The sequence below is a fragment of the Ambystoma mexicanum genome, chromosome 1p (assembly GCF_040938575.1).
Source record: "Ambystoma mexicanum isolate Mex_15411 chromosome 1p, UKY_AmexF1_1, whole genome shotgun sequence".
Lineage (NCBI taxonomy): Eukaryota > Metazoa > Chordata > Amphibia > Caudata > Ambystomatidae > Ambystoma > Ambystoma mexicanum.
In genome coordinates, this window is record NC_090921.1 from 648,382,383 (window position 1) to 648,526,561 (window position 144,179).

Here is a 144,179-nt window from a genome sequence, read left to right on the forward strand (position 1 = left end):
ATACCAAATGAAACAGCTCCTACAACCCAGGCACATATCAGAAGAGCCCACACAGCACTCCATCAGGAATGCCTATCCCACTGATGACAGCAATCATTGAGAGCTGGCCACATGTGCCTGAGTGCCTAAACAACACCTTCCCTTCACTGCTTTATCCACACCAACCTGAAACTCCAGAGAGCTAGCACTGACCACAGCAAGACCCCAGAGATTAAGTGAATGTTGGCATCATTGCCACCCACCTCACATCCACGAAGGCCTCACTCAGACACACTGAAAACCAATGCCCACACCTCACCCTCCATTTCCCAGGTGAACAGATGAAGCAATTGAAAACATTCCTCTTTTCCCCCAATAATGCCCTCAACCAACAATCTTGGGTCTTCACATTTTTAGAGCTGTACCGAATTACCCATAGGTACTTAGATAATTTGCTCCACCTGTTACGAGGGGGCGGGATTACTGTTAGAATGCGCAATCCCTTACACGGGCACCACCAACTCACGGGAGCACTATTGTGTACGTTCTACAATTCGGGGTGAGCTTTTAATTGTTACACACTTTATATTACCCATTAAGTCCTATTATTTATTCTCCTAGCGATGTACCTCATTAGATCATGGTCCTCAATATTTATATTAGTTATTCATAGTACAGTCATTTTTGACTTTTACCTGACCTAATAGCATTACCCGTAACATAAAACCTAGGCACTCAATCTAAATATAGTCAATGTATGCCCCGGACCCTGTTCTGGATATTAGTACCCCTGTGCAGACCAAGGACTATTCCGCTAGAATAGTGAGAGCACACTCCAAGATGGCGTCGTTGGGAGCCGATCGATCTGTAGACAGGACCGAACCATGCTCATATGCTGCGCGCACACATGCGTCACCATAGCTACTTGGTTTCCCAGACACCAGCCGATGCTTGAATTCACAAGCCTGGTGGTCAGACGAGCTGCATAGGCTCAACGCAGACGTCTGCGCACACCTGCCATTCCTGAAAGAGGTAAGCGCGGTACGTTGGCGATATCGCTGGGAACACAATATGGTGTAACTAATCTCACAGTGATGTAGAGAACATATCGATCCTGAGTCCTTTCTCTTGTTACAGTTTCGTGTATGTCAGAAACTCTGCATTTTCCGATTACGGCTGTAGTCTTCTACCTACTCTCATTAAACGCCACACAACACACGGAGTGGTAAGACAACATTATTTATGTGTCAATATTTGATGACCCTTTGATAATGGTGGTACTTTACAGAGCCCCATGTGTTTTCTGCTCTTTCCCATTAGACTTCCCGTTCTGTAAATACACTTGGGCTTTGCAACCAACTTGGTCTCCATGCTATGAGATTCCAGCAGCATCTGGAGAGCAGACTCCTGGAATACACTAAGATATTGAACACAGATGCCATTGCATTTCACCATTTAAGGACACTGTTATCCACCGTACATCCACAATTGGATTTTCGGCTTACTTACATTCTAGGTGAATTGGCATAATAGTAACCCCTCTGACTATTATTCATGGCACGTTTTCTTTAAGCACTTTAGAAAAGCTTAGGCTTATTAATTTACTTTGCAGCTGCGGCAATTTAAGACTGACAGCCAGTCTCCCTTTATATATGAATTGAGGAGCCCCCACAAGAACCTACCCAGGTAATTTTTTAACCCTGCAAGCAGGTTCAAAATTTGAGTTAACAAACCAAAAGTGATAGAAGAGTGATTTCACTTTCCTCAATTGGAACCTCTGAGTAGGATTTCGCCCATGAAAATCCTTCTCCTGACGAATGTTCCTCATTTATTTGTACAAGAACAGAAACATGTTGAGACTACTGTACTCTGGATGCTAGCAGAGACATTCACAACACTTTCCTTTTCATAATGGTTATTGAGTTGAAGAGTATACAAAATGAATAAGAAGCATTGCATAACTACAGTTTGATTTGTTGCCTAACAATCCATTAATTGAGGTTGACGTTTTCCTATGGTACCAATGTTTTAGACACATTTTCGATGTTAGGGTGCTTTGATGCTAACCCTCATTTAACTGGTTAATACGTGTTTTAACCAGTGTTTGAGATTTATTAAAATATTTGTATTTGGGAATTGTTTATGAACTCACCAATTAGTTTTGATAATCACCATTTCCTGTGACATTCTACTCTATCTCATTGATTCTAAAATATCTACCCACCCCGGGCCTTGATAGAGTGCACACTCCCAACCCTGGTTGGCCTAGTGTGTACCGGGATTCCTCTTAGATCCCTGTTTGTTATAAGACCTCCTTAGCAATAACTTTTATTGTGTCTAGGTGGTTAAAAACATAGATGGAGGGTCGGAGTGTGATCCGCTTTCCTTATTGTGTTCAACCTCTTAAGGAATCACACTGGCGGTTATGATATGATATGATTTGATGTGGCATTCATAACGTGCCTGTACACAAGTGCTTCTAGGTGTGACAAGACAAGGAGGGTGAAAGAAAGGGAGGACAAAATAACGATCTTACTAGGCCATGTGTCATTCAGATTGCGCACGTGCGGAGAAGTGGGAAGGGTAGAAGTGCCAGTGGGGTGGGGAAGGGAGAAGTGTAGTTAACTCACAAGTGCAGCCAGCAGGTGGATCATAAGTGCAAAGAGAATGGACTCTAGGGTTGCAGATACAGACCCTTAAGTGCTGGGGAGCCCAGAGGCAGTGCAAGGGCAACTGGACATGCAGGAGCCTGTGCCCGAGTTCAGAGGGTGACCAGGTGACCAGTGCGCAGAGAGGTCGGGTGCATCAGCAGGCGAGAGGAAGAGAGAAAGTGGAAGCGAAAAGGAGGTCTTAAGTTGCTTCCAGAACTGTAGGTAGTACTGATCAAGTTTGAGAGAGAAAGGGAGGCTGTTCCAGAAGGAGGCCTCAGCCAAGGAGATAGATCTGCCCCCAACTCTCTTCTTGGAGAAGCAATCTGACCCTCAGAGAGTTGGAGGTAGATGAGCGGAGAGCTTGAAAAGGAAGATGTTTTGGAAGAGAAAGTTGATGGTAGAACGGAGCTGGCCCAGGCCCCAGAAAGCCTTGTGGATAATGCAGAGGGTCTTGAAGTTGATCCTTGTAGCTACGGGGACCCTGTGAAGAGATTTCAGAGTTGGAGAGATACAGTCCCTGGGCTTGAGGCCAAGGACAAGTCTTGCAGTCCTGTTTTGGATAAATTGTAAAGGTCCATGAGTAGAGGCAGGAATATTTAGAAAGAGGCTGTTGCAATAGTGCAGCCTAGAGAGGACCAGAGCTCTGGAGACAGTGAGATTCTGAGGGAAAGTAAGAAAAGAAAGAATACCTTTGAGGAGTTGCAACTGATAGTTTGACTTCTGAGAGATGTCAGAGATGTGAGGAAAGAAGTAGAGAGTGGAGTCGAAGATGACAACAAGGTTCGTAGCCTCACATGAAAGACCAGGAAGCAGAGGTGTTGCTAGGGGGGGGTAAGAGGGCTTTAGCCCCTGGTCTTTTGGTTGTCACCCCGGATAGAATCTCAGGAGTTACAGCCAAAAGGCTAGCTAGCCCCCAGTCCCAACCGTTCCGACATTAGCGTAGCCCGGGTCTTTTCCAGACCTAGCAACATCTCTGCCAGGAAGAGGGTCCAGAGTGGGTGGCCAGAGAGAGGGAAGGAGGGAGCAGGTGTCCCAATGAGGAGGATACCAGTCTTACTGGCGTTAAGGCAGAGATCATTGGAGTCACACGCTGAATTGCGGCCAGACAGTCTGGTATGAGAGAAGAAGCAGAGGTGACTGAGGGGAGCCTGAAAGAGAGCTGGGTGTCATCCGCATAACATTGAAAATTGGAGCAGAAAGTATCAATGCAGTGGGCAAGAGGTGCAGGTAGTGGTTGAAGAGCCAGGGAGAGAGGCTAGACCCCTGGGGAACACCACAAGTAGAGAGAGAGAGATAGAAGAGAGGAAAGACCCCAGTTGGACCTGAGAGGGTCCGCCGGTGAGAAAGGAGGTCGACCAGGTCAGGGCCTGATCAGTAATACCAAGGTTGTCGAGAAGACGATTGAGCAGGATGGCATGGTGGACTGTGTCAAAAGCAGAGGATAGATTGAGGAGTATAAGGACAGTAGGGAGATTAGAGTCAAGATTGGAGAGCAAGTCTTCACAGGTTTTCAGGAGAGCAGTTTCCGTGCTTCTGGTAGCTCTGAAGCCAGACTGGTGGTCATGGAGGCAACCAACAGATTCAGTATGTAGATTAAGCTCGGAGATAGCCAGCTTTTCAAAGAGTTTGCCCAGGAAAGGAGTGATGGAGTTTGGGTGATAGTTAGCCGGAGACAAAGGATTGGCCGAGGCCTTCTTTAGAAGGGGGTGCACAAGAGAGTGCTTAAGGGGGCAGGGGAAAGTTCCAGTGGCAAAGGAGTCATTGTAGAAATCAGCCAAGGCTGGAGCAAGGGTGTCAATGTGGTCCTTGATTGTTCTCGATGAGCAGGGGTTGAGACTGCTTTGACAAGACTTTCATAGATCGGACTTGTCTAGAAAAATTGTCAGGGGTGAAAGGAGGAGGAGAGACGGCCTCAAACAGGTCAGGAGTGGTAGAGGAGGAGGAACAGGAGGTAGAGGAAGAGAGAGTGTTCAGGATGTCCTGAGTTTTAGTAGTGCAATGAGAGGCCAAGGCCGTGCAGAAGGCCTGGGAGGGAACAGGAGAGGTGGAGACTGCAGCAGGATTGGCCAGCTCCTTGCAGATTTTGAAAGGTTTGCAGAGATGCAGGCTTGAATTTAGGTTCTCCTCTTAGAGAGGACAGGGAATCTGTACTGCCTTTGGAGCAGGTGGCAGGCCAGTTTGTCAGGGGGTGCATCTGATGCCTTCCACTTCCTCTCCGCTGCCCTAAACTTGCATTTAAGGGTGGGGAGGTTGGAATCGTAATAAGAGTTGCACTTGGATTTGGGCTTCAAGCATCTCCTCATGACAGGGGCAAGGACATCCAGAGTGTCAGAGATAAAGAGATGAAGGTTAGAGAGAGCTGTGTCAGGGTGTGAATCAGCCAAAGATGCAGGAGGAGGAGAGAAAGTAGCGATGAAAGCCTCAGCTGACACACGCTTCAAGAGTCAAGAAAGTAGGGGGCAGTGCTGGAGTCGGCTTGACCTGCGGTGAAGAGAGAGAGAGGTAGGACGAAAGGAGAAAGTGATCACTCCAAGAGAGAGGAGTGGAGAGAGGGTTAGAGAAGGGAAGGTCTGAGGAAATCAGAACATCCAGGGTGTGCCCTGCAGTGTGAGTCGGGGTAAGCCCAAGAATAGAGAGAGAGAGAGTTGCAGAGGTTGCGAAAGAGTCCTGAAAAAGGACTGGTAGCATCCAGGTGGATGTTCAAGTGTTAAAGGAGGAGAAGTTGAGCGGTAGAGGCAAGGAACGAGGAGGAGAGATCAGCCCACTCAGGGAGGGAGATGGCGTCCTGGCCAGACAGCCTGTAGATAGTGGCCACAGTGTGAAAGGGGCCAGGAGAAATAGAGACCTTGTAGGCATTCAAAGGAGGAGGAGTGCTGCATTGGAATGATAGAAGCAGGGATCCACTCTGGGAAAATCAAGGCTACACCCCCAACTGGACTGTTGGTTCTGGGTTCAGAGAGGATCTTGTAGCCATTGGGAAGGCGAGTGTCGAAACTTGTGACAGAGCTAGTCTTGATTTTTATTTATTTATTTATTTTATTTTATATATTTATATAGCGCCGACTGCCCACGGGCATCGGGGCGCTTAAAAAAAGACATGTACATGCTCAAGATAGAGCCAGAAGAGGTGACGGGACGGCAGACAGATTTATACCGGTTAGCTAATTCAGAGTCGAGGGATTACTTGGGATTACTTGAAGAGCTCTGTTTTGAGTTTTTTGCGAAAGACCAGAAGGTTGGACTCCAATCTAAGGGGCTTAGGTAATTTGTTCCAGTTGGAGGCTGCTCGGTTCGGGAAAGCTCTGCCCAAGCCGAGTTCTTTCTTGAATTTCAGGGGCGTTATCAATCCATTTGCCTCTGATCTTAATGCCCTATGAGGATGGTAAAACGTGGGTATGGACTTCATGTAGGCAGGTGCTTTGCCATATAAGCACTTGTGAGTAAGGCACATAGACTTGAATTGAATACGTTCTTCTATTCTCATCCAGTGAAGGTCTCGTCTAGCTTCACTCATATGTTCACTTCTTGATTTCATTTTGACCATTGTGATCGCGTTGTTCTGGACAAGTTGGAATTTTTGGATGTTATGCTTACTAGCTCCTACCAGGAGAACATTACCATAGTCTAGACGTTACATGACGGTCGCTCTTGCAATTGTGGCGCTGTTTTTTTCACTCAATAGTGGTCTGATGGCTTTAAGTAGCCGGATGTAGTAGTTGCAATTTTTACTAACATAGGTCGCCTGGGCATCAGAATTGAGAGATGCTTCCAGCGTCATGCCTAAAGTTTTAACCTTGTCTGTCACAGGGATAAGGGTCTCTTTGATTTTGAAAGCCTGATATTCCGCGGAGAGTTTGACACGTGCCTGAGTAGAACCGAATACCATTAATTTGGTTTTGTTTGCGTTCAGGCACATCCAGTTATTGTCCATCCAGTCTTCGATGTTACCATAGAGTGTATTTAGAGTCTTCCTATCTTTAGCGTAATCCCCAGTCAGTTCCAGGACCAGCTGAGTATCATCAGCATAGCTGGTGAAGAATATCTGGAGTTGTTGTAGTAGCTCACATAGAAGCCGGATATACAGATTGAAAAGTAAAGGGGATAGACTAGCTCCCTGTGGAACCCCGCAAAAGATGTTAAATTCGGAGCAGAATTTGTCACCCCAGTGTACTCTGGATATTCGGTTTTCTAAAAAGGATGTTAACCAGCTTATAGATTCCTTGGAACAATTTGCGACCTTCTCCAGTGCTTGTTGCAAGAGCTGGTGGTCAAGCAGGTCGAAGGCGGCACTCAGATCTAACAATATTAGTAAACCAGCCTTTCCCTGATCCATAATTTCCAGCATTTCGGACTGTAAATCTAGCATGGCGGTTTCAGTGCTGTGCGCAGCTCTAAAGCCAGATTGTTGAGGGTGTAAGATCTCATGGCTTTCTACATATTCTTGGAGTTGGGCTGTTGCTATTTTATCTAGTACCTTAAGTGTAAAATTACAATTAGTGATGGGTCTTAGGTTGTTAGGGTCGCGAGGATCAAGGGTAGGTTTTTTAATCAAGGGTGTGACGGTAACCTTTTTTATATTGTTGGGTACTACTTGGTCCCGAAATGAGGTGTTGACAATTCTAGTATAGAGTGGTGCAAAAATTTCGGGATGTCGTAGGATGATCTTGGGAGGAAGTAAGTTTTCAGTGCAGGAGGATGGTTTCATGGTTGCTAACGTTTTTAACATAGTTTCTAAAGAGATGGATTCAAATTGAGGCAGAATACATCCAAATCAAGCTCTTCTAGGAGACAGCAGATGTCAGAGGAGTGTTTGACAGCTGAACAAGAGTTGAGAGTAGCGATGTGGAGCAGGTTGCCACATTTGAAGGACTTCTGTGGAGGGGTACAGGCCAGAGGTACACCCTGCAAAAGTGTTGGAGGTGTCCGAGGATGGGCAGAGGAGGAAGGAAGAGAAGGCAGGGTAGTCAGAGAGGGAGATGAGAGTGCCAGGGGGGTGGCAGATGACGGAGGCAACAGGGTGGCCAGAAAAGCAGCAGGTGGTCCCGAAGAGGTGTCAGAGGAAGGAGGCAGGAGAGGAGCCAGAGAAGTGTAAAATGGGATAGCAGGAGAGGAAAGGAAGTTGATAAGGCGTGGGAAGCGTCTATCAAAGAGGACATGTGCTAATAGTGCCAAGAAAACCTTATTGGGAACGGGGAGTTACCACCTTACCGCTTGTGATTTTCATGCATTCTTTCCATTCTTTCAAGCTGTCCCCTAATGTTTCAGTATGTCAACACCAAGCTCTGTAGACTTCATTCAGTGAAGGCATGTTTTGTTAATGGATAAATAACATTTTAGCAAGGGTGAATTAATTATTTTGGTTTGAAAAGTCAAAATCTTCAACATTTGAGGCACTTTTGTAGAAGTGTTAATGTAAGGTTTATAGTAGGGTTTGAAAGGGTCAGTCTATATTGTGCACTGTGAACATTCTGCACTTTGTAAAGGTTGACTGGTGACCAGATTTGACATAAAAGAGCCCAATAGGTTTTTAGTACATTCAGTACCTGGAAGGAACAGCTCTCTACAAGTCTCGGCACATTCTGTGTGTGTGTGCATGTATGTGTGTGCATGTGCGACTGTAGAGCAGTAGGCAAGGAAGTAAATGACGCTGAAAATCCTCTGGTTCTTCACCTCCAACTTTGTAGTATTGTTGGTCTTCGCCTGGTTTCTACTAAAAGGACTTTGGAATGGAATCAAACTGATGTCTGATGGGCCTCATTATATGTTTGGTGGTATCCTGCTGTTAAATCCGGGGGGGATACCACCAAATGGAATTACAGTTACCAGCACTTGGTCTGGCAGAATTACCACCAGATACTCAGTGACAGTAAGGGAAGTTACTATCGTACTCCATGGGGGAGTTGCCTGTATTACTGATACCGGTTATACTGTCCATTTTTAATGGTGGAGTGTTGGAATTACCTCCAGCTCCGCACTCAAGGTAATTCCGGCCACCCCACCTGCAAACTTAGAGTTGGCTGGTGAGGTAACATGCCTGTAAATTGAATTACCGGCACGTTAATACCGCACTGGCAAACTCTAAATTAGGCCCAATGGTGGCCGACCCTACTAAGAATGACCCACCACTCAAGTTAAGGGTGTGTGTTGTGTCTATGTTTTAATATATGTTCATTTGGGCTGATTATACAGGAACTACCTTTTGCACAGTTTAACACAATGCATTCTGGCCATTGCTCAAGTCAATTCATTTGTTTATTTTCCTTTCCTTTTTTACCACTTTCTTTTAGTCCAACTACATCTTCTTGTCTTTTTCTTCAAAATCATAATGTAGTATCTTTTATGATATCTACTTTTCTCTTTTCCCTTCTTACCTGTCTCACTCCACTTGATGTGTTTGCCTATTTGCTAATTCTACAGTGTGAGCTTCTACTCTTTTCTCCACCCTTAATGCTTCTCATCCATATATATCTTGTGTTCCCTCATGCAAACCTCTCCACCCTTTGCTGACTCCAGCTTCACTCTTCTCCTTCTTTCCTACGCCATGCAGACTGACGTTAGAAGAAGACCGAAGGTTTAACTGACCATTTACTTCATGCACCATACTTCATGCAGCTAATTAATAATTTCTTGCTAAGACAACATGCCATGAGAGTCTATATTTCACACGTTCTCCTCACCCATGCATTTAATCACAGCTGCTTCTTTGGATCATGCCTCCTCCCTCGCCTGGCCCTTCTCTTTCTTCTTCTCTTCCCCTGCCGCCTTTGCTACATTCATTAATACTAAAGTCTCCTTCATTCTTCTTTGTCATCTAGTCTAGTCTTCATGTTTCTGCTTTTCTTCCTATTTCTTCTTATTTCCCTCTTGTTCCTACTTGTTTTCTAATTTATCTGCCCTATCTGATTCTGACACATCTCACTTTTTGGCCTGTGTCCATCCTCCTACTTTTCCAGCTGATCCTTTACCTTCACCTCTGATCCCTAAAGGTTATCTCTTCATTATTTCCTGTCTGATGCTTCTTTGTAACATTTACTGATCAGGTGGCAACCTTTCCTTCTGATTTTAGGCATGCCAGCGTTATTCCTATTGCCAAGAAGCCCTCTCTTGACCCTTCATCATATTTCTCTAATCCCCTTTTTTTCACTGAAGTCTTGAACATGTTTTTGTCCTCACTTCAATGAAACTGCATTGCTTTATGTTTCTAACTCTTTACTTTCACCTCAATACTATAAGTACTCTGCAATTCTAGTTTTACTTGATCTTTCTACTGTTTTTATTGCTGTTTATCACATGATTGTGCTATCCACTCTATCCATTTTAGGACTCTCTGGCTCAGTGGTAGGATTGTTCCGCTCGTATCATTCACAGCTACTCTGTTTTTTGGTTGGACCAACTTTCTCCTGTTTTTCCTCTACAGTACAGAGCTCCTTAGGGCTCCGTTCTTGGTCCCCCTATTTTTGCTCTATAATATTCTTTTTTCTGCTATTATTTCTTTATTTCATATTTGATGCCATTACTATGCTGATAATTCACAAACGTTCTTTTCAATATTCTTCTTCTGCTTTCTTCATTCTAATCTCTCTCTCCTTCCTCTGGCTTTGCAGTTCAGGATGACTGCTCACTCACTCCATCTTAATTCTTCTATTCTTTCCTGCAGCATCCATGACACAATTGAAACCCCCTTCTTTCTCATTTCCTCTTGCTCAGCTTTCCTTTTCTGCTTCTGCTCATAAGGAGGGCATTCGTTTTCACCCGTTGCTTTCTCTTTGTTCCCATATGTCCAATACCGCTCTGCCCTGTCGTTTTCAATTATATAATGTCTCTCTCCTAGGGATTCTGTATCCAATCCTCTTGCCTCCCTGGAGTGTCTCTCCTTTGATAAGTGTTTCATATTCCATTTCCTTGATATTGTCTTTAAATGTACCCACGGTCTAGCTCCGATTATTTTTCCTGTCCTATTTTGCTCTATTATCCTGCTCATTCTCTCCATATTCAATCACACTTCCTACTGTCATGATGCCTGCTCCCGGGGAGCCGGTTCAAGCCCTGCGTCCCCGAAAGTGGACATCCAGTCCCCAAGGAAGGACCCAGCAACCCCATATAGGGGCCCTTTGGACAGTGTCCTGGCACCTATGGCGCCAGGCTCATAAAAGACATCAGTCCTGGCGCCATAGGCGCCAGGATCATTATGGGAGTGCTTGAGTGCACTTACCTGATGCAGACCATGCTGCAGGATCCCAGCCTCCTTGAGGCCTGAAAGGAACTACTTTACCTGTGGGACTAATTTACCATCCGGGCGTGGTCGGGGAAGGATACATACCTGATTGGAGGAAGGAGACATACCTGGAACTTCTTCCAAGGCTATTTAAACCCCACCCGAACAGCCACACGTGCTTCGCGTTGTTCTGCATCTAGCAGCTGGACGCTCACCGTGTCTGCTCCTGCATCCTGACTTCTGCCACGCCTGCCAGCATCCTGGATCACCTGCAAAGGAAGAGAAGAAGAGAACAGAAGAAGGAAAAGTCCTTACCTGCTAAATCCGCATCCCCGGAGACATCTCGCCGACAATCCTGAAAAGGAAGACTTTAATTTAAAAGCTCATCGCGTTGATCGCTGCAGCGCCACATTCCACTCACCTTTACATGGCGCCTCCATGTTCAGCAGCGATCATCCGGATTCGCAGTCACGCCCCAGTGCCTAGGGAGAAAAAGACCAGAACAAAAGGTTAGAGAGAGAAGGGAATGAGGAAAGCTAAATTTCCATGTTAAGACTTACCTGTTGATTCATTCCCTCTTCATTTCGGGTCCGCGCCGTATCCTGGCATTTACGGACCCGGGCCCCTAAGGGGAAAAAGAGACATCAGCGTTAATGAGCGAATGAAAAGACATTACCAAAAAATGCTCATTAAAGACTTACCTGATTTCTACAAGGATTTCACCTCTCATCTCGGGTCGGTGCCTGTTCCCCGGCATGCCGTACCCCGGCCCATATGGGGAAAAAGACACTAGCATTAGTACATTAATGCATGGACACAAGGGGAACCTCTTATCAAAAAACTTACCTGGAAGCCAAGCAAGTTTGGTTCTCACCAATCCGAAAATCCAGTGAAGTAACTGGATACCAACGCGCCCCTGCATCAGAAGCAGGATGGAGAGCTTATCCTTCCAGACCCTAAGGTGAGACGCTACGAGAAATCACAGAAGGGTTTCAAGGAGGGTGAGAGGGGAAAGTGGGAGGCCGATTGCATTACCCCGCAGACAGTTAATCCCCTATTTTCGCCTACAGGAGGATACCTCTGTGAGCCAGGCAAGCCAGATTTGGGGGCCCGGTCCAGTCCGTCTTCCGAACCCTGCGCATCACCTTAGAAGAGGTCACAGCAGCGCAAACCAGGCTAGCGCCTCCGTGGGAGTCAGGTGAGCGTAACACCTACTGACTGTTCTCAAATCTCCCTGTGGTTTTCTCTTCAGGCCATGACATTGGAATCATCTGGCTCTTTCTATTAGACACTTCCTATCTCTTGCAATGTTTTGTTCACAATATGAAAACCATCTGCTTTCCTCGCCCTCTGTTATTAAGTTCTGTTATTGAATTATATTGCCAATTACAGATTTTTGTAACCATTTAATTTTGTAAAGCACTTGGCAATTGATATAAGCACAATAAAATACAAATACAAAATACATATATAATCAGGTATATCAGTATATTATTAGTCACAACATCAAAAGTAAGGGCATAACTCAGAAAAAACATGTATCCCAAATCGTGACCAGAGCTGCTGTGGTCCCTTGCCTTTTGTTTGTTTTAAGGTGGGCCCCCAAAATTGTCTGTGCCCACCGCCCCAAAATCCCTTAAGACATCCTTGAGTCCAAGGGGCTAGGACTCTAAGACGTAGTCTGAGATAGCCATTGACTGCCTTCTATGGACAGGCTCGGAATCTGAGATCCTGCTTAAGGAGAAATCACTGGCCCTATCTTTAGGTTCTAGTGTTACCTTCCTCAACCTCAGCAAACATGTGATCTTCCGATTTCCTTGACTCGCCTAGTGGTAGCTGTGCTCGAACGATTAGGAGGTGAGCTGGGTAGACTAGAATACATAGCACTGGAATTCACAGTAACATGTTATTACTTTGGATAAGGGAAGGTCGCCACTGAAATGTTTCATAATATACTTTATAAAGGTGGGTAAGATTGTTCATTTACAGGTGCATAGTGCAAGCTCAGAAAGTCTAAAGGACTAGAGTGGAATGCTCTTCAACCTATAAGGTAGAATCAACTACAGTTTCCATGGTCCACTGGTTGGATGATGGCGCTCTGGTTTTTCAGTAATCTTGGCAGAGCTGATGTCAATGATTCTTCAAACTAACAGGACAGCTGTAAAACTGCTGTAGGTGCAGGTGCTTTAGAAAAAGGAATGACGTCTGAAGTAATATGAAGGTGAATCGTGGTCTCTGTGGACATCTCAATTGTCAGTTTGTTCTTTCTCTTAGAAGCAGGTTCACTTCGTCAATGGCAAGCTGGGGAGTGTAGCATTGTTCAAACTTTGTCCCGATTGGTTCTGCTGAGGCAGGAAAAGTGCGCATCAAGAATGGGTCTCAGTCTAAAGAGGTAGAAGTGCAGTTGCATTCATAGCATGATATGTTGCACTGGCAGGGATTAACATAATCATGGGAAGTCCCTGAAAGCCCCATGACCCCCCTCTTACATGCAGGAAAGAGTATAATAAACAAGTGCCATTTCAAGAGTAACATTCGGTAGCCACAGAACACACTTTAAAAATACCATACACAGTTGATGTATAGAGGCGGGAGTATAGATGCAGGGCACTTACCAGAAGCCATTTATTTATTTATTGAGCTTTGTTAGTTGCCTATAAACAGATTTGTGTTTTGAGGCGTGACAAGGCTATGTAGGGAGGGAACAAGGGAGTAAATCTGAATGGCTCCTCTGAATCGAGTGCTGGCGGAGTATGTTTGAATGCTGCAAGTGGAGTGAATAAACCCCGCAGTGTGTATAGATTGACTCTGTACTTTATTGCTTGATCGTATGGATGTTTCCATTTCAACTTGTCCATTGCTGAATTGTGAATTGCAGTCTTGATCCCTACATTTGTGGAGGTGTGGCGATACTCTAGCGGACTGTGACGCTTTGTTGAAGTATTGATTTTTCATTTGAAGGGAAACCAGCAAATTTGTCATCCTGTGACGTGCTTTGAAGTTTCACCATTTAAAGGCTTGGAGGTTGTTTTCCTTTTACCCTCTTGGGTGCCTGAATCTACCCTTTCACCACGGTGTGGAAGAGATTAGTGGATGCTTTTAAATTTATCCCCTGAAGAATGTTCGCCTGAACTGGGCATTTAAGAACAGAAACATGTTGGGATGCTTGTTGTTTTAGTGACACATTGAGATTTTTTTTTTTTGTGTGTTATGTGATATCTTCTGTGTCGTATAAATAAGTTATCTGATGTTTTATAATTGTTTTAGATGTGTTTTTTAATGTTTAGTACACTGTGTTAGGTGAGGGTAGTGTTTTTTGTTTAAATTCAGTTTGAATTATTTGAATAATAAACTTGTTATACATTTGTGTAAATCAGTTATAGCAGACGGTCCATTTTTTCAGGATTAGTGATGCTGGAAAACCTTATAGAGTTCCTGTGTGAGGGGGTTGGAGGCAAGTAAACAACACGTATCATCTTGCTCTTTATTGTATTACAGATGACAATTAATTCTACAGTAAATGGATTCAACGCAATAAAGGAGGAACTGCGAGCAGTGAGGATGGTAGCACTACAGAACAGATATTTATTAGATCTCCTTACAGCAATGGAAGGAGGAGTTTGCGCAAAGATAGGACAATCATGATGCACATTTATTCCTGCTAACGATGCTGACAATGGTACACTCATTGAAGCAGTATCACAATTGGCCCAGATGCACTCCAAAATGATGGAAGAAAGTAAAGGAGTGAAGAAGGATGACAGCTGGTTTTCAATGTTATGGTCATGGATGCCATCATGGCTGTCGGACGGACTGAAGATTATAGTTGGATGCATAATACTGGCTGGAGCTGCACTGATCATAATAAGGTTCTGGAAAGCCCGGAGAGCACGCACTACAGACAAAATGATCGAAGTGGTTGGTATGCACCCCTTGATGCTGACTGATGATGGCCAGCACACAGACACAATAATAAAAGAGAGAGAAAAACTGTGCAAACAGATCATCACCAACCACCTGGACCCGCCATCCGTGAAGCTCGAAAACCCAAGAAACCCGAGGAGCTACATCGGGAAATGGGTATACTGCACACTTGGAGGAAGATGTGTGTATATGTATTGGTCATTCGAAGACCATGTCAACCACTATGGACACCTGGGAGGAGTAACTAAAATATGGAGAGCAAGAGGAGATAAGGAAAAGGATATGTTTGTGGTCGACAAGTCGACCAGAGGGGAGACTGACGTGGGAGAATGGGACAAAAGACTCCCCCAATCCCCTCGCGCCCCTGGCCTAGAGGATCACGACCCAGACACCCGCCACGAGATGAATTTGCCTATCTACCAGACGACCAAATACCCTGGTACAGGAACATACGGATGTGCCCACCAGCCTGCCCTGCTCAAGCCGACACCTGCGGCATAGATGAACTCGACTAAACCATTCAACAGTAAATAAACACATCGTTACAGATGCCATGACGACCTAGCCAACGGTCAGAACACCCGTGCAACCATGCACCCTGGACACCCCCACACCAACCCACACAAAGAACATATTCAGTGCTATGACGTAGGTGAGGGACACACCCACTGACGCGCATCTTTATTATTTTTCACATAGGTTTTTCAAAATACAGAAACGCAAGACGCACAAAGCACTCATCTAAAATGCTTGCTGACGCTCCTCCTAACCCATGCATTGTGATGAAAAATGCAACGAAGACATGATACTGGATATGAAGCAATATGATACTGTAACTTAAAGTGCCGTGCATTAAACATCCCCACCTATGCACCAGGCCCAAGTAGGCCGCAAGCAAGAGCCTCCATGAACATTGAACGAACAAGAGTACAATTGCTGACCCTGCAGAATGAGCCCAGCAAGAACTGACAGCCAAGGGGGCAATGTTGCAACTCGCATGCCACAAGCCGAAGCCAAGGTCACACCTGCAAACTAAGCCAGACACACAGTGGAAAATACAACATTAAATGTGCAGAATTCTGCCTCAACCACGGTCTCTCCTCACGTGACCAAGCCGAATCTGACAGGGTGCCAGACCCAGGAGGGAGAAGTCGCCTAGGTCCCACGTTTGAGACACAGGCTGCAACAATGAAATGACCCAATGGACACCTACAGCGGTGGTAATAGTCTGCTGTCAGGCATATGAGAAAATCCACGCCTTGTCTGCATAAACACATAGTTACATATTGTTGCAAATGACAGGTACACCGCGAGCTGGGAACAACAATGGTCCCAGGCTGGGGGGCTCGCGAGTGGACCAATCAGAACATGGGGCACTCATCACTGACGCCATTAACATTAGCCAATCATTAGGGGTCTTCGTGTATCTAATAGAAGGGACAACCCAAGTATACCACCTGACTGACCCTTAACCACTAACAGCGTTCTCTATACGTATGCTATACTAACCCTACCACTCAAGGAACCAATCCAGAGTGGCAATAGGTATTTTGCTAACTTCCCCAGGTGACGCAAGTAGCACGTCATACTGAGGCAAAAAGGGACCTGCGAGCCCCACGAATTTCGAGAGTCAGGACGGACGCGTACGATCCTAGACCCATACCTGCCGTTGTTTAATAAACAGCAGAACCACCTTGCTTCTTGTGTGTGTCTCATACTCATTTTTGGGATACGCGGGAGGATTTGGGGCCTCCCAGCCCGGAGGTCCGCGGACGGCCCAGCCGACCCCGGGAGAATTCCCCCGACAGTAAGGTGACTGAAAGGGAATACCATTCGCTATTTTATAGCTGCGAGGTAACTTGCCAAGCTATGTGTTGTGATCACGATGATGGGGGCACAACCAGATATTCTGGATACCTTAATTCATTTGGCTTGATGGAGGGGGGCCCCCAAAGGTGTCCGTGCCCCGGGCCCCCAAATTGGTTAAGATGGCCCTGGGTGGCAGTCATCTAATGTTAGAGCAGACCTCCCACGGTGAACCTCGCGTTTGGGCGGGAGTGGAGCTGCCCATCAGAAGAGAAGGGAGGGGGAAGCAGAGCCCTTTGTCTGATAAGGACTCCCCCGGTGATAGGCAATGGCAGCCAAAGTGCCAGCGAGGCCGGATTTCCCCTGCATACCACTAGTGTCATCTCAACGACCATCTTAAAAGGAGGCGCCAAGCTTCTGGCAATCACGCCACAGTGAATGCTCCTACCCGGCCCGGACCAAGCAAGCGCTTCTTCCTTAAAAGGTACGTTTGCTCCTGCTGTTCTTGTAGAAAGTAATGGATTATTGTGCAAGGGGTTAAGTCCTAAAAATGAAAGAAGGGGACTCATCAACATAGTCAATGGGATGTGACGTCGCCATAAATTAGCATATCAAGGTGAAATATACACATTTGATTACATTGGCTTTGCATAACCACCCAAATTGCAAAGGACGCATGACATTTGCCTTTCATAAAATAAACACACACACAAAATCAAGAGAGGATATTTGCTTCGAATGATGATTTTGAAAACGTTAAAAGATGTGCATGTTTTAAACTCCAAGAACCAATACACATGTTTTCCCTGGAACTTGCAGTACCAATATGTGACATTTCACCTTTAGTTGTTTGCTATTGTTAATCCGTTTGTATAGTGCAGTGGTGAAGTGTCTGGCCTGCAAACCTTACAACTGCTGTTCGATCCCGAAATCGGCTTTAATTAATACATTCAAAGAGGACATTCAATGTTTCTCATTTTAGCTGGGGTGGGGGACTGAGTCCACCCTCTGAAAAAAGTGGGTGGACTCCGCCCACCTGCGTGTACCCTCGACTTGAGTCCTAATTGTGCATCTCTCCTGTTCTCATTCTCCTCCTATTCCCACACTGTGCTCTCCCGACTCACCTCTTCCCCTTGACTGTATTCCCTCTTTCTCACATCTCAGTCCCTCCCTGTCTCTCTTCCTTCTTTACTTCTGGTGCGCATCATTACCCACCCCCCGACCGAACCTTCACCGTAGTGCTCCTCACCCCTCTCTTGCTTTGAAAGCTTAGTCTCCCTTTACTCTTCTTTTCTGCGGTCATCATTTGTCTTTCTGCTTCTTTCTTTCTTTCTTTCTTTCTTTCTTTCTTTCTTTCTTTCTTTCTTTCTTTCTTTCTTTCTTTCTTGCTCTCTTTCGATCTTTATTGCTTTCTTTAGTTCTTTCTTTCTTCCTTTTGTATTGCATTTCGTTACTTCTTTCTTCCTTTCTCTATTTATTTCCTCTCACGTCACCCCACTTTCCCTCTCCCTGCTCTCCTTTTCAAACTTTTCGCCCTCTTATAGCTATACATCACCTCCAATTACCAATTATAGCGTCTGCCCTTATTTTCCTCCCTTCGTAGTTTCTACTTCATGGCCACACTTCTTTTGCATGCCTCATCTGTCTCTTCTTCCGGTTTCCCCGCATGTCTCTGATCCCTTCTACCCCCTGTCTCTTTCTCTATGTGTCTGTGCCTACATTGCCGTTTTCTGCTCGTGTGCTCCCTGCTTTCTAGGCATCCCTGGGTTCCCTCTTGCGACTATGCCCACCCCCCTCTCACACCCTTTCTCGGCTTCCCTTCCACCCTATTTGTCTTTCTCTTTTTCTTGTGTCTTTCTCTTTTTCTTTCTTTTTTCTATCTTTTCCACTCTCCCTATTCCCGACTACCTTGCCATATCTTTGTCTCACTCATTCGCCTCCTCTTTCACGTTCACCTTGTATTTATATCTGCCTCTATCTCTACTTCCCTCTCTTCACCCAATCTCCCTTTATCTTTTTCCATTGTTCTATCTCTCCTTCCATCTTTCTTCTACTCTGTTTTCCATTTCTATCCCTCTCTTTCTGTTTCTGCTTCCTCGTCTAGCTCCCTTACATGCCCTGCCCTCGAACTCTTCCATTCACTTTCTATTCCTTTTCACTATATTCAATAAAACTACTGTCAGATTTTTTTCTTCTCATTGTTTCACTTTCTGTGCAGTTTGCTTTATTTTGTCCAATCTTCCATTTTCTTTTCACATCCCTTTCTTTCTTCTCTGCTCTTCTGTCTGTCTTCTAACCTCCAGCTCTCTTTGTCAGACTGGAAAGCAGCAAAGGCACTTTTTGGTTCTGGATGAAATACGGCAAATGGGTTCCATTGAGGTTGGTTGTAAGAACAGGCAGATTAATCCATGCATTCAAGCAGGTTTTGGAGGAGGCGAGTCCAGGTTTTAACACAGTAAATATAATTTTGCAAACAGTCTGAATTACACGGTGGGGGCTCCCAACATGTGCACTTATGTGTACTTAAGTGCCCTCAGTGAAATGTTCCTGATTTGCACTAAAATGTGGTGAAATGCGTGTTAAACCTGGCAAAATGCGATTTACATAAAGTTTTGCAATCTGTAGTGCAAAGAAGTGTAAACGCCTCCCAGTGATACATGGGGGACATTTTCAACGTATCCCTATGCAATCAGCCAGCTTTTAGCAGGTGTGTAAAGCTGACAGATTCCATAAGAATCTAATGATTTTCTGCCACCATGAAATCCCAAAGAGCACAAAAGAGGTGTTATTTGTATTTAGTTTATTTATAGTGCACACCCTGCCGAGGTGCATCTGGGCGCATGTTTAGAAGGCAGTTACAGGTTACAGTAATAGGTACATTACATTTTATACAGATCTACAGCGAGGATAAAACATTTGCAAAGGAAAGCAGAACAGACCAGCGTATACAGTATATACAGTGTGCAGCCAGATTACTGCTAACAGTTGCCTAGATTACAGTGGGGTGACCAGGGTATCCTGTTCATAAAGCCAAAGTTTGGTTTTATTATTGAAGGATTGGAAGGCAGGAACATTTCTGAGAGCATTAGGTAGAGAGTTCCACAGCTTGGCCGATAGGACTGGGAAGCTCGAGCCTTTGGCTGTCTGCATCTTGAAACTGGGAATAGTTAGAGTGTGAGCCTGAGCCGAGCGCAAGGGTCTGGTTGCAGCGTGTTGTGTAAAGTGCGTGGACAAGTAGGCAGGTGCTGCGTTATTCTGGGCTTTGTGGGTTAGGGTGAGTGCTTTGAGGGAGATGCGGTGAGTAATGGGTAGCCAATGCAGGTTGCGTCTGGTGGATGAGATGTGGGAGCGCCTGGAGACATTGAGAGCCGCCCTTATAGCATTGTTCTGAGTGACCTGAAGTTTATCAAGATTTCTTTGACTCGCCCCTAGATATAGGACGTTGCAATAGTCGATTTTGGACATGATGATGGTTCTAGAAAGGATTAAACAGTTGCCCGTAGTCAAGAAGGGACGGCATGCTGTGATCAGTTTACAAGTACAGGCAAACGCTGAAGTAACTGAATTAGTTTGTCTGTTGAGAGAAAGAGTGGAGTCTAGGTAAATACCAAGTGTTTTGGTGACATTAGTGACTTTGATAATGTTATCATTGATAATGAAAGATTTGTATTTGGAGTCTAGTTTAGCAAGTTTGGACTGAGAGCCTAGGATGAGTAACTCACTTTTTTCATCATTAAGGCAGAGCCCATGATGAGCCATTCAGGCCTGGATGACGGTATAGACTGCATTTAGTGCTTTGACAAAAGTTACATAATCGCCAGTGATAGGGATGAGTATCTGGGTGTCATCCGCATAATTGGTGTAGGAGACACCCAGATAGTCCAATATATCAAAGAGCCGTTTAGTAAACACGTTATAAAGCGTAGGAGATACACAAGAGCCTTGAGGGACTCCACATGGGACATGTGCCGGGTGAGCTGCAGCTAGGGGGGAAAAGACCCTCATGGATCTGTTTGCCAGGAAACAGCTGATCCAGGATATCATTGCGTCAGAGAAGTGAGCAGCAATCTTGCGATGATGACAGAGGATTTGATGATTGACCAAATCAAAGGCAGCTGAAAGATCTAGGAGGAGCAAAAGTGCTTGTTTGCCTTTGTCTTTCAGGTCTTCGATTTGGGTTTTCAGATCAATCAGGGCAGTCTCTGTGCCGTATCTGGGACAGAAACTGGATTGTCTGAGCCCTAATAAGTTGTTAGTATCAAGATAGTCCTGGATTTGGAGATAAGCTGCTTGGTCCAGAATTTTAAGTAGGTAAGGCACCGTGGTGACGGGCCTGTAGTTAGTAGTTAAACCAGGTGTAATATTATTGTGGCTCATTTACACGCCACACTCCAGGGGATTGTAAGCAAACAATGCTAGCCTGTCTTGCCGACTTAACAAACTACCATCCGAAGAACAAACTAATACAGAATCTCAACCTAACCCACCCTTTGCCCTTAGATTCCCCCCACATATCGCCCACGCTCTTTCCATGATAACTTCAGACTTTGCTGTCTGCCACCATAGTCCGTCCTGCATAATTCTCTGATCCCTTGGAGACTTTATCCCCACAAACCTTTCTTGACGCAGACTAGCCTTTCCATGAACAGACAGACCTAGCAGGGGCTCCTTAACTTCACAAAACAATTGAAACCTACAATCTTACTACATTTTACTCCTCCCCACTAACCTGCTCCCTTTTAGACCACTCCCCTGGCTGACCTGTTACACCAGGAGCCACATTGTAAACTCCTACATGCTTAAGCTTGTGACCAAAATCATCTGTAACTGATCAATGACATACAACAGCCCTCAGTGATGAACCCCAACTTGCTGAGGGGTCACACACGGCTACCCCTGCCATCTCTGCCAAAACCAACAGGGGGAAGAAAACCGGAAAGAGACCAAGAAAGTGAGAGTCAGTGGGCCTCATCATGATTTGGGTATTAGCCCTTAATTGAGGCAGTAACGCTATTACCGCCACATTTAAGGGTTTGCCCAATCATGAGTTGGGTGGTAAGTACGATTTTTACCTCCAGCTTTGAGCTGTAGGTATAAATGTCCACTTACTGCCCATTTCCGGCTGTTTTTGGTGATATTACCCTCAGCGCAATTACAGCTGGCGGTAATAGCACCCCCAACCCCATTGGGTCCTAAGAACCCGATGGGAAATGGGGATTAACTGTCCCCCGCAACTCGGGATCCGGCGGAAAATGCGCAAGACTGAGTTGCGGTAACACAAATTGCGTAGTGCGGGATACCGCCCATGTCATTATAAGGACTAATGAATGGTGCAAATCCCAAAGCTAATGGATCAAGGGATGAAAAACATTTCCTCCTTTTAACCCCTAGAAACCCCATTCACCAGAGGCGGGCTGCCATGTGTTCTGGCCTGCTCCAACTCACCATCCGTTGTGGGGTGATCCGGATGCCTCGCTCCTCCAGGGCTGTTTGAGAAAGACAGCACAGACACATTGCTTGTGTTAAACCTAAACCACCCCTTTCGCCTAACTTCTCACTTTCAGCAACACCTTTATACATTCCTATCAGCAACTCCTGGATTGCCCCACATTTGAAGCCCTCAGGGTCTATCCTACATGATGCTTTGAGCCCTGCGTGCATGTCTGCTTCCCACCTATGATTCTTGACCCAGGCTAGTGTCTCTATAGCCAGACAGGGCTAACAGTGCCCCCTGACCTTCCCACAACCATTGAAACCTTCCCCCTTAACATATTTAACTCTTCCCAGCCATCCCACATCTGCACTGAGGAAATATCCTGCCCAAGAGTTGTCCTACCCCCTTCACGTCATTCTTTACCCCCTGCCAAGTCTTTCCTCTACTCACCAAATCCTCAAACAAGAGGTAGAGCTCCACAAGGTCAAACCATTTGCCTATAAACAGCTTAATCTCCAAATTCCTGAAGAAAGTGGGTGTCTCTTTATTGCTCTCGCTGAATGTCTGTACTTAGCTGCCTTGTCCCCTTGAGACTTTTGACATTCTTTGGTGAAGACATGCTTTCCATGCCACCTCAGCATTCCTCTATTCTTCTAGCACCACCTTCAGGGAATATTTATTTAAATTCTCTTAAGTAAAGCCATGCTTGGCTCCTTGCCCTGGTCATTGCCCCTCTAGTGAATCATCTGCAGCCCCGGCAGTGGTGGACCCTCCCTTGGTTTGCCCAGCATAGGCATACGCTGACTGCATCTCATTCCCCACAACCAGACCATGATACCAGTGTGTCAACATATCTCAACCTATCCCTCTCCTCCAACCAGGCCTTTTCTCCATCTGTATACATGACCCTTTCACCAGAGAATGGCTAGGTGTCCAAATCTTCTCTGCCTCCTACAACCTATTGCATTTTACATCTAATAATAACCAAGCGGGAGTAAGAAACAGTCATAGGACTCTGCCAGTCAAACGTACATAAGCCTTGCATACTCATGCGCTCCATCTCACTAAACCCATAATGACCCACTAACAAAGCCTCACCCTAGCATCCATTGGTACTGCACCTATCCTAAACAAGTATGTGTTGTACACCTCCTCTGACCAGCCAAGCCTCCAAAATCTCCTTTGCAACCCCAGTAAAATGTCAACTGTTGTGAGGCTCAGACAACCCTGATGCTGAAATATAGCCCATGACTGGATATCTGTAACCTGCGCCACGAATCAAAAACTCTTACTGAACATATGCCACCATTGCCTAATCTTCTCATTTTTACCTATGTGCCTTTTTTCTTCTAGTTCATCTTTGGCGAACCCAGGACAATCCTCAGACATCACTGTTATGTCACACTCTTCAGGCACTGCCTGAGCCAGCTGAGCTAGCCACTTGGTACTTGCATGACATCACAGTACCAAGTGGAATGTTGATGTATGAGTGAGAAAAGGCTGTGCTGAGTGTTCTGTTTATGGGTCAGTTGGTCCCTCCCTCCCTGGGTGATGGGTGCCAGTGATTTTTTTAAAAATGATTATTAAATGGACGTGATTTATATGCATGAAGTATGGTTCCTGGGATTGTTTAGTGCACGCATGATCAGTGCTTGAGGAGTTAGAATAAGAAGATTCGTTGATCCGCTTTAGTAAAAGTGCTCCTGGACTAATTTGGACGGACCAGCAGCCTGCTATCTAAGGGAGTGCTGTGTCTGGAGCCATAAGGAACTTAAAGGGACTGCAGAAGTGATGAAAGGCTCGCCAATAAGATGGAAGGGTCCCTTTTAAATTGAAGTGAAGCCTTTCATTTGTGTGCACGCAGTGAAGGGTCCCATAAACAGAAATGAAGTAAAGGAAGGATAATTGCTTCTTTATGTGCTTCATAACGGAAGGACAATGGACGTAATATATATGTGCCAAGTATGTTTGCTGAGATTGTTCAGTGCACGGATGATCAGTGCTTGGGGAGTTTGAGCAGATCTCTTTTTAGTGGTGCGTGAAGAAACAGCGCGTAGAGCAGAAAGCACAGGAGCTCAATGGACCGTTGGTCTACTAGAGAGCACAGGGGGAGCACAGGAGTTTAAATTGGATTTGGATGGAACAGAGACTAGGAAGGGAGAAGCGATCCCGCGTTTCGGGAACGCGCTCTAATTTTACTGTGTGGGGAGGAACGATGTACTGCTCGGTATGCAGCAAACACCCTCCGCCCGTGAGGGGTACGATGTAGCGGGCGACGTGGTGAAGTACTGTGGAAGGCATCCTTCGCTCATGAGGTCGGGTGCAGGTAACGCCGCTCCGCCTCACTACTGAGGCGCTATGCAGCGGCCAACATGTTGGTAAAATTGTTGTATAATGCTACTTGTATGAGACTGTTTAATGCTTAAATGCATGTTGAGATGGAGTTCATTTCGTTTTGCATTTAGGACAAGAACTTAACTAATCCATTGCTGGTTAATGCTTCATTAGTGTTACAACTGTGAGCATTATCGTGAGCTTTAGTGGAAACCGCTGTATGTGAAACACTGGTTTTTGGGTGAGTTAAATTAAGAACTTAATTAATGCAATGTTGGTTGTTGTTGTACTGAGTATTAGTGTGAGGTTTGGTGAAAACTGATGTATGAGAAATGCTGGTCTGGTGAGACTGTGTATGGAATGGGTTAAGTCACTGCAGTTAGAATTTAACAATTTCTTTAATATTTGCAGGTTTATGGACTTTTTACACAGTTTACTGAAAGGTGCATAATTAAATGCAATGCAATACCGCGTGGAGCTCTTTGTGTGTGAATGAGCTAGTGTAACTTATTGAGGATTTTTAGGTTCAAAGAGTTTTATAGACTTTTGGACTTTTAGACATTTAGAATTAATGCAGGACATGGACGAGCAAAAGAACTATGTAGGAAATATTTTGCATTTAGGATTAATGCAAAACATGGATAAGCAAAAGAACTATGTAGGAAATGTTTATGTGTTTATGTTAAATCACAAAGCCTAAAGAAATGTCATTTGTGGTTCATACATTGTACATAAGGTTGACTGTGAATAAGTAAACCTGATGGATATGTATCTGGTTATGAATGATGTGAGCTTAGTTCATGTTCAAATGACTTTGGGTCATTAATCTGTTTGGTAGGTTAGGAATTAGGACAGTTAGGATTACGGTCCATCTGTGTTGAGATGGGGTAGCGCTTTTGCTTAAATATGTCTATTAGGTAGCGCCCCATGAGATGGAGGAAGCGCTTTTATTTAAATTGACGGTATTGAGGTAGCGCCTCATTTAGGTGTCAATTGGTTGACAAGGGACACTTGTTTTAAGATGACTAAGTGTTGCTGGGAGGTAGGATCCATAGTAGTTGTGGATTTTGGTACATTGTATACAGAGGTAGCGCCTTTGTTTACTTAAGCAGGGTGAGTAAAGTCCTCTTTTGGTTATGGGGACGTGTGAGGTAAATCCTGGGGGTAGCGCCCTTTCAGGTGCAGGAGTGAGTAAGTGGAGAAGTGCACTAAGGTGAGTGGGAGTCGTGGGCGGGTGATTTTAGGAAGATCTTAAGAATGGTAGTAGTGCACTGTTAGAAAAAGTCAACTCTTATCTGAAATGGACATGTGGTTTTGTTGGATGAAGATGTGGTAGTGGTTATCTTAGAATTAGCTGTTGTACTGGTTGGGGACTCCCTCTGGTGGTAACATTGGCTAAACGGAAATATGTTGTGCAAGATGAAGAGTTGCCTTGTAGTTGTTTTCTTTTTGTGTTATATGTAAATCCAGGCCAAGGTACCCCAATGTCAGGATTATGGGACTCGTCATTGCTGCCATTGAGTTGAGCGTTTAGTCCAACCCACTGTTTTGTTGGTGGTCTTGGAGATGCCTGGCCAGTATCTTCGAGTTGTTGTAGGATCTGTTTATCTTGGTGTGGTTGAGTTGGGCTCTTCTGGCCTAGTCCTTTTGTTGTATTTGTTTATATATTTATGACGTAGGCATAGTGGTGATATTTCAGCAGTGGTTAGCGGTTTTATGAATTCTCTCAATAGGTATGGTGATTCTGTTGTTTTCCTGGATGTCTAGTATTGCGCCAGGATCACAAGCCATGCTTCAGGGTGGCAGCCTGGAGGCTCGCCTGTGGCAGGGGCGGGCGGAAGGATATATGTTATGTTAGCGAGTGTTTGGTTTGTAGGGTAGCTTTAGCCTGGTGTATAGGCTGGCATGTGTCTTGGGTGAGAGTCTAGAGTTTATCCATGGCAGGGATAGACAGAAGGTGATTTGTGTTTGTATTGAGGGTGACCTGGATATGTAGGTGAAGTTTGGAATTGCATAGCTGTGGGATTTCTTGTGAAGCTGTATGGTGGATGGTGATGTGACTTGCCTATATGTAAAGTGCTTATTGTTTGTGTAGACGTTTCGGTAAGGAGGGAGGTGTGTTATTTCACACTCTTCAGGCACTGCCTGAGCCAGCTGAGCTATCCACTTGGTACTTGCATGACATCACAGTACCAAGTGGAATGTTGGTGTATGAGTGAGAAAAGACTGCGCTGAGTGTTCTGTTTATGGGTCAGTTGGTCCCTCCCTCCCTGGGTGATGGGTGACGGTGATCTATCTATCTTAGTATCTATCTTATGTCTTTATGTCCTGTGATATGTAACTGAAGAACTGGAAGTAAACTTACTTATAAGCAATCTAACTCAAGTATGGACATTGCTTTACTACAATCGCAACCTCATCTGCATCACTCCGCTGCAGTCCCCTTCTTTTCTAGTGCCCATCACCTTGTGCAAACTCAATGCCCCAAAAAGTAACTCCGGAGCACACAAGCCAAACAGCAGAATCTCATCCCATGACATACAGCCCCATGCAAAGAACCTGTAATGGATTTCAATAATGGAACCATAATTGCTGTCCTAGCGCTTCCTGTTGCACCCCACCCCCTAGCCCAAGCTTCCAATGCCCTTCTGCCTAGCTCCCCGGCGCATGGTTTATACCCCCAAATCGTTCCCCAAATATTTTATGTATGACATATTTATCGAGATGTCAATGGGAGAACTCCCTTATGTATCATTAGCAAGCTGGATCTGATTGCACCATTCCTGTTTAGTTCCCTCACAACCAAGTCCACACACTCCTCCTCATCCTACTAGTCACAAGTTTAGCCCAAGTCACTCTTCATTGTAACACAACCACGCTAAACCCCCAACATGTGCTTGGATGTTCCACATTACATACATGTACTTAAATAATGCCACACATCTTTCTATATAGACTTCACTTGTATGAATTAAAAGGCCTATGTGCAATTTTCCATCATAGTAGGTTCATTTGGCCTCTTACCAGCTCCTTCCCCATCTATTTTCATCCCTTTTTGCATCTCACCTTCCAAAGTAGGAGTTCTTAAACCACCTTAATCTCCCCTTTCTAAATCTTCTCCTTCATAGTTAACATCATTTGTGCTCATCGAAGCTTGGTGCCTTCCAAACACAGTAGCGCGTTCACGTTTCTCTCAAATAGGCCATATTCCCCCTTTTTCTTCTTTTAGACAGGTGTCTCTTTCTTGCAACTTTTGCTCTCTCGCCTCTCTTTCTCACTGTCCCCTTTTGTATGCTTGCAGTTGCTTCCACTGTTTTGCTCACTGCTTGGTCTATTTCTCCCTCACTCACCTTTCCTCTGACTCCCTCCCCACATCCATCCTAACCCCCTTTTCTGGCCTACCATTTTCCAACCCAACTGTACGTCTGCATCTCCCAGCAATTGCCATCTCCATTCCCGTAAACCTACTCTCCACCTCCTGGCAGACGCCGGGTCACCTCTGTTGACCTTCTCTATACCCTTTAACAACTGATGGCCAGTCCATGAACTCTTACACTACCACTGGCTCCCCCATCCAATGGAACTCCATTCCTCTTTGCTTTTTGCCATCTCTAGAGAAAGTGTGTTTCCACTTATGCTCCAGTTGAACTCTATGGGATACACCAACTCCCCTCACCCTGTCAGCCTGCTATTATGCTATTGCCTCAAAAGCAGCAGCATATACCACTAAACTGACCTGTTTGATAGCAGCTTGTTTGGTTTGATTTTGTGTTTGTGTGTGTGTGTGTGTGGGAGGTGGTTGCGGTTGGGGTTGGAGTAACCTTGTCCAACAACTAAAGGGGACTCAAACCTTTTTGAGGTCAATGATGGGGGATAGCCACCCTACAGAGACTACACCCACAAGTGTTCTTAGCCGATGTAGGAGAGTTACAAAAAGTATTAACACTTTCTCCGCACCTGGATAGGCGTAGGAGTTGCTAGCATAGAGCAATACGTGTGTTCAGGTTTTCAAGAGCAGGACGTTAGACAACGAAATGCGTGGAATGAGAAAAGGAAGGGGATCCTACAGGACTGTTTTGCTTGTTATTTATGCTTTCTTGGGTCAAATTAGAGTTTACCTTTTTCTTATTTATTGTTATTTGTTGAGTCCCAGGACGCAATGTATATCACTTCAGTTAGCAGCTCAGCAGGGGCCCAAATTAAGTCATTGGGCCTCATTACGAGTCTGGCGGTAACCGTGTCTGAAATTTCGGCAGGTTACCGCCAGACTCATATTACCATTCCGGCTCCGTGATTCCCGGAATTACCGGGGCATTACGACCCCGGTGACCCGGGAATTCTGGAGGCGGAATTTGGTAAATCCCCATTCCCATTAATGGGAATGGGGAAGTGGAAACTTCCACGTCTGCCTGAAAGCGGGTGGTGTTAAACCCGCCAGGTAAGACCTGGCGGGAATGACACCTCTGCCTGCAGGACTCGAGATCACCCGGTATGGAAACAACGGTGGCGGCGGGTTTACCGCCACTGTTATTTCCATACTGGGTGACTCGTAATGAGGCCCAAAATGAACAAGTCCAGAACTAAAAAGTAAAATTTGTTCCAGCTCACTTCGACCTCAGATTCTAAGGTTGGAGTCTGGCCTTGACTGTTCTAAAGCAATAGTGTCCCCATCTTGCTCCATTATAAGCAGGTATATTATCTTGTGGATATCACAATTGACCACACCAGGGATTTATATATTGGTGACATGTGCCCTGCAACATGCAAAGCAGGAGTCGTTACAGAGTTAATAGAGGATGAGAGGAAAGGGTCATGGAGCGGCGATATGATGAGGGTGACCTCTTAATCATCTGGGAAGAAATGGAATAAAATAATGTGCATTTCCATGTCATTCATATTGTGAAGGCCTGATTGACAACATGATTGTTTATCATTATTATTATTATTACTATTATGGTATTTATTGAGAGTGGACCTAGCTTCGAGGAGCAATGCAGCACTTTAAAGAGGTTTAATTCAATACAGATACACAATGGAGCGCTTTACAGAGGTATATAACTGTACAGGTGCATAACTGAGCGCTTTCAGTAGTAACAGCAGAACAGATATACAGCGGGAGGTGAGATACAGAGGGGCACAGAGGAGGAGTACAGCAGTACCAGAAGGCAGGGAGGAGAGGGGTGGGCGTCATCTAGCGAGTCACGTGGTATGGGGGCGATGTGATGGCCTAGGTGTTGAGGCGGTGTTGTTTGGATTCAGAACAAATGGTCTGTTTTGAAAATAGTGCTATGCAGATGCGCCAGTTATTTGCAATGTGGTTAATATTAACAAAAGGCAGTACACTTGGCTGTATAGCTAAATATGAATCAATAATGCTAATTAGCACTGGGGGTCGGGAGTGCAGCTGATCAGGTCTGTGGATCGTGGGCTGAAATCTCTGATCTCAACCCGTGTTCCACAGAAGCTGCAGGCTGCCTCCCCCGCGCAGGCTGCCATCTTCCCCCCACCCTCCCGTTTATTTTTTATTTTAAACTATTCCCCATCCCCACTGCCCACTTACCTGATTGCTGTGGAGGTGGCGCCCGCCGCCGCCCCAGCAGTTTCCCTGGCACTACCTTTTCCAGGCCGCCATGGTAATGGAAGAGGGGCTATGTATGGATCTGTGCTTTCCACAACCATGGTGGCCATTTTAGCAAAGGATTTTAACTCATTGAACAAAATTCAATTAATAAAAATCCTTTTTTCTTAGCACCCCGGGTTGCAGCTTTGGTAACCTAACGCTATTAGCATCCCATTTGCTTGGGCCTACAACTCGGGCTGCTGAGCCGTTACCCCCTGTTCCAGTCCTTCAAACGGGGGTACTAACGCTATAGTAATGCATTCATAGACAACACTGTAGCTCATAATATTTATTTTTTATGTATTTATTTTATTCATATAGAGGAGGAACAATGCCTTTTGATCAGACAAGAATGTATAATAGATAGGAAATCAGATGTGACAAGAAGCAGTGAGCTTCCTACAATGGGGTAAGTTTGAGGGACATTCTAGGTTGCGGAGGGGTGTAAACAGTCACCTGCATAATACATAAGTAGACATACCTAGATTAAGGACAAAGAACATTGGACATTTTTAGGTGCAGGTAGGCGGTACAGCAAGCTATGCTCGGGATGTGACCATGATGGGTGAAGTGCTAGAGTGGAGACAGAGGAAGTGAGGGACAGAGGTAGTTTAGAGAAGAGGGAAAGATTTTAGCTAGCAGGCAGATGAGAGGTAGGTTAAGAGGGTAACTCGGAGACGAGGAGGTAGGCTTTCAATTTGGTTTTGAACAAATCCATGTGGACTGCTTCTCGGATGTGGGGGGGGAGGGGAGAGAATTACAAGCAAGTGGAGCCAGAAGAGAGAAATACACTTGAATGTATTGAGAACAATAAAACTCCAGAATGAAAGAGCAGCAGCCCAAAAGATGCTCATTTCCATCATGAAAAGACATATGCCACAGTTGAATGTGCAGAATGGCAGACTAGGAGGGTTACTGTCTCAATACCGTTGATGATCATTTTGTGCAATTGTGATAGCAAGATGCAGCACGAGAATGAGGAATTACGTTCATGGCAGTCAGGCGCCATACAGGATTTGTGCATAGTAGAAATGGGGCAAAAATTGACAGCGATGTGCCACACAATAAAGTTACAAGGGCAGATTCTCCCAAACACGTGCATATCAGTGATATGAGCAACGGCGCAAAGATGCACTTGCGCTGTTAGGCATCTCATTGTGACGCATGCTTTCTCAAATAAAATACCCAAAAATGCCTGGCATGCAACAGTGTGCAAATTGTTGTGCAAAATATGGGCATATGAGTGGGCATTTAATGATGCATCTGACGAGAGGCGCATGTTTTTGGCGCATCTGTCAGATGCACATATTTTATATGCAAATGCCTTCATGAGCATCATATTGCGCCAACAACATGTACATCTCAGCTATCCAACAATGATCGCAACTAACTTAAAAAACTCAAGCAAAGAATTGCAGACAATTTGTTCTCTTTATGCATTATGTGCATGAAAAGTCTAAGAATAATAATGCATATTTTCTACTTCAGCTGTTTGGTTAATCGACTTTTGTTGTGGATTACTTCACATGCAGTAGGGGTATCGAATTTAAATGTCTCAGGTGATAGTTTCGCAGGTCATTCAGGAATGTCATTGAGCGATGTCTATGACTGTTTTGATGTAGAATAGGATTATGCATTTAATTCAAATAATTGTGGAGACTCTGTCTGTTTTCCCAGACAGCCACGTGGAAAGTGTTCTATTTCTTTAATGTCCTCTCATCGCTCTGACTCTAAATATTGTAAGATGTTGAACCTCTGAAATGATGCCGGAAGTGCGTTGGCATCCTCGATTGCCAGAGCACCTCTGAGGACACACTTGCACACTCACTCTACAGTGGCGGGATAAAGTGGCAATAATCTATCTGCATGCTATCCTGCCCCGGACTGTTGTGTAGCCGTCGGGTGTGGCTCCATAATAGTTTGCATTCACATTCATGATGATATTGTGTGCATCAAACATGATCATTTCATACAAGAAATGCCAATGTCTTCTGTTCCTGTATAGGTGTTGTATGGCTGAAGGGCGGGCTATGAATGCCACTTGGGTGCAATGAGGGTCGGACTGGGCCATAACATTGTCTCGGGCACCAATGAAAAACTGGCCCACAGTTGCAAATGGCTATTCATTCCTTTTGTGACACTGTTTGACTAGTACCCAAGGGGGAGTTCTTTCATCAAATGTGGTGCAACTTGTGCATTTTTATACAGCAACAGTGGTAAAAACTATGAGCCGCATAGTGAAGTTACTCATCAAACTGGCCCACATTGGCCAAAAAAGCGGCCCACTTCAACCAAAAAAACTGGGCCACACCAGCATTTAGCATTTTTGGTTCCAGCTATGGGCCTATTGCCCTATTGGCCAGTCCGAGCCTGGGCGCAATCAATGCCACCACACATGTACAGAACCCAACTTAGTCATAAAATTCCCTCACTATTCCTGCACTAGTACATGTATAATTAGACATGCCTATATATAGACCCTGAAAGATGCAAGAATCACATTGATGACCTTGCTAAGGACCGGTGAGGATTATGATATTGCCATTGTGACTGCACTGGTCCTTTGGAAGGAACAAGTCACAAAGAAATGCAAGTCTGACAGTACCTTGGCTGGTGGCTGTATGGCGTGGGCCTGCATTTTGGATGTGATAAGGCCTCGCTCCCAGGGACTTACCATCTCTAGTGTGATATGGGTGGTGAAGCGGTAGCTGTGGCTGTCCTTTTCATCAGCCGATTGAACCTCCTCCTATTTACCCTTTCCTTTCTCATCCTCTTTCCCCTCATGAGTCACCACAGCAGCATGATGCCTACTGGATCAGCCATTTTGGGAATGGCACCTGCCTCTCTTTACTGGGCTTTTATACTGTGTTGTTGGTTGTGATTGGATTGCACTACGTGCTTCTTTCATTGGACAAATCAGTTGAATGACTTTATTGGCCGCTTGCTCCACATTGTGACCGGAGCAAATGTTAAAGGGCATTTTTGGGAATAATTCAGCTGGCTAGATTTTGAAAATCAGAATTTTGGCACATTTGTACTCTTTGGTCACTCCCCCTTTTCACGCTTAATTTGATGACTTTGCATGTTTTCCACCCACTTTGTGCATGTTTTGCACACATTTTGCAGTCCATTTATGAACTCGCACATCCCTGAGATACGCACTTCTGTGAATGAGGTACATTTATTTGTGGTGCATTTGTGGCGCATATCAGGTTTTTGGCACTTTTTATTTTTGAGAATCTGGTCCACAGTGTTAAAAACATTTGTAATAGAAAAAGTATTTTTAAGACCATCTAGGGAGTTATGTATTTCTTACGTCCAAGCGTGCCCCAGTTTCATAACAAGGAGTTTTGTGTAATAGGCCCGCGGTACATTGGACTTAGAAGAACTTGCTTTTCCCCTTATAGTGGCTTTCAAGTTCCAGAATAATCAAGCAAAGCTAGTTTTCTTTCTCTTCTTTGAGAGGGAGCAGTAAACTCCAAGTGAGAACATAATAAAAATACGGGCTAATGACAGCACTGAAAAGCAGCCACGCTAAGTAACATCTAACGTGGTGTCCATGGCAAGGACTTAGAGGTGGACAGAGGCTTGTGCTCCGAGGAAATAGTTCGTATGCATTCCAATCTATGAAAAGACATTTCTCCTGTCTTCATTCTCTACTAGAGAGATAATAAATAACCCTAAGAGAACATAAAGCCAGGGATCCACTCAACATGGAAAGGAATGACAGTATGCACTGTGCCCAGTACAGCTAAAGAGGAGAGCGTTATCCAGAACGAGCAACACATTATAAAGGAAGTGCTTTATGGGTCACCTAGCAGATAGGTATAGAACTGGTAAATCACAGGTAGGACCATCGAGAATTGTCTGTTTGTCTTTTTCATTATTTCAAGAACAACACGTTTCAGCGGTGAAGCAGTTAGGGATGCGCGATTCACTGGCGACTATAAGACAGAATTTATAAGTAAGATACGAACAGCTGAGTATTTTCATGCTTCCTTAGGAATTTCACACATCCCTTTTTTATGTGTATGTCAAATAAACACAGAAATGACATTGACACCTTTACAAAATCAGCGTTTCGGTGTTAAGAGACTATTCCGTTGCTGAAGATCTTTTTGCAATTGTAATTGAGAAAGAAACTGGTTGGGCTTAAGTCACAGTGATATTTATGAATTATGAAAGCAAAAATTTATCATGCCGAGAACTCACCACTTCTCTTCTGGGGCCTGGCGTTTGTACCTGCCTTGGTGCTCCTCTTCCGATCCCGTTGCGTGACCTTTCTACGGTCTTCTTGGATGGCTAGGCAGCTAACCAATCTCGGTGGCCGCTTCGTTGCACGTCACGCTGTGCGCTCTGTGCCTCTGGGACATCGGTAAAGCTCCGGTAACGTCGTCATGGAGACCAAACGCAATGCTACGGATCTCCATAAAAGCCAGACACGCCTGGGATATGGAATGTCCTAATGCTCCATTTAGTTCACTCCTTGCTGCTCATGACCGTGCCTTCAGCCTATATTCTGCCTTCCCCTTTCTGCCTATGCCTTGTGGTCCTCTTTCTTGCCAGTTCTATTCTTCTACCCATGTCTTGTTCTTCCTGAGTCCTGCTTCTTTCTTCTCGTTCGCCTTCCCTGATGGGTACCTTCTGCTACAATGTCTTCTCGTTCGCCTTCCCTGATGGGTACCTTCTGCTACAATGTCTTGCTGTCTGGCCTTCTGCTACCCTATTGGCCTGTTTGATTCCTGTTTCTTGCTCTGGCCCTTTTTTCCTGTGTATTCTTTCTGGTACGACGTCCTTTCATCGCCTGTTTTTACATCGCCAGGCTTTTAAACATGCACACTCCATCGAATGTGCTCATCGTTTTTTTTAGGGGGGGTGAGGAAGGGCAAATAAGGGTTTGGGTGGGTGGGCAATAGTAAAAAATAAGTGTGGGTGGAGGGTTTGAGTGTGACCCCCCCAAAAAAAAAAGAAAAACCATGAGCACATTTGATGGAATGTGCACTTTTAAAAGCATGGCGATGTAAAAGCAGGCGATGAAATTACATGGAACCTTCTTTCTTGGCTCCATTGAATACATGCCAGAGTCCTTTTACCTTCCAGTTCAGTGTTCGCACTGTGTTCATACCATGGAAATACCAGAAGGCGAGCCTGTGGTGTGAGGAGCCAGTGTCCAGTCACTCCTGAGTACCAACATGTCTGGGTGGCAGGGGGAAGGTTTCTTCTACTGCATAGTAACCGTTACAAAACCTGGCTTCACAACGCACCTGCCCAACTTTCAAGACCCACGCACCCGACGACCAAGTGATCAGGTATTTGATAGGCTTGGTAACATTTTTTGTATATTCATTACTTATTCTACGTGAGCAAGAACAGACTAAAGAATTTATGACTTTTGTAGCTTGAAATATTGCCACAAAATGGAAATAACTGGCTGCTTTTTGGCATGGTTCATACCGAGAGAGTGAATTGTGATTCAGTACAAAAACAGCAGTTTTTCAGTATTTTGTGTCATATTTCACCTCTATGTGCACACCTGGCCTTGCCTATAGTGAGGCGGAATTCCTCGTTTCCAAATGTTTGTAGAGAAGGTGCTCTGGATCCTGCTATAATTCCCAGGCCCTAAAAGCAGCCATTTACAAAACTTTCCTTTGCTGCACACCAATCAGACTGCCCCTTGCTAAAATTTGCAGACTTCGCCTTGGTCAATAAAACTAGCCCAGTGAATCCATGATTAAGCCCTGGAGCTATTTTAAACATAAATTTGATATTTTTTGGGAGAATCTTTAACATAAAACAATGAATGGACGTTTATTAAACTAACAAAGAATCTCTGGACTTACCCGACACAAACGTCTTGTGCGGGTTTTGTGGAAATTCACCATGGGCATGCGTGTTGCAAATTCTTTCTCAAATCTTCCACATATTCATGAATTGTGGATGCATTTACCAAGACTTGTTCATTGGTCCTGTACAACAAATATTGAGGCAGAACCATTTTCCTACCTGTCATAATTTCATGTGGACTGAGGGTTGTGGACCTTGATGGTGTTGACCTAACTTCACAACTCTGCCGTGGCACTAACATCAGCTACCGATAGGTTCCATAATACCTGCAGCCCATCGAGGAGGGGGAAGGCTGGCCATGGGTAAGATCTGCTGGCCCCCTAACTTATTGTTTCCTTGGGGCCCGTGCTCCTTTCCAAGATGGCGACCTGCATTGCAGCGACCTTGGCTGAGGCTGCTACTGACCCACCTCTGCCTGTGCGTGATAGACTCCGGCTGATGTAAAATGCCACTTATCAGCTGCTGCCGGCAGGCAAATCCAGCCTCCTGCAAGGCCCACTTTAAGGCTGTTGTGCTCTTTTTGGCTCTGTCCAGCTATGGGGAACTCAATACAATATCTCTGCACCCGACCAACCACTTCATCCATCGGACCCACTGCTCTACACATTGCCACTGAAATAAAAACCCTGACTTCCGCGATGATCCTTTCACCTTCTCTGTAAATCCATGCCTACATTGCCTAGCTTTGCTTAACTACCTGGGCGTTTCCTTCATGTTGTATTTACCTACCTGAACATTTTGTCCATGCACAAACCCCCTGTAACATGAGGCGCGGCTATGTAAGTTGATGTTCCCACCGTTTTTACATGAATTAATTGCCTAAGCCCCCTGTAACATGAGGCATGGCTATGCAAGTTGATGTTCCTACTTGATTTACCTCCATTAATTGCCTAAGCCCCCTGTATAAGGAGGCGCGGCTATGTAAGTGGATGTTCATACTTGATTTACCTCGATTAATTGCCTAAGCCCCCTGTAACATGAGGTGCGGGTATGTAAGTTGATGTTCCCTCCATTTGTACCTGCATTAATTGCCTAAGCCCCCTGTAACATGAGGCGCGGCTATATATGTTGATGTCCTACCTGATTTACCTCCATTAATTGCCTAAGCCCCCTGTAACATGAAGTGCGGCTATGTAAGTTGATGTTCTTCCCTGATTAACTCCATTAATTACCTATGCCCCCTGTAACATGAGGCACGGCTATGTAAGTTGATGTTCCCACCATTTTTTACATGCATTCATTGCCTAAGCCCCCTGTAACATGAGGTGCGGCTATGTAAGTTGATGTTTTTACCTGATTGTCTGTATTCTACCATATATATTCCGTTAAGCACTTATGTAACTAAGCAAGCCTCCTGTAACAGCGACACAATGCCGAAGGGCTGTTTGAGCTCTTTCTAAATATAAATAAATAAATAAATAAATAAATAAATAAATAATGGCCATTAGGACCAAAGGAAGTCGCAAATCCCAACTGGACCTTGCTTCATCCACAAATTTCTTCAAAATGTCAATTATTGAGCTATTGCATCGTTCCACACCACCAGAAGAAGAAGACTGATAGGAAATATGTAGCTTCCTTTTCACTCCCAGAATCTGTCACATCTGGTTATTACTGCACTACAAAATAACATCCACGGTCTGATACTATTCTTTGAGGCAAAGCAAAACTAGAGAAGATATGATTCACTAGCAAGGTTGCCGCTGTTTGTGCACTGCAGTCAGGTGCCGGTATGCAGTCTAACTATTTTGACATTAAACAGGTAACTGTTAACAAGTACCTGCTTCCCCTTGCTGAACTTTGGGCTGGGCGAATAAAATCTAACTGCAAATCTGACCAGGGTAGTGTCAGATCTCTTTTAATTAATGGCGCTATATGTGTTGGAGAGGCAGACATAAATTGTGCACACACCAGACATCTAGGAGTATACAACTCCACATCTTGAGACTGGCCAATAGGCATATTCCCTTAATATTTCCAATATTTTCTATGAGCCCCTGTGTCCTGCTCTTATAGCATCATGGGCATGATGTAGCATTAAAGCCATTAATGACAAGGGGACCACCCACTGGATTTGACCTGACACAGATTCTTGAACCAATAGTCCATTTTGCAATTAAAATCTCTTTTTATTCTTTAACCACACCCTCGATTCTTCTCTCCCTTTGCATTCCTCCTCTGCCAAAGGATTTTGCTCTACATCTGACAAATGATTGTAGAGCAGACCTAAGATGGGGTCTTTTTTGTGCCTTCATCAAATCCTCGTTGGTGTATAAAAGCTCCACTGCACTACAGGCTGACCACCTGTTCCCTGGGATTTGGAACGTGTCATCACATCCAGCTGGATTTCACAGAGCAGATGCCCAATGGGAAATAACTACCCCACCACTGCCCCAATTTTGGCCAAATGATCTGCTTTGGCATTCTCCTCTTTGTCTTCCCCTGGTATCTTTCTCCAGTGAATGATCATGTTATTCTCTGAAACCAGATTTTCGATGGCCTGAATCCGTTTTCCATGTTTGAGTGGCTTTTAGTTACATGTTACATTCCTCTCAATTTCCACCCCAGTAGGTATTCTACAAAACTGTTTCAGACATAATTAGAACCAGTAACTAAAACTATTTCTCTCAATTTTTTCTCCACAGCCATGGAGATAGCCTTGTAAATTGCAGCCAATTCTGCAACTTGACAGTTTTTGGGACCTAGTTGTATGCTTACTCTTGGGATGCCATTATATTTGATCCACAAATTCCCTACTCCTGCCACCAATTATTTTTCAGAATCACCCCACACCTGATATGCACATCCATCCACATCACGGTTGGGAGATTTCTGCACACTTGTTCATCGAAGGCATTGTGTAATGATTGTTCAAATACAGAAATGTGTTTTTAACTATGCATCATCTGTGGCACCCACAGCTGCACAGCCATGTATGACTGCCAGCCCTTGAGCAACTGTGCTATTTTTATTCTATCTATATTTCATTTCCACTCGGAATCCCTGCAATGCCAAAGTCCATGATGTGTTTCTTGACTGAGCGAAGTTCCCTGTCCTGATTCTTTTACTCTGCAAGAATTGAAGGGGCTGATGATTAGTTTCAACAATTACCCGTTCCCCCTGAATAATGGGGCGGAAATGCTGGAATGCCCACACTGTGGTCAGCAGTGCCTTTTCACATTCACTACATTTTGTTTCTACATGTGACAGTGCTTTGCTGGCATATGCATTGGTTTCATTATTTGAATCATAATTTTAATATAGGACTGCTGACATACACTGATCTGTAGACCCTATTTTTTTATTATTACTGGTTTTTTTGTTTGTTTTATAAACAAAACCTTTACAAACAATTCAATCATAGAATAAAAAAGATTATTGTATTCAAACTTGAAAAGTTAAAATAGATTGAAAAGTAAAATTTCGCAAAATTATTTACAAAAGACTACTAGTGCTAATCTTTCTAATACAACACAGGATGTAAAATGACAAAGCATAGTGAAATCCAACTGAGTGACATTAGTCCACGAATGCATATGTGATACACAGAAAAGTTACTCCAAACAAGAAAAGGCAGTAGGTTCACAACATGTCTAAGTGGACTTTATTTGTTAATATTGACAAGATAGAGTAAGTCAGTTCCCAATTACAGGGACTTTCTCACAAACATTCTCTAGTCGCCTCACAATACAACATTTAAAATGATAACCACAATCATGTGAACAATACAACTTGGTCAAAATGGATGTATCAATGGTGCACACACACAAACATGTTACTAATGCGTTTTTCCAACAACCAGTTTATAAGTCATTAAGCAGGGTGAAATTAATTGACTCAAGTGTGTTATTGATGCGAATTGGCAATTTAGTACATTTTAAGATTAAAGAAAAATGTTTGTCCCACATCAGGAGTGCTCATAGCAATTCTCTACTAAACACTGTCATTTCAAAATGTAGTCCTTCATATATCATGCTTCTCATATTCTCGAAATGTTTGAAATATAGAACAAGATGTTTTAGAGTTTCTACCTCACAGTTGTGATGACAAAAATGACACAAGCTATCATGGAATTTACCCTCATATTTCTTCCAATTCTGTATTCTTTCGATGGTATGAAATTGATTAAATTTAAAGCGCATGAATAGTGATTGCACTTTGTCACAAGGAAACAACAGTAAATACTTAGCACGTTTTTTTCTTTTTTTTTGCAAAGCGTGAGTATTCACAGTGTGTCTTGTAGAGACTATTAGATTCAATAGAAGCTAGCCAATCGAATTGAAAGTGCTTTTTTTATCATGGGGAAGCCGAGAGCAAGATCATTTTTATTAACATTAATTCTGGAAAGAAGGATCTCCATGTTAACTTCACATTTAATTAGTATGGGTACATTCGCAAACTTTAGCATCTCATTAAATGTTTCAAATAGCACATTTCTTGGCACAGTTAACATTTTAACATAGATTGAGAGTTCGCGCCATTGAAATTTGGATGCCAGCGAGCTAATTCCCAGTTCATGGCGCAAGATGGAATTTGAAAGTGCCATTGGCAAACCAAGCGTCGTTTTCCATATTACACCTCGTATACGATCAAGAATTGTTTCTAAATACAGGAGACACATGTCGAGTCCATATAATATAATGGGCTCAACCTTTAACTTATAGAAGTCAATAATAGGCATAAAAGAGTATCTGCAGTCATCTTCTAAAGATAATCTTCATTTGGGATTGAAGAGGTCTAAGTTTGCCTGACAAATTTTGATTCCACAAACTACGTGCATTGCAATCAGACGTTGTGTAGCCAAGATACCGCAAAGGGTAAACTCTTTCCAACAAGCTACCCATTATGGACCATTTGTATGATTTTAGAGATTTTCTATTAGAGAAAATGATGATACAAGATCTTGAGGGTTTATTTGTAAATTGTGTTTATCAGCATACTCAGCAAAGGAGTTTAGCTTATTTTGCAGCACACACAGAGTTCTATCGAATAGAATGATATCATCTGCAAATCCCAACCAATACAAGCATAGATGACCTAATCTAATTGCAAACATATTTGTATCTTGCCAGATATTATCCATATCACAACTGTATATATTAAACAAGGTGCCTGCAAGGTTACATGCCTGCTTGACTCTAGTGTGAGTTGGAATCTGCGGCGTGAGTGCCCCTTCCTGATTTAAACAAATTTGAAAATTGGTCTGTTGATGCAGCAATTCAATCAGGCCAACGAGACCCGGGGAAAAACCTAGATTAAGCATTTTCTGCCAAATAGCTTAAATTACGCAATCAAAAGCTGATTTACGGTCCAATGCAGCCATGTAAATAGGACCAGTATTAGCAGACTTGGAACTTATCAAGATATGGGCAAGGATTGTAGTGTTTAAAGATGTGCCCATTGATTTTCTGAACCCAACTTGGCATCTGAATAAAGTGTCATGACTGGTCATAAATTCTTAAAGATGTTTTGGAGGAATGATGGCAAAGACTTTGACAGAAGCATACATTAATGCAACAGGCCGAAAATGACATGGCTTACTAGGATCGTCCTTCTTGAATATGGGTATTATAATTGCAGTCAACCATGAAGCTGTGATTTTTTAAAGCTTGATGATGTTATCAAGCTTGTGTTTCAGGATTGGTCCCCAAAAAAATTGATCTGCTTTAAGGATACAGGCGGGTAGACCATCTGGACCAGCTGCTTTAGAGAATTTTAGTTTATTGATTTCTCATCGCACATCTACGATATCAAACTGGTGCTGCATTCGGGGTCTTATATTTACTGACATGTGAGGAATACTATTGAATTTTGTTGGTAACTGGAATTTGTTCAGGATATGAACACTCCAATCTGTAGCAGGTATGGAGCAATGCAAATTGCTCTGAAGCAGGGGGGGTTCAAAACTCTCAGCATCTCCCATACGTTTCTCGTATTCATTTTAAACAAGTGTGATATCATCCTTTGATTGTCAGCAAGGTACAGCTGGTATATGAGACTTTTTAGTTTATTTTTGTACCGTTGCAAAATACTTTTTATTTGGTCGTTGACAGATGGGTCAAGCCAAAACTGTGTGTTAAGTCACTGAAGTTGGGCATTTTTGACACGTTTCAGAGAAGCAATTTCCTGAATAAAGGTATGTGAATGGAGTCGTTGCTTGTTAGTAATTGAAGATGCAAGCTCATTCAGATGGCATCTAATAAGATTTGTGTTCCATAACTCAATTTGATTTGACTCTATGTCAAAAGGAGGCCTTTGGTAAGTTGTGCCGGACTCTAAGCTAACTCTCTAGGTCAATTCATGGCATAACCTAGGGATCCAGTGCACAGAGAAATATCGACCAGTGCTAAAGTTGCTTTGATGTTATGGGCAGTGAAGGACATATTATTGTTTAGAGTAAGCAACATATTTTCGCCCAATGGAAGATTTACAATAGTAATAGGTTCAGCAAAACTATACAACTTGGAGGAAACAAAAAAATAATCGATGTAGGAGCTGGAAAGCCCTCTCTGCCATGTGCCAGGATAAGTATTGTGTGAACAATTGACAAGCTGAAGATCCCAGTCTGCGAGATATTCCATCCATTGCTGCCCCAGTCTTTGTGATATTGTGAGGGGTGCTGAGGAAAGTGAGGGAGTATGCAGCATTGGATGAAAAAGGCAAGAGGAGTTCAAATCACCACCCGGGATGATATGAAAGTACTCATTGTGCAAAAAAGCGTCTTCAGTAACTAGTCTAGTTGCATACATATGTTGTCAATAGATACTTTGGCTGGATTCCAATGAAGACATATTAAAATGAAAACTATTTTTGAGTCCAGCAAAGGGATACATTAAATTGTATTTCGTTAGAGCTGGTTGATAGATTGGTGGTCGCTTTCAAGTTGTTATCTATTAATATTGCAAGGCCACCTGCTGGACGACCTAAATTCCCCAGAACGGCTCGTTGGTTAAATGTGGAGTAACCATTGATATAAAATGTCTGTGATTTCATTGTCTCCTGGATAAAGAGAAAGGAAGGTTTAGTCTTATGAGACAGAGAGCTAAGCCAAGGAAATAAGTTGTTAAAACCACACCAATTCCATGATAGAATTGTAGTACATACTTGGCTACGGTTGGGATTTGGTGCTGCTCATTGTGGCCAAACCCTTCATAAATGGCTCCAAACAGGACTAGTCTTTGACTGAACTCGCAAAAGATGAAATCTGTGCTAACAGCTCCACATTGGGTGGTTTAGATGAGGGATCGCCAGAAGGGGATGCATTCATGTCATTTAACACAGTTTCGACAGTGTTGACAAACTCTTTGATGGTTCCTCCCAGCTAAACAATTGGGGAACCGGGCCCATTAGGGCAATATCGGACTTGCGTTTCCATACTAGTTTAATAATTATGTAGGATTGAAGCCTACAAATCATGCGTTTGGCATTGCAAGTGGACAACGTGATCCATTCTATGTCATCTGAGGTTAACATTCTCAGTTGGGGGCATACGCCTTCCATTGATGTCGTAGTCACTAATCCATCCCATAATGTTAGGTAAATCTGGAGAGGGTTCAAGAGAATTCAACAATGGTGCATTTGTAGTGGAAGGCAGATTATCTATATCAGCTGAGGACTTGCTTTCTCCTGCGTGTGCGTTTTCCAAATGCGGCACACTAAGTGTAGGTGGAGGCAAAGATGGAGAGCTGGAATCTGTGTGCCGTTTCGCTGCTGCGATCAAGATGGACATGGTATCACAGGGTTGGACAGGAACAAGATTATTTTTAGGTGAAGTGCACATGTTGTCGGACTGACTTTTCACGGCAGGATTCAAGACGGACTCGCGATTGTCTAGCTTTACCTGATGGAGTGAGGCACTAGACAGATCTTTGAGTGCTGATGGTGGAACATTGGTTGTGGTGACTACTGCACCCCTTACCGTATTATAGTATTCAGTGGGAAATAATTTTGACATAGATGCTTGTTTGGTGTGTTCATCATTTTTTGGATAATGCCGCAGAAAAGTTAGCATATCAGCCACGTGTGAAGCTCCTATGGTTTCACTTTTCTGTGCTATGCTAGGTTCGAGGCGTCCAAGAGTAGATGGTATAGTGGAAGCAATGTTCCCCATTTGCGCTTCTATATTTTTGGCATGCGCTTGGAGACTTTCTAGTCTAGCAATATTTGAGACTCATCATTTAGCTGCTGTAGGTGAAGATACTCATCTTCATGTGAAACATTGCAAATATTTCTTATATTTGCATTATGCCCAGTGATTTTGGGCATAATTAAGTTTTTAGATTTTTGTTAGGCAGTTCTGGAATAATTTTTTTTCATTCTTTTTATACGTTTTAAGGCACACGCTGGAGCGCACTTCAGTTTGGATGAAAAAAGCAATATGGAGGCTTCATGTTGTTCTATAGGGTTTGAACAGTCAATAAAGTCATGTACTTCCCTTTCATCTTCCTTGATCATATCAATTATCTCTATAAGGGGACGGGGGTTATTGGGCGCATCGACAGCTGAGGTAAAGCGGGAGTCGTTATAGAGGGAAGAAGCAATCTGTTCTTTATTGAGGTTTGACGCATCTCCCTATCTGTTGACGAGGTATGTCGTGATTTATGCAATTTTCTTTGAGTTATTAGCAACAGCAGATAGTAGTGTGTTATTTATTACCTGCATCTGAGGTTTTTGAGTTGGGATTCTCTCTTTAATTACCTCAGCATATGGTCTATTTGAATGGGGATGCTACCATAGTTTGTGTTGCAATAGAGCGAGATGCGCTATCACTGTTGCTCAGTTTTTTGTTCAGTTCAATAGGCAATGACCAGACATTTGGTTCTGATTTTGAGTTTTCTAGGAGTATACTCTTGACATACAGAAATCCCTCCAGTTTGTTCAATTTGCTAATGGTCTCTCAAACAGAGGCTTTAATGCCACGGATTTCCAAATGAGTGAGATCAAAGTCTTTATCAAGCACATTTAGGATTCTCGTTAATACAGGGAAAGAGAAATTGTCCGGTTCACATGTATTAGATGAGAGTTGACTGGTGTTATGCAGAGTGCGTAGATTTACTTCAACACTCAATTGATGAATGCCAATCGAATTTTCTTTTTGCGAATCCTTCGCATGTATAGGCACTCCACTCGGACCATCGGATATTCATTTTCTTTTAGGTGCTGGCAACTGGCCAAGCAGTTCTATTGTTAGCATACGCCAATGGAACTCGCTGTTGAGGGGGAGTGCCATGAGAGAAATTATGTAGGAAGACCTCTTCAATATGTGGTGCAAAAAAGGCAGCTGGAGCAGAAGGGCCGAGGGAGAGGCGAATACGCATTCCCCACTCGGCCTTAACAGCGGGTGCCAATAATGAGATATCTGATAGTTCAGTATCAAATGTCTCCTGAGAAGGGTGTGTTACTGCAGATTGTGCATTGGACGTTTCACTGGAGCCAGCGTATGTTTGCTTCTTCTTATTGACTGATTGCATCTCTTGAATGGCCACGGTAGAGCAGGTCAAGATTCCCAGATTGGGGCATGACAGAAGGAGATTGCACATCAGCGCAAATACAGGATTTGGCAGAAGATGATGAAGATGTAGGGACTAAGGGATTTCCGAGAGAACCCTGCTGATTTGGCAGCACACATCTGTCTACGTCATGTGCGATTGGAGCCGTCTGCGGTAGTTTGGAGGTTTGCATCACCGTATGAGTAGTCGCAGATGGCGCTGGAATGCGTTTGCCACTAAGCAATCCTCTTACCATGCTCAAGAGGAAAAAGAAAACGGTAGTAGTGTACGTAAATATGATGCGACCAGCACAAATTGTTGTTTATTATTTGCAGTTTGCTGGATGGCGCGTTATAGTGTCAACCCCGTTGAAAGTACAGACATTTAACACTGTGGGAAAAATGTTAAGTACTGAGTTACCACAAAACAGAGTACACTGTGTGAGTGTAAACAACAACGGGTATAGTCAATATCGGTAACAATGCACTATGCGGATAGGTAACTCTTGATTCCAATTACTTTTATGATTGGCAACGGGCAAAATAGGGAAGAATGGATAATTACAAATGCCTCGCCATAACGTAATGTGCTAAATGTTATAATATTGTGGAAAAAGCCGTCAATGAAACAAATGTAATTTCATTCATATGTTACCTTTGCGCTTATAGCAGGAACAGTGCAACCCGACGATGGTGAATGTTCTCTCACACAGGTGCTCCCTGCACAGTTGCTACACTTCTAGTGATGGCCAGAGCCTCCTCACACAGCCCACACCTAGGACCTACCCAGGTCTGTTTCTCCCCATATGGCGCATCACACTTGACACCACGCAATAAGGCTCGCGCATGCACAGATGACATCGATAACAGACGGAGCACCCCATTAATCATGGCCCATGACCTCTGCTTTCGTTCACAGGAGCAGGAGCTACGGCGCACCATGATAGTAACTGTCCTTTTTCTATTACACTGGAGCACGTCCACCCCAGGAAATAGCCCACTACAAAAACTTCAGGTAGTTAGAGCCACCATATGACCATTAACACTTTGACAGCCCGTTCAAATGTACAGTTTTGTCCACAGGACATCACGTTTGTCTGACCTGCCTTCCCAAAACTGCGCAGACAGGCTAGCTCTCCATACACCAATGGGCGATCACACCGCACCACTATTCTTGTGACCAGCACAGACATCTGTGTTGTTCTCCACTGTTGATCAAGCTCAGAAAATTGGGATTGTAGTCCCGCAGGTAAGCAAACGACCGGCACCTTGAGAATTAATCAATTAGTACCTGTACCTAGTACTTACAAGCACCCTTAGAAACATTCCATTCACACCTCATTTCTGCACCTCCCCACAGGGTCCTCGACTCGGAGCCCTGATGAAGACGGACTTGGTATAGCCTATGACCGCCGAAACACGAAGAAAACAGACAACTTCAGAGCAAGACAGGTCCCCAGTACCTAGATTTTGCCTAACCACCATCTTCCACGTCGGCAAATATATCTTTTTGACCCTGGAATATTTTTCATTTTGTTTCTAAAATATCCTGTACTTTAAGGGTAACTCTGAAACCTCTCTTGTCCTAGCGGGAATTTGACTCATTGACTATTAGCTTGCACCTGGACTATGTAGAACTTCAGAAGAAGAAAATCGCATTCTTTTGCTTATATCACAATTCTCAATTTGTTTCAAAATTCCTCAATTCAGCATTTATTATGTTTTAATTTTGATCTAATGTTAACACATGTATTACTCATGAATTGCAATTGATATTCTGTATATATTTTTATATATATTGTTCTACTTTGTTTTTTCTGTTATGTTGTCATACTCTGAAATAGCTGATAGATTTCATGTCCAGAGAGCAAAATAAAATAAATATATGTTCGTTTGTTTCGAGTAAAGCATCATCATTGACTACTGCTGCCTTTTCTTTTTCTTTTTCATGTCGTTTTGACACATGCAATTGACTTTTCACTGGCATTGTGGGTGGACAGTCTAAGAGGATTCATACTCAAGGATCTCTAACTAAGGAGACCTGAAAATATAGAATCAGAACTGATACAAATAACAGATTATTTCCACCAAACTCATTGTTCTCTTGTGCAGCGAATGTAGGGGTACACCTATTTTGTTGACATGTTTATTGTGGCCAAAGTACCCCCACTTTACAGGCCCCTCCCTATAGCCCTCAGGTATTTTTGCTACCACAAATGGCAACCTTGTTGCTTAGGGTTTTCTTCATATAGGACTTGGTCATCTCACTTGACCGCTGTCAGTCCATCACTATTACTTGTATAATCGTCTCTCCCAATTACATTCATTCTCTGCATTTGATCATATTGGAGGCAGAGACCGACCTGGTGGCAACATTGGATTAAATTTGTTTTCCACTTGGCATCTCCCGTCCCGTAAATCAACACCTATTTTACCCACTGGGGATTGCAGAGAATGCTACTTTAAGCTTCACTGAACAACAGATACAGGACACTATTCAAGGTCCCTCTTTCTTTGACCCCTCTGGTAACAATCCCCCCGTAGGTGACAGCATCCTGCGCTTAAAAAAGAATTGCTTCCGAACTGAACTGCATGCACATTTTCTCAGGGAATACTTGTAGGCAAACATAGTCCCAAGTGGCCTCATAGTAAGGAATGCACTGTGCCTCTTCCTTGAGGACACATAATATGTCACTAACTTTAGTTATATAGCAACTAAATGTAGTCGCAATTTAATGGTTCGTAACATCACTACGGCCCAGAGGATGAGTAACCAGATCCAAAAAGACCTACACACAGAAGAAGCTAAATTCATTACAAGTACGGCTATTATTGTGCCAAAAACCAACTTTCAGAACTTAATAAACAATTTGATGAATTTAAAACAGCAACTCTCAGCAGAAAAACTAAAAAACTCCAAAAAGAAATCAAAGACTTTCAATTAGAAGTAGTTTACCCCTACATTTCAGACAATGACATTACTAATCTGAACCAGGGGACTATACCTGGCCCTTCAACTTCAAGGGCGCAGAGGAACCGCAGAAGGGCGGTGACATTCTCAGGTTCCAGCAGTGGTTTGTCATCTTACGACCAATCCAGATACCAACAAGGTCTGGCTTAGGCAAACTTCACCTACCCTTCCCCTCCCTTTTTTCCTTTTTTAGGGAGTGGGGTCTTTGGCAACACCCAGTGGGGCCAACCACAATGGGGCTTGCCCCAACAAGGAGGCAGAATAGGTTTCTGCCCCTGCCGCCACAGACAGAGATACTGAGACCTCCTGTGGACCCCAACACAACACCGATTTTCAATATAGCCGGAATCAAACTCTCGGAGGCACAAACCTCCGTATTGACCAAGAGCCTATCCTTTGTCCCAATGACATTAACTGACTGTTACGAGTCAGAAATGGAGGTTCGTACTTTCCTTCGCAAAGTGAGATTACGCACTTTCTTTAAAGAACACTCCACAGAGAGCGAGAAGAGCGAAGAAGACACTGGCCTACATAAACCCTCCACGTTCACACCCTCTGATAATCAGATTCCAAGTGAACTTCTCACATTTGAAAAATGCATTCTACAGGATCCTGAGAAATTAAAAACCAAGAAAAACAAAAATTCAACATAACCTAACTCTAGCAGAGAAACAAGCCCTCACATCATTACAAAATAATAAGAAAATGGTCATTAAACCTTCCGACAAAGGTGGTAGTGTAGTGATAATGTCAGTCGCACAATACAAAGACATGGTACTGACGTTGTTAAACGACAGAGAAAGCTATACCATTTTAAGTAAAGACCCCACCAAAGAACTTTGTCAAGAAATCTCAGAATCAGTTAATTATGCATTCCAACTCGATTGGATCTCCAAAAAAGAGGCAGAGTTCCTGAGTAGTCCTCTCGGTAGAACACTGTGCTTTTACGTGTTACCAAAGATCCAAAAAGGTCCCTGCAACCTGCCAGGAAGACCTATTGTGTTGGGTTGTGGGTCTTTCCTCGTGACACTTTGCAAATTTGTGGACATTTTCCTCCAACCAATCAGCACAAAATCACGACTTACCTACGGGACACAACTCATACAATCAGGATCTTTGAGGGAATAGAATTCAATCCAGCAGAACAGGTACTGGTAACTATGGACATCAAGTCCTTATATACCAGTATACCTCAGGAAGCGGCCATTCAATGTGTCTGAGAATGGCTCACAACGGATCCACTACAGCACAGGGTCCCTACAAACTACATCTTGGAACTTACGACAATAGCACTATACAAGAATTTCTTCACATTCAACAATCTAACATATCTACAGACGAAGGGCACCGCTATGGGTGCAGCTTTCGCTCCTAGTTTGGCAATACTGTACATGGCCAATTATGAAAATGAGTATGTCTTCTCCCAGCTAGACATATGGAAGGCACATGTGAGTCAATGGTACAGATACATTGACAATGTCATCTTCATTTGGACTGGCTCCTTAGAACAATTGGAAGAATTATGGACATGGCTTAACATTTGCAATCTAGACATAGAATTTACCATGGAACACAGCAACTCAGAAGTCAAATTTTTGGACCTTATTATCTGGAAGAAAGATGGCAAACTTGTATGTGATCTTCGCCGTAAACCTACGGATATAAATAGGTTGTTACATCATGGCAGTAACCACCCTGCCCACACGAAAGACAATCTTCCATACAGGCAATTTCTCCGAATACAGAGAAATTGAACCTCCGTTGAGGAGTTCAAGAGACATACTGAAGCCCTGTCTACCCAACTAAGAACAAGAGGGTACCCAAAATAACAATTGGAACAAGCCAGAAAAAGAGCCTGCAACACCAACTCTTTGCTACAACTGCTAAATGAATGTTCAGAAACCAGTGAATATCATCTCACGTGTGAAGTCACCCATGGTACCCATACATCCCAGATAAAAAAAATTATCCACGAATACTGGTACATAGCTCAATTGAATTTACCTGAAGAATCCCCACCCAGGTTTTTTATATAAACGAGCCAAGAATACAAGGGAATATCTGGTACACTCTCTTTATCAACCAGACACATTCAACAGTGGTTCACAAACTTAACGTCCCTTACAAGGCCACCACCCCTACGGTAATTGTGTTGGTTGCCAATTCACTAAGAAGTTGAAAACCTTCCCAATTGGAAGACGGGAATGGACCCTTAGAGTTCTCACAAATTGTAAAAATGACAACGATATTTACTACATCCAATGCCCATGTGTCTTACAGTACATCGGGCAAACTACTCGACCTATGAACACCAGAATATCGGAACACAGATTAAAAATCAGGTGTAAAAACATGAGACCACCCTTAGTTGACCGCTATTTAGCCACCAACCATACACCAAATGTTATTTTCTGGTGGCTGGTGGAAAAAATTAAGGGAGGACCAGATATTCAACACAGCCTCCTACAAAAGGAATGCAGGTGGATCCACCATCTAGAGACTCACCACCACGGCCTGAATGAGATTTCCCAGCCCACAACTTACTGAAGAGCTGGGCATTGCCATCCTCCACATACTTAGCTATGAGTCAGGGTATTAACCCTTGTGACATACAACAGTGCCACATACTAATTTAGGCACCATTGAATGTCTTTGTGCTTCAGGAACTGCCCCTCCTTAAGGACATGGTTCGCTGTATCTGGCACAACACAGTCCCACAGATACCACACCATGCACATTCCTCCTTCTTGCCCCATATACAACAACATGGCAGCAGCAGCACTGATACATGTGCGTGATCACCATGGCAACCCCTAACAAAACGTTGCAAAGGCCTTTAATTCAGGCGTAAATTTATTACATTAGCGCTGCCAAAAAACGTACTCATTATTGTGCAACAGTGTCACTAGGGAGTCTTCCACTACACTAGGCTCTCTCATGTTCCCCATACTCTAGATGTTTTCGTACTTGCCCACAGTACAATCCTCATACTTTTATATGAGTCCTAAAACGCGATTACCATGGCAACACAATAAAATTAGCTTGCCAGGTTGGGCATGCCCAACTCTCCTCCCAACGCAGATGCATTGCCGCTTTAATCGGTGCTGCAGACGGGAAAACAAAGAGGTAAGGCTCTGCTCAGTGCAGTACCTTCCTCCAGTCATATTTTCCGAGGGCAGGTAACATCCGGCATGCCTCGCCACATACACAGCCCGTAAGGTTGAGTCTCTCTATTGAACACCAGCGTCTCCACTATGCAACACACAGGTGCTCCCTGCACAGTTGCCACACATCTAGTGATGGCCACGAGGGCTGCCTTCCGGGCAGCATCCTCACACACCCCAAACAAAGGGGGTTCTGGGAGTCTCTCTACTGGCACAAACACAGCCCATTCACCTGTTCTTGGGTGGATGGCCCCCAGGAAAGTCTCAACCAAGTCTTTAGCTCACTGTCACTTTCACAGAGGAGAAATACCCCTGCATATTAGTCTTTGTCCTGCCCAGGGGCAGTCCAGCACCGAAATGCTAGCCAATTCTCCTCGGAACAAGAGTACCAACAGCAACCCCATACACGTGTTTCAGCCTTGTTGGGTATCATCAGTGAGGTGGAGCACCCCACACCTAGGGCCTACCCATGTCTGTTTCTCCCCATATGGCGCATCACACTTGACACCACGCAATAAGGCTCGGGCATGCACAGATGACATCGCAAAAGACGGAGCAGCCCATTAATCATGGCCCGTGACCTCTGCTTTCGTTCACAGGAGCAGGAGCTACGTGCGCCATGATAGTAACTGTTCTTTTTTCTACTACAGCGGAGCACGTCCAGACCCAGAAATAACCCACTACAAAAACTTCAGGTAATTAGAGACACCATATGACCATTAACAAGATAGCGCATTTTGACAGCCTGCTCAAATGTACATTTTTGTCCACAGCACATCACATATGCCTGACCTGCCTTCTCACAACTGTGCAGCCAGGCTAACTCCCCATACCCCAAAGGGCAATCACACTGCACCACTATTCTTGTGACCACCACAGACGTCTGTGCCGCTCTCCACTGTTGATCAAACTCAGAAAATTGAGATTGTAGTCCCGGCAGGTAAGCAAATGACTGGTACCGTGAGAATTAATCAATTAGTACCTTTGCCTAGTAATTACAGGCACCCTTAGAAACATTACATTAATGCCCCATTTATGCACGTCCCCACAAGGTCCTGGACTCAAAGTCCTGATGAAGGCAGACTTGGTATAGCCTATGACCGCCGAAACATGAAGAAAACAGGCAACTTCAGAGCAAGACCGGTCCCCTTTACCTAGATTTTGCCCAACCACCATCTTCCACGTCGGCAAAGATATATTTTTGACCCTGGAATATTTTTCATTTTTTTTCTAAAATATCCTGTACTTTAAGGGTAACTCTGAAACCTCTCTTGTCCTAGCGGGTATTTGACTCATTGACTATTAGTCTGCACCTGGACTATATAGAACTTCAGAAGAAGAAAATATCCTTATTTTGCTTATATCACAATTCTCAATTTGTTTCAATATTCCTCAATTCAGTATTTATTATGTTTTATTGTTGATCTAATCTTAACACATGTATTGCTTATGAATTGCAATTGACATTCTGTATATATTTTTATATATGTTGTTCTACTTTGGTTTTTCTGTTATGTTGTCATACTCTGAAGCGGCTGATAGATTTCATGTTCAGAGAGCAAAATCAAATAAATATATGTTTGTTTGTATTGAGTAAAGCAGCATCATTGACTACTGCTGCCTTTTTCTTTTTCTTTTTCATGTCGTTTCGACACATGCAATTGACTTTTGACTGGCAATGTGGGTGGAAATTCTAAGATTCATATTCAAGTGATTCTGGAATGTTGGTGAACGGAGCAGCAGCTTAATCCAACTGCTCCTGCTCCCTCCTAGCCTATGGATAATTAACACCAGGAATGAATGCTTTACATAAGAAAAAGATTGAGATTTCAGACAATCCAACTCCCAAGAAATCAAAACAAGGAGATGACATTGAAGGAATTCCAGGAATCAGTGACATTTAAGCGTTATTATTGAAGGTTTCACAGGATGTTGGAGAAATGAAAATCACCCTGAGAGAACTGTCCTCTCAAGTAATTCATCTGGAGAATAGGGTGACTAAAGTGGAGACAGAGAATACAACACTGGCCTCGGAAGTTGCTCAGAGCTATAGAGCATACAAAGAGCTGAGCTATGAAGCCTCTGATTTAAAGAAAAAGAACTTAAGGCTGGAAGCAGAACCGAGAAACCTAAACTTGCTCTTGCTGGGAGTGAAAGAAAACCCAGACTTGGACAAAGACCTTAATTCAAGAGTCAAAGGAGTCTTGTCTGAGACGCTGAGAAAGAATATCTTGAGGCATGGAGATCTGGACTTTTCGTATAGAGCTGGTAAAAACATACAAGAAGGAAAACCTAGACAAATCATTTTGGTGCTAACAAGAGTGAGTGTGAAGGAGAAAATACTGAAAGTAGCAAGAGAAATGGGAAAACGTATGCTGAATTGAGACCCCATGGCCATCTACGGGACTTTCCTAAAGAAATTTTGGATTTGAGAAAAGCTTTTAAATATGCTAAAAATCTGGCACAGGAGAAAGGAATCAAAACCATTCTGGTCAAGTCTGCAACCCTAAAGATCTTCTTGGATGATGGGGTTAAAACCACAGAGGACCCTGTGGAGGCAGAGCGCTGGCTAAAAGCTGAAAGTCATAGGATTGAAAAAAATTTAAATTTGTACTTAATGCTGGGTTTTTATGGGGTGGTGGGTTTAAGATTCATTCAGCATAATGTTATGTTTTGCGTTTATGTTTTGTTTTTATTGCGCACTTTTCATCGTTTTAGATAATTTATTAATTTGATGATAATTTCCCTTCAATGTACTCGTTAGTTGGAAGCCGTTTTTAACAGTCGCTTGAGTAGGCACAAGCCTTTTAGTGCTCGTGCAGTTTGACGTAGTTGCCTTTCTTTAATGTAGTAAGTGTCGGGAAATGAGTTTACATATTGGGCATCATTACGAAGTAGGAGGTAAGGGATTACCGGCACCGGTAAGGGTGCCGGTAATCTCTTACCTCCATATTCTGAGGTAACTTAGCGGGTCCCTTCCTTAACACCTGGTCTGACCAGGTGTTAAGGACGGGACCCGCTAAGGGACTTCAGAGCTAATAACGGTACCGCAAATTGCGGTACCGTTATTAGCTACTTCCCCATTCCCATTGAGCCCTATGGGGGCTCAAATGGGAATGGGGAATGGTTCTCAGAATGGGGACATTCCGAGAACCCGGATCCGGTATGCGGTAAGGGGGTAGCCATGGTGCTAATAGCACCATAGCTACCTCCTAACTCATAATGAGGCCCATAGTATAGTAGTATCAAGTATATAAGTATTTCAGAGTTCTTTTTAGGTTTAGGATAGGGGTTGTTTTGTTAGAAATACAATGTTAATGCATGTTAGAATAAAGTGTTAATATTTATTTTACTTACCGGGATCTGATCTGTGAAGGTTTGGAATTACCGGGGTCCTCCACTTCCTGATAGCATTGTGAATGGTCGAGGGTTCCCATGTCATTATGCAGCTGGACAGACGTAGAGTTGTGTCTGTATGGCCATTGGCGTCACATGGTGCCTTCTTCTGGACTCCTGTAACACATTGTATTGATATTATGATTGGGCTGGACCCCGAATGAGAGGGATTGCGGGATGGAGATTTTACAGCGTTAGCAGGCTGCATTAGAGCTACATAGGTACGCCTTGGAATCGGAATGTTAGTCTAGTCCGTCACCGAAATTTTAGGGGTATGGTTGATGGGAATTCTGATTGCTGAGAGTGTGTTCGCGGTTACATGCATGCCTGTATGGGTGTGTGAAGTCGATCGTATTATTTGTTTTCTTCCCGTTCTCAGTTAAGACGAATGTGATGGAACGGTATGAAAACAGATGTCAGCACAATATTGATGGGATTGCCTTTGTGTTCCAATGCAGTATCTGTTTTTTCTCTATGCTTGCAGTGTTCCCTACTCTTCTTTCCATATATTAGCTCTCTTTTGGTGTGTTAGGGGGGAGGTGCTGTGAGATAAATGCATTAACCTAGTGTCTGCTTTAAGAGATTTTCAACCTTTTAATGTGAATGACCAAATTGAGACGGTATATTCATTACTACATGCGTTTCTTAATACTATGCTATGATGATGGTAGATAACATTTTTAATTACAATTACATATTGGGGGCAACTTAGAACAGTCTAATTCTATATTGGTGAAATTACGATACATTGCATTGGAGCTTTGTACCTCAATATAGTATACTCGACATTATGGGTGGGTTTGTACCTCGGGGAACCAGGAATGTGATATGGTTGTCGCTCAAAGTAGTTTTACCAGGAACGGTCACTTGTGTAGTGGGTGTTATGTTTGTTAGATCTTGCGGTTTCATTTGTGCAAGGTGGTTTGTAGGAACGCATTCTGAATTGGATTGAATTAATTCCCTTGCAGCAGGTGGGTGAGAGACACTTGATCAGTGTTTGAAGGGTGATTGGTGTTGAATAGGCGAGGGGATTTGTTTTGTGTTCCAAATGATTAAGGGTTGGGAGGGAAATTGAGATTTCATTGCACATTAGAATAGGTTACCAGTTCGATTTGGTCGGATGGCGTCCTTGGTATTAATGCTTTGTGTCAATGTTAAATTTATTCTAATTTCCGAGTGTAGATACTTGGCAGGGGTGAACTAGTCCTTATATATTAAATGAAATTGGAGGATCGTGAGACTCTGGGGTCAAGTGGGCTGGACTCAAAAGGATGCAATTAAAATGGAAGTTAAGAGTCTTCAAGGGTGATACATTTGATTGGTGTAAGTATACAATGGAATACATGGGAGGGAGTGGGGCAGTCCTTCTCTACGTGATTGTGGAAGGGAGGTTCCAGAGGTTTGGGTTGTTCAAATCCAAGAAGGTTTTTCTGTTTCTGTTTTTGTTTATTTTATTTTATTATTGTTTTATTGTTTTAGGCATTGGTTACTTTGAATTGCTAGGATTTGTCACAGGAGGGGTACGACACAGACCACTCATGGCTTCCTTTTATAAGAGGAGTTTATGTGTGATCTCCTGAAATGTTAATGGGGCTAACTGTGTGAATAAGAGGAAGATAATTTTGCAAAAGTTAGAGGAGTTGGGGGCGGATGTCGCATTGCTTCAGGAGACACATTTATTGGAGGTGGACGTGGATAAGTGGAAACGAGAATGGGTTGGTAATGCCTATTGTTCATCCTTCACTTCTAGTTCTAGAGGGGTATGCATTTTGATTAGAAAGAACCTTCCAATTACAGAAATGAAATGGGAAAAGGATAAAGAGGGCAGAATTGTTTGTGTAAATATGAAAATTCAAGATGTTACCTACTGTATTTGCAATATCTATGCTCCCAATGGTGGAGATGGGAGTTTTTTTTTGTTTCCCTTGCACAGTTCTTGCAGAGTGTGAATGTAAGGAATGTTATAGTGGGGGAAGATTTTAATGTTACTCTAGATCCAGGGATGGATAAAAGTAGGGAGACTTTGGACATTGCGAACAGTTTGAAAAGAGAAGCCTTGAAGAAATTCAGATGTGTGGAGACTGCAGAACCCTTTAGTCAAGCAATATACCTTCTTTTCTGCCAGACATAAAGTGTATTCACGGATTGACTCCTCCTGACTTCGGGTTTGTGCACACAGTGTTTCAAAGGGGGAGATATTAAAGCCATCCTAGTTTCTGATCATGCACCGATCACTTTAGAAATGAAACTAACTTTTCCTTTACCTAAGTCCAATACATGGCGGATGAATGTTACACTTCTTGACGACAATGATATTGTGGACAAAATAGTAAAAGAGGCAAGGTTTTATGTGGCTCAGAATTGGACCGGAGAAGTGAAAGTAGAATTTGTGTGGGAAGCCTTCAAGTCCTACATGAGAGGAATATTGATAGGCCTATCGAGCAAAAAGGAAAAAGAAAAGGAAACTGAGATTAGGAAGCTGAATGAGGAAATTGAGATTCTTGAAAAAAAAAACATGCAAATATTCTCTATGTGCTCTTTTGGTCCCATGCAAAAGAAAAAGGAAAAGCTAGAAGACCTGCTTACTTCAAGGGCTGAAAGACTCCTGTTGAGAACAAGATGCAAGTATTATGAAAATGGCGAAAAATGTGATCGACTTCTTGCTCATCGCTTAAGGGTTATGGATAATAAAAAGAAGATTAATGCTATTGAAAAGCGAGATGGAATTATGACCGTTGAACATGCTGAAATTAATGATACATTCAAGGAATATTACTCCAACCTATACTCTTCAGAGGTGCATATGAGTCATGAGGAAGTGAGGCGTTTCATCAATGGTTGTCATTTGCAAAGTATAAAGTCGAAATACAAAGATTCCCTCGGGGAAGACCTGAGTGTGGAGGAACTCAGAACTGCTGCTGATGCCTTAAACTCAGGGAAATGCTGTCTGGGCCCAGATGGTTTGCCAGCAGAACTGTATAACATTTTCCCGGAAGAGGTTTTTAATCTTATGCTGGCAATTTTACACTCAACTTTGATTGACGGTTGTCCCCCAGTGTCTACAAGGCATGCATCTACATCAGTTTTTTTTAAAGAAGGGAAGTCCCCAGTCAAAACAAGTAGGTTTTGGCCAATAAGCTTGTTAAGCATAGACAATAAAATATTTGCGACAGCCTTAGCTTTGAGAACGGAGGCCTCTCTGCCAGATATAATAGATCAGAGTCAGACAGGTTGGGACAGATTGTAAATCGTTTCCACCAACTACATTTATGAGGTCATGCTGGAAAGATCTCTGGAAGAAAAGCAAGAAAGAGGTTTCTGACAACGGTTTTACTTCAATCAGGTTGAAGCCAGACATAAAACCGGATGGGAAGACTCTTTTCTGGCTGAACTGGCTGCTGGGAGGTGTACAGTGGCTAGAGGATCTTGTTGATCAGTTTTAAACGATTGACTCAAGTCAAAGATCTCAAAGATTGCACAATGGGGGAGTATAGGAAGCTGAAGAAAGCTCTAGTGAACAAGATTCCGAATGAAGGCAGGGGTTGACAGGTCTGGCTGAGAGAATATAAATCTGAAGGTGGTATGACTTCAAAGTTGTACAGAAATCTAGACCAGTACAAGGTGCCAAATAAGGACTTACTGTCAAAATGGTCAGAAATAATTGGATCAGAGATGTCTGAGGGCAGATGGAGGAATCTGTGCAGGAATGTGGCTCTAACCTCTTTGAATCTGGGGGAAAGGAGTCACCAAATCAAAACTTTAAACAGAGTTTTTTGGACGCTACAAAAACTACATGCAAGAGGTTTAGTTGATTCAGATGCCTGTTGGAGGTGTAAGCATGCTAGAAGAACTTTTGAACATATGATTTGGGACTGCTATGAGTTAAGATCTTTCTGGAGAGGGGTCACTATGAAGATGAATGAGATTCTTCTGTTGCACGAAGATTATGATTATACGACTGTAATTCTGGGAGAAGATGACATAGTGGAAGATCTCTCTTTCCCACAGAGAAGCTGGTTATTCCGGGCAGCAAATTCCACCAAAAAAAACATCTTGAGGAAGTGAAAAACTGAGGAAAGGCCAACGATTTCAAAATGGTTGGATGATCTAAAACAACTGTCAAGATGTGAGAAGATAATCCTTTACAGAGACAAGAAAATTAACTTATTCGATCAAATCTGGGGCAGATTTTTAGATTTGTAATATTGCTGTCAATTTGTTGTATCCTGACTGATTCCAGTTTTGAAACTGGAATATCTCCTCTTTTTAGGGTTTTGGGTACCCTGATTGTGATGAACCTATTTGTAAATTTCAGTTCTTGCAATGTTTATGGATATATGTTGTATTGTATATAAAATTAATAAACATGTACATTTAAAAAAAAAAGATTCATACTCAAGGATCTCTAACTAAGGTGACGTGAAAATATAGAATCAGGACTGATCCAAATAACAGATTCTTTCCACCAAACTCATTGTTTTCTTGTGCAGCAAATGTAGGGGTACACCTAATCTGTTGACAAATTTTCTCTCCAGTACAACAAACAAAGTTTGCGAAATGGCACGGTTCCAAAAACTCGTTATGAGCAGGAAAGGTGTCGCTACATTTGTTGAATCACAGGGCTTAGGTGTAAACAAAACAAAGAGAGAAAAAAAAAGGAAAGTATCGGCCGCCGAGCCGCCCAGAGCCAAACAGGCTCAACAGGCCCTTGCTATTGAACTTCCTGGGGGCACGCGTGCAGGGGCGTGTGCCCATGCTTTAAGCAGGAAGACAGACAAAGTAGGGGTGGAGCCTCGTTAGATCTAGTAAAGGGAACAACATAAAACGTAACTAGTACGTATAATATGTAATATGAAAAAAGTCCGAGCAGAGTCCATGAAATACTTCTATGGAGTTTCGAAGAGTAAGACACACTGTATCCTTTAAAGAGAAAGCGCATGTAAACGCGCACTAAAATGTCCAAAGCCTGATGTTGGAGCAGATTCTTCCACGCTCTTCTAAGCTCTTCCAGGCTCAACAGGCACTTGGTATGGCACTTCCTGGGGGCACGCGCGCAGGGCCGCGTGCCTGTGCTTTAAGTAGGAAGACAGATGAAGTAGGGGGCGGAGCCTCAGTAGATCTAGTAAAGGGAACAAAATAAAATGTAAGTAGTACGTATAATATGTAATATTAACAAAGTCCGTGCACAGTCCATGAAAGACTTCTATGGAGTTCAGAAGAGTAAGACCCACTGTATCCTTTAAAGAGAAAGTGCATGTAAACGCGCATTGAAATGTCCAAAGCCTGATGTTTGAGCAGATTCTTCCACGCTCTTCCAAGCTCTTCCAGGCTCAACAGGCACTTGCTATGGCACTTCCTGGGGTCAAGTACGCAGGGGCGTGTGCCCGTGCTTTAAGCAGGAAGACAGATGAAGTCGGGGGCAGAGCCTCCGTAGATTGTATCCTTTAAAGAGAAAGCGCATGTAAACGTGCACTGAAATGTCCAAAGCCTGATGTTGGAGCAGATTCTTCCACGCTCTTCCAAGTTGTTCCAGGCTCAACAGGCACTTGTAGCTGCACTTCCTGGGGACCCTATTTCTATAAAGAAATCTTGGTTCTCCTTTGGATAAGCTAAGCATGGGGCTTTTATCAGACAATTGTTTGATTTGGCTACTGCCTCACATTGTTCCTTCCCCCATTTCTAGGGGACCCCATGCTTCAGTAATTTAGTCAATGGTTGTGTGATTCCTGCATAATCTTCAATACATTTCCTGTTGTAACTTGTCATCCCTAACAAACGATTCAAACCCTTCATATTTGTGGGATCTTTTAATTTTTGGTTAGCTTCAACCTTTTTCTTTTGTGGGACTAACCCTTGTTCTGTCACTTCATGTCCGAGGAAATGTACCCTTCTTCTACACCACTGCGTTTTCTGCAGTGACCCTTGTGCCCCAGCCTTTTGCAACTAGCTCAGCACATGTCTAATTTAATTCAAGTGGCTTTTTATGTCTTCATTTTCTATCAGGATATCATCCACATAGATCACAGTTCCTCTCTCGGTTGCATCTGGGAGTGCTTTGTTCAGAAACATCCCAAACTCACTCTGACTATTGATATACCCAAAGGGAGTATGATTCCATGCATATGGTAATTGATTAAATCAAAAGGCAATGGATTTTGTAAATCTTCGGATAGGGGCACACACCAATACACTGCTATGAGATCCAATGTGGTAAATACCTTTGACCATTGGATAAGTGCAAGCCCTTGATCAATAAATGGAAGCGGCCACCTTGACACAGGTACCATCTTATTTAGTTCTCTCAAGTCTGCACACAAACGCCATTGACCATTTGGTGTCAGCACACCTAATATGGGCGTATTTGTAGTACTGTGGATGGTTCTAATGCTTCTTCTGGATGCTACATTTTTAATTATTTCTGACAAAGATTCGAAACAGGCCAGAGGTAGACTACATTGTTGCACAAATACTGGCTCACTACCATACCGTTTTGGCAAATCAGAGCGTCCACAATCATAGGTATCTTTGGCAAATACCTCTTTGAATTCCATGAATATTTTCCTCAACTGATTTTTCTCCTCTTCATTGGTGCAAGCATCTTCAGCTTGAATTTTCTCCTCTACCATCTTAGAGAATTCTGGTAAATCCTCTAAAGGAAGAACTACAGTACTTTCTTCTAACTGTGTGGCAGTATCTGTTTTGAGAAACGCCACCCTCAAGTATCTTGGCATTTCAGCCTCTACTTCAATCTGCTGTTTTTCCACCTTACTTTCATCCACCTGAAATAGAATTCAATAGTACTCATGACAACAAATCACATCGTTCATTATATTGACTGAATTTTAAAAATCTGCTTGGGTTTAGAATCTAAAGACTAAGGTAGTTCACACTGTGAGGGGACATAACTTTCAGGAATATTCCCAATGACTGGGTTGTTTATATCTGCAGTGTAGTGTGATTTTTGCATTGCCATCCCTCATGGTGTTCCTTCTTCCAAGTGAATGTTCTGACATTCATTGTTATGCACCAGAATCCGAATGGGACCATCCTCAACTTCCACCGAAGGTGTATATTCACATGCCAGCCGCTGCTCTCTCATGGATTCATTGAGACATACAAATGCATCAGGCCCTTAAAACTGGCTCAATTTCAGCATGTCTTGGGGGCTCTCCCTTAAATTATGCTGTCCAATAGTTTTCTTTTTTAATTTAATTTGCATTTTTTTTTAATTCACAGTTGCCTGCGTGCCTGTGTCCACCATTGCAAAAACATTGCATTTCTCTTCAATGGTTACAGCGGCATAGTACCTGTCTTCACATTCTTCAAGTATACAAAGGAAGTGTGAATTGTTCCTAATCTCAGGATTTATTTTCTTTAAGCGCGCCTGACTTCTTGCTTAGTAACGGGGCATATGAAATGACATTTTATCCCCCTTTTTTCTCATCTCTTTTTCTATTTCTCTGTTTATTTTTCTGTCCTGTGGATTCATTTGGAGCTTTGCCACTGATTGCCCCCCTTCTATATCAGGGCCATCTCTGTTCTCACCCCATTCCTCTTCTGCTTTTTCCCAATCATTTGGATCTCCTTCACTTACCTCCACTCTAGAGCACAATTGTTTTGCATCGTGTGGCAGAACATCAGCACCTTGTGTTTCTTGTACAATACCTGTCAGCTCTGCCTCATGGAACATCTGTGGCTCGAAAATACTCCTCATTCACACCCGTCCTTTGCAACATTTTCATTTCCATGGAGATATGATCACTATTAGAAGTGTCGGGTAATGCAACCCTTTCATTTGTTTTTCTATTTTCACCTTCTATTTCATTCATTTAATGTTGCATGTTCTTTTTAAATTGTCTTCTGACCCTTTGCTCTTTGGGTTCTTCCTGTGTATTTCTCTTTGTATCTTCACATACATACATGAATGGTTTGGTTCAACTCTAAATTAAACCATACTCCCTTCTTGTGTGTGTTCTTACTCCCTTTGTGACCCTTATTTGACTGTTTTCTTGGTTTTAAGTCACTAGACAATTCAGTTTGTTCATTTAATGGTGGATAATTGTAATTTTCCCTTTCATTGTGCAAAGCATAACTGCGTAGTCATTTGTCATTGTTCTGTTCAATGTCACTCTTGTGATATTCTGCACTCTCACTCAGCTGCTGTTTCTGCACTGTACACAGTTTTCCTATCTGCTCATCCAACATTTTAACTTGTGCCTCTAAGCACTGGAATCCGTCCATATCCCTAAACTCATCCCTCTGTGTTCTAGGCCAGTACTGGTTGAATTCAAATTGATCAGGCCTATTTTGGTTGCTTTCAGGAGACTGATTTCTGTTTGTGTTTCTCCTGAATTCCTGGGACACAGGGGGAAGGGAGAGTGGGGTGACTGTCCTCTGTCCATGGTCTACCTGTAGTGAGGACTGAACATAAGGGTGGGGGCCATAGGTTACATTCTGTCTCTCATTTGACTGATACTGTTCCCTTTGCTGATTTCTATTTTCAATTAATCTATCTACATACCTTGGTCTTGCTCGATTGATTGCCACATACCATTGTGGCAGGGCTGAACCTACTCTGGGCCCCTAATGCCTGGAATGTCCCTTTATACATCTGATTCTGGGTGGTAACAGGCCCTAGCATATCATAGCGATAGCCCACCTTTGGCAACATACCAAGATACCTAGGACTAATATGCAAGCCTCTGTCGCTGGGGTCTTTGGATTGAAACACAGTTGCCTGGGATGGTGCTGGCTTCCCTTGCATGCCCACGCCCCTCTGGTTATGTGGTTTGTCATTCTTTACTTGAGAAGTCTCCAAAGGCATTTCTAATACTGTAGGAGCAGATGCTTTCATTTTTTATTGTGCTTTTGACTCCTTGTTTCTACCCTCATGGAGATTACCTCATAGACTTTGGTAGCCTGTTCGAGAATCCATTTCAGTCTCCGGGGTCTGTCCATGTCCATGTAAAAGCTAGTGTCAAAATGTGAAAAGGCTCTTTTTAGGTTTTCCAGGAAATGACGTGGCGATTCATCTAACTGAGTTGTCATGTGTATACCACCTTTTTGGCATCCTGAATGGAGTGATATGGCGAGAACTGTTTTCTAATTTCCCTTTCAAAGTCACCCCATGGTAAATTCCCCTGTTCATTTCAAACCTTGATTGAATCTAGCAGAGATGGGTTCCATGGTGAGATGGAAAAATCTGGCATACTGAGCCTTGGGAATGCGCAACATCTGAAAGAGCTCAACAGCAGCTTCCAAGTGTTTGACACTATACCTGAATCTTTCCTGAATGGTTTGATCAAACTCTTAACATTTTTTATGATTTTGATTGCATTAGACTGCAATTCATCTTGACGCCCCTTTCACTGCTCTGAGTAAGCAGGCCGTTATTGAGCACTGGGGAGCAGCCAGCTCCTGCTGAGTGAACATCAGCTGTCAAATTTCCCAGACTGTGGCTGCATTCAACCTCATTGAGAGTGATGCCCTTCTGCCTGTGGGGATTCAAGAACAGCCCAGTGCTTCTGACACCCAAATTTTGTCATTTTATCTTTATAAGCTGCGCATGTAATTCTTGCATTTCTGCATAAAATGCAGAATTCTCTTTTCTCAGTTTAACAATTACCTCATTCATATCTGTGACTTTCATTTTATAATCATGGATCGCTTCCAACTTTGTATCACCTTCAGACATCAACCAGAAAATCTCATCTTCCAACACATGTATGTCTTTAGAGTATTGAGAACTACGTTTGCGTTGTACCTGTACCTCTGATAAGGCAAGATCTTTATCTTTTCGAATACCTTGCACAATGGTCTTTAGATAATCATTTTCCCCTTCACATTCTACCATCTGCCTCTCATTATGTGCGAAATGCATGCTTAAATTGTCATAGCTGGTCTGTAATTGTACACTGAGTTCACCCTGTTTTGAATTCTAATTGTAACATTGCGCAAAGTTGCCAAGTTACATCGTAATCTTGCAATAATCTTATTATCCTTCGTTCTCAGTTTTATTCGCCTTTGTAAAGCAGACCACGCCCAGGTTAATGAGACAATCAGTTTGTGTTTTCCAATCCTCGGAATTAAAAAGTCTTAATAAACACGTCTGCAAAACAGTCCCTTCTGCAAACAATTTTTCAGGACATTCTTCCCTTATCTCTGACACTTTTCACTCTCGCCAACTTGGAATATTTTCAGATGTCCAGGTCACTAAAGCAGGTCGCTAAAGCCAACAATTTAGTTTACGTGTATGTGCAAAGGTCAGCTATTTCCATTTCTGTCATATCTGCAATCACTGTCACTTTCACACAATGCCACTGAAGCAATTCAAAAAAGAAGAGAAAAAAAAAATCAAAGTGCGACCAGCACAACCCAGTATGGCTGCGCTATAAAGGGGCCACACCCAGCAACTGTACCTAGCCAAAATATCCCCACATTCTCCACCAAATACATTAGGAAATATTCCCAGAGCACTCTCACTCTGTGCAGGGATATGTATTTCCCTGATTTTGGTATGCTAAAGTATAGGGAACTAGCTCACGATTAGAACCTTTTTTATATGGCACCCTTGGCTAGGGAGGTACCAGACTTGGTACAATGCCAGGCACTCTAATTTTCACATTGGTAACACTGATCACCAAATAAAGAAATCACACTAAAAATAGACCAGGAAACAGGCTTGCTTAATCATGTAGCTTTACATGCTCAATTGAAAACTCCAGGACACAATGAGACATTTACATGCACAAGGTATGAGAAAACATCAGCTTGGATGTGCCTTTTATAATAATTAAAACACTCACAGTTTCTACAGCTATGCCCTGAAGCACTTTCTAAACTTTCAGCAAACCATGAAAACATGCATAGAAAGCAGTTACCTTCACACTGAATATGTGCAAAAGAAACAATAAGAACACTTTGCCTTGGGAGAGAATAATATTGTTTGTAAGGCAACACAATCTCAGACCCCCCTCTAGTATCTTGTCCATGTGAAGTCTAGTATCTTGCCCATGTGAAGAACCTGCTCACCAACTCCATTTGTCCCCCATTCTCAGCTGAGGTCCCAACAATCAAAACATGTACCCGCACATTCTTAGAGAAAGGAGAACACACTATGCAATTTATAACATTGGGAAAGAAAACAACTCTATCCTTTTTTTTCTACACCCCACCGTAGGCCATGATTTCTTTATTCTTCAAGCAAAACCTTTTATACAAAAGCACTTAGCAGAAGAGGTGTGTTTTTTTTTTATCTGTAACCTTGGAAGTAAAACTGACAGACTTTAGTGCTCCTGCAGAGTACCCCTTTCTCATGAATCTATCTATTCGCACGGGAGAACAAAGATGCTTTTCGTTAACTAAGAACAAATGTGTTTGTGTCCCCTTGTATTTGTTTTATCCCGATTTGGTACTCCCAGATCAGGCCAGGGTGTTTCCTAATTAATTGTTTCATTAATTCTTCTTGTTTTAAACTCATACTCGCCAAAAGATCTGTGAGGTGGGCAATCAGCCTGCATGAGGGATGCCTTCCGTCTCACATGCACAATCTCTCCCACTCCCATCTGTCTGCCATAGCAAAGCAAGGTCCACTGGCCCGTCTCCCTCCTTTCTGCGCATCCCAGCTCTGCTACGTCTGTCCTCTCACCTCACAGCGCACCCAGCACTCCAATTTCTTTGTTTTTTTCTTCTTCTCCTCTCTCTCCTACTTCTCTACTTCATTGTTTTCTGGCCAACCCCTTTCTTCCCTCCTCCTCTGGCTTATAAGCCTTTATCTCTTCATCCACCCTTGCCTATTTCTTCCTACAGAACGTTTATTACTTTTCCCCTAATTTCTTCATAAATTGTGATGTCGTGAATAATGTTTCTAGACAAATACCACCCATCTTTAGCCCATACCCAGTAACTTTCCTGGTCTTGTGATTCTCCTTCCTCAATGAGCATTGTACAGCACTCTTCGCCAGCTCGGATGAAATGTGCTACATAGCATCCTGACATCTTCTGTGTTTTTTTCCCTATTCAAACAAAGAAGCTGTCTTTGCAAGAATACATTCTGCTGTCTCATTGCGCTCTGAACCTCACGCCCACAAAGCACACTGCAGTTCACCTTTCAATTTTTGCATTTATTTTCTAAGCCAACATTGTGGTGTGAATGCTCCTGCACCCACAGCCTGCAATATGGACTATAGCCTAAGCAACCCAGTCTAATTACTAATAATGACTAGTATTAGCCTTGTTAAGATAAGTCATTAGTAGTGTTAGTGTTTAATCATGTTAGTTGTTTACAACCTACACTACACTGTGCTAAGCTAAATCCCAAATCACCCCTTCATTAGTTCACCCTCAATGTCTCACATCAGCACTAAGTCACACACCTAACACACATTAGCATCATTTGTGCATGGTGCACATTACACGTATTGAAGTCAGTGGTGCTGCTAAAATCAGTGCACGGTTGAAATGTGTGTACTAATAATCCCTACAATTGTCCACTGGCATGGACTTTATGTGGCTAAATGGGATAACATAATTAATTGGGGCTGCCCTTGAGTGTTGGTTCTGGCAGTTTTCACAGTTTGCATTGTGCCACATTCTTTTTGTATATCGCTTCCAGGTCAAAGGCACAATGGGATATCACAATATTGACAACGTTCGGTGGATTGTCAACGAATGTCTGTGTGCCTTTATTTGTGTTCACAGAAGATGTCACATCTGCCACTTCAACATCCATCAAAATGATCCCCATGGTATCAGTGGAGACAGCGTTAATTTAAACGATCATGGCATCTCTGTTTTCTATCAGATCTAATTCGATGCATTGCCTGTTGTGTGAGATAGACATTTGCTTTTTTAACCAAATCGTGCACTGAGCAGTGTATTGTTTATTCCATGCTTGGTGCTTTGTGCCATGGGATATACTGAAAAAATATGTTGTGCTTTCCTATGTCCTTTTTAATGGTAGGGAGTAGATGGTGGTTGGGGCTAGGGTGGGTGGTGTGGGTGTGTGTGTTGGATGCTGTGGAGGACTGTGTGCTCTGCACACCATATCCCTTATTTTATTGTGTTCCTTCCTTCCTATTGTGCCTGCTTTCAATGTTGGGTTTTCTGCTTGTGGATGTTTGCTTGTGTCGGGTAGTGCATACTCAATTGCGTCTAGGACGCTGCAACTACTCAAACTTTATAGAAAGATCAGTACTTCTTTGTCATTTAAAAGGGGATACCTCGAGTGTGCTTGGTCTGACTGTTTTAATAGTAGCTGCATGCATTACTTCATCCCATTTCCTTGGTGCATGCCAAAATATGTTTTTCCAGGAAACATTTAGGGCATGAATACATTCATCAAAATCTGACATATTTGGCATGAGTATTAGGACTTGTCAGATTAATTGCTTGCCAAATTCGGTTAACTTTCACATTTGGGCATATGAGGTCTGGGTCTGTCTGCTAGGGCATCTTAACTTCAGAAGAGATTCCATTTGATATAATATTTAATGTGAATCTTGCTTCTGAAATATGTCCTTGCGCTGCCACACAATAGTACTATATTGATAGTAGAAGGTGTCCACTCATTTGGTCGAAAAAAAAGAACGAATGACCATTTGGTCGAAGCCAAATGGTCGGAAAAAAAATGGTCGAATTTTTGTTTTATTTATTTATATATTTTGTTTCGTTTTGTTTGGTTAAAAAAAATATATATAAAAAGGGGGGTTGGGGGGAACCCCCCCAAAAAAAATTATAAAAAAAAAAAAACATTCGACCATTTGGATTTCGACCATTTGATGTCGACCAAAATGGTCATTCAACCATTTGGTTGTCGACCAAATGACTGGTAACCATAGTAGAATACTACGATGGATGGTAATTAATAGGTCTTTAACAGTGGCATGCTGAAAAAGAATATAAAATAATGTACAACATGACAAGGATGTTTTTTTATGATAGGATACATCTTAATTCATCCCTAGAAGAAATTATTTTATATTAGAAATGGAAGAAATATATATTTGTTCTTATATGTGGCTTTATGATGTAATGAGTGTTTATAAGTAATTGTCGATTGTCTTATTTTGTATTGTTAGGAAGTAACATGTTTGTCATGACCGATTGGGAATTTTAATTTTTTCGGAATCTATTGAAGACTGGGCAGGAATTTACTGATTTAAGATAGCTCTTCCACCATTCACTGTAATGTAACCTGACCTGATGAAATGCTGGTTAGAAGGAATACGGTGTTCTATGTGTGGGGGTGATGCCCACATGCTGCTTGTGGCCTAACCCCAGATAGCCCCAGGGAAATGAGATGGCACAGTGCTTTGGCATATTTAAAGGGAAGAGGAAGTGACATCTTTACCCAACACCTAGGTCCACACACATTACACTCATGGACGTCATTTGTGGATCACCAGGGGTCACAACTGCAACCCCTGGCAACAGCCCTGTGACCTCTGGCCCTTCCTCAGCGATCCCTGTTTAAAGGTTGCAGAGGCAGGGAGACACCAAAAATAAGGGGGGCTCAGACAAAAGCCCTCTTGACATTCGACAGCACCCTGTGCCCCACCACCACAAGTCCTGGGTGGCCCCTCGAATGACCCCTCTGGTAATCTTCATTATTCCCAGCTCTACTCTTTCTCATCCCGGTACTTGCCTATGAAGCACCTTGCCTTATATGTAAGTACTGGGATGAAGAAGAGGGACGTGGAAGTAATGCTGGGAAGAGGAGCTGATTTTGGGCGTTATAGGAGGAGAGTGGGAGGGCGATGTGGGGGAGGTGTGGGGTGCGCTAATATGCATTGGACTTCCATGATAGAGCTGGCATGATATATGTTATTAATGGTTAGACTGAGATTTTGGTGCAGCCAGTCTAGTCAATTCTTACTATGCCATGACATTTTTACTGAGCATCTAGAATAAAATAAGCATGATACGTGTTATTACGTGGCTAATTGGCATTTTGGTTAAGCTAGTTTAGGTGTGTCTTAACCGTAGCATTGTTAACTGTGCATCATAAAGGTTACAGCAAACGTCATAGGTTTTATTACAAGTCTGGCCCATATTGTGCTGCCAGTTTTGACTTGTTTTCTTATTGTGGCATTGTCTTTTGAATAGCAAAGTGGTAAGATAGCTAAGCAGGTTCAGCGCTCGCTGCTGCGATCTATGTGTGATCTGCAAGTCGCAGGTTCGAATCCCAGCAAGGCCAACTCTGCCTTTCATTCTTCCGGGGTTGATAAATGAGTGCCATCTTAAGTTGGGGTGATAATTGTATGTAAATATGTGCTGGTTGCAGCATTTTTGCTAAAGCCCCATATAAATAAATCATTACCATTAATTAAATCATTAATGCTCCTGTGCACTGTTGGTGGCTTGCATCTATTGGATACTGTATTAATTCAGCAACTGACAATGTAGGGTCTCTACTTATCATATAATTACAATAATACGCATACACACATTAGCAACTCAAACATCTCCCAGTAAATTAATTCCTTTGAAGGAGTCCAGTGCCACGAATTCTGTTACGATAGTATCTATGGCTGACTCCAATGAGATTATTCAATCGTCACGAATATCTAAACGGAAAAATAATACAAAAAATAATAATCATGTGCCACCCAAGAATGTAACGGAAGGGGTAAACCTCTCTACTGTAGAAAATATTCCTAAATTGTTTAGTACCAAAACAACCTTAGTTAATTATTTCCCAATATGTGGCAGAACGCGTACAATGCGTCAGGAGGACACCGCATCTAATGGGTGCCCCCCCAACCCAATGATCAAAACCTATAGTGAAACCTGTTCTATGAGTAAGGGAGCGGCGGAGCTGTGTAATCACATTGGTCCAGACTTCTTGATAATTGACCAAGCCAATTGTTCCCCTGCCTCTATCTCGTCAGGTGATCACTCATTACCCTCACACTGGAAGAACAAGAATGTGATTGGCAAGACTCCACCAACCTTGGCTTTTAACGAATTATCCACGACCTATGGTCTTCCCACCAATAACACTAAAATCGACCTCCCCATATTGGTGGGACCAGGGATAGTTATTAATGGACAAGGTAAAACAACTGTGATCTCAACTCGACCTGTAATAGATTCTCCCTTCCTACTAAGAACTACTTTAGAGCAACAGAATGTACCATCAGTGATGGAAGCCAATGGCACTATGTTACATGACCCCTCCCAACACAGAGCAGCTTTGGAATCACAACCATCATTGTTGCTCTCCCATCATGATATCTTAGATATCTTAAGAAAGGAACTCTATGAAAGATCGAACAAAGGTTCCCTAGAAAATCAAGAAATTAATCTAAACTCAAATAATGTTTATAAATCTGTTACTTCTGCTGACATCCAGCTTGAACTTCAAGCTAAAACGAGCGACCAACAGACGAAGGAGACTCCGCAAACCATCACAGAAAAACAGCATTTGGTAGGTTTTGAAGGAAAGCGCGATCTACTTGGGAGCAACCGTATTAATCGCTCTTTTCTTTTAGCATTATTTAGTCGGATTCCACAATTAAGGATGTTTTAAATCAGAGGACATACTAACTGTTTCATTATTTACTGAAAATAATTACCGTGCAGTATGTCGCCTATCCTCAGAAGCAGTACTGAAATACTTATAGGGAAGACATAAAAGAAGAAGGCTTGATTCTAACCTCATTGGAAAATGAACAAGAGGCTTCGAAATTTGTGCAATATAATTGCCCATTGATTTCCACCTTGGATCCGCATGCCAACTTGCTACCCACAATCAAGGGAGATGAAAATGGAACTATTAATGAACTGCTAAGCAAAGTGGGCACTGCCCAGGGCTTACCGTGGCTGGCCCCAATGCTGAATTCCATTCTCAAATCCAATGATTCTCTGCCTAGATCGTAGCCGTCATCCACAACGTTTTTAACGGTTCTATCTTGGAATTCATGTGGTTATCAGAACCTTTTGGAATGGCATACGAGGCTAGATGACCATCAGCGACCATCTATCATAATGATTCAAGAAACTATGAAAACGAATGTATTTATATTGCCTAATTATACCACACATTGTATCCAGGCCATTCAATCCCCAGTTGGCCGTCCTTCTGGAGGCATTCTGATTGCTGTGGACAATGCTTTAGGGTTTACCTCCAACATGGTGTGGCAAACAAATAACCTGTGTTCATTACTTTTACAGACTAACCTTAAGCAGCATCAACACATAATTGTAATTTCTATCTATTGGAACCCAGTGAACGTATCTATTGATGCGATGTTAGACCAGGTGGAGAACTGCTTGGAATATATCACCAATGAATACATGAACACAGAAATTATCTTTGGAGGTGATTTTAATTGTGACTGCAGGACAACCACCGAGCGTGGAAGCTCTATTGGTAGCACTTTATCCAAGAGGAGAGGCACTAAATGGAGGTGCTTTTTGAGAGACTGGGATCTCGAGCTTATTATTCCCGAACAGACATCTACCTGGACTAGATGGTCTAGAGATACCAAATCCTCCACAATTGTCTTTCTATTTATAACCCATAAATTACTATCAATAGCGGTCCCGCTAAGGATTATTCCTATGCCCTATGGCGATCATGCTCAAATTTTGGGGAAACTAAATATCAATTTTTCCATTGGTGCACCTGATCATTCAATCCCGCTTTGTGAAATCGATCACCCTAATTTGTCCATGAGATGGAGCCGTACCCTTTGCAGACAATTTGTCGAATATATAACACTGGCGATCGCGAATTACCCCATCTCAAGGAAATTCTCTATTAGCAGCTTAGATTTAATCTACGCCGAAATAATTCAGATGGCTCTACCACACTTTAGTAAAATTAGGAGAATGCCTATTATACATCGGCATATGTTTGATCCACTCTGCAAAAACCACAAACGAGAAAAAAACAAAGCCCTGAGAGCCTTAAGCAAAAACAAATATACATCATGTGAAAGATACCAGCAACAGCGGAGCCGTATTATGGCGACATATAAACAAAATCTAAAACACATAAGAATCCAAAGATACAATGAAATTAATTGCAATCTTATTAGGGCCATCACCAACCATGATACAGGCACGATTTGGCGAACCATCAAGAGCCATCAGAAGCTAATTTCCCTCTCACAAACCGATGTCATATCGGAGCCCATATGGCACTCCTACATTTCTCAGAAATTTCGAATGCCAGATCAGTTTAGAAACACGAACATCACTTTGCCGAGATACCAAGATCTCCAACAAATAACTTGGTCCATAGATGATGTAAAATGGGCCATTTCCAAACTCAACTACTCCACGTCTGCTGGCCCGGCTGGTTTTCCCCCCTGTTTGTATAAAGCAGATCCAGACCTATGGGCAATAATTTTACAATCCAAATTCCAGGCTATTCACAATTCAGGAAATATCCCAAGATCTTGGCTCTCGGCCAACATCATTCCGATCTTTAAAAAAGGGGATCCCTCTTTGCCCCAGAATTATCAGCCGATCGCCTTAATTGACACGGAAGCACAATTATTTGCAAGACTTCTCCTCCATGATTTGGAAAAATTTATTGAATCACAGCAATTATACTCCAAATGCCAAACGGGCTTTAGGAAAGGGATGGGGACCTCCTTGAACGCAATGATAATGGCTTTTACCATTGCTGGAGCTAAGCAAAAATTTGCAAATCCGGTTTACATTGCACTCATTGATATGTGTTCCGCTTTTGATACGGTAATCAGGAACTTATTATGGATCAAACTAAAGAAATGGGATACACCGTTAGTGCTAATTTACTGGTTTAGAGCTCTATACTCTAACACATCCTACAAAATTAAACTTACATCAGAGGGCCGCACTACTAATCCAATCGCCACGGAAGTAGGCCTAAAACAAGGCTGTAATCTGGCGGCCACGTTCTTTAATTTATATCTAGCTGATTTGGACAAAAGATGGGATGAGGAGTGTTTGTTCTCTGTAAGGACGGGGCTCTTGAAACTAAATTGGCTTGCCTTTGCAGATGACATTATTCTCTTCGATCCTACTCCCGGGGTTTTACAAACTAAGTTACGCTTATTTGAAGACTTCACCATTAAGCATAATTTATCCCCGAATCCAACAAAAACCGCTGTAATGAATTTTGGTGTCCTGAAAAGAACTGGGAAAGCTCAATGGTACATCATGAAAACCATCATACCCCTAAATATCGACACCATTTATTTAGGATATTATCTAGCAGGGAAAAATTCCATCAAAAAATGGACTGAATTACTTAATACGAAGATCCGTCGACTTACTTCACAGCTAAAAATCATATACTCCAAATATTGCAAATTTTCACTAACTCCACTGATTGAATTCCTCACATTGAAAATCGAAACTTTGATGCTCTATTCATTAGACATTTGTCTGTGTGAAATGGGAGTGACACTGGACCAATTGCAAGGGTCAGCTCTGAAGAGAGCAATGTCCCTCCCACTGTCACTACCCAATGTAGTGCTAAGGCATGAGTTAGGTATCATAGCTTTATCTACTCGTTGGTGATGGCGACTCCTGACGAATTATGCAAAGATTATGTACCCTAAACCAAATTCACTATATATTGATTTCGCCTACTCTCAATGCTGGATGTGAGCAGTAAAATCTTTAATACGCTGGTTCTTAAAGAGATTGAAAATTGGGCTTCTGAAAGACAGATATTGCATTATGCCCAAACTGGCTTTAGACCCGGAGCAGGCACTACCCATAACATCAGGGCCCTAGACATGCTAATAAATAACACCATAAGCTGTAAGGATGCCACACTCTTTATTGCCTTTGTAGATTTTACAAGTGCTTTCGATCTGGTGGATCGGGATATCCTGTGGTGCAAGTTAAAAGATATGGAATGCCCACACTGGATTGTAGATATCCTGATAGCCCTACACAGTAATACCACTACAAGGGTCCGCCTTAATGACCGGGGGGAGGTATCCAAAGAGATCTGTACCAACATAGGAGTAAAGCAGGGATGCGTAACGGCTCCTATGCTATATAATTTATATGTAGCAGATTTGCTGGCATGTATGGCATTAAAATCAAACTGCCCACCTAAATTGAAGGATACCCCACTTATGGGAATGCTATACGCAGATGATCTAATTTTATTTGACCGGACATTAACCGGTATTAAGTCCATACTTAATGAACTACAGAAATACTCTGCTAAATTGGGCCTTGTTATAAACTTGGAAAAAACAAAAATAATGGTTATTGCAAGAAAAGGGCCAAGACGATCTGGCATTGAGACTAATTTGGGAACTATTGCAGTGGTGAAGCAATACCCATATCTGGGGCTGGATTTTATGGCCTTATCAGACTATGAAGCCATTATCAGAAACAAAAAAAGACGAGCTAAATTGCTCACCCTCCAGGCATGTAGATTTGCTAAGGGGACTGCTGGCTTTAGCATGGCTGGTATCATGAAGCTGTATATGCAATGCTTTGTCCCTGCTGTTCTATATGGCCTGGAGGCCTTAGCAATGCAAGACTTGATGTGGCTAAACATACTAGAGGGACACTACTGGCGCTCTGTCTTTGGCCTGGGACCGTCTTGCCCAGTACAGTATCTAAGATTAGAACTGGGTCTTGTCTCTTTGAGAGGGATGGCACTGCGCGCGAGAGGTTCCTTCTACTTGAAAGCCTTAGCCAACCCACGTTGTAAATTGCTCAAACTGGCAGGGCAAAGCTTTGACCTGGAAAAACAGCCTAGCGGGGGATCTTATAAACAATTGAATGAATCACTGTTTACGGAGATTGACTGGCCCTATGAAAAGCTAAAACATTTACCGTTTATGCACCAGAAAAGAGCTTTCCAAGACAAGCTGAATAAGTGGGACTGGCGCTTGAATGTGGAGCACTTAGCTACCTTAAAAGGGTATGAGGCAGTACTTCATGTCACCCATAGATATCTTAGACCCCAGGTGTATCTCTTGCTCACCCCGGCACCTGATGTTAGACGCTTCTTGCTACAATTAAGAACAAACCAGCTCCCCGTGCTTACCATAATTGGCCCAAGGTTAAAAATCCCCCGTGAATCTAGAACATGTAGAATATGTAAGAAAATAGGAGCACTAGAATCTGCCCGGCACGTACTAACACTTTGCCCAAAATTGGGACCGGTATACATGAACTCATATGAAAAATGGGTCCACAACCCTGAGGCAATAAAAGATGAGTTCTTTTGGTACGGATGTTTGAACCCTGTCACTTTAGGCCTTCAGCTAGCTCTCTTTAGGGTATGGAACCATGTGAAGCCTTTACTTCAGTGAAAACCTTAACACTTTAGCTTTAAAGCGATACTGAACGGTTTTTTCAATAAACTATTTTATTGGGCTGGGGAATTCCCAACAATTATAGGTGCTCACCTGGTAGAGCAACTCACCTATTTTTACTTTTTACTTATCAAACTCCTTTACGTGGTTGCTATGTGATGTATTTGTATTTTCTCATACTTTTATATTTTTATATCTTGTATTCTATATGAATGAGCTGATATGCCTTGTCTTATTTATTCATGCTCTGTTTATGTTCTGTCTGTATTTTGAGATGTATATATGTGTATATACTTATGAGTTGTGTAAAATCCAATTTTTGGATTGTATCACAATAAAGTATAAATTATATATTGATATGAAACAATCAATTGATAAAAGGCCAACGACTGACATGGTCCGATATTTGACAAGGATACATACTATACTGAATGATGCTAACATAACAGTGGAGGATGTCCATAATCGATCTGCCTATGCTAAAAAAAAATTATTTGAAAAGGATTGGTCTAACACTATTGATCAGATAGGATCTTATAAATCGTTTAAAGAATATCATTTGTTCACAAAAAAGCGTTTACCCAGATATGACTACATTACGATATTTCCGTGTAATCATATACGCAAGGTCTTCCTTCAGTTTAAATGTAATTTATTTTACACGAAAGACAGAATTACGTCCTGGACTAGTAATACGTTGTACAAAACGAATAAGAGTTGTAGATTTCCTGTATGTAATGAACAGGTGGAAACGCTAAAACATTTGATTTTATACTGTCCGCATTTTAAAGATCTTAGAACTGTTTGTTTTATGGACTTTGTCAATATCAATTTTACTGATTCTTTACCATTCCTATGGGCTCGTATGATGCAAGGAAATCATAAACCGCTTATTCATGCTCTAGTGAGATTTTGCAAAGCAATAGAGAAAGAACTCAACAATTACAGTAATCTGACGATATGCATAAATGGGATGCAAACTGAGAGAAGGTAGAATGAATTATTAAAATGATAATGTACTCGTTTTTCTCCACTTTACGATGCAAAGAGGAATAACATTCCTATTTTCTCTCATGTAATGCTATATTCCGCTGGTTCTGGTGAGTCCACATTTCTTGGATATGTTTTCATGTGTTTTTATATGTAATGTTGTTTTTTACATGTTTTAAGAAATTCACAGGGTAATTCATAGAATCCAGCGCACAAGTAGCGCACGCGGCTGGCGCACAGCGTGCGCCTGCGATAGTCTGCGCCAGGCACGTGCGCTAAAACAGATTTCCGCGCACAGCGTATTCATGGATTTCAAGCTCCCAAAACAGCCGTGGCGCAGAGAATCGCAGCGAGCCTGCAGCAGCGCCAGTAACGCCCCCAAGAACGCCCTCGCGCACGGAAAAGCCATCAAAAGCGCTAAATCATCGCTAAGGGCTGCGCTAACCCCGGACCACTTCACAGGGCAGGCAAACAAGGAAAGCAAAGCGGGCAATCTCCAAATCAGGAGTACGCGGGAAGTACTACACGCGACTAGGCAGGGAACGTGAATCACAGGGGTACGCGGGAATCATCACACGCGAACAGCCAGGGTGCGTGTATTACAGGGGTAGCGGGAAGTTCAACACGCGATTGGGCAGGGAACGTGAATTACAGGGGGACGCGTGAAGTAGAACACGCGATAGGCCAGGGAACGTGTATTACAGGGGTACGCGGGAATCATCACACGCGAACAGCCAGGGTGCGTGTATTACAGGGGTAGCGGGAAGTTCAACACGCGATGGGCCAGGGAACGTGTATTACAGGGGGACGCGTGAAGTAGAACACGCGATAGGCCAGGGAACGTGCATCACAGGGGTACGCGGGAATTATCACACGCGAACAGCCAGGGTGCGTGTATTACAGGGGTAGCGGGAAGTTCAACACGCGATGGGCCAGGGAACGTGTATTACAGGGGGACGCGTGAAGTAGAACACGCGATAGGCCAGGGAACGTGTATTACATGGGTACGCGGGAATCATCACACGCGAACAGGCAGGGTGCGTGTATTACAGGGGTAGCGGGAAGTTCAACACGCGATTGGCCAGGGTACGTGTATCACAGGGGTGCGTGGGAATTATCACATGCGAATAGGCTGGGTGGGCCCCCACAGGTGTACCCTGTACACCCTCCCCGGCCCCTGCAGGCAGCCCACAAAGCAGTGGACTACCCTGCACACCTGATCATGTCCCCCTGCACCCCCATCCACCAGGGGCACCCTCCACCAGGCCCCCACCCATGTCTCCCACCACCCCCACCCCCCAGCAGTGCAGGGGCACCTGCCATCAGGCCCCCATCCATGTCTCCCACCACCCCCAACCCCCATCCACCAGGGGCACCCTCCACCAGGCCCCCACCCATGTCTCCCACCACCCCCACCCACCAGCACTGTGGGGCACGTGGCCAGCAGGCAGTCAGGCAGCAGCCGATGGCAGGTGGGAGCGTGCTCAGGGTTCTTGGGGACTTAAATTTGGCCTCCTGGCCAGGAGCGTGGTCTTTCGTGTTAGAACGCGTGGACAGCCTGATAGGGAGTGATTTTGCACCTGAAAACCCCACACTCATCGCGCGAAAACCCGTCACCAGCATATGTGCGTCAATAGTTACCTGCACGTGCAGTGTCAAAGCGTGTGATTGGTGAAAAGTGAGCGACACGCAGGAGTGTCGAAGCGCGTGATTGGTGAAAAAGGATCCACATGCAGGAGTGACAAAGCGTGTGATTGGTGAAAAGTGAGCGACACGCAGGAGTGTCGAAGCGCGTGATTGGTGAAAAAGGATCCACATGCAGGAGTGACAAAGCGTGTGATTGGTGAAAAGTGAGCTACACGCAGGAGTGTCGAAGCGCGTGATTGGTGAAAAAGGATCCACATGCAGGAGTGACAAAGCGTGTGATTGGTGAAAAGAGAGCTACACGCAGGAGTGCCAAAGCGTGTGATTGGTGAAAATGGGCCAAGCACGTACACGCCGTAAGTGACGATGTACGTGTGGGCCTGTATAAAAGGTAGTGTTGAACACAATTTCCTTGTACGTGCTTTTCGTGGAGAGCGAGTGGGTGAATTCGGTACTTCTTGTCGTTTCACACGCGATTTACTTCACGGCGTTTCCAGTTCGTACTCCCTGTTACCTCTGACAGCTCTTTTCTCTTTTTCCTCTTGTACTGGTTTTCCTGGGCCTGTTCCCTCAAACAGTGTCCCCTTCTACAGTTGTCCTGTCTCCTCAGACAGCGTACACCTCTTCTTTTGGCGGGGGTGTTGCCAACCAAAAGTGCTATTTTTTCACGCTCTTTTACCTGGCAGACGGTGAGTCACGCACGTATCTAACATCTGTGCTTGCCCCGTGTGTAGCCTACCCCTTCAGAGGTCAATCTAGGCCGCGTGTGACACGCATACGTTCATTGTGTTACTGGATGCCACAGCGTAGTGCAGGGTTTTCCATCAGCACACGTGGTCTAGGAGGGGTATTGTGCACGTTCCTTAACTTTTTTGGGGTGCCTGTGCGTTGCGTGACCCGTCATCTTTCCCCAGGGGTGTCATATAGCCTTGCCACTGCACTAGGGTACGAATACCATCTGGTACCCAACCCCTTTGACACCCAATTGCCCAGGACAATTGTGCACACCCACTCCCATACGCACAATACCATCAGTGCCATGGTTGGGAGGCGTGCAAGCCGTAAGGGTGGCAAAGGTGGCCGAGCCACACGTGGTGGCCGTGGAGGATCCAACAGGGGACGTGGTTGTGACTTGCAGGGCGCCCCTGTTCCCCCCAGTCTGGAGGAACAGTCAGGGACACCCATGCCCCCCCCCCCCCCCAGTTGAGAGTCATGTGGCTGATACCAACCCTGATCAGCCCATGTCGGACCAGGCCATTGTGGCACCAGACCTGTCCGAGGGTGATTCCATCGCTGACATCCAGGTCAGCAGGTCCACTGCACGTGCACCGGTGCACATTGGTGTCATCAGGGCACGCGCATCTATGCCAGATAGGTCATCTGCTGGCCCCCGTAGCCAGGGTGTGGCTCAATCCACCCCACCTCTCATACACCCTGCCAAGACTGTGTCGGTCCTAGTTCATGCACCTCAGATCAGGCCTGACCCCATCCCACTACCCCCAATGCCTGCACCTACTCCCATGCTGAGTGGGCAATCACACACACCCAGTACAGAGTCCACCACGGCTCCTGCCCCTAGTGTCCACAGCGGCGTAGGACACTCTGGATCCCCACCCCCTTCCAAGCGCAAGAGGAAGAGTGCACGTCCGGCACAGGCTGATGCCCCAGACACGGCTGCACAGTCCGGCCCATCAAGGAAGCCAAGCTTCACAGACGCCGAACTTAATGCACTTGTTCAGTATGTGTCAGATCATGATAGGGAAATGGTCATCGTTGCAGGGTCCAAGACCACACATGCCAGACGCCAGGCACACTGGCAGACCATTGCTGACAGAATAAGTGCCCTTGGAGTAGTGAGGCGCACAGCTAGTGATTGCCAGAAGCGCTGGAATGACCTTAAGCGCAGGGCAAAGGATAAGCTGGCCTCAAGTCATGCCGCAACCTTGGTGACTGGAGGTGGGTCCCCAGCACAGGAAATAGAACTCACACCACACGAGTCCGTAGCTGGATCCTACGTCACCGAGGGACAACTCCAAGGTGTGGGAGACCTCCCTGATTACGAGGCATCATCCGGTGAGTGCACATGCATGTGTGTATTATCCATGTGCATGGTGTGTGTGTGAAGCATTCATGTTGGGTGCCTGTCAAGGGGGTGTGTGGCAGAGTTGATAGTGGCACCCATGTGCCTCATCCAGTATGTTCAGTGCAACACCATCTGGCCACAGCACTATCCCTACTGGCAACAGTGCACATATGGGCCAACACCATGGAAGTTGCCCTTGATTAGTAATTTTGTCACTACATTGTTGCTCATACTCCGCTGTCTATTCATCTGATGTCTTACATACCATTCCTCTCCTTTCCCCCAGCCATTCAAGTTTCATCTTCACATGCCTGACATGCAATGATACCACATGCTAATGCGTCCTCTGTATATAAATGCCTACCAACATGCAGTCATACTGTGGATGTAGCCTTGACATCCACCTCCTTCCTGGGTCCTTTGGTACCGTCTGGTTTCGAGCCCCATTCCCTCACACTCCATGCTGCTCTTCATGGTCTATCTTCCATGACTTCTACAGTTCAGACCATCGTGCCCTACGCACGACACCTGCTTGCCAAAAGTCAAATGAGGGCAGCCTGCCCTCCAATGCGACCCACCCTATTGCTGACCAGTGCATCTGAGCCTACTCTAAGCTAACTCTCACTGACATCTGCTCATACATGCCTTTGCCTGTCCCATAGACCCTTCACATGGTCCCTGTCCTCTCTCCTTGCTCCTCTTCCACCATCATAGGTGGGACCCGTTGGGGTGTACTCCTGGCCTCCTTCCAATCCTCAGATACCACTATTGATGTGCATGGTAATGGGAGCGTCTCAGTCCAAGGCCCTTAGGCCAACCTCAATCTCCTTGAGAAATGCTACCCACATCTCATCAACTTCCTTACCTCTCCTGCTGTCCCCCCTCCTCTCTCCTCATCAATCCTGCACTGCCTCCCTGCACCCTCCCATGAACCTTCTCCGCCTCCCACTCCAACTCCTACACATGCGGCACCTCTGATCTCTAGCACTCCCCGTAAGTCCTACAAGGCTGTCAACCTCCTCCACAATTACACTCCTTTCACTGCGGCTGCATCAGGCATTCCTCCGATAACTGTCACTTACATGAGGTTATGCACCTTTACATCCTTGGTCTCATGGAAACATGTCTGACGGCCAGCTCTGTCTGCATCCTTGACCCTCTCCTTGGCCCGCCACTACTGTGCAGGGGGGGTGTGCCCTTGGCTTCCCTGAGGGTATTCCTGCCACTGTCACACCTACTTAGACCTACTCCACTCTGGAATGGCTTGTGTGAGGTTTCTGTCCACCACACCTTGACATTCTCAAACAGTGCGTACTGTGTCTGGGAAAACTGGTCAAATGTACTACTTCCTTTCTGAGTGTCCTCACCTCTCCTCCTCACTCATGTCCCCAGACACAGAATTCCTCATCCTTGGTGCGGTACGCATCCACCTGCATGCCTGTTGACGCCCCCACGTGACCTTTCTGTGACCTCAGCAACTCCCTCTCACCCTCTAGACTCCCGTCTGTCCCTACTCATTCTGCAGGGCACACTCTTGATGCTCTGATCTCATCTGACTTTCCCCTCTCCGTCCATCTCTGCACTCCTCTCTCCTGGAGTGATCACATTCTCCTCTCCTCCCAGCTCACCCTCAACACCCCACAGGCAAAGCCACCCTCACCACTGTCACACACCTTCTTGGTATTCCGACCCATGAAGTGTGTGTCAGTCGAGGCTCATGCTGCCAAAATGTCCCCCCCATCCAGCTCCCCCTTAGGCTCACTCCCATCCTGACAGGGCCCACTCCATGCTCCACTCCATGTCAGGTACACTGGATGTCTTAGCCACGGTCATGACCACCTGTCTGAAGCCCCATGCCAATGCAGAGTCCTGGCATGACTCGGATCTTGGGAACCCAAACCACAGGTGCCGGGTGGCAGAGAGGGAATGTCCTGCATCATGGCCATCCTCTGGCAAACTGGCCTGCCACATGCTCCAAAGGCAATAGCGCCTCACCCTTCTCACCAAGATGAGATCCCCAATCCAAGGGCACATATCTGCGGCATGTGACAACTCTGCAGGACACATAGAAATCTGAAAGGACCTTGCCGAGCCAGAAGCAGTGTGTACCTCCCCTGTCCCCTCCGAGCCCACAGCACAGCATGATTGTCTCTGTACCCCTATAGGCCACCCCCCCAGCACTTGTCTGCGCCTAACACCATCTGCCCTTGACGTCAAGTCCTACTTACCTTGTACAGCACTTCCAGCCGCCACTCCCCCTTGCACTTCATTGTGCCACCCACCCCTGCACTTGCGTGACATGAATGACACCAGCACCAGTAGTATTGTTGACTGGCATCCCCTTCTGCCCCACCACCCCTCAGTGCTCCGCTGCACCTACAAACATTACTTGACCGGTGCTTCACGAATGCAAAATTATTCCGTTACAGGTGTTGGGGAGGTGGAATCACAATGTTTACTGCATTATGTTGATGTAGACAAGGCACTGTGCATCGTTGCCAATTTGGACTAGCAGATCCATGTACAACATGTATACTAATTGATGTGACGATGCAATGTCAGGACCAGAGTGGTTGAAATCCAAAAAAGTAGCCCTCCTCTCCCTCTTCACTTGGTGGCTATGTCACATGCCATGTGTGTGATGGCATGTGCCTTTGACATGGCAATCACCGCCCAATGTGTGATGGCAGTGCTAGGCATCAAGGTGAGCAGGCGTTGCTCTCCAATCAGTACATAGTATGCCCTGAGCCTCCCCTACAGACCCAGTGATGGTGAATGCATAGGAGGACTCCCAGTCATGTAGGACATGTGTCGTAGGACTACTGCCTATGTTGTTCATCAGCCCTTGTTGCATGCCATGGTGCTAATGCCTGTTTCCATTTTTCTCTTTCATGTCTTTGCAGGGGACGAAGCACTTGTTGATGCTGGGGATGTGGTGGTGGAGCTGTCCCAGGAGGGCAACCCGGGCCGACCTACCACAAGTGAGGGACGTGGTGTGTTTGTGGGTGAAAACCCACAAGTGCTGCAGGCCGTGCTGTCGAGGGGTGTCTCTGGGGGTTCCTCCCCCGAGCAGTATTCAGGTGTAGACTCGGAGGATGACACCTATGTGCAGTCGCAGGTGAGTGTTCTTGGGAGAGAATCTCCTCTGTCCGACCCACCTGCAGCCAGGCCATTGGCCTCAATGGGGATGTCAGTGTCGGCAGATCAGCCTCCGGTGGTTACGGATGCAGGGCCACACCACCCAATCTCTGATCCTGTTCCTGGGGCTGCAGATCAGAGAGGGAATGCAGTCCTGCAGCCTGAGGCCTTGCCGGCACAGCAAGGCGCAGTCCGCCTTGCCCCAGGCAGGTGTGGTGCCCGTCAACGTGGTGGCCGTATGCCACCTGGCAATACCGTATGGGAGCAATCCATCTACGGTATGGCCACCCAACAGGCAGCATCATCCGAGATGATTGCACAGGCCATGGATAGGGTGGCCACTTCCATTGTCCCCCCAGAAAGGCTGATGGAGCGACTGGAGCAGGCTACAGAGTCCATCTGCCAGGCACACAGGGAGGATATGTTGGCGTCCAACATGGACAGGCGGGCGGCACTGGCGACTCTGCGGGAATCACTTTCCATGGAGTCCCAGCGCCACAGGGAAGCCCTGAGGGAAGAACTCCGTCACCTCAGGTCGACCCTGTTAGAGCTTGAGGCTTCATCCCATAGAAGGACAGAGGAGCAGCTGGAGCGTCTGACACGGACGCTCTCGGCCGAGATGCAGGCAACTCGTGCGGAGGTCAGGTCATCCCGGGAGTTACTGCATGGGGACCTCCGCATGATTATAACCCAGAACCAGAACTACCAGACCCGCCTGCTTGCAGCCATGGAGGAGCAAACTCGTGCTTTGCGTGGGCTGCCTCCCATTGTCACACCATCTTCTGAGGCAGCTCCCCCACCTCCAGAGTCAGCTGCAGGGTCTGGGCAGAGCCATAGCGACTCATCTCCCACAACAGAGTAGCCGTGTGGGCCACGAGCCTATGGGGTGTTTTCCTTTCCCATGATCCACACAGGTGGATTGTGGCGTGCATCCTGTCCTCGGACCTCATAGGTGGCCCCCCCCCCCGCCGGCCCTTTCATGGCCATTTTTTCTCTTTTTCATTTTTATTTTGCAAGAGTGTTGCCTTGTGTGGGTACCTGGGCATACACTGTATTGTGGCTGGGCACATGCAGGCTTGTCCTGAGTTTGGTTTCGATGCTTGGGTAGCAGACATCCACACCCCTCCTGCTTCCGTTTCCATGGGCTTGCAAAGGGTGTGCCCAAGTGACAGCAAATTACACGGTGACATTGGACTCCCATGAGCTGTTGGCCAGTCCATAGTCAATACTGTGTAGACATTCATAGTGTTCATTGTTGTTGCACCTAACTATGCATGATGGTATGATATGTGCCTCTACTTACATATGTTGCTCATGTTTTGCAGGTATTTCACACAGATCTTCACAAGGGCATACTCTCTGGAGTCACACTACATGTCGGTAGATGTGCACTGACACTTTTGCATGGCGCCATCACTGTACATCTGGACGGTGAGGACATACCAGCTGAATCAGGTAATGAGACTACCATTGATTACATGCAATGTGTCTTGTTTGGGTGGGCTTCAGGGTGGGTTGGTGTGTAATTTGATAGAAATTACTCTTACACAGGTGTGTAGTAGTGGCTCCAGGGCGGTTAGCTGCTCAAGTGCGGCTATGTTCCATTTGGGGCACTGCTATTTGTGACACTGGTGTCATGTTGTGATGGCCAGTTTGTTTGCTGTCACATACCATGACATGGTGTCCTCAGTGGCGGGACTGTGAAGGGAGTGGGTGACATGGCAATGTTGTCATGTAGTGAATCGCCTGTGGCAATGCATTTTAGATTGATGGAGTTGTGTCTTTGCGTTGTGATGCATAGCTGGTGTATGTGTAGCTAGGGGTGCACACATATTGACACTTCCATGTTAACAATCTCAGGCTGATGTGTATCTGACAGTTCATTGTCAAGTAATTTTCAGACATTGTCAGGTAGAGTCATCATTGATTGTCAGATGGTATGTGCCAGAGCAGTGTGCACTAGCCAGCACTGTGATTCCTAGGTGAAGAAGTTGGCCACCAGTTGCGTACGGGCTGCCTCCCCCCGTGCCCTTTCCCCTCCCATGCGCAGCGGGCGTGCATGTGGTTGTGGATGTGGGGGCACCACCATGTCCACGGGCAGGCCCCGGCGTGTTGCAACGTTGTGCAGGACACATGCTGCCACTATGATCCTGCACACTATTCGGGGAGCATATAACAGCTGCCCGCCAGAACGGTCAAGGGAGCGAAAGCGTGACTTGAGCACTCCGAATGTGCGCTCCACTATGCCCCGTGTAGCAATGTGGGCTGTGTTGTACCTTACCTGGGGTGGCGTGGTGGGGTTCCGGATTGGGGTCATCATGTGGGGGCTGATAGGGTAGGCACTGTCCCCTGCGGAGGTGGTGATGGGTATCATTAGTGGTGTTGTGTCATGACCCAGTATCTGACATGCATGCATGTGGAGTGGCATTCATGCTCACCAAGCAGCCATGTATCTCCATGCTGGCCAGCCTCTAGGTCCCGGCATAGGGTAGACATTCTGTAGATGAAGCTGTCGTGGGTGGACCCTGGATAGTTGGCATATACTGATGTGATGATTCCCTTGGCATTGCATACAACTTGGACGTTGATGGAATGCCAGTGCTTGCGGTTTCTATAGATGTGCTCTGTTGCCCTGGGTGGACGTAGAGCCACATGTGTGCAGTCAATTGCACCAAGCACTTTGGGGAATTGAGCCACACCATAGAATTCCTGGATGCACGTCCGCCTTTCTGCATGAGTCCTGGGGAGATATATGTGCCTGCGGACTGAAGGCCGTGCAGTGATGATGTTCAAGACCTGGTGTAGGCAGCGTGACTGCGTGGCCTGTGACACACCACCCACTATGGCACTTGTCCGCTGAAAGGATCCAGTGGCCAAGAAGTGCAGTACATTCAGGACCTTCTGCAGGGGGCTGAGTGCTTGGGAGCACAGGGTGGGTGATGTGAGGTCATCCTCCCACTCACTGACCAGGTCCAGTATGATGTGTGCTGGAAACCTGTACCTCCCATACACCTGGTCATCAGGCATCCCGAATAGGCTGGTTCTGGGTGTGAATATTCTGGCCCTGACTCTCCTCCTCATCCTCCTTTGGTAGCCCACTGCCACTGCTGCTAGGAACGGTATGTTCATCCTGGCATCTGGCTTGTTTATTGAAAAGTGCGCAAATTAATGCCTTGCGCGTGTAGTAGGCAGCGTGTGAGCCTCGCACCCCTGGAATCGGGTTCCCACTCCAATCGCGTGTGGAAATTCCCACGCTGCAGGCATACAGGTGCGCTGACGTACTTGCCTGTGTAAGTGGCCGCGCGCCCCTGAAATACACGTACATAGGCCAATGGCGTGTAAGCGCACTTTTGGGCAATTACACGCGATGAAATACACGTACATAGGCCAATGGCGTGTACGCGCACTTTTGGCCAATTACACGCGATGAAATACACGTACATAGGCCAATGGCGTGTACGCGCACTTTTGGCCAATTACACGCGATGACACTCTGACGTGCAGGATTTCCACGTGTGCTCCGTCTTCACGTGCTGAGTGGGGAACGCCCGTGCGGATCACGTCAGACGCGCTTACGCGATGAGGGACTCTGGTCCAATAGAATCGCGTATGCGTGCTGACGCACTTACGCGCTAAGGGACTTTCCTCGGATTTCACGCTGACGTGCAGGAATTTCACGTGCCAAATCACTCCGTGTCAAGCTGGCCACCCGAAAACACACGGAACACCACGCTCCTGCCCCGAAGGCCGAGTTACTGCCCCCCAAGTGCCCTGAGCAGCCTCCCACGTGCTATCTGCTGCTGCCTGCCTGCCTGCCTGCCTGCTGCCACCGTGCCCTGCCATTTGGTGCCTGCACATCAGCCATCTGCAGGGGTCCAGTTGCTGTGTCCACCCCTGCTGGAACTGAAGACTCCCAACTGGGATTACATCGCTCCACAGCCCAGCCCCAGGACCCAGTTGCCCACCCACACCTGCCTCTGGGGTTGCCATGTCGGGCACTTCTACATCTGGCACCAGTGGCAACCCCAGGCCAGAGGGGCAGAGGGGCACCAGCTTCACTGCCACCGAAGTTGGTGTCCTGGTGGAGCATGTCCTGGGGCAGTATGATGCCCTCTTTGGATCGTCCCGCGCCAGCAAGGAAGGACGGGAGAGGATCTGGGCCGACTGTGTGGTTGCCATCAACGCGGAGGGGGTGGCAACCCGCAACGTCTTGAAGATCAAGAAGCGCTGGGAGGACTTGAGGTCCAGGACCCTTGTGAAGGCCCGGCGCCTCGTGGAGGGGGGCCGGGGCCACATGAGTTCCATCCAGAAGAGGGTCCTGGAACGCGTACGCCCAGCGCTCCACGCCCAGATCCTTGAGAGGGAGACCCGTCTGGAGTTGAGCGGTAAGTGTCCAAGCATCACTGTGTGAGACAGGGCATGTTGCGGTGTGCTGGTTCTATGATACTTGCCTGTATGTGTGCCATGTGCCATGTATGCATGTATGTGTGCTGGGACATCATGGTAATGCATGTGCGACCAGTGATGTGTGACCCACATGGTTGTTGCATGTGTAGAAATGCGGCATGGGGAGCACTATGCAGATTTGGGACATGAGAGCATGCCAGTCTCTGTACCTGGACATGGATGGGGGTGAGGATGGGTGCTGATGCCAGGTACATATATGGTAGCCATGTCTGTGTGCCTGACCTGCATGTCTGTGACTTGTGCATGCCATGGATGCATGACTCATGTGTGTGACAATGCACAGATTCAGTGACGCACCCACCTTACCCTTGTTTTGCCTGTGTTTGGTGTGATTGTGGCCAGATGGATGTGACTGAGGTGTAGTGTGTGCATGTGATATGCATGAGCCATGATGCATGTGAGTTACATTTCATTGAATGTTTCAAGAGTCAATTGGACATGCATGGAAATGTGCATGGCATGCACCATGCCTGTTACTGTGTGTGTTTTGCCTGGACTGACCCATGTGTTGTGGAGGGACATGATGGAAGTGTACTTTGACAGGGGTGCTCATCTGCTATTGCTTCCTGTCTAGGGGACCATTGTACAGTAGCCTGATGCTTGTGTTCTTTGTCTCCCTCTACGCAGCGGCTAGTGAAGAAGAGGGCGGAGACGGCGCTGTGGAGCAAGGCGGCGGGGATGCCCCCACGGCTGCAGCGGAAGGGGTGGGTGAGCCCCCACAGGGGCCTGCTACGGCGGGAGACGGTGAGGAGCCATCCAGGTTGGTGGTTTGCACAGAGGAGGAGGAGGCCGACACTGGTGCACACATGGGCCCTGGTGGGAGCATCCCTGCTGGTGCAAGTGGTGCAGTCCAGGGCCAGGGGCAGGAGGCAGCACAGGTCACCGTGGAGGGGCCTGTGCATGTCGCTGTCCCTGACCCTGTGAGTGCACCACCATGCACCAGCAGGGATGCCCCGTCCCAGGCCCGTTCGCAGGTAGAGGGGATGTCCATGTCAACTGACTCCCCTCCACCTGCGGCCGTGGGAACCCCTGGCCGCGTGGAGCAGGTCCTGATTGGGGTCGCGATGCGCACGGCTGTGATTCGTGATGCCGTGCGTGCTTCCCGGGAGGAGCACGCACGTCATCACGAAGTGCACCGTGCCGACGTGGCCCAATTGGGATCGGCCATGTTCGGGGGGTTCCTGCATGTGTTGGCCAATCTGACGGCCCTCTCCTCCTCTGTGCAGGCTATCCACCAGTCGTTCTCCTTGCCGTCTTCCGGCCCAGATGCCACCATGGCCCCCTGTGGACCTGCCCCGACCAATGCAGCCAGCTCGGTGGGGATCCCATCCCTGCCGCAGTTGGGAGTCGGAGGTCCAGCAGGGGTGGACGACACAGCAAGTGGACCCCAGCAGATGGAAGATGTGCCGGCATCATCGGGCAGGGCACGTGCACGACGGCGTCGGTGGTTACCATCAGCCTGGATGCCGTCGTGCTGGCAGAGGCAGTGGCGTCGCAGGCAGCAGCGGGCTCGACGTGGGAGGCATCATGGCTCAGGGCCATCAAGATCGGAGGGGCAGGCATCGGCCGGAGGGCAGGGCAACCCTGGCATGGCGGTGTGTTCCGTGTGGGAGGAGTTTGGCCAGCGGATAGGTGCGGAGCGGCAGCGGGCGGAAGAGGAGCGGCTCGCCATGGCCAGGGCGGAGATCTCCATGCATCAGGCATTGAGGCGGGCTGAGTGCCTCGAGGAGGCTCGCAGGGAATTTGGAGAGCACATGGGGTTGTCCCTGCGAGACCTCGGGGCCAGGACTGAGTCCCGCCTCCAGGACATTGACATGGAGTTCGAGGATGCCCTGGCCAGCATCACCAAGTGAGCCGCAGGACTAGCCCGCTGCCTTTGTATATAGTTTTTTAGTTAGTTAGTGCTAGGTTTCCTTTATTTAATTTTTTTTTTTTGGACCGCTTGGACAATGGCCACTTCTTTGTACATATTTTTTTAAATAGTTAGTATTAGGTTTAATTTGTGGTGTTGGGCTCATGGACCCTTGAACAATCCTGTAAATATAGTTATTTTTTGTGAGATAAATTTTTTTACTTTCATATTGGTCACACCATGTCGTAATGGTTTATCTTTCATTTCATTCTACATGTGTTTACTTTGGACAAAATCTATTCATTTTTCTATCCTTTGTTTTTTGGTTTCTCATTTTTGTTCCCGGACATGGACCTTTTATTTGCTTTACCAGATAGTTGTCAGAGTTTACTTTATTTTTATTTTTTAATACATTTTAATATTATCTTACACTTGTGTCATTTTTTCTTTGGTTTCTTACATGCCATGATATGGGTTTTGACATTGACTTGCACCCATTGTGTATGTGTGTGTGGCGGACATGTGTTCTTTTGCTTACTCTCCTTTGGGGTTGTGTCATGTGATTGCATTCACTATGTGGGTGCATGCAATCCTTGCCTGGGTGTTTGTGCTGGGTATGCTGGTCATTACTGCCATTATTGTGTATCGTCAGGACCAGGGGCCAGGGGGACATGGGTGGAGGGTGCCCCAGGTGGATGGGGGGTTGGGGGTGGTGGGAGACATGGGTTGGCCATGGGTGGGGGCCTGCTGGCAGGTTCCCCACAGTGCTGGGGGTGGGGGTGGTGGGAGACATGGGTTGGCCATGGGTGGGGGCCTGCTGGCTGGTTGCCCACAGTGCTGGGGGTGGGGGTGGTGGGAGACATGGGTTGGCCATGGGTGGGGGCCTGCTGGCAGGTTCCCCACAGTGCTGGGGGTGGGGGTGGTGGGAGACATGGGTTGGCCATGGGTGGGGGCCTGCTGGCAGGTTGCCCACAGTGCTGGGGGTGGGGGTGGTGGGAGACATGAGCAGGTGTGCAGGGTAGTTCCCTGTGGTGTGTGCTGCCTGCAGGGGCCGTGGAGGGTGTACAGGTAATGCCTGGGAGCACACAGCCAAATCGCGTGTGCAACTTCCCGCTCACCCCTCAAATCCACGTTCCCTGCCATATCGCGTGTGGAACTTCCCGCGCGCCCCAGAAATCCACGTACCCGGCCATATCGCGTGTGCAACTTCCCGCGCACTCCTGCAATCCACGTACCCGGCCATTTCGCGTGTGCAACTTCCCGCGCACCCCTCGAATCCACGTTCCCTGCCATATCGCGTGTGGGACTTCCCGCGCGCCCCTGAAATCCACGTACCCGGCCATTTCGCGTGTGCAACTTCCCGCGCACCCCTCGAATCCACGTTCCCTGCCATATCGCGTGTGGGACTTCCCGCGCGCCCCTGAAATCCACGTACCCGGCCATTTCGCGTGTGCAACTTCCCGCGCACCCCTCGAATCCACGTTCCCTGCCATATCGCGTGTGGGACTTCCCGCGCGCCCCTGAAATCCACGTACCCGGCGATTTCGCGTGTGCAACTTCCCGCGCACCCCTCGAATCCACGTTCCCTGCCATATCACGTGTGGGACTTCCCGCGCGCCCCTGAAATCCACGTACCCGGCCATTTCGCGTGTGCAACTTCCCGCGCACCCCTCGAATCCACGTTCCCTGCCATATCGCGTGTGGGACTTCCCGCGCGCCCCTGAAATCCACGTACCCGGCCATTTCGCGTGTGCAACTTCCCGCGCACCCCTCGAATCCACGTTCCCTGCCATATCGCGTGTGGGACTTCCCGCGCGCCCCTGAAATCCACGTACCCGGCGATTTCGCGTGTGCAACTTCCCGCGCACCCCTCGAATCCACGTTCCCTGCCATATCGCGTGTGGGACTTCCCGCGCGCCCCTGAAATCCACGTACCCGGCCATTTCGCGTGTGCAACTTCCCGCGCACCCCTCGAATCCACGTTCCCTGCCATATCGCGTGTGGAACTTCCCGCGCACCCCTGCAATCCACGTACCCGCCCATATCGCGTGTGGAACTTACCGCGCACCCCGGTATGCACGCACACGTTTATTTTTTCTCTCTGCGCGTGTCTGTGTTTGTGGGTACCCCTTTGTACGTCATTTGTCCAGGAGGGCAACAGTATTGTACATTGGTCATGTCTGTATATAGGTGCTATTTGTTGGCGCGCCTTTTAGCGCACATTTCTTGCAGGCGCAGACACGCTACCGCCTGCTTTCTTGTGGCGGTCGTGTTTGTGCCTGTTTGTGCCTGTGCGCTGCTTTGAGCGTGCGCTTTTTTGCCCTATTCTATTCCATGAATACGTGTTGTATGCGAGCGTGTGGGCGTTCCGCGCACTTGCCTCCTGAACTTTCCCCGTGCCGCCCACATTCTTCCCCATTCCGAGTGTTGTGCCCCATTTTATTCCCCATTCCGAGTGTCCCGCCCTGTGTTCCGCCTACTTTAGAGCTGTGCGCTGCGCTCGGAGTGATGGCGCAGTGGCCGTGGCGCACGGCGTTGGTTGACCTGTGCGCCGGCCTGCGCCGCGCGTTTTTTCCGCGCACGTCCTCTGCTTTTCTTGCGCAGGGACTTCCATGAATCGACGTGCGCTGGTTTCCCTGCGCTTTGCGCTGATTTTCGGCGCAGCGCACGCATTGGCCCCTCTGCGCCGGGATTTTCGGCGCACATTTATTCCATGAATCGGCTTGATAATTTTTATCATATAAAGGAGACAGAAATTACATTCCTTCACTAAATACTGATCTATACATATTGTATGATGCGGAAGTACCCTCTTTGTACCAATAGTCTTGAAGAAATAGACTTAGTACTTAGTTGTTTTTTCACAATATCAAAAAACAGTTTATTTTAATAGTTTAAATCACAACCCAATTTTCCTTTATAAACCAACTCTAAAAACAGAATTTTCTTAAAATAGACCCAACAACACAAGGTGGATACATATACAATACAAATTACTAGTTTCACACACATACATTTCTATAACATAACAATACAATACATCAACATATAAAATTTATGCAGTGGTTTTAGCACTTCCAATCTCTGAGTATTATTAGCTCAGGTTAAACAGTCCCGACATGTTTCAGTTCCTCGTTGTGCTCATTGCATGAACCTTCTTCAGGGTAAGAACCCTTTTGTTTTTATTCTCCACCATGTAATCCAGGGCCACAAAAATACTCTTCAAATCGTACTCCTATAATTATTAAATACACAAAGACAAAAAACGAAGGGGTATCACTACACATCAACATCATCCAAATATGTAAGTCAGCTCTACACTACTAACTAAACTCCAGTCACATTGAAATTTAAACAATGTACTGGTAAGATTATAAATTAAATAAACAAGATAGCCACTACATACCTCATAAGTAGGATTTCTGTAGTGTGGGCGTGCCAAAGTTCACCCGAATAACCTCAGACCCCTTTAATTAAGTCTGTAAATATTTTCTTGGTGGTTCTTTAGTAACCAGGAACCTGATCACTGCTGCAAAGTAACATAAAACAAACAGTGGTGTGAGAAACACAACCACTACTCCCTCACTTCATCCCAATATCATGTAACCACAGACACTCTGTTGTGCTTTGATAACCGTGCTGACAAGAATGCCCGCCTCTGTAGTGCACCATTGTGTACCCATATCATTCAATATGATTACACCAGCCATATATCACCACTATCGTGCTGCTGAAACTACACCCTTCACCATGGCAATGTCACCAATTCAAAAAAATATATATATATACCTCCTTTGCAACGCCAATACTCCTGCGTAGATGCCGATACAAACAAAGTTTTTTTACATTTTCCTCATCGCTGGTAAGTTATCCAAGTATACATCCTACAACAGAGGAAACCAGATCAATACTCTTGCTAAAAAATACCACGTGTGTTTCCATAACGTACTTTGCCCTCTACAATGTAGTTTACTTAAAATAAGCCGCTATTTAAAAAAAAAACAAATGGATGCTCGTGTTGGAAAGTGACACGTGATTTCATAACGTGCTGTGCCGTCTACAATGCGAAATACTCAGTATACTCAGTATATACCTTGAATGCGAACAGAACTTCACCCGATATAGCTCTGGAAATCCAGAACTCAATTCCAGTCAGTACGGCGGTTCGGCTGCTGGCACCCTGCTCGCGTTGTGTGAAAAAGTTAACGTGCACTTTTGCTGCGACATAAACAAAGGACTAACACCCTTTGTTTCATAAAAATAGAAAGCGGATTACACACCATTGTAGCAAGGAACCCGGTATGTATGCAATGTCTCTAAGATACAAAGACACCGCATAACCACTAATCTAGTTATTGCCAAATTGAATAAGGATAGTAACTGCGCTAAATAGGGCAAAAAATTACCACTCAAAAGAAAAAACTTAAACATAATAATTATGGAGGCGCAAAGCTGACATGAACTCTACACGCCATATACTAGACCCTCATTGGCTACGACTAAACACGACTAAACACGACTGCCATGTCAGAAGCAAGGCCATAAACAAGAATGTAACAACTAGCATACACACACCATGGCAAGCAGAATTGTAACCACGAATGTAATTGACACTGGATTCCATGTTGGAGAAATTCAATATCCACATCCATAAATACGCCTGGCAGGTTAAAAAGACCCTGTGGATATAACACAACTAGGAGACCATTATTAACCCATGTTCTAAATACGATTTTTGTAGACAATTAGAGTCACCGAAACAACATCTGATGATTTATAAAACAAAGCATTCTCAGTACCTGAACCATATCAGAGCCATCACATAATATTTTTAAATTTCGGACCAATATCGTTTTTCAAGACACCATTTCTGTTCATACTATGGGAAGGAACAGTTGTAGAGGCAGAACTCTTTGTTGAATGGTTGAATGTACAGGACCCTTTCTTAAAATTTACTAAAGAGATCAACGCACAGGAAATCAACTTCTTAGATATCACCATATTTCACTATGAAGGCCATCTTAAAGTTAAACCCTACAACAAAAGAACTGACAAAAATGCTCTTCTCCATTTCTCCAGCCACCATGCTAATCATATCAAGGCCAACTTGCCCTTTGGGCAATTTTTGAGACTAAAGAGAAATAGTAGTTTGCAGCAGGAATATAAAGAAAGTGCAGCTCTTTTGTCTAGAAAATTATGTAGTAAAGGTTATCCAGCTAAATTGGTAAAGAGGTCTTCTAAAAGAGCTTTTAACAATAACCGAGAGGCATTATTAGAGAAAAGACAAAGAGACGACAAAGGGAATTTGATTGTATTTGTCAATACTTTTTCAAATTTGTCATATAAAATCAAAGGCATCATTAATAAGGCATGGAGAAAAGTGTGTAATGATAAATCGACTCCTCTCCCATTGGTGGCATTTAAGAAAAGCCAAAACATTAGAGAGATGCTTATGAGGAATGATATATCCATCAAACAACCATCAGAACCCAGACAAACCACATTGTGGGGTCTCCCACCTGTTAAGGGACATTTCCCCTGTGGAAAATGTGTTATGTGTGCCACGACGAAAGAAACCAAACAGATTATGTTGAATCCAAATATTAAGTGGGTTCTGAATGAAATGACCAACTGCAACACTGAAAATGTTGTTTATTTAATCATGTGTCCTTGCGGATTACAGTATGTAGGTAAAACCAACAGGAAATGTCGCACCCGCATGATAGAACATCGCAGTTGCCTAGAAAAATCAAGTACTGTTAGCACCTATGGTCAAACATTTTGTACAGATGAAACATTCTCACGAGGATTTCAGTTGGGTGATCTTAAAGAAAATATGTGGCAAAAATAAATCAGAAATAGATGGCAAACTCATCTTATTCGAACAAAAAATGATTTATAGGTGCCAAAGTCATATCATTGGTCTTAATGAAGAAATCGATTGGCCACATAAACAGAGATAAAGGGACACTTGATGGATATACATTCCTGTGGAGATATAGTTATATCTGATATGTCATTAGTGAGAAATATGAAGACATGTTATGGTCTAATGTATATGAACAGAAATGGTGTCTTGAAAAACGATATTGGTCCGAAATTTGAAAATATTATGTGATGGGTCTGATATGGTTCAGATACTGAGAATGCTTTGTTTTATAAATCATCAGATGTTGTTTGGGTGACTCTAATTGTCTACAAAAAAACGTATTTAGAACATGGGTTAATAATGGTCTCCTAGTTGTGTTATATCCACAGGATCTTTTTAACCTGCCTGGCGTATTTATGGATGTGGATATTGAGTTTCTCCAACATGGAATCCAGTGTCAATTACATTCGTGGTTACAATTCTGCTTGCATGGTGTGTGTATGCTAGTTGTTACATTCTTGTTTATGGCCTTGCTTCTGACATGGCAGTCGTGTTTAGTCATGTTTAGTCGTAGCCAGTGAGGGTCTAGTATATGGCGTGTAGAGTTCACGTCATCTTTGCGCCTCCATAATTAATATGTTTAAGTTTTTTCTTTTGAGTGGTAATTTTTTGCCCTATTTAGCGCAGTTACTATCCTTATTCAATTTGGCAATAACTAGATTAGTGGTTATGCGGTGTCTTTGTAGCTTAGAGACATTGCATGCATACCGGGTTCCTTGCTACAATGGAGTGTAATCCGCTTTCTATTTTTATGAAACAAAGGGTGTTAGTCCTTTGTTTATGTCGCAGAAAAAGTACACGTTAACTTTTTCACACAACGCAAGCAGGGTGCCGGCAGCCGAACCGCCGTACTGACTGGAATTGAGTTCTGGATTTCCGGAGCTATATCGGGTGAAATTCCGTTCGCATTCAAGGTAATAACCGCTTATACTGAGTATATCGCATTGTAGACGGCACAGCACGTTATGAAATCACGTGTCACTTTCCAACACGAGCATCCATTTGTTTTTTTTTTCAATAGCGGCTTATATTAAGTAAACTACATTGTAGAGGGCAGAGTACGTTATGGAAACACACGTGGTATTTTTTAGCAAGTGTATTGATCTGGTTTCCTCTGTTGTAGGATGTATACTTGGATAACTTACCAGCGATGAGGAAAATGTAAAAAACTTTGTTTATATCGCCATCTACGCAGGAGTATTGGCGTTGCAGAGGAGGTATATATATATATATTTTTGAATTAGTGACATTGCCATGGTGAAGGGTGTAGTTTCAGCAGTAAGATAGTGGTGATATATGGCTGGTGTAATCATATTGAATGATATGGGTACACAATGGTGCACTACAGAGGCGGGCATTTCTGTTCATATACATTAGACCATAACATGTCTTCATATTTCTCATTAATGACATATCAGATATAACTATATCTACACAGGAATGTATATCCATCAAGTGTCCCTTTATCTGTGTATGTGGCCAATCGATTTCTTCATTAAGACCAATGATATGACTTTGGCACCTATAAATCATTTTTTGTTCGAATAACATGAGTTTGCCATCTATTTCTGATTTATTTTTGCCACAGATTTTCTTTAAGATCACCCAACTGAAATCCTCGTGAGAATGTTTCATCTGTACAAAATGTTTGACCATAGCTGCTAACAGTACTTGATTTTTTATGCAACTGCGATGTTCTATCATGCGGGTGCGACATTTCCTGTTGGTTTTACCTACATACTGTAATCCGCAAGGACACGTGATTAAATAAACAACATTTTCAGTGTTGCAGTTGGTCATTTCATTCAGAACCCACTTAATATTTGGATTCAACATAATCTGTTTGGTTTCTTTCGTCGTGGCACACATAACACATTTTCCACAGGGGAAATGTCCCTTAACAGGTGGGAGACCCCACAATGTGGTTTGTCTGGGTTCTGATGGTTGTTTGATGGATATATCATTCCTGATAAGCATCTCTCTAATGTTTTGGCTTTTCTTAAATGCCACCAATGGGGGAGGAGTCGATTTATCATTATACACTTTTCTCCATGCCTTATTAATGATGCCTTTGATTTTATATGACAAATTTGAAAAAGTATTGACAAATACAATCCGATTCCCTTTGTCGTCTCTTTGTCTTTTCTCTAATAATGCCTCTCGGTTATTGTTAAAAGCTCTTTTAGAAGACCTCTTTACCAACTTAGCTGGATAACCTTTACTACATAATTTTCTAGACAAAAGAGCTGCACTTTCTTTATAGTCCTGCTGCAAACTACTATTTCTCTTTATTCTCAAAAATTGCCCAAAGGGCAAGTTGGCCTTGATATGTTTAGCATGGTGGCTGGAGAAATGGAGAAGAGCATTTTTGTCAGTTCTTTTGTTGTAGGGTTTAACTTTAAGATGGCCTTCATAGTGGAATATGGTGATATCTAGGAAGTTGATTTCCTGTGCGTTGATCTCTTTAGTACATTTTAAGAAAGGGTTCTGTACATTCACCATTCAACAAAAAGTTCTGCCTCTACAACTGTTCCTTCCCATAGTATAAAAATGTCATCTATGTACCGAAGCCATTTCAAAAGATGTTTTCTGTACGGGTTGGTAACCGGATAAATGAACATGTTTTCAAAATATTCCTCATACAAATTGGCAAGATTCGGTCCCATGGCAGCACCCATGGCTGTGCCCTCAATTTGTTCAAAAAATGCTCCTTGAAACTGGAAAAAATTACGAGTCAAAGCAAACTCAGCACACCACATAATGAAGGCATTACTTACAGGATGACCATCTTCCCTATCTCGTAGAATTTCTTCTATAACCTCCAAAGTGGCCCTTTGAGGAATGACTGTATACAAGGATTGTATATCCAGACTGATCAGAAAAGACTGACCTGAGGTGAAAGGCAAATTTTCAATTTTGTTGATAGCATCCGATGTATCTCTCAGATAGCTATCCATTTTGAGAAGAAATGGTCTTAAATAAAAATCAACAAATTTAGACAAAGGTTCAAGGATAGAGTTTACTCCAGAAACAATAGGTCTACCCGGAGGATTAGTAAGGCTTTTGTGCACTTTAGGTAGAATATTAAAAACGGGTACACGTCCTTGTTTTCTAATGAGGTAGTCACATTCCTGTTTACTAATCATTTCTGCTTCATATGCCCTCTGTACTTTGGCTTCTATGATCTCCATCATAGAAACTGATGGATCAGAAGGTATGGGATGACAGCTCGTGCCATCACTCAATAAGCGATGGCATTCCCCCACATAATCAACACGGTTCGATAGCACTATGGCTCCGCCTTTATCGGCTTGCCTCACTATTACGTCTTGTAGTCTGGCCAATTGCGAAATCAATTCTCGTTGAGCATTACCAAAATTAGAGTGATGCGGTATACCTTGTTGTTCCAATTTCTATACCTCTTTGAGAACCTGTTTCTCAAGGACACGAGATTCAGGTGTATAACTGTGGGTCGGGGCACTGAAAGTAGATTTATTTCTGAGACCCGTGTGATTAACATTCTCATACACATTGTCATTAAGAAAAAACTCATTCAAATGGACCTTCCCCATAAAACTGTGGAATTCAGATCTGAACTCGAAAGGATCATGATATTTAGTGGTAACAAAATTCAAACCCTTGTTGAGAACTATTTCCTCCTTAGTGCTCAAATTATAGTTAGATAAATTGATCACCATTGATTCCTCGCTCGACTGCGGGTTTGAATCTGGTTGCCCCAATCTCCTCGGTTGGGCCCCTGTCCTAAAAAAGGATGTCCTTGTCTTTGTTTATTCTGATAACGTTGTCCTCGACCTCTGCCACTCCCCCCTCCTTCTTGATTACTGGGGTCCGCAGAACCCGTACTCCCTTCTTCACTCGAGCTATAGGAGGTGTTACGAAAATGTACCCTTTTCTTAAACGGGGCTTGAATGTTAGTACCCTGATGATTGTTGCCGAACTTATAGCCATCAACGATATAGGGAAATGCTTTTTCGTATGAAAATGTGGAGAGATCTTTTTTCATCCTCTTAATGCGGTCAAGATTGGTGTCATTTTTAAATTCTGTTAGTTCTTTGAGATGTAAATCTAACTTGATTTTAAAAGCATCAAGATCAAGATATTTTTTTATTTCCTCTTGTAGTTTAGAAATATCAATTTCAATTTTTTTAGATACTTCTGTGGCCGTATCTATTATAAGGACTAGTCAATCCCGACCGCACTTATTAGAAATATAGCTCCATTTTATCTTGAATTCTGGATTATCCATAAATAACCTCGGCTCATTTCTAACTATGAGGCCTTGAGGTAGTGCTTGGTTCTTAATATATTGTAACATGATGACCCCATGTAATTCTGTACGAATTAAACGTTTTCTGAGTTGGGCCAACTCGTCCCATTGGTCATTATTCTTGTTAAAAATACCATCATCCGCGTCTGCCAAAGCAGACAGGGACTCTAATAATTTTTGTATGTGTTCTTCACTGTATGCAAGACATTTATCTGAGGCGGTCGCCATAATGGTCACTAGTCAATATAACCAGTAGGGAAAACAAACACAATTCTACAACATTTAGGACAAAAACTATTCCTTTAACAGACTGAACCTCGAGATCCTATTTTCCAAAAATGCCTTCGAGACCACAATGAGCCTCCTAGAAATCTACCTTAACAAAGGCATATAGTTCCCCTTGTTTAATACTCCCTCTCTCTCACGGTCAGGGGATAACCATACATTTTTATCATATAAAGGAGACAGAAATTACATTCCTTCACTAAATACTGATCTATACATATTGTATGATGCGGAAGAACCCTCTTTGTACCAATAGTCTTGAAAAAATAGACTTAGTACCCAGTTGTTTTTTCACAATATCAAAAAACAGTTTATTTTAATAGGTTAAATCATAACCCAATTTTCCTTTATAAAACCAACTCTAAAAACAGAATTTTCTTAAAATAGACCCAACAACACAAGGTGGATACATATACAATACAAATTACTAGTTTCACACACATACATTTCTATAACATAACAATACAATACATCAACATATAAAATGTATGTAATGGTTTTAGCACTTCCAATCTCTGAGTATTATTAGTTCAGGTTAAACAGTCCCGACATGTTTCAGTTCCTTGTTGCGCTCAATGCATGAACCTTCTTCAGGGGAAGAACCCTTTTGTTTTTATTCTCTGTTTTTATTGCCATGGTGAAGGGTGTGGTTTCAGCAGCACGATAGTGGTGATATATGGCTGGTGTAATCATATTGAATGATATGGGTACACGATGGTGCACTACAGAGGCGGGCATTCTTGTCAGCATGGTTATCAAAGCACAACAGAGTGTCTGTGGTTACATGATATTGGGATGAAGTGAGGGAGTAGTGGTTGTGTTTCTCACACCACTGTTTGTTTTATGTTCCTTTACAGCAGTGATCAGGTTCCTGGTTATTAAAGAACCACCAAGAAAATATTTACAGACTTAATTAAAGGGGTCTGAGGTTCTTCGGGTGCACTTTGGCACACCCACACTACAGAAATCCTACTTATGAGGTATGTAGTGGCTATCTTGTTTATTTAATTTATAATCTTACCAGTACATTGTTTAAATTTCAATGTTACTGGAGTTTAGTTAGTAGTGTAGAGCTGACTTACATATTTGGATGATGTTGATGTGTAGTGATACCCCTTCGTTTTTTGTCTTTGTGTATTTAATAATTATAGGAGTACGATTTGAAGAGTATTTTTGTGGCCCTGGATTACATGGTGGAGAATAAAAACAAAAGGGTTCTTCCCCTGAAGAAGGTTCATGCATTGAGTGCAACGAAGAACTGAAACATGTCGGGACTGTTTAACCTGAGCTAATAATACTCAGAGATTGGAAGTGTTAAAACCTCTACATAAATTTTATATGTTGATGTATTGTATTGTTATGTTATAGAAATGTATGTGTGTGAAACTAGTAATTTGTATTGTATCCACCTTCTGTTGTTGGGTCTATTTTAAGAAAATTCTGTTTTTAGAGTTGGTTTTATAAAGGAAAATTGGGTTGTGATTTAACCTATTAAAATAAACAGTTTTTTGATATTGTGAAAAAACAACTAGGTACTAAGTCTATTTTTTCAAGACTATTGGTACAAAGAGGGTACTTCCGCATCATACAATATGTATAGATCAGTATTTAGTGAAGGAATGTAATTTCTGTCTCCTTTATATGATAAAAATGTATGGTTATCCCCTGACCGTGAGAGAAAGGGAGTATTAAACAAGGGGAACGATATGCCTTTGTTAAGGTAGATTAAGACATATAATGTAATGTTTGTTTGTTTTTTAAAATTTTGTAGAGGCTCTGTTACGTTTGTAGTAGAACCATACACAAATAAAATAAAAAAAATAAAAAAGAAATAATTACAATAATACTTGACATGCAGTTATAATTGTTATAATATGGAAGTAACTGGCCATACAATGCTGATGTGGCATATCTATGGCAGTGCCTTGGCCTATGCTGATTGTATTGGGTAAAACCCTGCTGTATCATTACACCATCCATGGCATATGAAGGCAGCACCCTTGTTAAAATGTGGTCGGTATCTAAACTATTCTTGCTCAATTTAGTACCTATTTAAACCACTTTTGGCGATGTCACTTCTGGTGATGTCACCAGAGTTAAAGATGAACTGATGCCATCCGGGTAAAAGTTCATGTGTCACCCCTTCCTGTGATGTGATCAGGTGTGTGATATCACTTCCCTACCCCGGGCCTTTTCGTGAATCGATGTCCCTGAATCCAGTTCCAATCTAACTTAAGACTGAGTGATCTGCTTCCCCTTGCATACTCCCCAGGTTGCTTGTAGATCACTGACTGACCTCGACTTCCACGTTGTTAGATTCCTGTTCCCTCGTATCTCTGGTTCCTTCACCATGTACTTCCTCCTTTGACTTGTACAGCAATCTCTTGCTCCCGAAGCTATATCTGCTCTCAAAAAATACTTCATAAGAATCATAATGTCTTGTTTTCTGAAAGGTTTGTGAGAGGGATGGTCAGTCTGCTGCGCCCTGTTCCAATTTCTCACATTATCCATCATAAATGATATGCGAGTCTCAAAATACAGTTGGAGTGCTTATTTTAAATGTGCTAGATTGAAGACGCAACATGATTCTATTGGATTGTGATCTCTTTTGTTTTCTGAAACAATTATTGTTCTGGTTTAATTACTTATCTCTGCTATTGTCTCTGTTCCATTTTGACAGGTCAGAGAAAATGAGTGAAGTCCCTGATGGGCCCACCAGGTGGGAGGACCTCGACAGCTCTCTCAGCTCTACAGGGACTGAAGATTACGATATTTTTGCAGATTTTAATGACACAGAAAATTATTATTCCGATTATTTATCGTATGTGGCTGTATTCTCCTTCCTCATTGCCATTTGTCTCTTTGGAGTTGCTGGGAATGGGATAGTTTTCTGGAACTTGATGTTTCGCTTTTCCAGGAGTCCCTTTACCACATACATTTTGAATCTGGCTACTGCAGATTTTCTTTTTCTTTTAATATTCTCCATTATGTTCCTGATTCTCCTGATGGACATTCACGGATTGATCAGCAAAGCTGTTTCCTATGAGATTCCCTTTCTGATGGCTCTATTCGGGTATCTCACCAGCCAGTGCCTCCTCACATCCATCAGTGTCGAGAGGTGTCTGTCAATCCTATACCCCATCTGGTATAAATGCCACCGTCCCAGGCACCAGTCTGCCATTGTATGCACCATTTTATGGGCCCTGTCATGTACAATTCTTGCAGCAGAGCTTTTTTATTTTGTCCAAAGAGAGGAATCTACAGGACTGGACATATTTAAGAATGTTCTATTGTTTTGTATTTTTCTACCCCTGATGATTCTGTCCAATCTGATACTGCTTATCAGGATCTGCAAGACCTCCATGAAGCGCCACCCACCGAGACCCTACATTCTTATCATCACCACGGTTCTTGTGTTTCTTGTCCTCTCTGCCCCATTCTCGTTGACCAGTTTTCTTGAAATGTTTCACATTGTTTCTGTTGACTCTTTTACAATGGTTTATCTAATCAGCTTCTGCCTTAACAGTAGCCTCAACCCTGTTATCTACTTCCTTGTGGGGAGCCTCAGACGGCGAGGACAAAGGGGCTTTTTTAAAGCGGCTCTTAGGAATGCCTTTAAAGAAGAGCCTGAGTCATCTCGGCTTGAAGAAAGCACCTCCACGCACCAAGAGAGTCTTAGAATGAGTGCTCCACTTTAATTCTTCAGCAGCACTATGGACATTCCATATCTTCAGGATATTGCAACATAATGGAAGCCTTGCTTCATGTTTCTGCTAGACATACCAGCCGTCCCAAATGACGAACACTCACTGACCAATGTGATAAAGAACAGTGACCAATTAAGACTACACAGGCTTTTGGGTTTCATGCATTCTTTCCATTCTTACAAACTGTCCCCTAATGTCGGAGTATGTCAACAGCAAGCTCTGTAGACTTCTTTCAGTGAAGGCATGTTTTGTTAATGGATAAATAACATTTTAGCAAGGATGAATTAATTATTTCGTTTCAAACAGTCAACATCTTCAACATCTGTAGAAGTCTTAATTTAAGGTTTATAGTAGGTTTTGGAAGGTTCAGTTTACATTGTGTACTGTGAGCATTCTGCACTTTGTAAAGGTTAAAAGGGCACAATACGATTTGAGTACATTCAGTTTCTGAAAGGAATAGCTTGCTACACGTCTCACCCATTGTGTGTGTGTGCATGTATGTCTATGTGCAACAGTAGAGCAGTAGGCAAGGAAGGAAATGACACTGAAAATTTTCTGGTTCTTCACCTCCAACTTTGCAGTATTGTTGGTCTTCGCCTGGTTTCTGCTAAAAAAGGACTTTGGGACGGAATAAAAGTGATGTCCGATATAGGCAGAAATTGGGCCTCATTATATGTTTGGTGGTCTCCTTCCAGTAAATCCGGTGGGATACTACCAAACGGAATTACCGTTACTGGCACTCAGTCTGGCAGAATTACCGCCAGATTCCGAGTGCCAGAAGAGCAGTTACTCCCCATTCCATGGAGTCCTATAAGGCTCCATGGGGGTAGTTGCCAGTATTACCAGTGCCGATAATACCAGCAATTTTTGCTGGTTGGTTGCCGGAATTACCTCCAGCGTCGAGCTGAAGGTAATTTCGGCTACTCCAAAAGCAAACTCGGAGTTGGCCAGTGAGGTAACATGCCAGTAACCTGAATTACCGGCACTATAATATTGCACCAGCCAACTCCTAATGCGGCCCAATGGTGGCCAACCCTGCTAGATATGACCCATCACCCAAGTTAAGGGTGTGTGTTTGTACATACATGTGTGTTTGTGTTGTGTCTATGTTTTAATGTGTGTTGACTTGGGCTGATTATACAGAAAGTACCTTTTGCACAATTTAACACAATGCATTCTGGCCATTGCTCAAGTCAATTCTTTTTTTTTAAACTGTATTTTAGCTTTCAACAATAGTGCCTTTTCCTTTTTTACCACTTCCTTTTAGTCCAACTACATCTTCTTGTCTTTTTCTTCAAAATCACAACGTAGTCTCTTTTATGATATCTACTTTTCTCTTTTCCCTTCTTACCTGTCTCACTCCATTTGATGAGTTTTCCTATCTGCTAATTCTGCAGCGTGAGCTTCTACTCTTCTCTCCACCCTTAATGCTTCTCGTCCATATGAATCCTTTGTTCCCTCATTTAAACCTCGCTAACCTTGGCTGACTCCAGCTTTACTCTTCTCCTTCTTTCGCACGCCATGCAGATTGACGTTGGCAGATGACCGAAGGTTTAGATGATCATTAGCCTCTGCCATCCCTTCATACATCATATGATACTGAACTATTTATTTCCAAAGAAAACGTGCTATGGTGATCTATATTTTACACATTCACCTCACCCATGCATTGATTCCCAGCTCCTTCATTGGATCATGCCTCCTCCCTTGCCTGACCCTTCTCTTTCTTCTTTTCTTTCCCCTACTGACTTTGCTATATTCATTACTACTAATCTCTCTTCTTCATTCTTCTCTGTCATCTAGTTTAGTCTTCATTTTTCTGCTTTTCTTCCTATGTCTTCCTATTTCTCTCTTGTTACTTCTTTTGTTTTATTTTTCTGCCTTGTCTGATTATGACACATCTAGTTTTCTGACCTGTGCTCATCCTCCTACTTCTCCTGCTGATCCTGTACCATCACCTCTGATCCCTAAAGCCTACCCCTTCATTATTTCCTGTCTGATGCTTCTTTGTAACATTTACTGACCAGGTGGCAACCTTTCCTTCTGATTTTAGGCATGCAATCGTTATTCCTATTGCCAAGAAGCCCTCTCTTGACCCTTCATCATATTTCTCTAATCCCTTTTTTTCACAAAAGTCTTGAACGTGTTTTTCTCCCCACTTCAATGAAACTGCCTTGCTTTGTTTCTAACTCTTTACTTTCACCACAATACTGTAAGCACTATGCAATTCTAGTTTTACTTGATCTTTCTGCTGCTGTCAGTGCTGTTTGTCACATGATTGTGGTATCCACTCTATCCATTTTAGGATTATTTGGCTCAGTGGTAGGATGGTTCAGCTCGTATCATACAGAGCTACTCTGTTTCGTGGTTACATTTCTTCTGTTTTCCATTCTTGGTGCTCCTATTTTTGCACTATAATATTCTTGACCGGGTTAGTGTTTTGCATTTTTGAATAATTCACCTTTCATTCTGCTAGCCCACTGAACTCCTTTAGTGTGTCAATGAGCTTGGGTTGCTTTGTTTTCTTGTCAAACCCGAGATCAGCATATTATGTGCATATATAATACGTTTATTTTCCCAAGGGTTATGACCTTTATTTATGTGCTTTTCCTGATGGATTCCACTATGGGTCCGAATGCTAGGTTGAAGAGTAGCGGTGACAGGGGGCACCCCATCAGTGTAACCTGTAAAAAATGATCTGGTCCAATTGGCCATGTACAACGCCTTAAACAATTGTGTTATATGTACATAGAGGTTTTTTTAAATAAACTTTTAGCTTTCAAATTATATTTAATATATATCTTAGGCTGCTGAACAATGGCAGTTATTTCATTGTATTCTTTTGCACAACACGACTAACTGTAGACATTAACATGTTGGTGTTACTGTTCAACAGTATTTATAAACATGTTGTGGCTTGTGTTATATTTCTTATGTTCACTTGTTTAGTGGTTGCCAGGCTCTCAGTTCCTGGCATCATAACATGTTGTCAGGCCTCCCAGACAACTTGGAATCATACAACATTTCACAGTCATGTGTATATATTGAGGTGCTGTGCATGTTCAATAGAGAAATGACATTTTGAACAGAAGTGCCTCCTTTCACAATAAATAACTTTTCTAAAATAACTTACCCGCCTCCTGTGGATGATTCGGGAAACTTCAAACCCCTTGATCATGCTGATTATTTTTTCCTCAAGCCCATTCTATGAAAAAGCTTTAAAGAGGAAAATTGCGCCTGACTCTATTGAATAACTGCTCAATTATTCACTTGGGGATTCTACATCATTTAATAGTGGGGATACCCAGTCTCCAATTATGGAGTGAGTATTTGCAAATATGGGCGGACATTGGCAATCTTATCCTTCACTTGGCATGTCAGTTGTAGGGTACATTTAGTATATGGCTCTGGTCTTCGGTGGAGTTGGTGGCCATATTCATGGATCCGCAAATCCATCACGACAACAGTTCAAGATGTCCAGCCTCTTAACCATGCTGAAGCACAGTATGGAATGTATTTTTTGGGATGGATGCAAAGGATCTGCAAATAAACCATCATTATATCTCTAGTGCACACATGCTCAGTAGAGAGATCATTTTTGAGAATGATTTAACAAATGCCAAAAGCACTTTCACCATTCTGCAAAATGCACTGAAATCTCAGTAAGCCCAAAGTACATGTTCATTTAGCTGATGTTTTTCCTGAATTCGTTTTCCAAAATCTCCTTAGTGAGATCTAAATGAGAAACACAATTTGTAGGCTTCAACTACAATTTATTTATTTTACATTTAAAATGTATGACACACAACCAGACACAGAGGTATCAAAGCGTTGAACAGAAATACAACCTATGGAAACAGCACAAGAACAAAACACATGAAATCAGTTACAACTATGAAAAAACAGAATGATTTAAGAATAGGATAAAGAAAGCAAGTGTGTCTCAGGATCCTTTGCAAAAGTCCATGACAAAGAAGAGGAATGTAAGGGGTTAATGTTTTCCAGGGACAAAAGGCAGCCGCTCGAGAAGGCTTGAAGTGAATAGCGAGTACATTTAAAATGGGGGAATGGTCAGTCTTAAAATGTACTTGCACTGGATAGTTCTTGATCTAGCAGAGATGGATAGATTGGCAGCAAGATGAAGAGGCTTGGACAGAACCCCAGCTTAGTAAAGCATCAGATCGCAAAGGTGTACGAGTAACCAGTGAAGAGAAATTACATTTATGCAAATGTGCTCAAATCTTCAAGTCCAAATTATGGGAAATGACAGGTGAGCCATGAAATAGAGTAGAAATCGAGAACATGATTGACTCTCAAGCAAATGATCACAGTGCATCATTCATGTCAGTGACATGACACAATAAATACAATAAAAACAATAACTAAAAACAATAATCATTCCTTCATTTCATCCGTTAAATGTGAACAATATCCAATGGCGTCTCCCTTTTCCTGAGGATGAACTCCCTAGCATTAAATGTTGCAAAATATTCAGTGTAAATTGGTTAACCAAAATCATTAACCAATCTTCTTTGAAAACATCCCTTTCATTAGAAAGTAGATCTCTTTGAAACTTTAAAGATGCTTTCAATCTCCTCCAAAAAGGAGTGCGCCTGCTAATTTCAATGTGGGGCACATGTCACTCTTTAGTGACTGAGACTTTTAACAAGAGGAGGTTAGTATTTCATCGCCATACGCTGAAGAGGGGCAATGACTAATGAAGCACACGTTGGCCCTTGGCCCAATAAAAAACCTAAAGGCAATCAAAACAAAACAGAGAAAGGTAGGAGAAGATGCAATTCTTATTTCTCCTGCTACTTTTTAGGCCAATAAAAACCTAAAGGCAATCAAAACAAAAGCGAGCAATCTAGGAGAAGATGTAATTCTTATTTCTCCTGCTACTTTTTAGGCCATCAAGAAAGAGGATTCCCACAACCAATTTATGGCCCCTATGTTTGTAGCTGATCTGCAACAAATGGGAACTTCCTATTTTTGTGAGGTGGATTTGAGGAGGTTGAAGAGGCACTTGAAATTTTTGAAAGGTGATGGGATTAGTAGTGCTTGTATTGTCTTTAATGTACTTGAAAAGAAGAAACGCAGATTGCAGAGTTTTGTAAAAGGAAACACTTAAATGTATGTCTAGTAAGATCCCTGTATAGCAGCTGCAATAAGTGGGACAACACTGGAAATGGAGGCCATCTTCTTTGCTAAAGCTGCATGGATCGGAAGGAGTGATCTTCTTATGTTATTAAATTACAAGCAGGGTGTATAATGTGTCAGATCATTGTAAATATGAATCAGAGAGTTATAAATATGCATTATGCATTTCTAGGACTTCATGGGAAGCTGTCCCATTAGTAGCACTGCCGCTGGTTTCCATGCCGGGTGACATGAGTGAGAAGGATGAAGCTGATCTAAGGGTCTTCGGTACTGCCAGAAGAAATAATCTGATTGTAACCCAGAACTTGGCAAGCAAAGCAGATAGGCTGGAGAGAATGAGAGATTATCCATCAAGGAGAGTGGATTGGCTGGGGTATAAGAAGGAAACATGGATGACCATGCATACTGACAGGATGGTCGGGGCAGGGAAAAGCATCTGTTTGGTGCTAAAGAAAGAGAAGAAAGAGAAGAGGGAATGGTCAACATGATCCTCTATCTGATACAGGAAAGAGATGGAAAATTAGAGAAAGGAGATGGAGGGGCAGGTAAGCCGGGCAGAAAGGAAACAAAGGGGGGGCTTCACCCAGAAGGGAGGCAAGTGTAAGAGCTAATGCAAGAGATACCTGTGAACAACATTTGGGGTTATTTGATTTGTCTCAATACAGTCAGCCATTGTATTATCCACTGTACCTGCCCCTTAAAGTAAGGCATGGACAGAGTGAATTGGGTGTATAAGTTTACTTCCACAACAGGACAACACCTAGAATGAGCCCACAAATGGTGTGAAGAAGGGAAGAGGCCAAAGCATCACTTTGTCAGATGACATGATTGTGTATCCATTTTTGTAGGTAAAAACACAGTAAAGGAAATGGAAGATGAAGTGGAAACGGTGGATGTAGCAAGAATGCCCTAGTATAGAAAGAGACACCGCAAAATTGGGATTTAGTTTATGGTTAACTGAGAGGTTTGGCTCCTAGTAATGGTGTGTAATGAGTTCCACAGTCAAGAAGAATAATGGTGGGAAGTCCTGGCTATAGAAAAATGAGTGAAGGAGGTGGGCCAGTAGGTTGAGCAGGAGATGAACAGGTACTCAAATAAAAGTGCTCTGTGGGTTGCTGTGTGCTGGGCTGATGGAAATCAGCATATTTTGCCAGATCAGTGCATTTTGCCAGAGAAAAGAGGTCACAAGATATATGATTTTGAGAAGTGAAGATACAGGGCATATCCTTTATAATGGAAAGATTAGGTGGGGTTGAGAAGGAGAGGGTAAACACAGACTAATAGAAATGGACAAGAAATGGGCACCCAAGCTGAAAAACATTGACAAAGACAGGGCAAAGTGGTGCGGGCAAGGGAAGGAACAGTGTGACGTGCACTTGTGACATAAGAACAGTGGTGCCAAGTTTGTAATAGCAGGTTCTGCTCGTTTGGCCACTCCACGATAACAAAGACCTGAGAGGGCGAGCACAGGAAAAGAATCATCGTGGCATGTATGTGGGAATAATGTATTGACTTTGCGTACAATTAATGGGATACAAACAAAAAAGAAAAAGAGTCTCAGCAGAGTTTGTTAAATAATGTAAATAGTTAGACAGAGAAGTATGTTGTAATAAAAGATCAAATTAGAAAAATAGGTAACTATCAGTCAGGTCACCAGTTCTCATAACAGTAGATAACTTGACATCAGCATTTCCTTGCAAAGTATCCAAAACTGAGCTAAGCCATATTGAAATACAAAGATGAAATTAGGAGAACCCATGTCAGCTGTGGGAAAATAGCACGTTTGGTGTAAAATGAGTTCAGTGCACACATGGGCAGGACCCTTTAACCTGTTAGGGAACCTCATATGGAGCTCCGAGTTCACTAAATGGCACCCAAACGTCATTTCCAGAAACAGTCCATTTAGTGTATCTGTGGGACTTTTTTTCTTGACAAAAAGATCTTCGGTGGACCATCATCGAGAAAGTAAAATGCCCCAGAAGAGGGGGCGACATGGCCAGTTTATTACTTAAAAAAGAACAAAGATGGGTGTTCCGACTGAAAACAGATGTAACAGGGCTTAATGATAACATCCCGTGGCACTCACTGGCCCTGAGCATGTGAGGGTCCTCACACTCTCTGAGCTTCCCAGTGGGTCTTCATAAACAAACCCCCCTGGGTTGTGCTCCAGTCATTTTCTGAAGTATCCTTTGGTTAGCCCTAGTATAGACTCTTCTTTGCCCACTGTGCATCTGGCCACACCCCTATGACACAGGCCTAATGGTAATAGATACCTAGGCACTTTCCCCTGGTCACCTCAGCTCTCCCAAAATGAGGGTACCTTGTGTATGTCTTGGCTATCGTAAGTTATCCTGCTTGCCTCACCATGGAGATTTTCCTCACATGTCTGCAAGCTCTGCCTAACTTCCTGGTCAGACGTCTCGAGCTGCCCACATAAACGAACGTACTTTGGTCCTATCAGCTCTGTGAATCAGACACGGGCTTATGACCATCAGGGTTTCAGCGAAGCCTGTACACATAGTCAGACCCTCCCCTGTGAGGGCACTAGCGTACTTGTGGGTTGCCGTTGTACTTATGGGCACCACAGGCATCCTTTCTTGACTTCCGCCTGACCTCGCATGGTCTCCACCATACAGACCAATGAGCTTGCCTGACTTCCGGCCCAGGTGTCTCTCTCTGCTCACGTAGCAAAAACAAAGAGGTGATGGCTGGAAGGCTTAGAGTTAATCTTAACCACTGGCAATGCTCTGGGCAACCCTCCAGACCACCGTTCTTCGCCTGCCAAGCCATTACAGAAGGGAAAGACCATATGCAAATCAGGCTTGGCCCCACCCAAAGAGGGGCAGTCCAGCCCAAACTGCTAGGCCACATCCCTTCTGCACAAGACCACAAGCATCCCCAAACATGTTTCGCCCTTGTTGGGGCTCATCAGTGAGGTGTAGCCTGGGTCTCTAGGCCCAGCAGGCACGGGACCCACGTCTGGGCATACCCGTCTCACTCGGGGTGACATAGCAAAAACAAAGAGATGATGGCTGGAAGGTTTAGACTTAATCTTAACCACTGGCAATGCTCTGGGCAACCCTCCAGACCACTGTTCTTCGCCTGCCAAGCCATTACAGAAGGGAAAGACCATATGCAAATCAGGCTTGGCCCCACCCCAAGAGGGGCAGTCCAGCCCGAACTGCTAGGCCACATCCCTTCTGCACGAGACCACAAGCATCCCCAAACATGTTTCGCCCTTGTTGGGGCTCATCAGTGAGGAGTAGCCTGGGTCTCTAGGCCCAGCAGGCACGGGACCCACGTCTGGGCATACCCGTCCCACTCGGGGTGACATAGCAAAAACAAAGAGGTGATGGCTGGAAGGTTTAGACTTAATCTTAACCACTGGCAATGCTCTGGGCAACCCTCCAGACCACCGTTCTTCACCTGCCAAGCCATTACAGAAGGGAAAGACCATATGCAAATCAGGCTTGGCCCCACCCCAAGAGGGGCAGTCCAGCCCAAACTGCTAGGCCACATCCCTTCTGCACGAGACCACAAGCATCCCCAAACATGTTTCGCCCTTGTTGGGGCTCATCAGTGAGGTGTAGCCTGGGTCTCTAGGCCCAGCAGGCACGGGACCCACGTCTGAGCATACCCGTCTCACTCGGGGTGACATAGCAAAAACAAAGAGATGATGGCTGGAAGGTTTAGACTTAATCTTAACCACTGGCAATGCTCTGGGCAACCCTCCAGACCACTGTTCTTCGCCTGCCAAGCCATTACAGAAGGGAAAGACCATATGCAAATCAGGCTTGGCCCCACCCCAAGAGGGGCAGTCCAGCCCGAACTGCTAGGCCACATCCCTTCTGCACGAGACCACAAGCATCCCCAAACATGTTTCGCCCTTGTTGGGGCTCATCAGTGAGGAGTAGCCTGGGTCTCTAGGCCCAGCAGGCACGGGACCCACGTCTGGGCATACCCGTCCCACTCGGGGTGACATAGCAAAAACAAAGAGGTGATGGCTGGAAGGTTTAAAATTAATCTTAACCACTGGCAATGCTCTGGGCAACCACCCTCTAGACCACCGTTCTTCGCCTGCCAAGCCATTACAGAAGGGAAAGACCATATGCAAATCAGGCTTGGCCCCACCCCAAGAGGGGCAGTCCAGCCCGAACTGCTAGGCCACATCCCTTCTGCACGAGACCACAAGCATCCCCAAACATGTTTCGCCCTTGTTGGGGCTCATCAGTTAGGAGTAGCCTGGGTCTCTAGGCCCAGCAGGCACGGGACCCACGTCTGGGCATACCCGTCCCACTCGGGGTGACATAGCAAAAACAAAGAGGTGATGGCTGGAAGGTTTAGACTTAATCTTAACCACTGGCAATGCTCTGGGCAACCCTCGCCTGCCAAGCCATTACAGAAGGGAAAGATCATATGCAAATCAGGCTTGGCCCCACCGCAAGAGGGGCAGTCCAGCCCGAACTGCTAGGCCACATCCCTTCTGCACGAGACCACAAGCATCCCCAAACATGTTTCGCCCTTGTTGGGGCTCATCAGTGAAGAGTAGCCTGGCTCTCTAGGCCCAGCAGGCACGGGACCCACGTCTGGGCATACCCGTCCCACTCGGGGTGACATAGCAAAAACAAAGAGGTGATGGCTGGAAGGTTTAGACTTAATCTTAACCACTGGCAATGCTCTGGGCAACCCTCCAGACCACCGTTCTTCGCCTGCCAAGCCATTACAGAAGGGAAAGACCATATGCAAATCAGGCTTGGCCCCACCCCAAGAGGGGCAGTCCAGCCCAAACTGCTAGGCCACATCCCTTCTGCACGAGTCCACAAGCATCCCCAAACATGTTTCGCCCTTGTTGGGGCTCATCAGTGAGGAGTAGCCTGGGTCTCTAGGCCCAGCAGGCACGGGACCCACGTCTGGGCATACCCGTCCCACTCGGGGTGACATAGCAAAAACAAAGAGGTGATGGCTGGAAGGTTTAGACTTAATCTTAACCACTGGCAATGCTCTGGGCAACCCTCCAGACCACCGTTCTTCACCTGCCAAGCCATTACAGAAGGGAAAGACCATATGCAAATCAGGCTTGGCCCCACCCCAAGAGGGGCAGTCCAGCCCAAACTGCTAGGCCACATCCCTTCTGCACGAGACCACAAGCATCCCCAAACATGTTTCGCCCTTGTTGGGGCTCATCAGTGAGGAGTAGCCTGGGTCTCTAGGCCCAGCAGGCACGGGACCCACGTCTGGGCATACCCGTCCCACTCGGGGTGACATAGCAAAAACAAAGAGGTGATGGCTGGAAGGTTTAGAATTAATCTTAACCACTGGCAATGCTCTGGGCAACCACCCTCTAGACCACCGTTCTTCGCCTGCCAAGCCATTACAGAAGGGAAAGACCATATGCAAATCAGGCTTGGCCCCACCCCAAGAGGGGCAGTCCAGCCCGAACTGCTAGGCCACATCCCTTCTGCACGAGACCACAAGCATCCCCAAACATGTTTCGCCCTTGTTGGGGCTCATCAGTTAGGAGTAGCCTGGGTCTCTAGGCCCAGCAGGCACGGGACCCACGTCTGGGCATACCCGTCCCACTCGGGGTGACATAGCAAAAACAAAGAGGTGATGGCTGGAAGGTTTAGACTTAATCTTAACCACTGGCAATGCTCTGGGCAACCCTCGCCTGCCAAGCCATTACAGAAGGGAAAGATCATATGCAAATCATGCTTGGCCCCACCCCAAGAGGGGCAGTCCAGCCCGAACTGCTAGGCCACATCCCTTCTGCACGAGACCACAAGCATCCCCAAACATGTTTCGTCCTTGTTGGGGCTCATCAGTGAGGAGTAGCCTGGGTCTCTAGGCCCAGCAGGCACGGGACCCACGTCTGGGCATACCCGTCCCACTCGGGGTGACATAGCAAAAACAAAGAGGTGATGGCAGGAAGGTTTAGACTTAATCTTAACCACTGGCAATGCTCTGGGCAACCCTCCATACCACTGTTCTTCGCCTGCCAAGCCATTACAGAAGGGAAAGACCATATGCAAATCAGGCTTGGCCCCACCCCAAGAGGGGCAGTCCAGCCCGAACTGCTAGGCCACATCCCTTCTGCACGAGACCACAAGCATCCCCAAACATGTTTCGCCCTTGTTGGGGCTCATCAGTGAGGAGTAGCCTGGGTCTCTAGGCCCAGCAGGCACGGGACCCACGTCTGGGCATACCCGTCCCACTCGGGGTGACATAGCAAAAACAAAGAGGTGATGGCTGGAAGGTTTAGACTTAATCTTAACCACTGGCAATGCTCTGGGCAACCCTCCAGACCACCGTTCTTCGCCTGCCAAGCCATTACAGAAGGGAAAGACCATATGCAAATCAGGCTTGGCCCCACCCCAAGAGGGGCAGTCCAGCCCGAACTGCTAGGCCACATCCCTTCTGCACGAGACCACAAGCATCCCCAAACATGTTTCGCCCTTGTTGGGGCTCATCAGTGAGGAGTAGCCTGGGTCTCTAGGCCCAGCAGGCACGGGACCCCCGTCTGGGCATACCCGTCCCACTCGGGGTGACATAGCAAAAACAAAGAGGTGATGGCTGGAAGGTTTAGACTTAATCTTAACCACTGGCAATGCTCTGGGCAACCCTCCAGTCCACCGTTCTTCGCCTGCCAAGCCATTACAGAAGGGAAAGACCATATGCAAATCAGGCTTGGCCCCACCCCAAGAGGGGCAGTCCAGCCCAAACTGCTAGGCCACATCCCTTCTGCACGAGTCCACAAGCATCCCCAAACATGTTTCGCCCTTGTTGGGGCTCATCAGTGAGGAGTAGCCTGGGTCTCTAGGCACAGCAGGCACGGGACCCACGTCTGGGCACACCCGTCCCACTCGGGGTGACATAGCAAAAACAAAGAGGTGATGGCTGGAAGGTTTAGACTTAATCTTAACCCCTGGCAATGCTCTGGGCAACCCTCCAGACCACCGTTCTTCGCCTGCCAAGCCATCACAGAAGGGAAAGACCTTATGCAAATCAGGCTTGGCCCCACCCTAAGAGGGGCAGTCCAGCCCGAACTGCTAGGCCACATCCCTTCTGCATGAGACCACAAGCATCCCCAAACATGTTTCGCCCTTGTTGGGGCTCATCAGTGAGGAGTAGCCTGGGTCTCTAGGACCAGCAGGCACGGGACCCACGTCTGGGCATACCCGTCCCACTCGGGGTGACATAGCAAAAACAAAGAGGTGATGGCTGGAAGATTTAGACTTAATCTTAACCACTGGCAATGCTCTGGGCCATCCTCCAGACCACCGTTCTTCGCCTGCCAAGCCATTACAGAAGGGAAAGACCATATGCAAATCAGGCTTGGCCCCACCCCAAGAGGGGCAGTCCAGCCCGAACTGCTAGGCCACATCCCTTCTGCACGAGTCCACAAGCATCCCCAAACATGTTTCGCCCTTGTTGGGGCTCATCAGTGAGGAGTAGCCTGGGTCTCTAGGCCCAGCAGGCACGGGACCCACGTCTGGGCACACCCGTCCCACTCGGGGAGCCATAGCAAAAACAAAGAGGTGATGGCTGGAAGGTTTAGACTTAATCTTAACCCCTGGCAATGCTCTGGGCAACCCTCCAGACCACCGTTCTTCGCCTGCCAAGCCATTACAGAAGGGAAAGACCATATGCAAATCAGGCTTGGCCCCACCCTAAGAGGGGCAGTCCAGCCCGAACTGCTAGGCCACATTCCTTCTGCACGAGACCACAAGCATCCCCAAACATGTTTCGCCCTTGTTGGGGCTCATCAGTGAGGAGTAGCCTGGGTCTCTAGGCCCAGCAGGCACGGGACCCACGTCTCGGCATACCCGTCCCACTCGGGGTGACATAGCAAAAACAAAGAGGTGATGGCTGGAAGGTTTAGACTTAATCGTAACCACTGGCAATGCTGGGCAACCCTCCAGACCACTGTTCTTCGTCACGTGAGCTGCCTTTCAATACACACAGCCGGTAGCCAGTATTCCGAATGCGATACTGATGGCGGCTGGATGCGGATTTCAAAGCGCGCACCTCGCATTTCTCAAGTAAATGCATGTTTAACCATGCTTGGCACCCTTTGGATTTAGCTCTGTTTGCTGATGCGGACAAGAGCCTTTGGCCTGTATAAATATATATTTTTTAATATATTCTTTTCGGGATATACTTCCTGAGCTATTAAAAGCCACTATGGCGGCAGGTTGGGGGTGTCTAAGACAACACGAATATCTAGCTACCCTGTGCAATCACATGCTAGCCCTCCCACTCATCACAAGAACACATGTCTCTTTTTCCTCAGAAACCCTGGGGCCTGGATCCATGTGGTCCACACGAATGGGGATACACCTTTTCTCCACACAACTACATCGTGGACAGGGATTACCAAATTTAAGGTATGTGTGTTTGGGAGACTGTGCATCCTGTGCATCTGGTGATGTGCATCTGGTGAGATGCTAGCCAATATTTTGTGCCAACCATAACTCTAGCTCTACCTTGTTGATTGTATTCTGTGACCTTAGGTGGCTACTCTCCCCCATACCACTGTGATAGATTACACCGGTCAGAGGGCCGTATGGTATGTTAATTCGGCTTTCTAATGCCTTTGAATGAGAATGCATTAAACCATGCTAAACCTAGGTATGTGCCTGCACTATTCCTAAAGTGGGTGCAGACACATACTGAGTAACTTATCATTTGTACCATTAGTACTAGCAGCGTTGTCTCTGTGCATGACACCTAATTGTGTGTGATTCACATTCAATTTATTTGAAGTTACTAGCTCAGAGGCGTATGTGGTAACATATACTTTGTTTGTTTAATCTAGGTTCCCTCTCAATTTGATCCGACCTCACGGCACTAATGACTTGGGGGTAAAATATATTACACTTCCAATTGTCGTACCATTAATCTCACAACAAGGCCAGTTCTTACTTATCTTGACTGGTCCGTTTGATGGGAGTAGAAGACTGTCCTGAAGAAAGTGGCCTGATCTACATGTTTGCCACTGAAACCGGTCAACGGTGGTTGCTACACACGAGAAGGCATAAATAGGGCTTATCTTATAGTCTGAGCATACCTTTTACCATTTCCCGCAACCCGTAACACTAACACCACTTGAATACGGATAGTGGGACGTGGTGTCTTCTTTGTTGGATGTTCCGTTGAACGTTGTTTGTCATTGTGTTTGTGTCGTTTTAAGACCTCAGTCCACCATGGCCAAGGAGACAATCTAGTGGGCAATAAATTGATCAATACCCCAATGGATGCCTTTGCAATTGACCATTGGTGTTCTTTTTAAACTACCATTGAGCGCTTCTCTTCCCACACATTTTTCACATAGTGGAAGAGAGTGGAACAGGACCAACAAGGCTGAAAGCATTACCTACGTAGAAGTGGCTAGTTTATTTCTTTTCCTATCTCCTGTTTGTAAGTGGCCCAGCGCCGCTACCTAGGGGAGACATTACACCTAGGCAGGGATAGTTAGATATTCACTCTATCCATTTTCTGTCCTCCTACCGCAGCCTTGTTAGCACTCACACCCTCCCCTGGGGTTCTATTGCATTGGTCCCTGTCCACTATAACTATAAGCTATAACCAAGTATTTTTACAGTGGTCTGTGGCCTCCTTTTTGTGTTAACAAATTCCATTCAGATTAAAACTCCACAGCTATCACTATCAGTCTTTTTTTGGTGCAGCCCGTCCTAAATTCCCATAAACATATGTCCTTTAGAAGTTGGTGAATCCTAATCGGTTCTCAATATCTTCCACTGCTATTGGTACTTCCCAAGCTTGCACACATTTGTTCCTGAGCTGACGATCCCCACCTTTTCTTCAATAGTACTCCACTTGGAATTCACATAGCTCCACCTCAGTAGTGGGACAATGCAAATGATTAGAGTAACTCCTTCCAACTGATAGGTTAGAACACAATGGCAATTACATACATTTTTATGATTATAGTAGTTTGTCAATTTCTGCTTATGAAATGATTAAATACTGCCAGAGCATCATATAATGCACTATTTGATTCTTAAAGTGATAATATCTGGCTTAAAGTCCCATCTCTCACTCATTTAATTCAAACCAGAATATTGACTCGCCAAAACCCCTATATTAAGACTAGCGCTGCACCTTTAATCTGGTGCAGACCTTCTCTAATGAATGGAAATAAGTAACACGTTTTCTGTGTTAGTCAATCCCAGAGAATCTTTCTGCTGGTGAAAGTCTCAGGTTTTCTTTAGGAAAACTCACCAAAATACCAAAAACTTTAGCCCCTTGTTATTTTACCCTTATAATGCCACCCCAACCCCATCCCAACCCATTTTAACCCCTTTCCCCCACTGCCCTTTATTTATTTAATTAATGTTTGCTGTGTTTTTCTGTGTTATGGTCCACTCTGAAAGGTACCACTCTGTAATGTTTTAGATATATTGACTGGATACCCTCTCTAACCAGGGTGTGTTAATATCTATAATCCAACATCTTCCTTCACTGACTGTGCTCAGGATTATCTTTAAATGATAATACAGAACCATCTTAATGTGTCTCTGCATCTCTTTATATCACCAACAGTGGGGAATTGCAAGCTCACCTAAACACTATGCCTTTTAAACAGAAATGCTTTACGTCTGGTATCTTGTCACCACTCTTACACTTGCTCATTCTGATGCACCTTAGCTATATAAACAAGAGAGTGTCTGCATGAGCCTACTCCTTGAATCCTATTTATCAGCTATATGTTTAATAGCATCCCATTTCGCAGGGCCAAAACAGACTTTCTTTTCTTTCAGTGACTTTATTCTGACATCCATAGTGCACAGAGAACACCTACACTCACTGTCTGGGAGTATATACATGGTGGCAGTGTCTGGTATACGACCCATATTTGAAATTCCTTGGGTGCAGAGAATCAGCCTCTGGTGTCCCAGCCCCTAGTGTCCTTCTTGATTCTCTGCTAAGAGTGTTATACTAGCATGGCCATGATGGCGTGGCTTCACAGACATTTCTTTTATCACAACCTTAATGTCTTTGCACCTGTTAAGGTAAAACGAGAGATCTTAGATGTGTAGGTTTGTAACAGTTCAGCTAAATTAGAAAATCTTATGTAAAATTTGATTACACTGAATAGTTTGTTCCTTGTCCATTTCTTTTCCTCTGATTGTGGCAGTTACATTCTCCATATTATTCTCTAATTACCAATTATCTCATTATGAAAAAATTGCTGTGACTAGTAGTGGCTCGTCTGTATTCTTTGATATCATGAAACATCCAGTGTTAACTCTTATCAACTGTTCTTCAAATTCTGTTTACCATTAATGTTCTTGTGTGAATACAATTGATAATCATTTGCTTTTACATACTTCCAAGGGACTAGACGGGACCATACAATAGGAGTCATTCATTTTCAGAATTACCCCTAATTTTCAGTCCTGTTATCAGCAGCTGTCTTCATGTAAATGACAGAGGAGTGCTATTGTTGCTCCATTTATGAATGACAACCCCATTCTATTTTCACATTCATACTGTAGATATGTGTTGGTGTTCTGAGGATACGTCTTTGTTCTATTGTGTGGACCCTGATCTTGTTTTGATTGCCACCTTCCATATGCCATAGGATACTCCACCTGAGGTTGTCAGCATCTTGTTTAGACTCCATGTATTGTGATAAAAGGGGGGCTTTCATAACCTTTTTTCTAATATAGCTTTGGTGCTCAATTTTACCAACCCTTGCTATGCTGGTGGTATAGCAAAAGCACTGGTTTACATGGACACTCAACATCGTACACCAGAATTATAATGACGATGGAGCTTCAGAAGACCTCAAATATGCAGTTGCATCTTTTTCATTTCTCTATTTGGATCTGTGTGTACCAGCATATTGCACAGGCTTTTTCTCTTTTTAAAAAGCAAACAATGGGCATTCTAATCAGCGAATCCCTTACTCTTAGAAATGACAGTGTTTGAAAAATGAACTTCTTGATAGAAAAGGATATACTGGAGTACTGTTGGACTGGTTATGAGTTTGGCAGCCATTCTGCATACATTCTGCTGAATTACAGCCAAACTCAACTACCGTTACTGCCACATGGTCTAGCGGATTTACTGCAGGATTACAAGTGGTGGTAAGGTGGTGTAGTTCCCCTTTTTTGGAGTTCAGAGAATACCATGGGGATTTTGGCTGAATTATCGCCAGTGATAATTCCGCAGCGATAATTTGCCGATTTTTGCCAATTTCTGGTGGTGGGGTGGCAGATTCACCTCCAGCTTTTTGATGGAGGTAAATCTTCCACTTCACTGCCAAACTCATAGTATGGTACTATGTCATTTTGCTGAAGTAAATTAATCAGTGGTAATTACTTTGACAAAACCACTTCAAATTCTTTGGTTAATTGTTTTTCCAAACCCTTTATTTGCCATAACCCTTAAAAATACATAAATAATGACTTCCCCAACAAATGTATTTTCTCGAACTAAATTACTAAAGAGTAATTTATTTTGGCAAAACAACAGTATTTTTTTATTTATTTTTTATTGTGTCTTTAGTTATCAACTTTAACACAAATTCATAAAATACATATATATAAAAAACACAAAAGTACATCATGAGAAAGAAACAATGGTATATGGCTTCTGATAGTGGCTAAACAGGCGTCAGAAAATCCAGTTTCCAGCAACAAATCCTTATTTTTAATGGGATAAGTCAAACACGCTGACTGGGATAGAGCTATTTTTAGTTGTTTCACAGCTTCTGTTTGAGAGTTCCCACACTCCCACTTGACCCCTGCCTTTAATAGATGCACTAAGGGTTGAGGGATCTCTGAACAATTCTTTATGAATTTATGATTGTAGTTAGTCAATCCTAAAAGACTTTGTAATTCATGTAGATTTGTGGGGGTTTCAATAGAGTCTCAACTTTTTTTCTGAGGACTAAGACCCCCGGCTGTGATTTCATGGCATAGAAAATGTACATTAGTTCTGCACCAGTGTGCTTTCTGAAGTGATAACTTGGCATTTCGTAGTTGAGTCAACACGTGGTGGATATCCTGCAGGTGCTCTTCCACAGTTTTACTTTTGATTAATATTCTGCTATTAATATGCCCAAAGGGAGTTTGTGTCCATGCATATGGTTGCTCCCAAAATGTAAAGACAAGCTTGTATTGGTGTTCATGGAGTACCAAGACAGCCCAATACCCATTAGTCAAAAAGGACAGTATACACTTTAGAAGCCTGGATCTGTGCAAGCCCCTTATTAATATAAGGAAGAGGCCACAATGCTTGTGTACCCTCTTATTCAATTCCATCAGGTCTGCACAGAATCTCCATTATCCATTGGGTTTCCATAGCACTGCATTATTGGCCGAATAATCCCATAGGATTCCATGTTTTGATAATCTCTGTGGGTGATAAGCTCTGTAAGTGATTCCATGGATGCTAGAGGTTACCGGTATCATCGACAAATACGCGTGCCATGTTAGGGTCCGTAGGCATAGTTGTACAATGAAGGGACCTATGTCCACAATCAAAGGAATCCAAAGAACATTTTCAGAAAATCCCAAAATACTTGTTTTAGTTTTTGTCTTTGCTCCTCTGTCTCACGGGCATCACCCATAATGATTTACTCTTCAACCATCTGAAGGAAGCCTGCAAATAGTTTGTGATAGAGGAAGTATTCTCTATTTGGGTTCAGTGGTCCTTATTTAGGGCGTCTATCCGAATAGGTGGTTCCTTGGAGCCTAGGTAGTTACTGGTGACTTTGTGCAGTTCAACATACCTTTATTTGACTGTGCCATCAGGTGAAAAAATACCTTTAAATTCAAAATTCACTCTAAGAACCATACTTTTAAAAATGTATTATAATGTGTTAACTAGTTCAAATAACTATTTCACATTTAAATACAAAACATATCACATCACAACTATCTAAAATAATTGTAAATAAAAACATAAGAACATAAAAACATAAAAACAACACATCCTTTTTCTTAAGAGTGTAATTCTATTTTCTTCAACCAACCGCTCCAGCTATTAAATAAGACAATCAATAAGCTTCCATTACACAAATTAAGACAGTAATGCCAAAAGCTATCCTCTGTCAAACTTTGAAAACTATGAATAAAACGTGCAAGAAACTTGATATGTAACCCCTCCATACCCAGATAAGGAGTCAATACATGCCTACCTGTCTCACACTCCAAAGGATCTTTACACATGCAACATGTTCGACCTTCCCTGGGAATTCCTTGTCGGGGCCCCAGAACAGAAAGAGTGGGCAGCAGTTTACATCTAAGCAATAGATAAAATCTGCACACAGAAACCCAGGGACATTTCAATAAGTAAGTAAGTCTGCAGAGACAAAAACATGTATACAACTTCAAAGTGCTTTCAAAACTACACAGGCCTTCCATTGCAAGAAATGTATGACCCAATCCGAGGATTTACCTTTAATAGTTAGCTCATCCTTTAATTTGAAAAAATCCAATACCCAATCTGGGGACCAGTCCACCAAATAAAAAAAAAACAAGGACAATTTTGACCATTGGTAGCATTCATTACCCACCCCAAAAGATCAAGTAAGGGACAATGCGCAGCCTTCCAAGATTTAAGTATTCGTATACCTCTTCTCATCTTAACCTGTGACTCAATAGAGACCAACCCCATTTCCAAGCGTATTCTTTCAATAGGAATTGATTTGGGGAGGCCAAGGAGATAACGCCAATAAACACAAATTGCTTGATGTAAATCATGATTAACTCAATACATTGAATTAGGGTTCATGGTTATTGTGATAACTTAATCAACAGGCGTCTTCTTTCCCAAGCACGATGTATACATTTTGCCACAATACAAACAACATTGAGGATCTGAGATGATTTACAGAACATCATGGCTTTATCAGGGCCACGAACATGAGCGGCATTGAGGAGCGGCTTTAAATATGTAACCCTCAAGTTTATTAAGCAGTCGCACAGAAACATAAAATGTGTTACTGACACTTCCCTGATCCCACAAATGGGACAGGTACTCCTGTTAAATCCACACCATGTATGTGTAAACGTGGACACTTTCAATGTGTTCATTCTGAATTCCAGATAAAGTGCACATGTATACAGGGTTGGGATGGTATCTAGGTACTCCTTGTTTCCGAACCCTTGCTCACATAATAGATATGGAGATCCTAGTCCCAATCTTGAGCAGGAATCCTCCATTCTTTTGCGTGATAGAAGCATGGCCGCTTGTTACACTTTAGATTTCGATACAGTGTTAATAGATGATGGAGCATGGCAATAACTACTAAGGTCCAGGGCAATTAACCAGCTCTTATCATGTAAGAGCCAGGGGAGTGACCTCCCCACTCCAGGGACATGACATGTGCTAGTGATTCCCTGTACTTGATTAGGTCTGGCAAGCCCAATAGCCTTACCCAGTACCTCCCAGCTTTTGGCCACCTTCATCAGTCACCATTTGTACTAGTGCATTATGGGAGTTTAAAGGGAGCATGAGAAGCCTTTTTTTAAATGTATTTTCGACTGTAACTAAATCCTGGGCGTTAGCATAATCCTATATGTCGACCCAATAAAGTGCATATGATTTTGGCTGTATTTTATATATCTTGGTAGCTGGGGTAACAGACCTACCACCGTGTCTATATAAAAATGTCCTTAAAACCCCATATTTATCTCCAATGTAATGCTTGCCTTTTCGAGTTGAGCTGTTTACAAGCAGTTTTCGGCAAATCTTATACCCAAGTAGTCGTATGATGCCACTTGTTCCAACCTGCTCCTAGCCACATTTATATTTAATACGCAGCTTTTTTAGTTTTTGGGTCTAAAAGCCATAGCCTTAGTTTTGCTTACGTTAATCTCTAATCTCATTTGTTTACACTTACTGCTGAAGCTTGCCAAGGTTATCCTGAGCCCCACAGGAGTGGTCGCCAGGAGAACCACGTCATCCACAAGAAAAGAACTGTGATCCTGTCATTACCCAATCTTAGAGGATCCAAACTATTCTCTACTAATTCTTCTATAATCTCATTGATGAGAACACTAAAATGTAATGGGGGTGGGGGGCTAATACGCACCCCTGCTTTACTCCCCTTGCAATATTAAAGGGGTTAGTCACCTCTCCTGCTAATCCCCAATGGACTACTGCCTGGTTTCCTGTATATAAAAGCCCCAAGGATATTTCTGTGTGTTAGGACCTGTCATAACAGGCCGTAGGTACCCTGTGAAATGCATTTTTACATCAATAAATACAGCATAGATCTTGGCTTTTTTCAAAACGACTTACTTCTGTAAAATATTAAAAAGTCAGAAGACCTGAACCAGGGTGCTTTTGCAAGCCTGAAAACCAGCTTAGAGGTGACTAATACTCTCCTGTGAATCAACCCACTCCTGCAGGTGCCCGAGCCTTGCCAGTAGCATCCAGCAGGGATATTGGGTGATAATTTGCAGGATCCCCACCCCCTTTTTAGATACCGCAACAATTTCCGCTCTCTGCCAAGACTCTGGGACCCTATTCAAGTTGTTCAGTGCATTAAAGAATCTCCATAATACTGGAGCCCAAAAACAGAGTCTTCTATGAATACATCTATAGGTATATGTTGGGGCCTGGGGCTTTTCCTCCCTGATGTGACTTGATAGCATCTTGGACCTCACTCAGGGAAAAGCTGAAGCTTGACTCTCCTACCCTTTGCAGTTCCCCCTGATCAATCAAAGAAACTGGCCCTTCAGCAAAATGTCCTGGTGTGTTCCCGTAAAGTTCCTTAAAATGGCTGCGCGAGGTGTCTGGGCCTATACACTCTTGGATAGCTGCATCAGCCTGGACTTCACTTTCGGATATCAATTTCCAAAAGGATGAAGAGTCACCTATCTTTAAGACATGCAATAAGTCATCCCAGTTACTTTTTCTTTTTATTGATTATATTTTTATAGTTTGCTCTAAGTGCATGCAAGATATCTTTGTTCATAGGGGAATTGCATTTTGAACAGGACATTCATTTCTTCTTAGTCCCCCTGCACTCTGCATTGTACCACTCTGCTTTTTTTTAGCATGATTCATTACTACTGCCATTGAGCTAGTCAGTATTTGTTTAATGTGATTTAAGAGTGAATCAAATTCCTGAACCCAACACTGGTCTGGAATTTCTTCGCTACATATGGTTTCAATGCATCCTAAGACTGCATGGTAAATGCTATTGTTCGATTTTAGTTTTGTTGTCTATTTTTATTTTTACTATGATTGAGGTGAGAAATCTGAGAAGTAGGATTCACATCTTTCTCAGTGCAGAGTTTTGGTTTGGATTTCCGGGAGTCACGGCAAGCCTTATCTTGTTATCGTACTCATGGGAGAATCACGTAAACAATGTTTCTGAGATGCGTTTCTGCGCTTCAGATATAGTAAACATAACTAAAAAACTACTGAGACTACAACACTTCCTTCAAAGCTTTTAGCTGCTGTGCGATGAGGTCAGCAGCTAGCGAAAATAAATACGCTTTTTACTTCCCTAAAAGATGCTTTACACTGAAAATAGACAAGTGAGCTCCACAGCTTTTTGGGACTCATCTGCTTTTTGCTTCCATTAGATACGTATGCTAACAAGGGGAGTGGACATTTTTAGCCCAGATAGCATAAAATGAAGGCTTCGGAAGGCAGGGCAGGAGATTGCTGTCGGCGGGTGAAGATCGGAGGCAGAAGGATGGCTGAAAGGAGAGGGAGAATCATTGGGCCTATTCTCCTTTATGCAGAGGGGAGGGGTTGAAGTCCCTAATTTTGTCGTGGCTGGATTTCAAAGCCACCAAATTATATGCATGGCTGTTTTGAGGTATTCTCTGTCTATTGACCTTTAAGAACAACTATTGGTTTTGCTTGAGCTGTATGAGGAATATTTTGTGCATTTTCCCCACAAGAAAAATAAGCTCACCACCTATGATCGTATTATTGATTGGCTACATGCTGGCACCATGGTCAATCTCAATTGACATTAAGTCTTAACTACAGTTAAGGTGGTATATTATTGTGGGTATTATTGTCCAACTTTTATTGCTATTTCTATTTATATTTTAGCTTGTGTATGATGTGATACTTGATTATTTTGATTATTTTGATTTTGATATGTTTTGTGATGTTATGCTATCTGTTCTTAAGCATTATCTCATGTGTAAGTGTTGTTTATCTTTATGTGTAAAGTTTATTAAGAAAACTGTATCACATTAAATAAAAATAAAACATTTAAACTAACTCTTTTTGAAGCATTTTTTGGGATTGTAGACCGTCCCAGGCCTCCAGTCTCTCCAGTCCTCTCATTTCCCTACTTTCTACAGATAGTGAGTATGAGAGACTTTTTACCCTTCATTGTTATGACATTGAGAAAGGTTTTGAGGTATTGAAAGTGGAGGTGTTTTAAGGTGCTTTATGAGCTTGCCTAGAAAGACCTGGTGAGACAGTGTTTTTAGGCCGCTATGATGTCTTTGGGAAGGTTGAATTAGTCTGAGTCTTGAGTTGATGTGGAAGTGATGACAACGATTGCTGCATATTCATCAATGACTTTTTGCATTTTAAATGTGTCATGTATAGTGGCAATAATGGTAGCAATGATTCTTTATTACTTATTTCTCATTATTAAAAGATTTACATTTTACATGAACGTGTAAGAAGCATTCATTCACTGTTCATTGAACTTTAAGATAGGGGCATCTATTTAAATGTACTGTGTATTGATATGTTATATATGGTGCCTGCCTTTAATACACACAAAGGGTTACTGGAAGGTATGAGCAGTGGACTATCAATAAAAAATAATGTGACATTAGTAGACCTCACTTGTGCTGATGAATGAGAGTAGTCACTCACTGCAGGGAGTTGTTGTTTACTCTCTTTGTTGATGCACAGTAACAGGTATATGCTCTTCCATATCTCTAGTCCTACCACAGCCCCAGCTGGGGAAAGGGTTGTGCGTTCTCCTGTGGGTGGAGGGAGGGTCATAGAGATAGGGGTCATAAGAATCACACCACTTTTGGTGACCGCGGCAGGACATTGCTCATCCTCTTCTACACCCTAAGAATATTCTCCCTACTAAGCTACTAAAGAGGGGCTAGGGGTTGCTACAGGCCTGGCATTACAAATAATAACATACACTCTAGTGAAGAGCAGGGTGTAGAATAAATACCTTAAAGCACACCCTAGTGAAGAGCAGGGTGTTTTTTCAAGCAAGTACTCTTAACAGCTATCTAGCTAAGAGATATTAGAATGGCTAACCTACATGTTGATGTCCCTATGCCTATAAACAGCTGATGTGCAGTAACCAGGTGGTTACAGGAAGGAAGTGTTAGGGATGTCAAACCCAACTTTACAGTGGCAGTACCTGGAGGATTGTCAAGGGAAACCCTGTTTACATATATGAAGATACCTGGCGTCAAGCTAGGACATGTGTTTGAAACCCTGCACATTAGAAGGGACCTAGATCAAATACAGTACACACCCTATAGGTATCCTGAATTAGCTTTGCAGCAGGCAGACCACCAGAATGTGTTTCAAGGGAGCTTGACATAGCCAACTACAAGAACTAGACAAGGTCCATTATCTATGGAAATGTTAACCTTAGAACATATCCTTAGGTTCCACCCAAATAGGGGGGCAAATGGCCCATATAATAGGGAGCACTATGACATTCTGGTGAGACATTTTGACACTGTCCGCCGCACTCAAGATGTAGAATATAGAGCCTTGGGAACTGCACCGGCAGCACCCAGACCATTAATTAATTGCAGGGGAGGAAGGAACACTTCCATTCCAGACCCTCAAAGACTTAAGGGCACCTGTCTCACAAGGCAGGAGGAAATCCCTATATGGTATTTCACTAAACTGAGCACGCAAGAGGCAGCCTACCCTCAGGTTACCTCTCAGTAGAGGCAGAGGGCTTTGGTAACTATAATGCCAACAAGTTGTAATCCACCTATGAAACACTGTGTAGTAGAGTTTCAGTGTATAGTTAGTTATGCCTTCATTTAATTGGGACTCCTTCAATAACAGCACTAACCTCTAATGTGGGAGAGATATTGTACTCTCAGAGAGCAGAAGCAGCAATGCGTTTATGATTGGGAATAGCTGTGGGCAATTATTCCATGATAGAGGGAGTACTCATGACCCTCATGAAAGGTGAATCAGTGAGACTAGAGGTCTTCGGAGACCTAGCAGTATTGCCCAGTGAACAAGAAAGAAAACTCTGATTTGGTTCCATTGGGACAAATACTTACAAGTACGTAGGCAGAGATCACTTGGGTAGATGCCCTGGGGAGGGCCAAATGAAACAGTCAGGTAAGCACCCTAAAAGGGCACCACTTACCAGTACCACTGGTATCAGACAGGAACCAGGCAGAAGTGCCTTCTCAGCTAGAGGCAGAAAGGGAAGGACACAGGCTTTCAGTATGCCCCTGCCAAGGAGAAAACAGAGACCTTTCATGGCAGGACAATATCTGTAAAAAGAGACAGTACCAGCCCCAGGCATAAAGCTGGTTGAGGTAAGGATCCCTAAAAGGGCATAAATAGTGAAAAGAGTACCTATCAGTTAAGGGGTAGGGCACGACTTAGACAACCACAAAGATACAGAGATGAAGACTATCCTTCTTCTCCTTCACAGAAAGAGAAGAAACAGGACTCGGCACCCAAGGGAGATCAGACACCCGCCAGGATGGAGGAGAAGAAAGGAGAAAGGAAGCAAACTGCAGCTTTAAGAGTGTGCAATGGGAAAAGCTCTAAACCAGACTCACAGGATAGTACCATTGATGAAGGATCCAAGGGATTGGCTAGTGGTACAATTGAATCTGGAACACAAGTCTCCATATTCAAAGAAAGACACAAGAAACTTTTACATCACATTTATACTACTTAAAAGCAAAATGTAGAGGTTGTTACACCTGCAGGAGAAGTGGTTGAAGGCAATAATATATATATTTAGTAACAATCCAACTTGAAGGGGAATATTGAAAGGAAATAGAGGCACAATTTTGCATATAGCACAAGATTAGCTTTTAGCAGAATATGATTGGCCTAGGCTATATGTTAAGGAAAGCCCTGGGGGGGGGGGGTGATGTGACTAAACCAGCTTTTTCAGATGAAGTTGAGGAACATGCAGTGAGTTTCAATGCAGCCTCATGGGATGCTTTAGGTGCTGCACAGTTATACAAAAATCATATAGAACACAACATAGACTGCCCCCGATACAATGCCAGTATTTGCAACATCAAAGCCTCAGAAAAAATATCCAATCAAAGCACAGGCTATATACCACATTTTAAAATAATTGTGGATCAGCTATTAGACCAAGGGCTTCTGATACAACATGCAAGCCCCTGCAATACAGCATTACTGACAGTATCTAAACCAGATGGCTCATACCAACTGTTAATTGACTTTAGGATTTCAAATTCCAAAACACGCCATAAGCTGCACACAACATTCATAGTTCAGACCTACAGCAATACAAATATAAGACTGTATTTGATCTGGGGAATGGATTTTTTGCACAACCTTTGGATTCAGAGAGCTATACATACACAGCTATAACATTTAAGGGGAAACAGCTTTGCTTCACAAGACTCCCACAGGGGTACAAAAACAGTACTGGGTTGTTCTCTAGTTGAATACAATCTCTCTTTGAAGGCATACTGACATGCTGGAGATATGTGGATGACATACAGTGCACAAATGATGACTTGAATTAACACTTAGAGAAGGTGGACTAGAGGCTACATTTTCAACTTCAAGAATTCAAAAATAGCCCATAGAGAAATCATATTTTTGGGGTTTTCATTATCTGATGAGGGAAGGGGACTTGGTCCAAAATTCCTAGAAAAATGTGCACACTCAAGCAGTTACAGGCCATACTTGGCCTTTTAGATTTTGGGAGCCCCTATGGGGCAGATGATGCATCATTAGTGAAACCACTATTTGACTTATTAAAGCCCAACTTCTATCCAACAGACTGAAAGGAAGAGCACACTCGCATCTTGCATCATGACTACCAACAGATGACTCAAATTAGTCCTCTTCAGGACAGAAACACAGAGAAGGACTTGAAGTGACACTATTTCCTAGTCGAAAAGCTTTTACATATGTAGTATGTAACTATGGGGAGACAAAACCCATAGCATACCATTCACATGTCTATACAATTCCAGAACTGAAATTTGCTTCAGAAGAAAATATTCTAAATGATAGTGCAGAAGGAATGCAATTTAGCAGCAAACATAATGATGGACATAAACACACTGTTAGTGCAGTTAGAAACAGCTACACACGCCAGTATTGTAAATGTGAAGGCACTACATGCCAGATTGGTTCAATGGGCCACAACTCAGACAGCTCAAGACTTAAAATATCACTATAAACTAGAGCTACTACAAATGTATGAATTGGAATGGTCTCTACAACCAGAGGTATATGAAACAGTACCAGACATCCCGGCTTTGGATGTTTGCAAATGTACTGTACTATGATGGAAGTGCAGTATTCTGCTGCCTGTACTCCTGTAGAAGAGTTATTCAACCATAACAATGAATTTGAACACCAGGATAGCCAAAGAAAACATTTAGGAGATACATCAGCTCAGGTTGGTAGTTTACAAGGCCTCCTCCTTGCACTGAAACAAATTGACCCAAGCCAATCCAATTCTGTCAAAATAAATTTGGTAAAAACTACGGGACATCAAAAAGGCTAAATCTCTCATCTGGTTTATGCACAAAAAAGCACACAGAAGACATTCTGTGCATAGTGCAGGCACTGTGCTTGCTCATCAATCTGAAAGACTGTGGACTGTGCAAAAAATGGTAGCAGCATTTAGACACTCAGCTACATACATAGATGAGGACAGAAAAGCATGTTTGGATGCAAACAGTCCTAACCCACCACGGTTCCCCGCTACTTATAACTATACTGTAAAAGAGAATACAGTGATAGTCACAATACCTAGGTGAAAAGGAGTCCCTATTGACAGGGTAGTAACGAACACGCAGGATAGATTAAAATGTTTCTCTGCAGCACATGCAAATGTAGCCACAGCCAACTTGGTTAAAGCTACAATACGACTCTTGCAGGATAGATATTGGTGGCCAGGGCTCAGTAAAGAAGTATGACAGTACATAACACATTGCTCCATATGTTTGCAAACAACAGTGGGCAATTTCCGAAAACCACCACTATGCACACTAACAAGGGCAACAGTGCCTTTAAAATGCATTTATATGGACCACAAAGGTCCACTGACACCCGTTAATAAGTGCATATATTTGATAGTCATGATAGACTTGAGCACAAGATTCACTTGGCTAATTCTCCAGAAGAAAGCTGATTGTAAGGAGGTCATTAAGGGTTTGCTGTCCTTGATTGCTATGAGAGCACCGAAACCATTCCAAGCTGACAATGGGCCAATGTTTTCAGGCAAAGCCTTAAGACACGCCCTGTCAAGCTAGGGTTGTACTCTGCAGTTCTCTGACCCATTTTGCCCACAGGCTAATGGAGTTGTAGAGAGGGCCAAATTGATAGTAAAGCAAGCCTTGACTAACTGCATCCTTTCTTCTGGTGGAAATTGCGTGAATCATGTACCTATAGTCCAATATAGCATAAATAATGTACCTCTTCTTTCTCAATGTGAGGGTAAAACACTGCATGAGTTGCTGTTTGGCGATCCAATGTATATGTCTGACTTACACAATAATTGTGGTTCTCTCACTAGGCCAGACTAGCTGCTTCTCATAAATCTCCTGAGAGACTCCATCCATAGTGAAGAAGCATTTCCACACCATCAAGACAAAGACTACCTTGAAATCTGAGGACTACGTCTTAGAAAAGATCCATGATAAAGAAGCACTTAGACCACGCTACAGACCTCCTGTGAAGGTACTGAAACTAATTGGCTCAAGAACAGCAGTGGTACCTGCAAAGACTGGAGGGGGGGTCTGTACTTCTGCTCTCTATATGGTAGAGGAGAGGCACAGAGGACCCCAGACAAGATTCTCTATTACGATAGCAATGGGAGAACAATCAAGGCCTAGTTTCTCAGGAGGTGATGCAGGCTGGTTCTTAAGTACAGTGTAGTCCCCAAGCCCCCACATAGGAATGTCCACACACTGTATTAGTTAAAACACAGTCTTTATATAATTAATATTCAAGGTTATGTACACTATCACAATAACTCACTTTGTGCTCAGAAAATCAACAATGGTAAATATATACAGTTCTAAAGTGGTACCACAATTATTATCAGATCTCATTAAAGTGCATTAACTATACTCTGGTCAAATGTCACCCAGATCACTTAATAAAGGCAACCAACAATAGACATAGGAGGAAAGTAGTTGGTTTGAACAGTTGGCAGAATACTGGCCCCTACCACTAGACACAGTTCTGTGTGGAGATCCCCCACCAGGGCAACCTGTAAAATAAAAGATATAAAACAAGCCCAGTCTGTCATGATCTCTGCTTCCAAAAGGTCAGGGTTTTCCCAACTCCCTTGGAAGCAGATCCATAACCCAGGTTCCGAGTGCCAACCAGTCCCAATTGGGACCTTTTGGACCCAGTCCTGGCGCCAGTGGCACCAGGCTCATAAATATGCCCAGTCCCAGCGCTGGAAGCGCCAGGCTCATAATGCTTGGGTGGACTTACCTGCAGCAGACCATGCTGCTTACTTGCCTGCCAGTTGAGCCTCTGATCCTCTTCTGTTTGGAACTACTTTTCCTGTTGGGTGGGGCAGGAGCCACTCCCTAGATTCAGAACACTGGAACTCTTCTGGAAAGCAGGAACTCTTTTCTTACCTAGGCGTGGCTGTGGAAGGAGACACCTAAGCACTACAGGAGGCTATTTAAACCACACCCGATGGATGCTTTGCGTTATTCTGCATCCTCTGCAGCAGAACGCTCATCGTGTCTTCTGCATCTGATCCTGGGCCTAAGGAAAAAGGCTTACCATCCTGAATCCAGTCTTCAGCAACACCTATAAAGACAATAAAGAACAGGTTAGCATTACGGTCTTCAGTGACAGCTCTTCACTTACCTGGTCCATCGGCTGTCACCAACGCCTCGCGCTGCATTCCGGCATCTGAAAGACAAAGGCTTACCTACTCTTTGTGCGCTCCGGAGGTCTTCACACTGCATTCCGGCATCTGAAAGACAAAAGCTTACCAACTCTTCGCACGCTCCGGAGGCCTTCGGCGCTGCATCCCGCATCTGAAAGACAAAACAAGGTGCGTTTAAAGACATTGGGGAACTTTAATACTCACGTGCCATTACTCCTTTCCACATCTAACCCAGTGGGTATTCCGGCACCCTGCAGCCGCTCCGAACTTGTACCTGCAAAATAAAAAGACAGTTAGAGCGCATCGTGAAGCAGGCAACAAGCGCTTACTTACGTGCTTCCAGGCGCTTCTATTCATCACACGGGCTCCATCTTCAACTCACTTCAGCCCGTCATCCGCCATCGCCGGAACCCTGCAAAACAAGAAACATCATTACTAAAGACTTTAAAGACATTAGAATTACTCGAAACTTACCGTTCGTGCAGTAAACGACGGACAGCAGTCCTCTGAAGTCAAGAGGCCTGCTCCCCTTATCCAGTGAAGAAACTGGTTACAGCACCCTGCCCCGAGGCAGATGGAGAGCACGGCGTTCACTTACCTAAGGTGAGAGCGTTAACCTTTGGGGTTCTACAGGAGAAGAGAAAGGGAAGAAGAGAGAGAGACATTCAATAACCCAGTTCCTTAATCCCATATTTTCTATCTGCAGACATCTTACCCTTCGAGTCAGACATACAGTGCACAGAGGTCCAGCCCAAAGAGCCAGCCGTGTGTTACACATCACCTTTGAAGATACGGTATACGCCCAGTCAAGACCGGCGCCTCTACGGGAATCAGGTGAGCGTTACAGAACGCAAAGCCTACCACAAAACTCCCGTCCAGGCGCTATGGAAACCTCGGATACCGACCAGCTAGCCCAATTACTTGGGGAACTAAGGGCAGAAGTGCATGCAGCCCGTCAGGAAACGAACGCTCTAAGAAGGGAACTGATTATTTCCAAGGAGCGAACAGATGATCTCGCTAGACAATTGCTACAGTCACAAGCCGGACAGACCCCGTTACCCGCATCTGGGGGAAATCTTCCTTCTACATCCTCTATGAATCCAGTGCAGATCAATCTACCTGGGAATGTACCTCCGGCTCCGCCGAACGATTTTCTGGTGACCCAAAGAGGTTTGCAGTATTTATCAATCAGTGCCGGTTGCATTTCTTATGCCGGCCAGCAGCCTTTCCAACTGATCAAGCTAAAGTAGCTTTCGTGCTTTCGTACCTTAGTGGCAATGCGGCAGACTGGTCGATCCCTCTAGTAAATCAAGATGATCCGGTCCTCCATGATTTTCAAGCTTTTCAGCTCAGTATGGAAAAACTGTTCGCAAGACATTCACAGGGGCAGGCCTTGGACAATGAGCTTCTTTCGTTGCGACAAGGTAATCAAGACCTTTTGGCTTATATTGCGTCTTTCAACAGACTGATACTGGAAACTCAATGGCCTGAGGACAAAAGGATTACGCTGTTTTATAGAGGTCTACGTGGAGAGCTCAAAGATGTGTTAGCCCAAGTAGTGAATCCCCCACAAGATTGTTCGGACTATATAGATTTAGTCGTTCAAATAGATCACAGACTGCAGAACAGGAAGGCCGATCGTTCCATGTTTGATGCTCGAGTATTTTCCAAACCGCCAACTCCTTCTAAAGGAGTAGACTCCGGGGAACCCATGCAAATAGGGGGACTGAAAGGTCCTCTAACACAAAAGGAGCGGGAAAGGAGAAAACAGTTGCAATTATGCCTCTATTGCGGAAACTCAGGGCACTTTCTTCGAGACTGTCCGGTGAAACCTGCCAAGAAGGCAGTAGGAGCTGCAGTTACCAAAGTTACAAACTCAGAGCAGGGAAACGACCTCGCCCGACAAGAATAGAGGTCCTCTTGCCGAGCGTGAAAACCAGTTCCGTGACCTCGCATTTCGTGATACCTATGGTCCTCATTAGCCCTGATAATCCGGATCGATTACATGCAATTGAAGCTTACGTCGACAGCGGTGCCATCGGCAATTATGTGGATCATGAAATGGTTTTGAGGATGAATCTAACTCTTTGTCCCAAGGCTGTAAAGGACGTCATTACTACGGTGGATGGTACGGAGATAGCCTCCGGGCCAGTAACGCATACCACTCAAGAGGTGACGCTAGTAAGTCAAGATGGACACCATGAGAAAATCGTGTTCGATGTGATCAAGGCCCCTCAGTTTCAGATTATTCTAGGAATACCTTGGTTAGAGAAACACAATCCTCTGATCGATTGGCGAGCAAGAACGGTCCAGTTTCCAGAATGTGTCTCTACTTGTCACCCTCCACCTGGTGTTGCACTGGCAGCAATTTCTTCAGAGACTCCCCAGTTACCTCCCGAATACCTAGAATACCAAGATGTTTTCCGGAAGGATCAGGCTAACTCTCTACCTCCTCATAGGTCTTATGACTGCCAGATAGACCTGATACCTGGATCTACTCCTCCTTGTAGTAGAATTTATGCCCTCACCGAGCCTGAGAACCTTCACCTTCGACAATACCTGGATCAATACCTGGCAAATGGGTTTATTCGTCCTTCCAAGTCCCCTGCTTCTTCAGCTTTGTTCTTCATTCCAAAAAAGGAAGGAGACCTTAGAACTTTTATAGATTATCGCTCCCTGAACCAGATCACCGTTAAGAATAGATATCCGTTACCTTTGATCCCTGAACTCCTGGACCAAGTCAGAAAAGCATGCATATATACAAAGCTGGATCTTAGAGGAGCTTACCACTTGGTACGAGTAAAAGAGGGCGATGAATGGAAGACGGCCTTCCGCACCAAGTATGGGCTATTTGAATATCAGGTCATGCCCTTCGGACTTTGCAATGCCCCGGCCGCCTTTCAATATTTTATGAACGATGTCCTCAGAGAGCTCATAGATGTGTGTGTTGTTGTTTACATTGACGACATCCTCGTTTATTCTTCATCGGAATCTGAACATCGGAAACACGTGAAAATGGTCCTCGGAAGATTGCGTCAACACAAACTTTTCGCTAAGTTGGAAAAATGTGTTTTCAACGTGACTGAAGTTGAATTCTTGGGATTCATATTATCACCTGGCGGAGTGCGTATGGATTCAAAGAAGGTCGATGCAGTTCTCAAATGGCCATCACCATCCTCCGTAAAAGGTGTGCAAAGCATGTTAGGCTTCGCTAACTTTTACCGCAGGTTTATCCCCGAATTCTCTCGAATAGTCCAGCCCATCACTGCCTTGTTAAAGAAAAACAAACGTTTTGAATGGTCTACCGAGGCGGAACAAGCTTTCCAGGATTTGAAGACTAAATTTATCTCTGCACCAATCTTAAAACACCCTCGCCCCGAACTCCCCTGCATCCTGGAAACCGATGCTTCAAGCCTTGCCATGGGGGCAGTTCTATCACAAAAGGACCCGGTAACCAATCAGTTGCATCCCGTGGCATTTTGGTCTCGCAAATTCTCGCCTCCTGAAATCAATTACACGATTACTGACAAGGAACTTCTGGCTATCAAGTCTGCCTTTAAGGCTTGGCGGCATTATCTGCTGGGGGCCCGACACACCGTTACTGTGATTACGGATCAACGAAACCTGCAATATTTGAAAACCGCAAAAGCCCAATCCTCTAGACAACTCCGTTGGGCATTATTCTTTGCCGAGTTTGACTTCATAATTACCTATCGACCTGGTACAAAGAACGGTAAAGCTGATGCCCTTCCTCGGATGGGAGTGGAAGAACACTTGATCAACCCTAAACCTGTACCAATCATTCCCGAACAAAGAATTCTGGGTGTAATCGCCACAGAATCCATAGAGGAAGTTAAGGATAAAGCCAGGCAACTTGTAACTCCAGCAGACACACAGAATTGGCATCTGCAGGGAAAGGACTTTGCAGTAAAGGACAACTTATTGTATTTCCAAGAACGATTATACCTACCCAGCACAGATTTACAGAAAAAAGTAATCGCTTGTTATCACGATTCTTTAATGGAAGGACATCCCGGTATGGCCAAGACCTCAGAAAAGATCAAGCGCTACTTCTGGTGGCCGTCTTGGAAAAAAGATATCAGAGACTTTATAATGTCCTGTGGAGTATGCGCCCAAAACAAGAGTCAAAAGGAAAGACCAGCAGGCCTCTTACGCCCTATTGACATCCCACCTCGCCCTTGGCATACGCTTTCTATGGACTTCATCACCGATCTACCTCCATGCTCCGGATACAATACGATTCTAGTAATCGTGGACTTATTCTCCAAGATGGCGCATTTCATTCCGCTCAAAGGCTTGCCAACAGCAGCAACTCTGGCCCGAGAATTTCTCGAAAACATCGTCCGACTGCACGGTTTTCCTTCGGTTCTAATTTCGGATCGAGGTAGTCAATTTATTTCTCATTTTTGGCGAAGTTGCTGTCGGTCGGCTCAAATTGATGTGAGACTATCGACCAGTCACCACCCTCAGACCGACGGACAAACCGAGAGGACCAATCAAACTCTGGAACAGTATTTACGCTGCATGCTGCAACAAACTGAAAAAACTTGGAAAGACATCCTTTGGATAGCCGAATATGCCTACAATAACTCTGTCCATTCGGGAACTGGGAAAACCCCGTTTTTTCTTTTGTACGGCAGTCACCCTCGAACCTCGGAGTTGGATCCCCTCCAAGACCTTGAAACACCAGCAGTAGACTACCTGCATTCTACAATCACCCAAGCTTTTAAGGAAGCTGTTTCTCACCTTCAAAGGGCTAAAGAACAATACAAGAAAGGAGCAGATCAACATCGGAAGGAAGCCCCTCAATATCAAGTAGGGGATCAAGTCTGGTTATCCACCAAATATCTACCTCTAAAAGGGCCACGCACATTCAACCCAAGATACCTTGGTCCCTATTCCATCACTACCATAGTAAACCCAGTAGCGGTCAAGTTGGACTTGCCCCCGCACATGAAGATACATCCGGTCTTCCACGTCTCTCTATTAAAACCCGTGCAACCTCAAACCCGACTAACTAAATCTCCAAAACCTATCCTAATTGATGGAGAACTCGAGTTTGAAGTCAAAAGCATTCTGGACTCCAAGATCTCCAAATCTAAACTATTTTACCTAATTGACTGGAAAGGCTACGGCCCCCAAGAGAGATCCTGGGAACCTGCTGAATATGTCCACGCTCCTCGCCTAATCAAAAGATTTCACCGAACATTTCCTGACAAGCCAAAACCCCCGGAGAAGCCCGGTTTGGGAGGGGCCTTGAGGGGGGGGTACTGTCATGATCTCTGCTTCCAAAAGGTCAGGGTTTTCCCAACTCCCTTGGAAGCAGATCCATAACCCAGGTTCCGAGTGCCAACCAGTCCCAATTGGGACCTTTTGGACCCATTCCTGGCGCCAGTGGCACCAGGCTCATAAATATGCCCAGTCCCAGCGCTGGAAGCGCCGGGCTCATAATGCTTGGGTGGACTTACCTGCAGCAGACCATGCTGCTTACTTGCCTGCCAGTTGAGCCTCTGATCCTCTTCTGTTTGGAACTACTTTTCCTGTTGGGTGGGGCAGGAGCCACTCCCTAGATTCAGAACACTGGAACTCTTCTGGAAAGCAGGAACTCTTTTCTTACCTAGGCGTGGCTGTGGAAGGAGACACCTAAGCACTACAGGAGGCTATTTAAACCACACCCGATGGATCAATCTTGCTTTGCGTTATTCTGCATCCTCTGCAGCAGAACGCTCATCGTGTCTTCTGCATCTGATCCTGGGCCTAAGGAAAAAGGCTTACCATCCTGAATCCAGTCTTCAGCAACACCTATAAAGACAAGAAAGAACAGGTTAGCATTACGGTCTTCAGTGACAGCTCTTCAGGCTCTTACCTGGTCCATCGGCTGTCACCAACGCCTCGCGCTGCATTCCGGCATCTGAAAGACAAAGGCTTACCTACTCTTCGTGCGCTCCGGAGGTCTTCACTATGCATTCCGGCATCTGAAAGACAAAAGCTTACCAACTCTTTGCACGCTCCGGAGGCCTTCGGCGCTGCATCCCGCATCTGAAAGACAAAACAAGGTGCGTTTAAAGACATTGGGGAACTTTAATACTCACGTGCCATTACTCCTTTCCACATCTAACCCAGTGGGTATTCCGGCACCCTGCAGCCGCTCCGAACTTGTACCTGCAAAATAAAAAGACAGTTAGAGCGCATCGTGAAGCAGGCAACAAGCGCTTACTTACGTGCTTCCAGGCGCTTCTATTCATCACGCGGGCTCCATCTTCAACTCACTTCAGCCCGTCATCCACCATCGCCGGAACCCTGCAAAACAAGAAACATCATTACTAAAGACTTTAAAGACATTAGAATTACTCGAAACTTACCGTTCGTGCAGTAAACGACGGACATCAGTCCTCTGAAGTCAAGAGGCCTGCTCCCCTTATCCAGTGAAGAAACTGGTTACAGCACCCTGCCCCGAGGCAGATGGAGAGCACGGCGTTCACTTACCTAAGGTGAGAGCGTTAACCTTTGGGGTTCTACAGGAGAAGAGAAAGGGAAGAAGAGAGAGAGACATTCAATAACCCAGTTCCTTAATCCCATATTTTCTATCTGCAGACATCTTACCCTTCGAGTCAGACATACAGTGCACAGAGGTCCAGCCCAAAGAGCCAGCCGTGTGTTACACATCACCTTTGAAGATACGGTATACGCCCAGTCAAGACCGGCGCCTCTACGGGAATCAGGTGAGCGTTACACAGTCCATATATTGTTCTATAAGTCTTATTTCCTTCTATAATGTTTCTACCCCCCCAATGTACCTGGTAGAGCAGAGTTCTTCGAAGGGGTGTCAATGGATCCTTCTTGAGTGACTCCCTTTAAAGCAGGAGCCACGGATCGTCATCAGGCGTCGAAGAAGGTGAACTTGGCATCAACGGCGTTGATGAAAAGTTCGAGGGTGCTGAGACCACGGCCTCAATCCAGGTGGTGCTCTTCGGCTACGTCCTGCGAGGATGAGATTGTGGGGCACCTCAGCGATTGATAGTTCAGGACTGCAAAGAGTTTCTGAAGAACTGTGGCCCGACAAGGGCGTAGAGTCGTCGAAGTATTTGTGGTCTTTGGGTGGCGGGAAACCCACTGGCGGATTCTCCTCAGCGGTCGGCGTCCTCGACTTTCTCTGGCGGGATAAAGCGGTCGATGGTGCAGACAAGGGAGTCGTTCGATTCAACAGTCTCAGGCAAAGGAGCAGACGGCTCCAGTCGTCAGCGGCACAGCATCAAGTGGTCCCCTCTTCTGGGCAACACGGCGTGGAGTGCCTCCAGTGGTTACGGCGATACTCCGAACCCTGGTCGGCGGCAATGGAATTCGTCGGCGTCGATGTCCGGGTGCTTCACTTTGTTCTCTTTGGCAGCCTTTCGAGGGTCTGACTTCCAGGGAGCTTCAGCAAAGGTTAGTGGTGCACGATGGGCCCTCAGAGCACGGGAAGAGGGCGCCTAACCAGGTCCTCTCTCGGATCATTTCTCGACGAACTCGACAGCTTTCGGATCGGGTCAAAGCAAATGCAGCAGCAGTTCTTCTTCTTCCAGCTGGGCATCGAGGATAAGCAGTTCCAGTTACTCTTCAAGTGTCAACTCAGCTTCTGAACAATTTCCAGTGGTGAGAGGTCCCCAGATATACTATTCTGTCTCTCATCCACACTGCTGGGTCACACTCAGCAGCCAATCATACAGAAGGGCATTCATGCAGTCAGTCAGCCATTCAGGCATACAGTGCATTCAGGCCATACTCCTCCCTCTCAGACACTCACAACAAGGAATGTGGATTCGGACAAGTACCCAGCCATTCAACACTAAACACTTCATTCATGCCAGTTTTGGGCAGGGCTGTCTCAGTCTTTGTCTCTCATACCAGAAACCAGACATCCACAACAAGAAGTGCATATTGGTCACACACTCCATTCACCCAGGTCCCACCCACAGGGTGTACCCACAACATACAGTCACTGGGAAGGCTCCAGCCAGTCTGGCCTGGACTTCACAACAACACCATATATGGAACTTCCACTCAACAGCCAGTCAGGGGAAGGGATAGAGTCAGGGCTTCCCAGGACTTTGGGAAAACAAGGTAACAGGCAATAGAAAGCAAGAGGCCACAGGGGCCATCCTGTTTCCTATCAGGAATCAACTGATTCCAATGACAGGGCCTGGGTATCCCAAAATGGAGGATACTCAGAGCACCTGTCAAATTCAGCATGGAGCTGCCACCTGCCCATACCCTGCTATGTGGCCCACACACAGGTGCCCAAAAACATACGCTAGGGGCACAGGGTTACACTCCCACCCATGGGTACCATAAGGGTATCCCATGTGTCTATACACCAAACCAAAAATAGGAAGAGCTGCACTGCCAGGAGTCCCACGTGGACTCCTGGGCAGAAAACAATACAGAACACAAATGAAAAAGGACTACAGGATAAGGACAGGGAGGCCCTGTCCCTCCAATGCATTTCCAGCATCACAGTCACCCCCCCCAGACTGAGGTTAGGGTGCCTAATCTCCCATGGGATAGACACGCTCATCCAGACGGTCAACATACCTTCTGGAAAGGCCATCTGCATTATCGTGACTCTTCCCTGGTCTATGCTCTATGGTGAAGTCTAGCCCTTGCAGGCTAATGGACCACCTGAGAAGTTTCAGGTTTTCACCCTTCATCTGCATAGGCCACTTCAGGGGCTTATGATCTGTTTGGACCTTGAAGGTAGACCCCGTAAGGCAGGGCCTAAAATGCCTAAGGCTCCAAACTATACTGAAACATTCCTTTTCAACAGTAGCCCACCTAAATTCTCTACCCTTGAGTTGTCTACTGATGAAGATGATCGGATGTTCCCTCCCTTTGTCATCTAACTGGGACAAGACAGCTCCAATTCCGATGTCGCAGGCATCCGTCTGGACGATAAAGTGTTTGCTGTAGTTAGGCGCACACAACACAGGTGCCCTACACAGACTTTCTTTCAAGCCATCAAAGGCCCTCTGACCGTCTGCAGTCCAATTAACCTTCCTAGGCTGTTTGGGTGAGGTCAGAGCTGTGAGTGGTGCAGCTATGGTTCCATAGTCTGCCATGAAATTGCGATAATACCCAGTGAGGCCCAAAAAGGCTCTCACCTGGGTTTGAGTAGTGGGAGTCTCCCAGTCATGTACATCCTGTACTTTACTGGGAAGAGGTTGGATATGACCCCCTCCTACCTCATGACCAAGATACATAACTTTCCCCTGAGCTATCTGGCACTTGGTGGCCTTGATAGTGAGGTTAGCCCTTTTCAAGGCCTGCAACACCTTATCCAGATGTGTCAAATGCTCTTCCCAGGTGGAACTGTAAATGGCAATGTCGTCTAAGTAGGCCACACAGAAGGCCTCCAGCCCACTGAGCGCATGATTGACAAATATCTGGTAGGTGGCAGGGGCATTCTTCAA

General features: G+C 44.4%; 1 protein-coding gene across 1 annotated transcript; it reads left to right on the plus strand.

Annotated features, from left to right (window-relative positions):
• The first annotated feature begins 16,983 nt into the window (after nt 1-16,983).
• LOC138578307 (mas-related G-protein coupled receptor member H-like) lies at nt 16,984-107,623 on the plus strand. Its single transcript, XM_069649698.1, has 2 exons — nt 16,984-17,059; nt 103,469-107,623. Exon 2 carries the CDS (start codon nt 103,479-103,481, stop codon nt 104,484-104,486), a length of 1,008 nt encoding a protein of 335 aa, XP_069505799.1. The 5' UTR covers nt 16,984-17,059; nt 103,469-103,478; the 3' UTR covers nt 104,487-107,623.
• Nucleotides 107,624-144,179: the final 36,556 nt, after the last annotated feature.

Bases quoted from the DNA above. Each gene is read 5' to 3' on its own strand.
- LOC138578307 (XM_069649698.1), top strand. From the start codon at position 103,479: ATGAGTGAAGTCCCTGATGGGCCCACCAGGTGGGAGGACCTCGACAGC.